This window comes from Crotalus tigris, unplaced genomic scaffold (assembly GCF_016545835.1).
Source record: "Crotalus tigris isolate CLP2741 ecotype Arizona unplaced genomic scaffold, ASM1654583v1 scf7180000019100.1392032, whole genome shotgun sequence".
In the NCBI taxonomy this organism is placed as follows: domain Eukaryota; kingdom Metazoa; phylum Chordata; class Lepidosauria; order Squamata; family Viperidae; genus Crotalus; species Crotalus tigris.
In genome coordinates, this window is record NW_024097375.1 from 1,047,371 (window position 1) to 1,191,549 (window position 144,179).

Genomic DNA, 144,179 nt, shown 5'->3' on the forward strand with positions numbered 1-144,179 from the left:
TCTGGTATTCTATGGAAGTCTCCCAACCAAGTACTAAGAAGGTCAACCAAGCTTAGTGCTGAGGCCAGGGAAAGTTAGAGCTGAGTTCAAGTATATTTAAGAGGTCTTCCATTACTTAGGACCTGGAACCTTAAACGTCCATCATATGCACTTTGGAACGAGAATCACTTCAAACAGACACAGCCAATCTCTGTTTGTGCTGCTAGGCCATTTGATTGATCACAATAATTAGTGTGATCATAAAAACTGATTTTGTTGTCATACCGAGGAATTCCTGCTACAGTGGGTAACTTGAAATATTTTGAATGGTACAAGTTAACAACTGAATGGTTGTGGAAAAAATGCATACATTTATTCAATGGAAAGAGGATCAGAATATAAGGCACTCTCTGAAAAAGGAAGTCGGAAGTTTTTCTGGGAAGACAGGAAAAAAGTCATGTGCCTTGATTACCCTTAACATATTCTTTAGCAAATCCGAGATGATCTTTGCAAGTGACAGTTAAATTATCTGGAGAAAACTTGTTCTTCATTACGAATAAATGTGTGTAAAATGTGTGTGTGTTGCTTTGACAGGATGGGGTTACTTTGTTTTCCTTATATTTAAGCTAAGTTTCTTCTAAAAGAAAGCACACACACAGGTAGGAATCTTTATAATTACTTTTCTTGAAAAGTGGAGACTGGTGGAGACTTACCATCTGCAGAGTATCGTAGGAGGGCAGCTGTCTTACTGCATGGTAGCAAAAAATCAGGAGTCTACTAGCTCTTTTTCTGACTATGGGTAGTCCTCATTTAGTGACTGCCTCATTCAGCAACTGTTCGTAGATGTGACAGAGATGAAAAAGTAACTTTACAACCAATCCTCCTTTGCAGATCTGTAAAGCACCAGAAGGCAAGACAAGAAACAATGGATTTCACTTATTGGCCATTTGGCTTAACGACTAAGTTACTGGTCCCAGATGTGAATTACTTGTAACACGGTTTTATTTATTAAAAGACAGTTTTCTTTCTGATCATCTGCAGGATGGAAATCTACCACTTGAGGGCGCTCGTTTCCAACCCGCTGCTGCTAAGAGCCTTGCTTCTTTGCAGTGCAATAAAACCGGGACCAAGACTCCCTTAAGATCTTTTGAACTGGGCTTTTATCTCTCATTCACAAGATTTTCCCTTAGGTCTAGATAACGCCTTCCATTTGTAACTTTCCCACGTCTTGGATATCTTGCCTACCCTAGGGGGAAAAAAATCTACTGAAGAACAATGAAATAATGGTTCTTTTGGAAGCAGAAAGGTTCTTTTGGAAGCAGAAAGGTTCTTTTGGAACTAGAAGGAATGCAAAGAAGAGAAACAAGGTAATGGGTCTGGAGGCTAAACTGTATGATGAACGATTGAGGGAACTAGATATGTCTAGTCGAGAAAGGGTTAGGGGAGATTTGACAGCAGTCTTCCAGTATTTGAGGGCCTGTCACAGTAGGAATTGACAAAGGACAAGAAGTAATTGGTGGAAGATTATTAAAGAGAGACCCAACCTAGAACTCAGGAGAAATTTCCTGACAGTTAGAACAATTAATCAGTGGAATGGTTTGCCTTCTGAAGTTGTGGATGCTCCATCACAGGAGGTTTTCAAGAAGAGACTGGATAGCCATTGGCCTGAAATGATAATAGGGTTCATGGTCCATCAGGAGATTGGATTAGAAGGCTTCCAATATCCAACCCTATTATTCTATGTTTTATTTGGAGAGACAGTCTACAGCCACGGCAATAGAAGGCTGGGAAAATATTAGTGAAGGCTAAGTTCTTAATAACAAGCAGATTTTGAAACATAAATTCCCTAAGAAAATCTTTTTCAATCTCTGACCTTTCATTTATTAGTAATTTTTTTATAATAGAACACAGAAATGTTATGGGGCTTGGGGCAATAAAAGAAGCATTGTGGTCGAAGAGATTAAGGACTTAAATGACATGAAACTTGAAGAGAGCATTTGATTTGCTATGCGGTATTTAAAGTTCTGTATATGTCAGCAAAGAAGTTGACGTAGACACATTCCAGAAGATAAAATCAAATCTATAGTATATCACCTAGATTAGCAATGGGAACATTTTCTTAAAACTTTGAAATTATGACGCTGAAGATAAAGTAGGGTGGGATTCACAAACATGTACAAAATATACGTCCTGAGCATGCTGAGACAGCTTTCACTGATAAAGCAGACAAAACATGGATAAATGCCAAAATAAGAATTTAAGTTGAAGTTTCTCATTTCAGGTCCTGTCTGTATTTGTAAGGTGACCAACCGTCCTCCTTTAGGGAGGACAGTCCTCCTTTTGTAATTTCTGTCCTCCCTTGAAAAGTGTCTTCCTATATGTCCTCCTTTTCGATATTTGAAGACTAATCTGCATGGCTTTTTTTTTTCTCATAGAATGCTCAGAATGGCGTTCCGGCACCTTTTTATTTATTTATTTATTTTTTAACTTTTGCATGAGCTGTGCTACTCCCCCTATTGGCTTTTGAAAGCCAGTAGGAATTGCTGCTGAGCGCACCAAAACACCTGGCTGGCAAACTTTGCTCATGCAAGTTGTCTGTATTATTGTTGCAATGAATAAAATGTTTCTTTTATTTACGATATTTTTTCTTCAATCTATTTGTGTCCTCCTTTTCATTGTAAAAAAGTTGGTCACCTTAGTATTTGGGAAATAAATAAATAAATTCCTTCACCCAATTCTATACCTTAGTATTTCCAGTCCCCCTTTTCAATTTTTAACTATGAAGCCAAGGAAAATAATCTATGAAATCTGATTATGTGACAAAACTGGTTTTGCATTAGGGAGAGGCTCGCTTTGGGTGAATGTGTTTATGCAAAGAGACCGACCTGGAAATACTGTAGAAGAGAGCTTTCCATAAATAGATATATTACTTATCACAGCCAATTGGAGATAACCAAAAGTGGGATGATATCATGATATTGGTAACTGATCGGCTTAAATTACATGTTGTCATTTGGACAGATTAGGAACCTCTGTTCAATTATGCAATTTTTCCGCCTTTCTCCAACAGTGGGGAGGAAAGCAAAAGGATCTATTTGTTTGAATGTCCTCGGAGTCACAGCTCTCCAAAAGAGTAAGAGGAAAAGGCTATTTCGTGGAAGATTCCATCTTATTTTAGTTTTATCTCTGAATGTTCCTCTGTGCAGAAAACAGAAACAAAGACTTTTTTTTTTTTTGCAAGAAGAACATGCTTTACAATCCTTAAATGTGGAGGTGTTTTGAAATTTCTGGGAGGAGAGGAAGTGTATTTCAACTCAGCTGTGAGAGAAATAAGCATATATAGAAATTGGCTGTGCCATGAAACGTGAAAAACATTTCAACACTGTTCAGCAAAGAGCCTCCTTTATATCCTGGTTCACAGACATCTCTTCCCCTCCAGGTCCATCCAAATGAGAATTTGTGACCTTCTTCTGATGAAAAAAAGAGGATGGAGAATTTGGATTTTTTGTCATACAGGTAGTCAACCCAATTCTCTGAATTTTCAAGACAATCTGAATCCAAATCAAATATACAGGCAAAGTCAATGGGAAAAACCAGATTCACTTAACCACTGTACTACTAACTTAACAACTGCAGTGATTCAGTTAACAACTGTGGCACGAAAAGTCATGAAATGGAGCAAAATTCCCTTAACAAGTGTCTCGCTTAGCAACAGAAATGTTGGGCTCAATTGTGGTCATAACTTAAGGACTACCTGTAGTCTCATTAAATAATTACAGCTAGAATGTAAGAGAGAGAATGAGAATGATGGGGATGGATTTGGATAAATTTCAAACCCCTTTCTTGCATTTATGAGCCCTTGAGCTGCAGTGGTTAGAATGTAGTATTGCAGGCTAACTCTGCCCACAGCCTGATCTTGATGGGGCTCAAGGTTGATTCAGCCTTCCGTCTTTCTGCGGTTGGTAAAATGAGGATCTGGATTGTTGGAGGCAATGTGTCATACAGAGAGTGCTGTAAGGCACTATGAAGCGCTACATACGTTTAAGAGCTATTGCTATTTTTTTTATCCCTTACGGATAATATCAAATGCAGAGATCGCTTGCTAAACGTGAGCTTGCTTTTGTAGCCATTCAATATATAGGGTCTCGGATAACTAACATATCTACAGTACTTATCCTCTGGAATAACCAATACATCTTAGACATTGATTATTGATTAATTATGTGCCATCAAATTGATGTTGACTTTTAGTGACCACATAGATAAGTTTTCTCCATGATGATCTGTCCCTAATTTGGTCCTTCAAGCCTTGCAATGGTGCAACCACCATCCATTGTAAATGAGTCCATCCACCTTGCTGCTGGTCATCTTCTTCTCTTTATTTCCCAGCATTACAGCCTTCTCCAAAGAGTTAGGCCTTCACCTAATGTGTCCAAAGTCAGTTAATTTGAATCATTTGTACCTCAAATGAGAACTTTGGGTTGATTTGTTCAATGATCCATTTGTTTGCTTTCTTGGCTGTCCACGGTATTCTCAGAAGTCTTCTCCAACACTAAAGTTCAAAAACATCAATACTCCTAAGTAGCTCCTGGAAACTCTAACTTCCACTTCCATGGGAGAGAATACCATGACTTGCATCATTCTGACTATAAATTTTACATTGATTATACATTTTTAAAATGTACTTTAGTTACTTCTAGTACAGCTTCCCTGTTTATGAATTTTGCCCATTCCTCATTTTTGATCTTGTAAGTCCCTTTACTGCAATATTTATGTCTTTCAGCTTCCTATAAATAGTACGGTAGTATTACAGAATATGAAATTGATTTTAAACAAAATTTTCTCTTCCCCAACAATGAAATAACTGCCTAAGAACATTATAGGAGGAAAAATACATATGACCAAACAAATGATTTGGGTACTGATACTATATAAAAAGTATGACTCTTGCGGGAATGCTAAGTGGATAATTTTCACTTTGATCCAAGGACATCTCCAAGCTATGGGGATGTCAAAAAAAGTCAAGATAGAGGTCCTGGTGGTGTGATTGAAGCTCCACCTCACTTTTATGCATGCCACAAATTTGCAAGACTTCAGTCATCCTATAAGAATGTATATTATAATGCTAGAATCTTGGGGATATATCAAAAGTTTGGGGGCAACCTCACATTAGCTTTTGTAATATCTCAGGGTCAATCTCAGGAGATGTTTTAACAAAGGCATCCAAGCCGTTGTATAAATATTTGTGATATTTGCAGTAGAGAACTCAGCAAAAGGAGAGCCAATTTCTTCTAACCCTGCCAACATATAACAATATGATGAATGATTGCAGGAGCTAAGATATGTCTAGTCAAACAAAGAGAAGGACTAGGGGTAATATGAAAGCAGTCTTCCAGTACTTGAGGCACTATCACAGAGAAGAAAGCCTCAGCCTATTCTCCAAAGCGCCTGAGGGCAGGACAAAAAGCAACGGATAGAAGATCATTAAAGAGAGATCCAAACTAGAGTTAAGGAGAAATTTCCTGACAGTGAGAACAATTAATCAGTGGAATGGCTTACGTCTGGAAGTTATGGGTGCTCCATCACTGGAGGTTTCCAAGACAAGATTGGACAGCGATTTATCCAGAATTATATCCTGCTTGAACAGGGATTTGGACTAGAAGACCTCCAAGATTTCTTTCAGTCCTATTAATTCTATGTGTGTATCCTTTGCAGAATCACCAGTTCTCTTGGAAAAGCCTACCTTTTAGAATTATGGTCCTCCTCTCTATCTCCCTCTCGGCCTACTTCCATATAATCTTCTTCTAGAGCAGTGGTTCTCAACCTTTCTAATGCTGCGACCCCATAATATGGTTCCCCATGTTGTGGTGACCCCCAACCACTTATACATCACTGGGTGCCAGGGGCATGGCCAAAGAAAAGGGGAAAAAGTGGCGGACAGCCTTGTTTGGCGACCCCCGTGAAATGGTCGTTTGACCCCAAATGGGGTCCCGACCCACAGGTTGAGAACCACTGTTCTAGAGTTATAATCTGCACCGGTCTTCCTGGGCTTGATAATTCATTTAAAAAAAATAATACCTACTTAATAAATGACCATGAAAGCTTTGCCCTAAAGCAGAACTCTACCCTGCACCTCTAAAGTGGAATGGGACAACTCGCCACAGCCAACTCACCATGAGACAACACACTGCAGTTTACTTACCACGGGACAATTCTATAATTCAATGTAATTATTTAAAATAATTTAAAACTTTTTTGTCATTTTGTCATTTCATTTTGTCCCTCCTTTTGCATCCTTTAATGATTCTGTTCCACCATTTCTTCAATATTAGTGTAACTCTTGTCCCATGGCAAGTTGTCCCACGGTGAGTTGGCCGTGACAACGTGTCCTAGACTCTCTCTATAAGAAGTACTTTGGAATTATCGTCATAGCACAGGGGTAGGCAACCTTGGCTCTTTTATGACTTGTGGACTTCAACTCCCAGAATTCTTGAGGGCTGGCTCAGGAATTCTGGGAGTTGAAGTCCACAAGTCATAAAAGAGCCAAGGTTGCCTACCCCTGTCATAGCAGTTCTTCTGAAGATGGAATTTAGCTTCCAGAATAAATTGCATTGGCTTTCCAAGATTACTGGAAGTTCCAAAATATTTTGAGTTCATTTGTTGGATGGCGCATCTTTACCCTAAGCTGTATTCTCTCTTCTGCCAGCTGTATGTAGTGATGGCCATGAGTTTTCTGAATGCCCTTTGAGAAAATACTTCTGCCCAGGTATGCCAGCTGGATGTTGAATAGTAGCAACATTGTCTGAAAAGCAAGGAGGTTTTGTGTTGTATTGCCATATGTTTCTCCAACTACACATTCAAGGTCTGGAATAAAACTTGAAGACAAAAACCATGAGCATTTGAGAGAAAACCAAAAGCAACGATAGATCATTTGCTTGTTATTTACATTGATCAGATATCTATAAAAGCAGAATTTCAGGGTGCCAAACTAAATGATGATGATAATGATGATGATGATGATGATGATGATGGAGGTACCTGGTTGATACCTAGGATGCTGGCAGCAACCCGTGTCAACCAACAGCGCCAGTAAATTTGAATGTTCAGTTGACTGAAGTTCACGTCTTAATAATAATAATAATAATAATAATAATAATAATAATAATAAAGTTGGAAGGGATCTTGGAGGTTATCTAGTCAATGTACATGATGGAATTAGTATTTCAAATGTGTGTATATTTGTGCTCTTTCAACTTGATTTTAATATTTTGTTTTATTGTATATTTTGCCAAAATGCGTGTAATCTTGTGCAAAAACCTATGTTGCAGGGTTTGTGAATTTGTTTTTCTAAAACTCACAATGAAATGATAAAAATGGACTGGTATTTTTCCCAGGAATCTGCATTGGATCTTTGATTTATGCTAGTTTGTGTTTGTTCAACAAGTTTGGTTGATCCTTTTGCCTATATTCTCATCCAAGTTGGGAAACAGTACATAATTCCCACAGTTTTATGTTTTTGCTTGAATATACTGTAGTTTTATAATCTTTAAGTCCTCATTTTCTTTGATCAGATCCTGAGTCCAGTAAACAAGCAATCTGAAGCTGATTCACACAGTCTTCTGGTCTGATATAAACGTTATATGATACTTTAGACATTCTCTTTTTTAAAATTCATTTGGAAGAAGTTGTTTTTATCAAAGCAGTTTTACTTTCCCTCTTTCAACAAGGAATGGTCACATATCTATATCTGATCTTTTTTGCAGAAATTTTGATTTTATTTATGTTTTATGAGATTTGCTCTTTATATCGAACGGGTGGAAGAGATGAATCCTCCAGGCATGGACCATTATGCTCTGTAACAGAATAACCAGGTTGTGCAGTAAAAATTACTTCATTCTTTTCCAATTGCCTCAGAATTTTTTGATTTACTTTCATATCTTTTCTCATTAAATTTATGGTATAGGAAAGTTCTATAGGTAGTCCTCAACTTACAACCATAACTGAACCCAAAATTTATGTTGCCAAGTGAGACATTTGTAAAGTGAGTTTTGCCCCATTTTATGACCTTTCTTGCCACAGCCGTTATGCGAATCACTGCAGTTGTGGAAGTAACACAGTTGTTAAATGAATCTGGCTTCCCTCTTGACTTTACTTGTCAGATTGTCACAGAAGTGGTCACATGACCCCAAGATCCTGCGACCGTCATAAATATGAGTCAGTTGCCAAGCAGCTGAATTTTAATCACGTGACCATGGGGATGCCGCAACAGTTGTTTGAAAAACAGTTATAACAGTGCTATTTTAAGTTTGAACAGTCATTAAACAAACTGTCGAGGACCACCTGTGCTATCAGGCTATAGAGCTGATTGTCAACAACTTGATTTATAGAAACAAAAAAGGAATGTATAAAGTCACACTTCAGCATTGTCTTTCAAACCATGGCTTAATGATGGCAATGTATGATTTACATCATTGTAAAAGCAGGAAGGATATCTGAGCATTAAACTTGTTTCAGTAATCTCATGGTCTCCTGAGTGAAGGAAAGGTAGAACGTGCTGAAATTAAGCTGATTTATAGATTCTACATCGAAATGTTACCCATCCAATATGGTAGACAATTAGCTTAATTCTCTCTCCAAAATTCAGAAAATTTACTTTGAAGTTCAGTGTACTTTAATATAGGTTTTTAAGTTGTTTGTATGATTAATCATTCCTTTTTTTATAATAAATGCTTAACAAGGGTAAAAAGCCAAAGCAAAATCCATTTTCTCTGATCTTTTTTTTGTTTTTTGTTTTCAGGAGGCACATAAATCAGAAACCTGATTTATACTTTGCACTACATTATACTATATATATGTGTGTGTGATCTATCTATTTCAGGGCTTAGACAACATAGCAAATGACAAACAAGAGGTTACCCAATATCCCTAAGCTACACTTACTAGGATTGGTATTACCTGTGATTCTCTAGGTTGCCCGGCCATTCTGGGAAAAAACCTAGTTATGCTGAAGGTGAGACTTTAAAAGAAGCAAATTCACACATTGAAACTGAATGAGTAACCAAATGATAAGTAATGAACAGCCAAGAAAATGAAAGATAGATGTGCATGTTTCTCCTGAGGGGTGTGTGGAAGTATTGGATGTTTTAAGACCAGAGATTTGCAGCACTAGTTTTTCATGGAAAATATTAGTAGTCATTGCCCTCCTGTTTCAAGCACATTTTTCTCAATCTTCAAAAGCAGAAACCTGTTCTGTCTAGCTATCTACCCCTCTCCAGATGAAAGCTCAAGCAGTCAAAATATTTTGTGTTGGTGCCAAGTTCTGCACTCCCACAGAATTAAAGCATACCTCTAGCTATCCGTAGGAATAGTTCTACTTTTCAAATTAAGAAGAGTTTTATTCTACTGTAGGGATGCAGAATATTCAAATAATGCACTCATGTTCTGATTTTTTCATTGCTTAAATCTATTTTATACGTAGTATTATAGATAATAGAGTTTGCAATGAATAATTTCAAAGATCTGGTATCACTTTAGTTCAGCTTTTGATTTCTTGAAGTTGCATGAAATCAACCTGATACTTTAATATTCTCAAGCTGTACATACTAAAATCTTTTAGGATTTTTGAATACGCAAATGAAAATGTTTCCAATGTAATCAGAAATAAATAGTGACATGGTTCACACATAGCTATAAGTCGTAACATAATTTGGTTTGCGGCTTAAAAATTTATTTTGCATTGTAGCCTTAAGGTGCTTGTCTCCTTTGTTGAAATGAAGAGTTTAGAAAATTTCTGCCTGGATTTTAAGCTTTGGCAATAATTTTGGCCATGTGTTCTCTCTAAATAGAAGTTGCCACAGTCCCTGACTGGTTGATTTCCCTGGTTCTCTACTTCTTTAATAAAAGCCAGTTGCTTTCTTTTCCATGGGTGGTCTTCAGGAAATGGGGCTTTTATTGATAGAACTTTTTTTAATGAACCCACCTCCACTCACTATCCCTCACACCTGACATCTTCCCATCCAATGCATTTACCAGCAGAATGGTAGAAAAACAACACTACCCAGGTAGTCCTTGATGTACAACCATCTGTTTAGCAACTGTTTGAAATTACAGTGGCAATAAAAAAAGTGACTTACCAGTGTTCCTCATTGATAAGACCAAACCTTCTGGTTACAACTGTCATAGCATCCCCATAGTGACATGATCAAAATTGGCAACTTGCATCTATTGACAACAATTGGCAGCATCGTGGAGGGTCATTTGATTGCCATCTGCAACCTTCCCAGCAGGCTTCTGATGGAGGAAGCTGGACTGATTCGCTTAACAACTGTAGTGATTCACTGAACAGTGGCAAAAAAGATCATGAAATCAGGCACGACTCACGTTAACAACTGCCTTGCTTAGCAACCGACATTCTGATCTCAGTTGTGGAAAACTGGCAGAATACTTGTCAGTTTCATCTAGTTTAAAACCAAAACAAGGAAGGTCCACTTGTTGGTAATCCATCCATGTTTCTTAAATAGAGAAAGAAAGAAAGGTCCTCTTCAGCTATTACTTAAGAACTGGTACACTGGCTGCATGAGCAGATAGAATGAGATCTGGAGTACCACTTACTGAAGAAGTAACTTGAGATTAAAATATATATATATATATATTCTAGTGTATTTTTCTCATCAGATTCAGATATCCTGAAAATGGCTTGTGAAGGGCAGCAGGAGGAGAATGAGCAGGAGAGGGCATGCAAGCAGCTCTGTGTAATGACCAACAGAAACACAGACATTGTGTAGAATCAGATCACTATTCTTCAACCTCAGTGACTTTCAGATCTATGTACTTCAACTCCCAGAATTCCCCAGCCAGTCCTAACTAGCGAATTCTGGGAGTTAAAAGCCCACATACGTGAAGGTTACTGAGGTTGAGAAACACTGCTCTAGATGGTGGCAGAGAAACTTATGTGGATGGAAACATCACTTTTGAAGTGATGCAGAAAGTATTATTGCAACCGACTCCTTGTTGGGATAGAGGTGAGCTTAGGATGATTCCCTTGACTCGAGGTGTAAAATGTGATGGCTGAAATGTTGCCCACTGGCAATTGTGTAGAATGACCCTCAGATATGTATGAACCTCTCCTTACTCCTTTTAATATTAACTGAACTAGGACATGACTAGTTAAAAAAAATGCTGATGATCAGTATTTTAAAACGTTGCGAGGTCAATGTTCCTGTATCTGTGAAGGATAGGCTTATTTTTATCCAGAATAACTTAAAATAAATCAATAACCACACTCGATTTAGCACATGCAGTTTAAACATTGTATTGCTTCAAACAGAATTTATCAGAGAATGGGCAAAATGCAACCTCCCCCCCCAATTGTTTTCCATTCACATATTGTTCCAAAACAGTTGCATCTTTTTTTAAAAAAAAAAATCTGACACTTTAAAACATATGTGTCCAGCAGAAGATTCTCTGAGCATGTTTAGGCTGTTTGTTTCTAAAAATACCCTGGAGGGGACCTTGTATCTCTGAATGCCTCCTCAGAGGTGATCATTGCCCCGGGTTTCAAAGGGAAAAACAAGAAGCTATAAGTTAAGTTGAGACCAGGTTGATGTAGTGCAGGGGTGTCCCACCTTGGCAACTTTAAGACTTGTGGATTTCTAACCTAGCAGCTTGAAAGCATGCAAATGCAAGGAGATACATAGTACATCCCATACTTTGGTGGGAAGGTAACAGTGTTCCATGCACCTTGGCGCATAGTCAGGCTGGCCACATGACCATGGAAGTATCTTCAGACAGTGCTGGCTCCCTTGGTTAACAGGGGAAATATCTATCTTTATAAGTTAGGTTGAGATGCTGGCTAAGGAATTCTGGGAGTTGAAGTCCACAAAAAGTTCCCACGGTTGGACACCCCGATGAAGGGGTTAAAGTATCAGGCTAAAAAAAACCTGGAAACCATGAGTACTAGTCCTGCTTTAGGCACAAAAGCAGCTGGGTGACCTTGGGCCAGTCTCTCTTTTTCAAGGCAAGGACAAACCACTTCTAAAAAACCTTGCCAAGAAAATTCCAGGTACTTGCCCAGACAAGTTGCCAGAAGTCAACCCTGACTGGAAGCACAAAAAAAAAAAGAAAAAGAAAAAAGTTAAGTCGTCCTTTACAGGTAGTCCTCAACTTACAACAATTCATTTAGTGACCATTCAAAGTTACAATAACAGCAGCACTTAGAATTATATACAGCTTCACAGTGCATTACAGCTCTCTCTAAGCGGTTTACAGAGTCAACACATTGCCCCTAACAATCTGTGTCCTCTTTTTACCGACCTCAGAAGGATGGAAGGCTGAGTCAAGGTTGGCAGTGAAAAATTGACTTATGACCATTTTTCACACTTATGACTCTTGCAGCCTCCCTATAGTCACATGATCAAAATTCAGATGCTGGGCAACTAGTTTCATATTTATGACGGTTGCAATGTCCCAGGGTCATGCAATCAGCTTTTGCGACCTTCTGACAAGCTAAGTCAATGGGAAAGCCAGATTCATTTAACTACCCTGTTACTTACCTAACAATTGCAACGATTCACTTAACAACAGTGGCAAAAAAAGTTGTACAATGGGGCAAAATTCACTTAATCCATGTTTCACTTAGCAACGTAAATTGTGGGCTTAATTGTGGCCATAAATCGAGGACTACCGGTATTAGGACCATCATACCAGCCCTGAAAAAATCCAGACGACTACGGTAGTACAGTGGACGTCGGGCCAAGAGTTATGCGTGGTTCTTCCGTGTGGACTTTTTTCAGCCCAGGTGCCCTCGCCACCCTCGCTGTATGCCCAAGTGGGCGAGAGAGGCAGGTGGGTCCCGCCACTTGTGTCTGACGTCCTTCCGTCTGATTAACCTCAGAGGTCGGTGAGGCATCCAGACTGGAGGGCTGATTTCCCCCGAGACGCGCAAGAGGCTAGCACCGAGGGAGCCACGCCGCCATTCAGACTCGAGGCGTCCTCCTCACACCTCTCCTCAGACTCCGGCTCAACTCGTGGCCGGCCCGACAGGAGGCGGCCTGGAGGCGAAGGCGGGCAGCGGCCGTCCGCGCCTCCAAGCACCGCCCTCTGCGTCCCTCCCTCTCCTCCTCGGTTTCCTCCTCCTTCTCTTCGCCCACGGCCCGCCGTCTTTCTGGCTTGCCTGGCAGCGCGGCGGAAGTCTCGCTAGAGCCGCCGCTGCTGTTGCTGTTGCCGCTGGCGGCGCGTCCCTGGAGGCGGCCCGGAGCAGGAGCGAGCAAGCGCCCCGCGTCCGCTTGGGAAAAGAGGGAAAGTCGCCTTCGCCAAAAACGGAAGACTGCGCTGGTTCGGGAACGCCGGCAGCAACTGTCGCCGCGCCGCCTCAGCATGGCAGAAGGAGCCCGTTCCTTGCTGGGAGGCAGCCGCGGCTTGAGCCCGGCGTCCAGCCCACTGATGGGCAGAGGCGGCAAGAGCCGCTCGCTGCCCACGCCATCGTCGTCGTCGTCCTCTTCGACTTCTCTGCAGCAAACCCACCACCACCAGCCCCAGACGCCGCCTGCCTCCCCGAAGCAGCCGCCCCCGCCGCCCCAGCTGACGGCTCGAGGCAGCCCGCCCGGGCACTGCTTCAGGAGGGTCACCCTCACCAAGCCCACCTTCTGCCACTATTGCACCGACTTCATCTGGGGGTTGGCCGGCTATCTCTGCGAAGGTAACGCTGCGATGCCGAAGAAAGTGTTCGTGGCGGGCGCGTGACGCGGGGGACGGCCGGGCTCGCCACTTCCGCGGGTGGGGGAGCGCCCAAGGGGGAGAATGCCTGTCGTTTTTTTTTCGCTCCCCCCCCACCTCCCCAAACCCTCTCCCCTAACCCCCTCCCCTCGACTTTGGGCGAGTGGAAGCTTGTTCTCCCCGTAGGGATGCCGCCGCTCCATCTCATATTTGCCCAGCTGCGCAACATCTTTAGGACCTTTATAAACTGTGGTTAGTAAAACCCAGAATGAATGAGTTCTCCAATATGGGACTCTTTAAAGAAACGTGGGTAATTGATGCAAAATCAATCAATCAATCGGCCCATTTCTTCTCGTGGGGCAACATGGCAATGCAAGCCATCTTGCTGGTTGGAGAGTTCTGGAGGACTTGAAAATCTAGCAGTGTATTGTTGTATGGGATTTGGGTTTGTCTTGCCAATAGCAAGTTGTCTACTTGCTTGTCTAGTTGTGGATGTTATAGCAGCTCTCCCCTTCCCTCCGCACCCCATTTTTGAGGTCTTATGCTGAGAAATAGCCAGCAGCTAATGTTTTCTTCATCTTCTTTCTACCAAGTAAAACACTCTGTCTAAGAAGTGTAAAGTGTTTCTTTTTTAAAGTTGCCCAATTTTTTATGTTTGCAGTTTTGTTTTTTTAAGGAGGGAGGAGTATCCCTTCACTCTAATGGATGCCTGGCACACATTAATTGGAAAAAAACTTTTTCTATCACTTCATTTTTGTGTACGCAAAAGCTTTCCCTACTGGAACAGCAAATGCAAATGACTTCTTCTTGTTTATTTGCCAAACTAGGTTTTTCCTTTCTTAAATGGCTCTGTGGCATGGGCAGGTTATTAGCAGATAAAAATAACTTCTCTTACGAAAAAGAAAAGCTTCATGAATTGTAAATGATGCAGAGGCTGAGTAAAACTGTCAGTGTTCTACTGATAAAGTTTCTGTGTCTTAATAGTGGCTTGTCTGAAAGGCTGCAATTTTCTTATCTCTTTATTTTTATCCTGGGAAAAATACTTCCCTGCCCTGTTTTGCACCACAGATAAAATGGACTTTCTTTCACGGTATTGCCAATATTTGTCTTCTGAGGAACTGTTATGTATGTAATAATGCAGGAGATAAAACTGATCTCCTTATTTTTTTTCTCTGTGGGCAGGCATAAATAATGCCTGTTGATTTTTAACCATTGCTCAGCACCAAGGATTTCTTGAAAGAAAAGCAAGGTTATACTATGAGGACTTGCCTCTGAATTTGAAGAGCCTATTGGGATATTGCATCCACTGCAGAACACAACCTGAGATACAGAGGTTTATCTCCTTTCCTTTCCATAAATTTGAGGATCAATCAAATGGGGAAGAAAGGGCAGTTTTAAAGCTAGTTTTGTACTTGATCAATCGTTTCAGAGGAAATAGCAGTTATTTATAGAGACTTGATACCTTAAAATCTGCTGTCCTGTGTAGTTGACATGATCAGGCCTGTAAGTGGGCAATTGTTATGGTGAACATCTGGATGAATCTCTTTTTAGTTACCACTGGGATGTTATTAATGAAAGCAGTTAAAGTAAATATATACCATTATAGGGATTGTGAGTGTGATGAATACATACAAAAAAATTGTGCACAGTATATAAATATATTCTTTAAGGACTGGGAGCTTATGCACCGGAGACATTAGTCATACTTGGCTAATAAAGACTAAAAGAATTCTAGCTGTCAGTCTTATTCTTGCACACTTGCACAGCAGTGTGCTGCAGCTGCCAAAAAAGCCAACACAGTGCTAGGATGCATTAACAGAGGGATAGAATCAAGAGTACATGAAGTGTTAATATCACTTTATAATGCCTTGGTAAGGCCACACTTGGAATACTGCATCCAGTTTTGGTCACCACGATGTAAAAAAGATGTTGAGACTCTAGAAAGAGTACAGAGAAGAGCAACAAAAATGATTAGGGGTCTGGAGGCTAAAACATATAAAGAACAGTTGCTGGAATTGGGTATGTCTAATTTAATGAAGAGAAGGGTGATAGCAGTCTTCCAATATCTCAGGGGCTGCCACAAAGAAGAGGGAGGACAAGAAGCAATGGATGGAAATTAACCAAAGAGAGAAGCAACCTAGAACTAAGGAGAAATTTCCTGACAGTTAGAACAATTAATCAGTGGAACAACCTGCCTTCAGAAGTTGTGAATGCTCTAACACTGGAAGTTTTAAAGAAGAGACTAGACAACCATTTGTCTAAAATGGTATAGGGTTTCCAGCCTGAGCAGGGGGTTGGACCAGAAGACCTCCAAGGTCCCTTCCAACTCTATTACTATTATTATTATTATTATTATTATTATTATTATTATTATTATTATTATTTCAATAGCTCTGTGGTAAGGTTTAAGTCATGGCATCTCTAATTATCATTGCCCTTTTCTAGAGAAAGCCTGATATCTCTGTGTAATCCCATTTAGTAACCTCAATTTTACTGAGGGTTGCAATTCCTCTGTTTGGTACTTTTAATACTTGGAGATGGATAGGTCATTAATTCAGAGAAGATGATTAAGGGGAAGAGAAAGAAAAATGTTCATGTCAAAACCATTTATGACATGCCCAACCATATTTCTTGCTTTATTGGTACATATGCTGGCAACATGAGCTTTCAATCCATGTGGATTGAGGCCTTAATGTCCATCTGAGGCAGTGGCTCCCAACCTTTTCTATACCCCGCACCCCTAGAACGATTCTGATATATTCTCACACCCTTTACAAAAGTTTGAAATAACGGCAATGAATTATGCATATACACTATAATTTTGAAAACCCAAGTTCTCGCAACCCCAGTTGGGAACCCCTGATCTAAGGTATGTTTGTGGGATTCCCATTAGAACAACTTAATTCAGCCAATGCCAGAATTGAAGATTAATTCTTATACATGAACACTTGGAAGGCTTAGTCAGAAATGATAGGGAAAATTACTGGAGGTGACTGTAAATGGGCTAGCAGTAAGATTTGTGTCCATGTCCCTCCCAGACGCTATCTAAATCCAATCACGTGTTCTCTAAAAATTCCAGGATTTGTAGGATATATAAGGTGGGAATATGTGCTTTTATTTTCCTCTGTTGATTATGTTGTTATTCCACAATAATAAACTGCATTGTTTGTAATGTATCAGTTGTTTACTGTAATCTCCCACAAGCCTATATTTATTTTGGGGACAAATTATAAAGATGTATTCTGAAGATGTATTTAAGTTTTGTATTCTAAAGACATATTTATTTTGTTTTATTGTGATGGGTTTTTCCTACAGAGGCATACAGATACTCCTCAACTTATAATCACAATTGAGCTCAAAATTTCTGTTGTTAAGTGAGACATTTGTTAAGTGACTTTGGTCCCATTTTCACAATCTTTCTTGCCAGAGTTGTTAAGTGAATCGCTGCAGTTGTTAAATTAGTAACATGGTTGTTAAGTGAATCTGGTTTCCCCCTTTGACTTTGCTTGTGAGAAGGTCGCAAAAGGTAATCACATGATCTTAGGTCATAGCAACAGTCATAAATATTAACCAGTTGCCTGCATCTGAATTTTGATCACGTGATCATGGGAAGGCTACAGAGGTTGTAAGTGTGAAAAATAGTCATAAGTCACATTTTTCAGTGCTGTTGTAACTTTGAGCAGTCACTAAATGCACTGTTATAAGTCGAGGACGACCTGTAGTTTTAGTCCTGTTTGAAGCATTCTCTACACTTTTGGTGTCTTTATTTCAGGTTACTTTGCTTGTTTCTCTTAACTATTGATGCACCCTTGGGGGGGGGGTCTGCTCAGATGAGGCTTCAGTGGAAGGGGTTCCTTCAAATTTGTTTGATTCATTCTTCCTGAAGTAAGAGAAGCATGAGAACACCACGGGATAGCATGTTGATCTTGACTTTGCTTCCCTTGTGTTCTTTCATGTAATTCTGAAGGGAAGTTATCTTGCAGGCACACGGAACATATCTGAAGTTTTGAGGCTATATATTTCTCTGCTGTGCTGCTTCCTTCCTTCCCCTATTTTTATGGCTCTGGAAGGAAGCAGCTGTTTGTTCTTTGTACATACATATTAGGATTGAACTTTCTTGATGTACTATATTGATCTGTTGTAATTAGTTATGACATAGACATAGTTATGACACAGACGTAAGATGGACTTGAACAGGAAGGTCATATCAAGGATAATTCACGGTATCTGAAGCCCCGGGACCATGATTAAGCATTGCTCATAGCCCTATTGCATAAACATCCAATGGGGTGTGTAAGCCAGGTAAGGAAATAGGGAAAGTGAGTAATGTGCTGTATTGCTGGATATAGTTGAGCAATATCATGGAATATGCATGAATGGAAGAGTAATTCTCTTGCATCAGCTTCTGAAGAAGCTTAAAGCTAGTATCCAAGTGACTATTGTTTCTTTACCTTTTGTTGTATGACAAGAACGAAATAAGAACTTATTCAAATACATAAGAAGAAGAAGAAGTTAGCACATATTTTTATAAATAATTGAGCAATGTATTATTGGCAGAGGAGGAAGTTCAGCTAAATGAGAGCAATAGCCCAAGAGGACTCTAATACTATGTCACAAAAATAATTGAATTAGTACTTTGTTTTCTTATTCTCTGTTCCTTAGCTGGTAACTACTGAAATGCTGTGCCACGAATTAGCCAAGAAATATCAGTATTAATATGTTCTCTAGCAATGTAGTTCTTTGTGCTATATGATTGAGGGATCGAAAATGCATTTTTAAATTCCTTTTATTTAGCTTGGTACTTGGAGTACATTGAAAAAGGAGAGCATGTTGTTTCTTTCAGAACATTCTAAAAGAAATATTCTGAATGATTTCCCCTCAACTAGGGATGTTCTATTTAAGTCACCATAACCTTTTTTCTATTTACATAACTTTAGTGATTATTAATTATCTGAAAACTTTCTAACCTATGTTAGAACTATCACCATCACTGTCATTTAAAAATATGATTAAATATAGAATATTCTACAAGAAGTAGGGAGACAATAATTCAGCCTTCTTGGTGATAAATCTTTTTATTCATTACCACATCAGTGTCATCTGAATTAAATGTGACCTCTAATGTTTCCATCTCTTAACCAGGTCTTATGTTGACATCTCTCTTTTTATGTGTAAATTCACCACCTCCTTAAAGTCTGCTTTAATTAGGATTTAATATTAGTGTTTGAGTTGATAGGAACCATCTTCTTTCATTGTTACAATATACATACAATACACATTACAGAACTCTGATTAAAAGGGGAACCACAATTATTTTATTTATTTAAAATATTTATAAGCCACCCTTCTTATAGCCAACTCTGGGTGGCTCCCAATCAAACGTTAAAACAGCATACAATACCATATTAAAACTATAAAGCTAACCACTTTTAAAGAAGAAAGTTGTACTGAAGAAAGAGGAAGCTCTGATATTTTTTTTAAAATGTAATTTGAGATCCAGGAGAAAAAAAATAACGTGTTATATTAGAACCCAGTAGCACAATTCACCCGTCATTAATTTATACTAGAAACTCTTGTGCTTATATACAATGAAACAAAGACCGTGTAAACCTAAAGTGTGCTACTGCCAGTTTCTGATTCACCGTACAATGGTTTGGAGCAGCTTTCCTCAGCAGCCTTGGCTATGAATTCTAGAAGTTGTAATTTCTGTATATCTGGAGAGTGTGAAGTTGAAAAAGACTTGGAGGAGAGTCTTCATTTCTGACATTTTCTTGATTAGTATCAGATTTCTATTCTTGGAAAGTTTTGTATCTTTGTCTGCAGTTTCCTTTTCTTCCTTTGCAATCACTTTTGCCATGCTTGTTATGTTGCTCTGTAGGATTTGAACTCTTGCTGTTAAGCAGAACTTCTCTGATACTCATTTAACATTGCCTCACTTTTTGCTATCCTGCAACGGCAAGCCATTTCTGTACTGCTGCCAAAGGAAATAACATGAATAGTAACCACCTGGTTACTAGGAGTCAGGCTTTTTTAACCACCAAGGTGCATTCAACTAAATTTCCATTTAAAGCTTCGTCCTGTACAAAGTTAAATACAAAAACAATAAATGAAACAATTATTCCAGAACAAATCTTAGAGCTGTATATTTATATTATCAGATTCTGAAGAATGTCTCTATTAATCAGATACAGGTAATCCTTGACTTACAACCAGTTGCTTAACAACCATTCAAAGTTACAAAGAATCCCTCCCCCTCCCCAAAACCATTTTTAAAATTACTGTGGTCTCACACACACCTCTGTGGTCACGTGATTGCATTTTGGGCACTTGGGAACTGGGTTCAGCTTTACAGTCATTTGCAGCATCCTGTGGTCACATGACTGGGATTTTTTTTGCCAGTTTGTCGTGTTTGCCTCTGGTTTTCGGCAAAAAAAACCCCATCCACAGGGAAAATTGATTTGCTTAATCTCCTTTGCTTAACGACCACAACAAAAAATATCAAAGAAGTTGGTCTGGTCATGTGATGCCTCAACTTAACAACCACAATGACTTACTCCTTGACTTAAGTCAAGGACTACCTGCATATAGAATCAAGTGCAGGACTGCCATCTACTTGGTTCAGTTCAGATCATGCAGATCCATGGTTTAAAAAGTTGAATAAAATTTAACACCCAAGATGGAGGAGATGCAGTGGGAAAGACAGGCCTAAGAATGCACTGACTCCCAGAAGAGAAAACATTTCTAGTTCTCAGTTAATTACAACATCTTGATATGCACTTGATGCTGAGGTCTCTTAAAATATACAGTGAGAAAGTATCAGCCCTGAGGGGTACTCCAGACAAGAATCACTAATTATGAGTACAATTGTACCTTTATTGTAAGGCTACAGTAAAGAGTTTCGCAAGTCTGAAAATACATCTCTTCCTCCTCGCTTTTACATCTCAAGAAATTAGGGAGGGTCACTTCTGAGACATTTGTCACACCCTACTGCTTCTCTAGGCCAGGGGTAGGCAACCTTGGCTGTTTTATGACAAGTGGATTTCAACTCCCAGAATTCCTGAGCCAAGAGTTGAAGTCCACGAGTCATAAAAGAGCCAAGGTTGCCTATCCCTGCTCTAGGCTAAGTTGCCTCTTATTTCATTGTTGCCTAGAATATCAGTGTTTCTCAACCTTGACCATTTTAAGGCATGTGGACTTCAACTCCCAGAATTCCTGAGCCAAGAGTTGAAGTCCACGAGTCATAAAAGAGCCAAGGTTGCCTATCCCTGCTCTAGGCTAAGTTGCCTCTTATTTCATTGTTGCCTAGAATATCAGTGTTTCTCAACCTTGACCATTTTAAGGCATGTGGACTTCAACTCCCAGAATTCCTGTTTCTCAACCTTGACCATGTTGGGCATGTGGACTTCAACTGAATTCCACAGCCAGCAATGCTGGCTGTGGAATTCTGGGAGTTGAAGTCCATATGCCTTAAAATGGTCAAGGTTGAGAAACACTGGCCTAGATTGTTGCCCCATCTTCTCCTCTTCCTCTCACAAGGATATTCTCACAGATCATTACATCAAGTAGCTTTCTTTCCTACTTGGGAACAGGGCTCTGGCCAGCGTTTGGGAATGAAAAGTGTATTTTGGCCACTGCTTGCTGGTCCTGGTTCTATACTCTTTGGAAAGTATTCTTTTTTATCTTCTATTACGCCACTTAGATGGACCGGTCATCAGAATTAGATAGATAGATAGATAGATAGATAGATAGATAGATAGATAGATAGATAGATAGATAGATAAATAGATAGATAGACAAACCGACTGACCGACCGACCGACAGACAGACAGACAGACAGACAACCTTTATTGTTATTTTTTACTGTGGGCACAATGGCACACATTAAAAATGAAATTTAGGTGCTTGCTCTGAAAGTGTACACATACATAACACACATTTAAACATACTATATACAACATATGTATAAACCTACACACTTACATATAAGTAACGTAAAAATATTAATCACTGTCCAACTTGAATACATAATGGAAGGAGGAAGCTTTAAAGTTCACAAGGTTAATGCTGTATGGAACAAAACTGTGACTGAATCTGGATGTTCTGCTTCGGATACTACGGAGCCTCTCCCAGGCAGGATTCAAGAAGAGTAGGTATGGGCTGCCCTTGAGGTGGGAAGAAGATAGGCCTTCAGCCTTTAGTCCTACTCCTGCAAATAAATCCCATGGCATCTCTTGGGTTTCTTTTTTGTGGGAAATCTGTGCAGCTTGGAATTATTGTTACAAGCAGTTCATGCTTACTTAAATAAGATCCCTAGTTAAGTATATTCTATTATTTAATATTATATAATCTGTATTATTTTTTTCTGCAATATCTTGCAGAAAGATATCTCATTCTGGTCCTTAGCCTCATCAAGACATTTTGTTGAATTCTTGCCAAAATGTAGTTGGTCTCTTTTAGTAAACAAGTACTTTACTTCGTACCATTGATATAATAAAAATTACGATGAAAGTCAAAATTTATCTATATTTGTCTATAAATCAAAGGCTTATATTTGTCTATAAGCTGCATGACAAAATATTTCTTAAGGTGAACATACAGTATCTAAAAAAATGAGAGAGCTAAATTTAGAGTCATTGTGGCAAGCTAGCATATGGAACTAATATAGACATCGTTCCTGTAGCATTAATAATATTTGATGTGCTTGCTGTAATGCTTCAGTATGGATACTTCCTCTGGGGCACAGATCTGCCAACAAGTATTCTCATCTTTTCTTTTTTCTTAATATTTAGCTAAAGTTGAAGTTAATTCTTTTGGATCTATTTTACATTGAAAAGCGTCCTTCGTTACCCCATACGTATTGTTATCATCTGTTTGTGTAAAGGAAAATTTGGTAGCCTTTGTAAATTCCACTAGTCAAAGTAACTAACCGAATATGGACATACAGTACCTGTGCAGGCAGAAAATGAAAGGGGTAACACATCACAAAATCATATTTGGCAGAAGTGTTTTTCTGATTTTCCTAGTACACAGCACTGTTGGAGAACCTTATAGATCAGTGGTTCTCAACCTTTTTAATGCCGCGACCCCCAACCGGTCGTAAGTCGAGGACTACCCAACCAGTTGTAACTCGAGGACTACCCAACCTGTCGTAAGTCGAGGACTTTCCCTGCCCGGGAGCGCCACGCATGCGTGGTGCCACCCCCTGCGCCGGCCGAGGCGTAGCTGGCAAGCGGCAGAGACGGAGCAGGCCGACCACCGGCTGGGCCACCAGCTGGCCCAGCCCAAGGGAGGTAAGGCACCTGCCGGGCCCCACGCGCGCCAGCAACCCTCCCTGCGCCCGCCGGCCTCCCCCCTCCCACCCCTGGCCCTCTTTTACTTACATTTTTAGTAGTTGCTCAGCAGGGAGGAGTGGAAACTTCCAGACAGCTCTCCTTCACTGCAGACAACTTGCAGCACCGTTTGCAGAATGGGACTTTTGGCGGGCTCAGCAGGGCAGAGACAGCCTGGACAATTCCTATTGGCTTTTGAAAGCCAATAGAATTAGACTCTATTCAAGAGAGTCTATTCTATTGGCTTTCAAAAGCCAATAGAATAAAAGGGAGTAGCACAGTTAAGGAAAAGGGGGGGGGAAATGGTGGACTGCGTTGTTTGGCGACCCCCGTAAAATGGTCGTTCGACCCCAAATGGGGTCGCGACCCACAGGTTGAGAACCGCTGTTATAGATATTTAGTATTTTGTAAGTCAGTCTGTATAAGTCTGGGGCTCTGGTGTTAGTTGCAATGTGGAAGGATCTTTACCTGCTGCAGAATTTTACTTGCGGCTAATTCATTGTGCTTTCAGTTTTATAGGGTCTCTGTAGAACTAACTGGGTTTTTATAACACACTATAAAGGCCCCCTTTATTCTAGGATTCTAAAGCAGATCCTGTTGGCGTTTCATAATTGCTTCACAACATACTAGAGAACAGCAATATATCACAGTGAACTGACAGAAGGAATGACATTCTTTGCTTTGAGGCCAACTCCACCTGAGTGGGAATATTGTCTAATACTGGTACTTAAGAGATGAAACCTGGATAGCAGCCCGTTCTCACTGCAAATAAATTTTCTAGCAATTGTAATTTTCTGAACAGCCTTCAACTAAGCCCCAGTGTGACTGAACAAATAGTACTATAGAAATAGCTGTGTTTATAGTACTTCCAGTTTTCTAAGAAACAAAGCTATAAAAGGATTTTGCCATATAGTTAAATTGCAGTGTGGAAGTCTTTGTAAAGCTTTGTTTGTCATGTTTAGACATTTTTTTTACTGAAATGTGGTTGTTTTTTGAGACTGTTTGGTTGTCAAGTCTTCTCCATTTACATCAAAACTTTTTCAAACTGCATTTGGTTTTTGTGAGACATCCCGGGAATTGTGCTCCAAAACCTGGATTGGGCCAGAATAAAGAAGTATGCAGAACTATGTCAAAAGCTAAGTTTTGATTTTAATTTTACTTTGTTATAGTTTAAAATGATTTTTTTAAAATAAATATAGCTAATATGATTCCCCTATAGAGAATATTTTTTTCCCCTCTCCTGTCACTTGAAAACTGTCTGACAGCAACTTTTTCAGAGATTCTGGCATATTACATGCAGTGTATAAAACTGTCAGGTTTCCTTTTCCAATTAAATCATGTCAATGTGGAGGTGAAATAGCAACTTGTGGTCTAATTTTGGAAATACTTATTTGGGATTTCCTGAGTGCTTTGTAGTAGTGGTCTCCAACCTTTGTGGCTTGGTGGTGGCCTGGCTGGGGGGAGGGAGGGGAACCGGGCTGGGTGAACGGTGGGCCGGTGTGTGCGTGCATGTTGGCCTGCCTCTCACTGGCTTGGTTCTGAGTAGGCCACAGCCTCGGGAAGTTGGCGATCCCTGCTTTACAGCTTTTTCCTTTCCTTTTCATTCTCTCTTCCAATACTCTTGTTGTTCTTCATCTTTCTTTCCATATGTTGACATGAATAATGAGCACAGTTTTCTCCATTCATTAGCAGCTGTCCATCCTTTGGGGGCCAGAAGCTCCTATGTGTTCCACCTGGGAAAGTGCAAGCCACTACTTGCTTGGTTGCCTGGAGGTGGTTGCTTCTTAAAATAGGAGACTACATTGCTGGGAAATTACAAGAATACTGTACATTTCTTTAACTCTTTTTTGTCCTTTTCAGTAAGATCTGAAAATTTTCCCCAGCCAGGAGCGTATATAAGAAAAATAGATTCAGCATTAATAAAAAACTGTGATATTGTTTTTCTTGTTGAACTTGTGAGTGTGGTGGAACTCAGCGCAATTAGTGAGTGGAAATAAAAATGGAATAATAGCTCTTTTGAATTGCCTGTTCCTTTGCTAGAGAAAGTTTGAATTACACCCGGCATACTTTTCTCACACCCACTCAGTGAGAAAAACTAGAACAAAATATTTAATTCTGGATATTTGGCTCTTAGAAACAATTACAGCCTTCTTTCAAAAGGCAGAAAAGATTGTTAAAAGGGAGGAGAATGCATTCATTATTTTACACCAGATGGAAAAGATAAATATATTGAAAGTAGGGCTTATGTAGTTTTTAATGATGTATAGTAGAATAAATTAATCCAAACCTGTGTAGAATGCCATAGCATATTTGGGGTAAAATTGGGCTTTGTTCATACTTGTGGCATACTGGCTAAAATGTATCAGATTTCCAGTATTTGAGGGACTGCCACAAAGACGAGCGGGTCAACCTATTTTCCAAAGCATCATAACGCCAGAGAAGAAACAATGGATGGAAACTAGTTGAGGAAAGAAGCAACCTGGAATTAAGGAGAAACTTTCTAACAGTGAGAACAGTTAACCACTGGAACAGCTTGTCTTCAGAAGTTGTAGGTGCTTCATCACTGGAGGCTTTTAAGAAGAAACAGGACAACCATTTGTCTGAAATGGTATAGGGTTTCCTGCCTGAGTAGGAGGTTGGACTACAATACCTGCAAGGTCCCTTCCAGCTCTATTTTGATTATTATCAGAATTGCCCAGTATTGTTCTTATTGTTAACTGGAGATACGGTGCGGGACACAGCTGTAACTAAGGCCGGTAATCTATCTGCAGCTTTTTTACCTTACCAAAAAGTGTTACATGAAAACTTTGATCAAAAACAAAATGTGTGATGGAGATCATAGTATGCTATTCGGGTTGGCATATGGAAGACTGACTTGTAATGTAAGAGATGTTGCATGGTAAAAGAGCAAGATTTGAAGTGAAATCAAAGAATGAAATGAAAGATAGAAAAACTGATAATTTTCTCTGACTGTGAAGGATACAATAGACCTGAATAAAGTCAGTCTGATTTTTGTGGAGTGGGATTGGTAAATGCATGCAGGAAAGTGAAGATGTAGGATTAATTATGAAAAAAAAGTCTACAATTCATGATAGAAAGTATGGATTGGTGTTAAGTAGATCAAGAGCTTTCAAATTCTTTCAGGCTGCAGAACCTGTTTGTTATTTTTTTTCTTGGAACCCCTGATTAAGAGAAGTGGGGTACTAAGTGTCAGCTGACATGCTCTATCCCTTCTCTTGCATCTTTAGAGAAATGTATATGGATGCCTGCAGCATTGAGGCAGGCGTGGATGGCTGAATGTTTTCAGTGCTGCTTCTTTTTTCCTCTCCATTGGCCCCTTAGTCCTGTGAAACTCATTCAAGTCCTCAGACAACTCTGAATTATACAGAACCCAGTTCAAACAACTCACATGGTTATGAATGCATATGAAAATAGGAAGACATTGGTTAGTGAGAGGTACATGTTGTGTTCCAGTGACATGAAGATTTGTTTTGGGGAAAAATAGTGTAACATTCTGAATTAATTCAGAGAAGAAGAACAAAACCTTTAGATTAGTGGTTCTCAACCTGTGGGTCGCGACCCCATTTGGGGTCGAACGACCATTTTACGGGGGTCGCCAAACAACGCAGTCCGACATTTTTTTCCCCTTTTCCTTAGCTGTGCTACTCCCTTTTATTCTATTGGCTTTGGAAAGCCAATAGAATAAAGTCTCTTGAATAGAGTCTAATTCTATTGGCTTTCAAAAGCCAATAGGAATTGTCCAGGCTGTCTCTGCCCTGCTGAGCCCGCCAAAAGTCCCATTCTGCAAACGGTGCTGCACCAGTTGAGTAGTCCTCGACTTACGATCGATTGAGTAGTCCTCGACTTACGACCGGTTGGGAGTCGCGGCATTAAAAAGGTTGAGAACCACTCTGTTAGATGATGAAATGAGTGGCAGGAATGAGATGAAATGTACATAAAATAATGAAACATCCATAGTCCCAAGCATAAGTGCAAGTAACTTTTTTAAAATATCTGCTTAGAAGAACGCATGTTTCAAGTATACAGTCGAATCAAAATTCTATTCATGTTTACACATGGGAAAGGAATTAACAAAAACCATGCTGATTTCATTGTTTACTATAAAGACTGAGAAAATTAATAAAGGATATAAGAAGTTCTGAATCCTGGACAAGGCATATTATCTTATAATATCAAGATTGGATCTATGGAAAAATGACAAGGAGAAAAAAGAAGTGAAAGAAACTAGAGTAGAATAACTGCAGGAAGAAAGCAGAAGAATATAGAATAATTTCCCAGAAGAATGAATGGAAAGTGAATGTAAGGAAAAAAAATGGGGCAGCTGCTTCAAAGACAGTAAAAAAAAAATTACATTAGAGAATGCCTCAGAAGTGTGCCTAATGAAAAGTGAAAAAGGATGCTTCATGGAATGATGAAGTGAAACAGGCTGAGAATGAAAAAAAAGAAATGTGAAAGAATGATGGTTGCAGTGAATGGGGTTAAGGTGGAGATCTTGTGTGATTTGTATAGGAAAAAATGATAGTAGCAAAGGATGTAGTCAAAGAGAGCAAAGAGCTATTAAGATTAAAAGAAGGAGAGAAAACGCACTGTGATTTTGATGGAGATGACATTTTTTTAAAAGAGCTATACAGTCGAATAGAGGGCACCTAAGAAATGGGAGTGGATAGGATCAGGAATGCATAGGTGGTGGACTTAACATCAGAGCATTTAAGTGACTTAGTCATGCAGAAAGAATGAATGAATGAAGCCTGAATCACAAATCAAATATATGAAGGAAAAAAGAATGAGCAAGAAGAGGGGAAAAACCAAGGAAGTCATGGTTGGATGGAGATAATGAGATTCTCAGAAAGAGAGTGGTGAGAAGTTTAAAGAATAAAGGCAGTGTATGAAGTGGTGCACAGACAGGGTAGAAGCAAGGCTGAAAGGTATGGAGAGGAATAATGAATGGTAAAACCAGATTTAACTACATTTCCTGTGTTGTGTCTTATGCTGTAATTTGGCTTATTATTTTCTATTTTCTGTGCAAATGCGGTTAAAAAAAAATGCCATGACATGTCAAACACAAGGTCCGGGGGCCGGATGCGACCCGCAAAGTGGTTTCATGTGGCCCACAAAGCCACCCTGGAAACAGTGAGGGAACGGCCCCCGCTGCCTTGGCCCTGGCCCAGGCCAGCCGGGAGCCAATGTACAATTTTGTGGTGGCCATCTATGCTGAAACACGTTCAGTCTTAACTCCACAAGGCCGTCTAGAAACAGCGAGGAACCAGCTCCTGCTGCATCGGCCCCGCCCCTGGGTGCATGCTGGGGAGGTGTCACCCTTTGTGAGGGATGAAGAAATGGACCATGCCTTGGCACTTGCCCCGGTCCCACCCCCTTCTGCCAGAGACCCTCAGATCTGTCCCACTCCTGCCCAGGCCCCCACAGGCACCCTTGACGCAAACGATGTAGAGCTGACCATGCCCACCCAATAGGCCACACCCACTCCATCCACACCCACCCAGTAGGCCACCCCCCACCCCCCAAAGGCAACCGCAATGCTGATGCGTCCCTCAGTGGAATTGAGTTTGACACCCCTACGTTAAGCAATCTACTCATTACCTGGCATGTGACTCTTAAAGCAGCTGGATTTTATTTATTTTTTTTACAATCATGCAGAAGTCGAAAAAACATTGAGGTGTTTTAATAGAGATAGTATAAACAGTGCAGTTGAGTTTATTTTACACATTGTCCTTTATTTTAATAGGGAATATTTAACAGCAATCTTTAAACAGTTAACTATAGGTTATAGCTTTTGTGATATTTCACATGACTTTTCAGTGGCTTTTATAATATTACATATTACAGTTTCTGTGATGTTTGAGTTTAATTGCAAAAAAGCCAAATTGCAGATAAGCTGGAGACAAAGATTTTCCCTCCAAGACCTGTATAATTCGGTGCTCCCACCCTATAAGATGGAGTTAGATATTTAAATACTATTATTTATTTTTTTGTTCCTATTTCTTTATGCATACCCAAGGTGTTCAAGTTTCTTGAGAGGGCTGAATGGGCATGAGTCATCCTCTCCAATTTTCTTTCAGAACTATATGCCAGTGAAAGAAATAACAGTAAGTATATCTGTTGCTGGCAATTAAGCAGGTAGAGCATTGGCCAAGAAAAAATAAATTGCAGAATTTTTGTACCTCACATTATCTCAAGTAAGGGATATCAAGAGAATGATATCAAGAGAGGAGAGTGCCTCTTCTCTGCAGCTTCTAGATTGGTTCTAAAAGTAGCTGAAACATTGGGGTAAAAAAAACCAGTGCCAAATCTTAAGCAAATTCATAGGGAAAATTCATCTTTAAAATTCTGCTCTTAACCTGGGCAACTTTAAGATGTGTGAACTTCAACTCTCCCAGTATTTCCTAGAGCAGTGTTTCCCAAACTTGACAATTTTAAGGCATGTGGACTTCAACTCCCAGAATTCCACAGCCAGCGTTGCTGGCTGTGGAATTCTGGGAGTTGATGTCCTCATGCCTTAAAATTGTCAAGTTTGGGAAACACTGTCCTAGAGGGACATATCAGCTGGGGAATTCTGGGAATTGAAGTCCACACATCTTAAAAGTTGCTCAGATTGAGAAACACTGGTGTAATGGATTTATGTGTTGACATTTTTGTGTGTATTTCCTGCTCTCGTTTTGTCAATGGATTTACGTATATCTGTGTGTGAGCACTGGGAAGCACAGGCCAGGCTGCACATGCTCTGAGTCACATGACAGGAAGGAGGAGGGGTGGGGGCTTAGAATGGAGGGTTGGTCAATAGCATTCCAAATTTTTCCCCAAAGGCTTCTCTTACAGTAGACATGTCAAACATAAGGCCCAGGGGCCAGATGCGGCCTGCGACGTGGTTTCATGTGGCCCGCTAAGCCATCCTGGAAAGAGCTAGGGAATGGCCCCCGCTGCCTTGGCCCTGGCCCAGGCCGGCCGGGAGCCAATGTACAATTTTGTGGTGGCCATCTATGCTGAAACACATTCAGTCTTAGCTCCACAAGGCCGTCTGGAAACAACGAGGAACCAGCCCCTGCCGCATCAGCCCCGTCCCCTGGGTGCATGCTGGGGAGGTGTCACCCTTTGTGAGGAATGAAGAAATGCTCCATCACCTGGAAGTGGCCAGCAAATGGCCCTTGCCTACTTCACATATCCAGCTTGATGGGCTCCGGGGGAGGGGTTTCGGCAGGCTCTTCCAGTGGACCATGCCTTGGCGCTTGCCCTGATCCCACCCCCTTCTGCCAGACTCTCAGATCTGTCCCACTCCTGCCCAGGCCCCCACAGGCACCCTTCTCACGAACGATGTAGAGCTGGCCATGCCCACCCAGTAGGCCATACCCACTCCAGCCATGCTCACCCAGTAGGCTGCGCCACCCTGGCCACACCTACTTGCCCCCCCCCCCCGAGGACAACCACAATGCTGATGCGGCCCTCAATGAAATTGAGTTTGATACCCCTGTCTTAAAAGGGAATGAATTGGGGGGATTTTTCTGGAATATTTTTCTGCATAGCCTTAAGTCAGATATGGCCAGTTTTTGAACTTGCTTTTTCTTTTGCCAGCGTCTCCCACCATTGCATGTAGTCCTTGAATTATAACAAAAAATTACAACTGACCTCCCCAAGGCTACTTATGACACAGATTGGAAGGTCTGATGGTTGCCCTCTCCATGTGGTCACAGGATCGCATTTGCGCACTTGGTAGCCAGCTCACATTTATTCACCTGACCATGATTTACTAAGTTTTTTTTGCTGGAAACCAGTGTTTACTTCTGATTTCTAGTAAAAAAACATCCACTGCAAACCCCATAGCATTCGCTTAACAACAGCAATGGTTCGCTTAATGACCACTGCCAGAAAGATCGTAAAATGGGGTGTGGTCACATGGTAACCTGCTTAACAACTGGCATGACTTACGGCTGTAATTCTGGGCTCAGTTATGGTTGTAAGTTGAAGATATCTGTATTATCTGTTCAGATTTTGGAGAGTTATTCTGTTGATAGACACACGGATAGAAGGACAGAATTCTTGAGCCCTTTTATGTAATTTCTTTCCAGCCTTCAGTTGGGTTGGGAAAGATATGTCATACTTTTTTGGCTCCCTATATTCTCCATAGAAAAGCTGTTCTTTAAAAATTGGGTAAACTCTTGAGCTGTGTGCCATGTTGCAAGGGAGGGGAAGAAGTTGGAAGACCTTGCCAATTTCAGTCAGTCGGTATAGAGCTGGAAGGGACCTTGGAGGTCTTCTAGTCCATCCCCCTGCTCAAGCAGGAGACCGTACACTATTTCAGACAAGTGACTGTCCAGTCTCTTCTTAAAAACCTCCAGAGATGAAGCCCCCACAACTTCTGGAAGCAAGCTGTTCCACTGGTTAATTGACCTCAGTGTTAGGAAGTTTCTCCTTAATTCCAGGTTGCTTCTCTCTTTGATTAGTTTTCATTCATTCTTTCTTGTCTTGTCATTTATGTACTTCAATGGAAAAAGTTTCATGCCATTCACTGCTTTAAGACAACCATTTGTGAAACAGGAAGTAGTGTAAAATTTATTTTTAAAAAAAGAACTTTTGTGGAATTTAGCCAGAATTAGTGTTATTGCTGTTGCTTTTCTAGTTTGGAACTTTTGTCAGCATATAATAATAATAATTTATTAAATGTATATGCCCCCAAGTCCTAGCACCTCCAAGCAGTTTTAAACTAATTTTAAAGTAATTAAACTGTAAAGTAATTAAAATTATTGGGAGTAATTTTAAATATTTTTAAAAAAACCCGACTGGGCAGTTTTAAAGTGATCCTAAAGTAATTAAAATTATGGAAGTAATTTTTAAAATTGAATTCTAGCCCAAGTTAATATTTATACAACTATTTGTTGCATGTCTCATGCTGAAATTAAGTTCTGCATAACTGGATATAATTGCCTACTATTTTATCCTAGATTAAGAGCACAGAAAATGTAGCTGACTGTGACATTGCCCTGATTTATATAACAAACGAACAGCTTGGGGAACTTATCAGTGAAATATCCTACCGTTTAATTAGGAAACAGAGGAATATGGTGTTTTAAGAACAAAGCCCTGCCCCCTTGTTTGGGATTACACTCTGATTGCCAGAGAGAGGCATGTACATGCAAATAAAAGAGAAATCATAGGACGTGGGGGGGGGGTTCATTGGTTTGGAAAATACTACAGAGAAAATAGAGATTTTTTTAAATTCACATTGGATGATTTGGAATCCAGAGCAAGATTTTGTAACATAATATAACCTTGTAGCTGATTGTTTGTGGGTGTTTTATTTTTATATTGATGATTATCTAGAACGTCATTGCAATAGGTAGTTCAACTCTTAAGAGAAGTAGTTGGAGGAATGCATGTGCAGATGTTTTAATGCAGTATTTCTCAACCTTGCCAACTTTAAGATGTGTAGATTTCAACTCCCAGGATTTCCCAACCAGCCATGGAGAGCCATTTTTCTTTCTCAGCCTTTTCATCCAGCCATTATGGGTGAAACTTATACAGTGTCTGGATATATATGCAAAATATGTGCATTTTGTAGCTTTCATTTAACATATATATATTTTTTTAAAAAGTGTGGGTAGTTATGGCAATGTTCTCTTCTGTTTCACTTTTAAAAAAAAATGATAGTAATGTGTCATTTTTCTGAGGTCATCCACTACATTATAGAAAAGTCTATTATTCATAATAACTGTTAGAAGAAACTCTGAGAAAAGGTTCCTGATTCTGAATTTCAGTCAAAATCATGCAGACAAATAAATAATAAGTAAATATATTTTTAAAATGGCTCATTTATATAGTATTGCAAACTTGCTTTCCCAAACATTTCAGCAGAAGTTGTGTTTATATCAGCATGATTTCCTAAGCCAGACAAAAATATTTGTCTTTGTTTGACATTTATAAAATATTCTTTTGGATATAGCAAGTTTTGAAATTTGTCCTTTTTGATTGCCAAATTATTTTATTCCTGTTGCATAGCAACTCTTTTTATAAAATCAACTTTGGAATAAAGGAGGATTTTTCAAATCTTAGTTTCTAATGGAGAAAATCAGAAGCCTCACTCCTCTTGAATAGGGATTCCAGATTTTTTTTAAAAATGAACAGGTTCTGCATTCTGCAATAATTTAAATCCCCTTGGTTTAAGTGTTACAGCAAAGAATAAAATCTATGCATTTAAGACTTTAATCCTTTTCTCTATTTTGCTTTCTGCTCTCTTGAATTACATTGCAGTGTTCTCAAGTGATTATCTGAACCAAACACTTTACAAAACTTTATGTTATCCTCTTTTTGCCTGTTACTTTAGCTGGCAGAGAATTTAATCAGCATGACGTAAAACAAATTGGAAAGGAAAAATTAACTGTTAATGGTACTTCACCTTAACATCTAGAGACAAAAAAAAAAAAAAATGCTTCTCTATCTAGTTAGTAGCTGATAATTTCAAGGCCATATGCGTTATACCAGTGGTTCTCAACCTGTGGGTCGGGACCCCATTTGGGGTCGAATGACCATTTCACAGGGGTCGCCAAACCATGCAGTCCGCCATTTTTTTCCCTTTTCCCTAGCTATCCTACTCCCTCTTATTGGTGTCCACACCCACTTGGGGGTCACCACAACATGGGGAACTGTATTATGGGGTCACGGCATTAAAAAGGTTGAGAACCACTGCGTTATACTGAAGAGATCATGTAATGAGAGAAATTATTCTGTAAGCAAAAATACAAATTTATATAAAGATATCAAGACACATACTTTTCTGACAGTTAGAACAATTAATCAGTGGAACAACCTGCCTCCAGAAGCTGTGAATGCTCCAACACTGGAAGTTGACAGTGCTAGACAGCCATTTGTCTGAAATGGTATAAGTTTCCTGCCTGAGCAGGGGATTGGACTACATGACCTCCAAGATCCCTTCCAACTTTATTGTTGTTGTTGTTGTTGTTACTATATAGTTTATTAAAAATGTCCACTTTATTTTTATAACAGAAAAATATCTTTAAGGTTAGTTTTGTGTAATGATAGAAGTTACATTTATATTACTCTTTATTTCCTATTTATTGTCCATACTCACAGTTGGAAAAGAGCCTGCTGGAAATTTGGAGAGATTAGGTTTTCATCTGCATAATTTGAGTTTATGTTGCCACGTATATTATACCTTTTACTTGTAGTTTGAGGAGTGTAGAATGCTGTGAAAGAGACAAATTCAAAGTCAGCTTAGAAAAGAAACTGAAAATAAAATATTCAAGACTATAATGCTAATTTTAAAACAATGATATACTGGAAAATTATGTATACCTCTGGTTCATGGATATCAGAAAACATTCTACAGAAAATAAACTTAAAGAATCAGGGAGTGGAAGCAGTTTTTCCATGAGGAAATGCCATATTCTTCAAGGAGTTATATTTTTTATATTTTTGTTACATGTTTTTATTCATTGAATGAAGATAATAAGATGCTTTTCTCCATATTTCATATTATCTGTACAAAGCATCATCCAATAAAGCTAATTGGCAGGAGAATCAAGACACTAAAAGAATTCATACAACACACTATACTGAATCTTAATGAATGGGCTAAGGGGGACTTTTACCTTTGTCTGTTTCTTAATACAAATTGACATGTATATTTGTTTTCCACAGTTTGCAATTTTATGTCTCATGAGAAGTGCCTGAAGTATGTGAAGATACCTTGCTCGTCTATTGCTCCAAGTCTTGTAAGGGTAAGTTGCTCGTGCTTTGGGGAAAAGCTAAATATCCAGTGGAGTGTAACTGGATGCCTAACACATGGGAGATTCAGGTTCTAGTCCAGGGGTCTTCAAACTTGACCCTTTTATGACTCATGGACTTCAACTCCCAGAATTCCTCAGCCAGCGTGCCTAGCTGAGGAATTCTAGGAGTTGAAGTCCATGAGTCATAAAAGGGCCGAGTTTGAAGACCCCCGTTCTAGTCTATCATCAGCCACAGAATCTGACTGGGTGACTTAGATCAGTTACTTTCTCCAGCGCAACCTATTTCATAGGATTGCTGCTGTGGAAAAGTAGGTATAAGTGCTATGTACTTCTTGAGCTCCTGTGAAAAAGGCAGGTTATTGATTTAACAAGTGAATACAAATTAAAAGGAATCCAATAGGACTGTGCATAGATGCCGTGATTCAGAGCTTGTGAAAACAGTAATATGTCTGGAGCTCTTTAAAACTGCTTTATCTTTTCCTGGGCTAACACAGATCTGCCCTCACAGTTGATAAACATATCTGAGAAAAGGCACATTCTCCAGTACAGGAGATGGATAATCCATGGATGGGTTTTCTCTGTCTGCCTGCTCTTGAGACCAAGTAGCCAAAGCTTGACACGCCCCCACTTCCTGTGGAGTCCATTCTTAACTTGGTCTCTGCTCGGAGAAGACTCGTTTTGGCGTGGCTCTCAGCTTATCAGGTTAGACAAGAAATCCATTGATTGATTATCCCTTGATAATTGGCTTCCCCTTCCCAAAAAAATTTCCACCTATAGGAATTTAACCACAAAATTTTCTGGGGATCAGTCCTGATCTCAAACCTAAAATTAAAAAGGGGATTGGTGGGGAGGGAAATTTCCCCACAGATATCAGCCAGCCCCAGGGCTCTGGGGGGTGAAAAGGGGGGGAAGAAGGCATCAGCAGAGACTACTTGCTGAACCTTTTCCCCAACCACTAAGTTTTCCTTGGGATCATCCCTGATCCTATATTAAAATTGAAAAAGGGGGTGTGGGGGGGGAAAACTCCCCACGGATCCCAGTCAGCCCCAGGGCTCTGGAGGTGAAAAAGGGGGGGGGAAAAAGGCATCAGCAGAGACCACTTGCTGAGCTTTTCTCCCCAACCTTCCAAGGGATTTTTTCCTCAAATTGGGGGAAAAAATAACAATCTCCAGGTCCGGATTCAAACTTGAATTCGGATCATCGGAGATTCCCTAGCAGCCCAGGGCAACCGCGGGCGCCATTTTAGTTGCCGTTTTCAGACAACAAAGGCAATCCCTGGCTGGGATTCCCTTAAAACGTCACAGCGCGCCAAATTTAAATCCCCGGGCACAAGCAGCTTCTGGGAGGCTGCGGAGCTTATCTTCAGAGGGAAACGAAGCACAGGAAGGGAGTAAGCCCAACCAAGAAACGGAGGCTAGAGAACCCTCCTGGGATCTGCAAAGCCCTTTTTCAGGGAGAAACGAGCTGTGGCTGCCATCTCTCGCCAGAGAAAGGCAAACCGAGCTTAAGGAAGCTCTACATCATATCTGGAATCACTGATAGAGGCGGAATAGGAGCACACAACCAGCGCTCCACCCCCGATACACACATATAATAATAGGACAAAATATAATAATAATAAAAATAGATACATAAATTTTAAAAATAATAATAATAATAATTAAAAAAAATTTTTTTTTTTAAAGCTAAAAATTAAGCGACTGCAGGGCCAACAGGCCTAAAGACAGAACACACAATATTATCATCATCACCATTATTGTTGTTGTTGTTATTATTATTATTATTTTACTATTATTGTTGTTCCTATTATTAGTATAATAGTAATAGTATTAATAAGAATAAATTCCGCTCTAGGTGACCGCCATTTGATACCTGCTGTGTATTAAGTCAGGCCTACAGACCCTTTTGAGGTCGCCACTGATATTTTTTGCCTCCCTTTTCCTTTTTCTACTGGTGCACGTTGCCTGGTCACCTAAGGCCTCCGGGCGGAACCCAAAGAGTGGTTCCAAACGTGCCTTCGGTACCTCCCTCAGCTACCGTGACCTTAGCCCAGAGAGAATATTTTTGTTGTGGTCGGGTGATCAGGGGAACAGTCCTGGTACTTGTTCCAATTTCGCTCCCGCCAATACTTGCCTGCCTGAGCGTCTTCTCAGTTTTTCTGGGACTGCTCAAGCGGAATGGAGGGACCCTCGTTGCCTCAATCCATGAGCACGACCCCTCCACCTCCCAATTACGGCTGCAACACACCTTCTGACCAGAAGGCGGCAGGCAAGTGCAAAGCGAAGACAAAACACTCGCTCAAGAGGCCCTCCAAGTTGGCGGAAAAGCAAGCCAGCCGTAGGCACCAGGCCCTGGAGAAGGAGTTCTCCAGAGCGCAGAGGCAGGCCCAATTGGAATTGGTTCAAATAGCGGCCACCGAGATGGAATTACCATTGGGTCCATCCACATCAACCCAGAGCGCGTGGTCCATTCCAGGAACACCGCAACCACTGGATCCGCCATCTACATCAGCCCAACAAACAACCACGGCGGCAGGCACAACCACTGAGTCCAACTCTCCACCTGCGGTCACCACACCCAAAGGTAATGACATAGGGGACATCTGGGCAGATGGACGGCTAGAGGCCCTATTAACCAAAGTGGTGGACCGAGCCCTAGCACAGCGCTCCGCCCACCACGACCAGGGGCCCTCCATCTCAGCCATGCCACACTCGGAACTCCCCTCAGAGTCCTCAGGCATTCAGGAACCCGTCTCCCCGGCCCAGTCCTCCATGAGTGGTTATTCTTCACCACAAGAGGAGGATCAACCTGGGATCTCTATGTCAGAGGATGAGGAACTTCCCCCTGAGCCCCCCTCAGGGGGATTATTTAATCCCAACCGCTTCCTCACGATACTACGCAAGGCCACAGCCATTGCGGACATGGGGACGGATCAGTTTTCTCAGCCGCAAGCGACACCGGCCACCACATCCAGACCCGTATTCGTAGAAAAGGTGACAACGCAACACCATATACCTTGCCCCGCCATTTTCCTGAAAGGGATCAAGAAGCCATGGGACTCTCCCGCTTCCTTCCCATCAGTGAGTGGTACGGACAAAAAATTATACAGCACTGCCACAGACCTCAATGAGGCCTTAGAAATTCCTAAAGTAGATGAAGCCTGGACCCCCTTGGTCTCCCAGACAGCCATGGCTGGGGACCTAGTGGAGGCCCTTAAGGCAGATGACAAAAAGTGGGAACAAGCCTTTCGCAAAACCCACCAGACAGCGGCATGGGCCATCAAAGCAGCCACCTCGGCCTCCTTTTTTGTCCGGGCCACCCTCATCTGGTTGCAACAACTACAAACCATAGTTCCTATGGAGGACATACGAACACACCAGGACCTGGCTAAGATGGTAGCAGCCACGGAATACGCTGCAGACGCAACGTTCCAATCGGCCATTTTTTCATCCAGATCCATAGCATCCAACATAATTGCCAGGAGAATGCTATGGCTAAAACACTGGCAAGCTGACACCAAGGCTAAGTGGCGGCTAGCGACCACTCCTTACTCAAGCAACGGTCTGTTTGGGGAGGCCTTGGACCCCTATCTTGCAGAGAACAAAGACAAGCGGAAGGTCATGGCACACTTGAACAAAAGGTCAGACAAACGTACCACACCTTACTTTCGTAGGCAGTCCTTTCGTCAACCGACAACCACGCCTATCAGTCAGGCACCCAAGCCATTCACTCCCAGGCAGAACAAACCGTACGGCCGCCCCTATGACAGACCGGGGTTCCAGCCCAGACAACAAAACCAGTCGAGACGACCCTTTCGTGGAACGGGTTGTCCGTACCGGAAGACAAAATGACTCCTACATAGACCTACCCATTGGAGGAAGACTAGCTCACTTCTTCCACCAGTGGGAGCAGACCTCCACGGACAACTGGGTACTACAAACCATCCAGTCCGGGCTGTCCCTGGAGTTCCTGGTCACACCCCCAGACCGACTCATCAACTGCTCGGTCTCCAGGAACCCCACCAAACGCAAACTCATGCAGGAGGCCATCCAACACCTGTTGGACATTCAAGCAATAGAACCGGTCCCAGCGGAATACAGAGGCAGAGGATTTTACTCCATCCTCTTTGTGGTTCCAAAGACTTCAGGAGGATGGAGGGCAATCCTGGACCTAAAAAACCTCAACCGCTACATCACATACAAAAAATTCAAGATGCAATCCCTTCAGTCCATCCTGGGAAGCATCAGAGAAGGAGACTTCCTGGCATCGATAGACCTCACGGAAGCCTACCTTCACATCCCCATCCACCCAAACCACCGCCGGTTCCTACGTTTCTGTTACGGGGGAAAACACTTCCAATACAGAGCTCTCCCCTTCGGTCTATCTTCGGCACCCAGGGTATTTACCAAGATACTAGCAGCGGTAGCCGCCAAACTGAGAAAAATCCCAATACGCGTCCAATGTTACCTAGACGACATACTAATCCAAGCAACATCCCTACAGACAGCTCAGGCGGACGTAAGGACCGTCATTCGCGTCCTCCAATTACACGGATTCTCAGTAAACTTTCAGAAGAGCCAGACAGTTCCCTCGTCCAGGCTGCTGCATCTGGGGGCCATGATAGACACAACCAACTGTATGGTCTATCTCTCCCAAGACCGGGTGGCCGGCATCAGGGAACTGGCTCGCTGGGTTCACAGGCAACGTTCAGTTCCGATACTAACACTTTCCCAATTATTGGGCAAGATGGTGTTGGCCATAGCCATTGTACCCTGGGCCAGGCTCCACCTACGGGAACTACAGTGGTTTCTGCTCCCGTACCAACGGCAGAACACCAGCGCATCCAACCACCTAGTCAGGGTCACGACACAAATCCGCAGGGCGCTACGCTGGTGGTGCTCTCGGGCCGTGACCAAGGGGTCACCCTTCAAGGAACCAGTCAGAGTTACCATCACTACAGACGCCAGTCTGTATGGTTGGGGAGCCCATCTGGACTCCCGGTTTGTACAGGGACGTTGGTCCGCCACGGATCTGAGAAACAACATCAACTGGCTAGAACTCAGGGCTATCCACCTAGCCTTGCAACAATTCAAAGACAGAATCAGAGGCCACCACGTTCTAGTCCTAACAGACAACGTAGCAGCCAAGGCGCACATCAATCGGCAGGGGGGGACCAGATCAAAAACCCTGATGACAGAGTCACGACTCCTATTCAGCTGGGTAGAGCCCAATCTGAAGTCACTAAAAGCGGAACACATATCGGGGGTCAACAACCAGCAAGCGGACTTCCTAAGCCGCACCACAGTGGACCCTTCGGAGTGGGGGCTACACCCGAACTTGTTCCTAGACATCTCCCGCAAGTTCGGGTACCCGATCCTCGATCTGTTCGCATCATCAGACAATGCCCAGCTCCCCAGATTTTACTCTCGTTACTTCAACCCGCGAGCAGAGGGGACGGACGCTCTGAGAACTCAGTGGCCTCAGGGTCTGCTTTATGCCTTTCCCCCACTACCACTCATACCGGCGGTCATCCGAAAGCTGATTCAGGAGCGGGCAGAAGTGATCCTAGTAGCACCATATTGGCCACAGAGACCGTGGTTCGCCGACCTGATGAACCTGTCTCAGTCGCCCCCATGGAACATTCCCCCTCATCAAGTGTCCCTACACCAGGGAACCATCAGTCACCCGGAACCCCAATGGTTACAACTGACCGCCTGGCACTTGAGCGCCAGATAATGGCACAGGAACTATTCTCTCCCGGGGCCATTACCATAATTCAAGCTTCACGCCGTCCGGCAACAAACCGCATTTATGACTCCACTTGGAAAAATTTTTGCCTTTGGTGCAGGGAACGGCAGTTTGACTTACACAAACTCTACATCCCTCAGATAGTAGATTACCTCTTGGAGGGACTAGACAGAGGCCTCGCCCCCGCGACCATCCGCAGGCAAGTGGCGGCCTTGTCCACCCTCCTCACCTGCACGGATTCGGTTCCCTTAGCTCACCACCCCAGGATCCGCGCCTTTATCAAGGGCGCCTATAACACCAGACCTCCAGTAATTCACAGGTACCCGTCCTGGGAACTACCGCGAGTCCTTCACGCACTCACTCGGTCACCATTTGAACCATTGGCGACCGTTTCCTTGCGACACCTGTCGCTAAAGGTGGCGTTCCTGATTGCCATCACATCGGCCAGACGAATTTCGGAACTGGCCGCACTGTCAGTCAGAAACGACCTATGCATTTTCCACAAGGACAGGGTGGTCCTTAGGTTAGATCCTGCCTTCATACCGAAGGTGAATTCACTCTTTCACAGGACACAGGAAGTAATTCTCCCAAACTTCTGTCCAAATCCAACACATGACCGGGAGCGGCAGTGGCATACATTGGACGTCCGCAGAGCCTTGCGGCGTTATATAAAGCGTACAGAACCCTTCCGCAAATCGGAGGCCCTATTTGTGTCCTTCCAAGCGGGCACCTTGGGGCGGAAAGTTTCCGCGGGCACCATTGGAAGGTGGATCCGAAGCTGTATCGCAGAAGCTTACAATGTATCATCCCTGCCGCCCCCAAGTCATCTCACAGCCCATTCCACCCGAAGCGCTGCAACTTCGGCGGCATGGGCTACCCAGGCGTCAATCGAGGAAGTTTGCAGGGCCGCGACATGGTCCTCGCCTTCCCCGTTTATACGACACTACAAGATAGACCGCTTTGCATCGGCGGATGCCTCCTTTGGTAGGAGGGTCCTCCAGCAAGTTGTCTCAGAGATCAATCTACCGGCCTTATCTGTTTCCCACCCCTTGGGACAGTGAGGCTTTGGTACGTCCCATCCATGGATTATCCATCTCCTGTACTGGAGAAGGGGCGTTGGTCTTACCTGAACGCCTTTTCTCAGTACGGAGATGGATAATCCACACCCACCCCAAGGCCAGCAGGCCGCTAGTAGGGAGCTGAGAGCCAATACCTCGTCAATCATCAGCCAATTCGCCCTCGTTAAGAATGGACTCCACAGGAAGTGGGGGCGTGTCAAGCTTTGGCTACTTGGTCTCAAGAGCAGGCAGACAGAGAAAACCCATCCATGGATTATCCATCTCCGTACTGAGAAAAGGCGTTCAGGTAAGACCAACGCCCCTTTTATTTAAGATCTTTCTGATAGCGCTATATAAGGACCCACATGCTCCATATCACTTTTGCCCTTTGACTCTTGATATCTTGCCCAGCCATACTATGCAATTCCTCTCATCTCATTCTCATGAAAAACCTTTCCTCCTCACTTGTCTTTGGGTGTTATGTTAATGAAAATGGAAAAATAATAAATGTTCATTTGCTTGTCATGACATGTTTATGTAAAGGACAATCACTACATTATATTTTCTCCTCAGTTAGATCTGTTGGATAGTTTTATGTTCTATGAGACCCAACAAACCATGGTTGAAAATCCTGGCTTAGCATTACACACAAAAATTGGCAATATACTATGTTAATGTGTACAATCAGTGTTATATAAGGGTAAACAAACAATTTGTAACCTGCAAAAGTACTGCGTATGCATTTAAGGTTATTATTTTTCAGTATTTTCTATGCCTGAAAATATTCCTTCTATTTTTAATGTAAATATATTGCTAGCTTTATTTACTAGAACTCTAATTAACATTAATAGAAAGTTTACTTGTTGATATATAAATGTAATCAAAGTATCCAAATTTATCCAGAATTATATTTATATTTTTGATAATTCTGGGATTTTAGAAGTACATTCATTGTACTGCATTACAGTGACATTGTATGGTCACTGCAAGTCATTGTAGAATATGATGATTAAAATGAAAGCAGAGAGAAAATTTTTGGTGTATATGTATAGAGTTTGGTCAAGTACTAGTCTAGTACCAAAAGCTAAGCCAATTTTTTTTTTCTTTTTGCGTTGCATAATATATGAAACCATATTATATGTATTAGTGTTGTGTGGGAACTAAATTACCAGAGCAAACTGTTAAATATACTGCATAAAAAAATACTGATTTAGTTTTGGGGGGAATTCACCCTGATATAAGTTAATATCAAATTGACATACTCCTATATACAAGAATACAAGCCAATCATTCAGTGTATGTAATTGCTATTTATTATTTATTAGGAATCTTGTTGAGTTGTTATTGGTGATGGCCATTCCATTGTTGCTATAACCAAATCACGAATGGGTTGGAGATCCCAACTTACTTTCCTGTCTGGTGGTAGAGGTTGAAGAACATCTTTAGATGATGAAATGGTATCACCAGAAGGAGTACAGGGTGTGCTTTTTATTTTGATTGTTGTGCTATTTATAAGCTATATTTTTATTTAAGGATGCAGTATCCTTCCTACCCACCCCCCATCTCCCAGTAACTTATATAAGAGAAAAATAGACTAAACATTGAGATGGTAGTATACGTGATGTGGATATAGGCCACAGGTTTAATCTGTGACGTTTTTGAATGTTTTAGAGTCTTCAGCCCTAGAAGGTTTCATAAAATGTCTCAGCTACTTCTATTTATTAAAACGAGTCTCCTCCAAATCAACTTTAATTCCTAATGACTTCATAAATACGTTGGCCACAGTAAGGAAGTGGCTTGTTATTACCTTCTTCGGAGATGTTTCTCAACTGCTCTATTTTCGTACCCATTCAAGTACTATGCAGACTTAATGCTGTTTGCTTTCCAAGCCAAGATGTGATCCCTATTAATTACATTTTCCTAACGAAGTATCTTCTTTGGTAGAGAACAGCTGTGGATTAGCTGCATGAAGTAAATATTCAACTTTTAATACTTAAAAAAAATAACAGAAAGCTTAATAGCAATTTATTTTGTGTGTGAAAAATGTTTATTTATATACTCTAATCCCATTCCAGATTATATAAAGTAGCTATTTTTGGAAGCTGTGGCACATAAAGGGTGTTAAAGACATTTTTTCTGATGTATTCTTAGACCATATTAATATTGCAAATCATAAACTGCGTTTTTAAATTATAATTTCAAGATTGATGAAAATCTGGCAATGGATCAATTTCAACTAAAATTTTAGCTCCATGTTAATTGAAATTGGACCATCTCTCTATCTTACTGAACATGTCACTCTGAAGCAGGGTATGGAATTCAAGGTCAAATGAAGTCTTGTGAACTCAGATGGTTGGCATGAATAAGATAAGTTTTGTGTCAACAACTTTCAGAGAATTATGGAGTTAGCATACTATGACTAATCTTTGTTGCTTGGGCTTAGTTACAAGCTGGCTCTAACTCATGATATTTAAGAAGCTTTTTTGTGTATTGGTAAGTTCCAATGCATATTTTTGTGTATAAGTATGCATATGATTCTTCTTGGGAATTTCTTCTCAAATAATGTTGAATTCAACAATCTGTTCATGACTTTGTGATATTGTTTTGACTGAAACTGTTATGCCACTGCTGCTTTAAAATAACTTGTATTCTAGGTACATTGTCTTTTTACAATATTTTCAGTGTTACTCAAAATTTTTCTTCCTCCTTGATAATTATTTAATTGCTCTAACACAATTGGATGAATGCTACTTCTCCACGTGTCTAATATCTATTGTGAAGGAAGTAATGGAATGGAACAATATCATTTTTTGTTTATATTTATAAATATTCTTAAATGGATGTAAATGGATTGCTTTCAGAGTGCTGCAAAACATTCTAATAAACTACAGCATTTAAACAGAACTTTTGAACCTAAAAAGATATATGTTGATTGAAGTGAACACAGCAGTTGAATAAGTGCTGATTGGAACATCATATGACACTCTGGGCATTTTGATAGCAGAATATCTTGACGTGAGAAAGCTCACTTTTGTGTGGATCAGTTGTTTATCTACAGTGGGCAGACTGTTGGCTGTACACATATCCCCAATTGCCCCTTTGAAACTTTGATCACTGGAGTGGGGGAGACCTACTTTTTCAGGCCATTTTTAAAGTTTTAAGGGAAGGAGTTAAGGTTTGCCCTTTCAATTCCCGGTTTGTTTTTCAGATTAAAATGAATTAATGGGAAAAAAATCTTTGCAACTTCATTTAGAAGTTACTACTGCTATTAGCATCTGAAGCAGCACTTCATTGGTCTACATATTAAATGTTCAGATGGTTCTTACCACTTCTTAAGCAAACATATTTGTTTCATATTTCTAAGATCAGCCTTAGCCCTGAGCTTGAATGTAACTGGCTAATTCCTGATTTCTCATGTTCTAGTCAGTGTCTTGCAAGTCCTGATTTTGAGTATTCAGAATAATGTCAAAAAACCAAGCTTGAGACAGGGCTTGTCCCATTCACTTTTTTAACGCCTGTAGTTGAATTCTGCCATTGTATCTTTATGTTTTCAAGATCATTCTTAGTACCATCCAAACAAAACTCCTTCCAAATAAAATCAGAAATGACACAGCTGTTCTTCTGCACTTTGTTGAAGACTAAGGAAATAGACTTTGAGAAAGTTGGGACATATTCAACTTTTTTGTTACCCTAACGTTGAAAAACTTTCACTATGGCTGTTTTATCTATTTTTCAGAAACTAGATTATCGTTGTTTTTGATAGACTTTTCAAGACAGTCCATTAATTGGATTCTGTGGGAGAGTTAATTTGGTTTCAAATCCTGTATTCCTTTGTTTTCCTCCTCTTTGCCCTCTTAGAGGGATAGGGAATGAGGCCTTGATTGTTAATATCTATGCCATCCACAGAGTTATATATAACTCTTTTAATAAAATATTACGGTCTGGTTTAAATTTTAAAACCATGCATATATGTAGGTGTGTGTGTGCAGTATATATCTTTGCATTATATATGCAACAGCTATGGAACTGTTTAATGGGTTACATTCCTGGAATAATATTGTGTTCAGTTATTTATGCAATTTGTGAATGGCTAATACTTGAGCCAGAGTTTCTCTGCCTTAGCAACTTTGATCCGTATCTAGTAGTGCTACCTGGGGAATTCTGGCAATTGAATTCCATACATCTTAAAGTTGCTAAGGTTGAAAAATATTCCCTTGAGGTGTCTGCTCCAGTTTTTTGAAGGTCCACAATGTATGTTTATGCTTATTTCTACACTGTTTCCATGTTCTATTATTCATAGAATGCTCATATAACTGAAGGATATTTGTTGAATAGATGGCTAGTTTAATTTTTTTTTTTTTACATCAAAGCTTTTTTGCTAAAGCCTAAGGCCTTGGATGACACTAATGTTCATAAAGTTTGTTAAGAGTTTTTTCCCCCCTAATATGAGAGGGAAGTGTAATCATATGTTAGTGTTATTTAGAGTAAAAAGAGCTGTTTTAATGCTTGAATAGACAATTCAAGCCAACCTATGTTGGTATTTAGTATGTAGCTGTGCGTGAGCCTGTATGTTAGGTTTCTATTTTTATTTTCCAACATTTTTGGAACATGATAGGAACATTCCCTATTTGCTCTACATGGGAAGACAAAACAAAATTGAGGGTTATTGATTGGTTATTGAATGCTCTGAGTTTTGCCATTGGATAGGCATGTTTAGTAAAATATTTAATATTACTGATACTATTACTACTACAGTGTTTGGTTTAGTTACACTTCATTTACTTTTGAAAACCAAATGAGAGCAGTTAGCTGAGAGGCTTTGGGCATGTCTCTCAACTGCACTTTCCCATCAGAAACTCCAGTTGTAAGGTCCATTTCCAATCCTTATTTTTCCTTGGTCACCTGCTTTCTGTAGCTAGTGTGAGTTCCCTTAACAAAACTCTTAATTCTTATTGGAAGATGGATGAAATTTTTGTAGCAGCTTAGTGATATGGCTGGGAACAGATGGGCAGGGAGTTGTGTTCTGTTTTTTTTTAAAAAAAACCTTATTTCTTCCTTTGCTGCAGATAAGGTTGTTACGTACACTTCGTTCCAAGAGTGACTAATTTAATTCTGCAGATTTCTGAGGAGATTCATTGATTTACTCTATCCAAGATACGAATTACGTGCATCTTTGACTAATCCAGGGGTCTGCAACCTTGACAACTTTTAAGACTTGTGGACTTCAGCTCCCAGAATTCCTCAGCCTGCATAGAATTCTGGGAGCTGAAGTCCACAAGTCTTAGAGTTGTCAAGGTTGCAGACCCCTGGACTAGGCTGAACCATTTCAGTGGGATGACTTGGGATTGGCTCTTTGATATTGAACAGCATCGCCAAGGTTATAATGTATTAAGAAATCCTGTCCATGACAAGTGTGCTAAACATTGGTCTTATCCTCATCCAGTGTGTGTGTTTGGGTGTGATTTCTGCAGAAGGGTGACTAAAATGTTTGTTTATTTTTTGTCTCTAAGGGCCAACATTTCTACATCGGTTTATGAAGCTGAAGGTCACTTGGTTTCTTAAGAGATCTCATACCCAGTATAAAGAAAACATCTATTAGCAATCATTGAATTCATGCTTACAAATTAATATTCCAAAGAAAATGTTAGTGTGTGATGTAACCTCCATCTAAAAATTGCACAAGGTTTCCCATTTATTTATTTTTTTTTGTCCAGCAGATTTTTCTGAATCTGCAGGCAAACTCAGCAAGCAATCTGAGAAACCTATTTCTAGCATCTTCCTTTAAAAGTACATCCTATCTTTTGCATTTGTATCTGGGGATGGGGGAACTTGTTTTGGAAAGAGAATTCCAAGTTGTAAAACTAAGGCAATAAGTACTGTAGACAGACAAACAGACAGACATGAATGACATAATGGTAAGAATTCTCCCTATCTCTGCTTTTATCTGTTGCTTGGCTATATCTTCCTGTTGAAATGTTGTGGACTTTTGGTTCAAAGTATGTCTTACAAAAGACAAAAGTATATCCTTTTCTTTTCAAACTTTATAGGAGCTTTCAGTCATGTTTATATTTCTATTTTGAATAGGATGGCACATGGATTTGCTTAACTATTTCAAATTTATATTATCCCTATGTATAAAATGTCTTTTAATCAAGTGAAAGGCAGCTGGTTTTTAATTGCCAGAGAGATAAAATGTGCTATAATGGCATTTAGTTTTCTTCCTCTCTCTAAGAAATAATTAATTAAGAGGTACGTATTTTACATTACATAGTTCTTATTCTTCATCCAAAAACAATATTTATGTTAACCCTATTTATGGATTAATATTTTATTTCACTAGTTTGGAGTTACTTTTACTCATCTCCAGTTTAGATGTTGATTGTTTACAGTGTAAATATAGAATATGAAACAAGCCTCTTTTGAAGCCAGAATTACATTTTGAAAGATTCTGACCTCAAATAGATTTATGTGTGTTTATTGATATTAGAAAAGACTCTCCCTGTTTTGAGAGTCTTTTGAGATAATGCTAGTATCCATTCTTTCCTGTTAGTATAGCAGTTATTAAAATGTTAAATTGTAGGAGGCTTGTTGAAATTATGCTCCAAATCTTGCATAGTTCTTTGTGCACTTAATATGTAGATTTTTATGCAGATAAGTCCTAGATCAAATTAAGCCATACCCTATTCTGTGTAACAGTTTAGTATGAACTGACTTCCTGCAGACTTTAGTTAGGAGCCCATACATGCATATATGTGTGTCTTTGTGTTTGCGTGTGCATTTCAGTCATGCGTATCACTGTTTAAGCCTGTCAGCATAATGAGAGTTTGAAAACCAAGGGAACCCCCTACAAAAATAGAAACAGGAAGTTTAACTGCTGAAGATAGCTGAAAATAGAACAGGCATCTTTGTCCCCCAAACAGCTGTTAATGCTTCCATTTTCTAGAGTTAACCCACATTGTTGTTTTTGCTTTGTGGACTTTTTAAAAATATATTTTCTATGAAAGCTAATAACTCTTTTTAACAGTGTGTGTAAGGCATACATATTTTCATTTTTCTCTGTGTTATTTCTGATTTAACATAAAGCCAAAATTCTGTTTTACATACTATACCTTTTGGCTTAAGGACATAATGGAGAGATCTAAAGTGTGAAAGTTGTAGAGCGTACGTTATGTAAACATAGTATTTGTGAACCACTGTTTGCAGGATGGTAAATAAACACTTGGGGCAAGGTAGTGTATATTCTGGGAGTGTACAAAACAGCATTTCAGTTTTATATTTTAACAAAATAACAGAATTGGAAGGGACTATGGAGATCTTCTAGTAGTCCAACCCCCTGCTCAAGCAGGAGACCCTATACTATTCTGGACAAATAGTTGTCCAATCTCTTCTTAAAAACCTCCAGTGATGGAGCACGTACAGCTTCTAAAGGCAAGCGGTTCCACTGGTTAATTGTTGTCACAGTTAGGACGTTTCTCCTTAATTCCAGATTGCTTCTTTCCTTGATTAGTTTCCATCTACTGCTTCTTGTCCTGCCTTCAGGTGCTTTGGAGAATACGTTGACCCCCCCTTTTCTTTGTGGCAACTCTTCAAACATTGGAACACTGCTGTCATGTTACTCCCTAGTCCTTCTATTCACTAGACTAGACATACCCAATTTCTGCAACAGTTCTTCATATACTTTAGCCTCCATTCCCTTAATCATCTTTGTTGCTCTTCTCTGCATCTTTCTAGAATCTCAACATCTTTTTTATATTGTGGCAACCAAAACTGGATGCAATATTCCAAGTGTGGTCTTTGTTGTTAGTTGCGAAGTTATGTCCGACCTATCGCGATCCCATGGACAACATTCCTCCAGGCCTTCCTGTCCTCTACCATCTTCTGAAGTCCATTTAAGTTCACGCTTACTGCTTCATTGACTCCATCCAGCCACCTCATTCTCTGTCAGTTTCCTTCTATTGTTCTCAATCTTTCCCAGCATTAGGCTCTTCTCCAGTGAGTCCTTCCTTCTCATTAGGTGACCAAAGTACTTGAGTTTCAAGGCATTATAAAGTGGTATTAACACTTCACATGATCTTGTTTAGTATTAAGATCATAAGTGTACTTGATGAACATGGTGTAAAGTGAGAATATTTCATAGATTATGCAACAGCAAGCCCATGGTAGCTGAATATCCTTGTTGCATCCACATTTGACATTTTCTTGTGCTAAAATCCTACTTAGATTTGGCTTGCATATTATGCTCACCTGGTCTATAGCATGATGCTAAACTCATTCTCCTTCCACAGCTTTAGTTACATGGATATTGGAATTTTTTTTGCTTCAACTGTTGATGAACTGCAAACCTTTCTATCATTTGACAGTGGCTAATTTTAATGCTAATTTTTGGAAACAAGCCATCTTTGCAAAATATGGATTGAAATTGGCTTCTAACCAAATGAAAGAAGAAAGGCATTTTGATGGTTTGTGTGATCAAAGAAACTACTTAATTAAAAAAAATGGAGGTGAAAGCTTTCAAGTCCTTCTAGCTTATGTCTCTGATTATTTAAGGACTTTGGGATAACACAGCAAAATTCCATTAAATACATGCATGAGGATGTGATTCAGTGTATTAGGTACAATTACATGGCTTTAAAGCAAAGGCAAAGATGAGATTACATTATCTTTGCAAAATGATCTTAATGGATGGTAAAGACTGTTCCAGAAAGGGGTTTCAATAATAAACGAAAACCAAAAAATTGATATTGCTTGTATAATTAAAACAGCTACTTGTCTATAGTGATGATTAAGTACAAGAATAATTGAGGCTTTATGGAGTGAAGGAAGTAAGATTAATTTCAGGGACGAATTTGGCAGAGGGGGTGAAGAAGGGATTAAATCAAGCTGTTAGAACTAGATCTTTCTACTCATTTTCTGAGAATGTGTGGTAATATGCATAACTTGATGCAGAGCTATTTTTGTCCTCTCACAAGAGCGTCAACGGAAGGCTCTGACTATTGCCATCTCGTAGAGAAGGGAAACTACTCAATAGTAATTGCATCATCTGATTGCGTAAAGTAGGGAGAACATTCCTCTTGCAATGCTTTCTGCAACAGAGAGACTTTTCATGCCTGGGTTATTAGGTTAGACCCGGCTGGCACTATCCCACCCTTATCTTCAGTGGTGGAAATATGCTGCTTAGAAGTGGCACACTGCCTTTCTTTCTCAGATATATACATACATACATACATACATACATACATACATACATACATACATACATACATACATATATTTGCTGCCCTTTTGCCTTTCTGCAGTGCAAAACTACATCCTTCAACAGCAACTTCATTTATGTATCTCCTTAAAGGGAGATTTCTTTCTTGGCTGGGTCATGTAAGGAGGCTTTTAATTTCCTCCCCCCCCCCGATTTTCTTTAATGCATTAATAGAACATTGCTGTTGTGCCTCAACGCAAGTACGATGTTTAAAAACTTTTTGTATACCAGCAAGCACAGCCTTCTTTTTCTGGTTTCACCCGAGGGGAATTAGACATGGCCCATCAAATAATCTGAGGCTGCAAAATTCATAAGCCTTGGCCATAGTCTAGTGAATGAGGATGGTGGATCTTAAGGCTTTCAGTTCCTTGAAATGGGATAGTTCTTACAGAATAATTGCAAGTGGATTGATCTGATATGATTCCTCCCCCTTGGAAGGTTACCAGTTAATAATAATAATAATAAAGTTGGAAGGGACCTTGGAGGTCATCTAGTCCAACCCTCTGCTCAGGCAGGAAACCCTATACCATTTCAGACAAATGGCTGTCCAATCTCTTCTTAAAAAACTTCCAGTGTTGGAGCATTCACCGCTTCTGGAGGCAGGTTGTTCCACTGCTTAATTGTTCTAACTGTCAGGAAGTTTCTCCTTAGTTCTAGGTTGCTTCTCTCCTTGCTTAGTTCCTACCCGTTGCTTCTTGTCCTGCCTTCAGGCGCTTTGGAGAATAACTTGACTCCCTCTTTTTTGTGGCAGCCCTGAGATATTGGAATACTGCTATCATGTCCCCTCTAGTCCTTCTCTTCATCATGCTAGACATATCCAATTCCAGCAACTGTTCCTTATATGTTTTAGCCTCCAGACCTCTAATCATCTTTGTTGCTCTTCTCTGTACTCTTTCTAGAGTCTCAACGTCTTTTTTTTTTATTAATTTATTCGGATTTTTTTTGTTCATAGTTCCAGATTCCAGCAGTAGAACTATGATGCCACTGTACATTTGTTATTGACACTCTCTTTATATCAATAATACATAGGCCATGTCAGAACACTTTCTGATGGCTCTGCAGTTCTTTCCAATGCAGGGAGATAGGAAATATTAAATTGGTCTGCCCCAAGTGTCTGACGAACCTAACTGGATTCCAGAAGGAACCTTGGTCTGCTGAATGGTCCAACTGAAGTCCTAGTGTCATCCTGCAATGAGAGGGCATTGGGACCTCTGGATTGGATCACACTCAAGCAGCTTCTCCTTACCCAGGGATCCTGGAACTCTCCTTGATTTTCCAGAGGAATTGAGGGAGATAAATATTTGAAGAGATACCTGGAGTGTTACTGAAGACCAATGAGAAGTGAATTAGATCCAATACAGACGTAGGCTTTGCCGGCTTTCTCTTCCTCTGTGGAAGGGCGGGAAAGAAATCTGGGCGTCCCGAGACATCCCACTCTGGGAGGTGATTCAGGTTTCCCTCGGTGTGGGAGGAAGACTTTGGAAACTGCCTTTTCATTTACATTCATGGAAATAGACCACCCTCCAAACCTCAGCCATCCTCTCCACAGTACGCTGCAACTGATCCAAAGCGCTGCCTAAAACAGTGAGGTAGACATGCACACAGATGTGGCGCTATCATCCTCCTGCAACATGCAGCCTCTCCCTGTAAGCAATGTAAATGAATGTAAATGAAAAAGCAGTTTCTAAAGACTTCCTCCTCCACCGAGGGAAACCTGAGTGGCCTGGTGGGGCGGGGTGCCAGCTGGGTGGGCTGGGCCTTGTGGTGAAAAAAATAAGACATCCTCCAAAAATAAGCCCTAATGAGTCTTTTGGACCAAAAATAAATATAATATAAGGGCTTATTTTCAGGGAAGCACAATATTTGCCTATCTGGTAAAATTCTGGAAGGGAAGGCTAGGCTAGAGATTCGATCAACAAAGAAATAGACCCCACAATCAAGTTTCTTGGTGCTGGCCCCCCTCCTTTGGAAAAGCCTGTCTCTGGATATCTCAGCCATCCACTCCCCGTTAACATTTTCAAAATTATGGATTCTTGAAGACACTGTTCTTCAAGAAGGCATTAAGAAATGGTTGAAAAAAATATTTTCCCTTAATGGCGAGGACTGTTCGCAATTTGTAACAGTTATCTTCTTCCCCTATTGTATGTAATACCTTGTAAGCAGTTTGGAGTCCTGGGAAATGGATAGGTGTGTAAACTGAAGCAATAAAGAAATAAATGAACCAGTAATAATAGCTTTTCTCCAATTCTTAATGCATGGAAGAGGCTCAATAAATTGTTTTACCACCTACTTTTATTCAGTAGCCCTCACCCTTGTCCCGTATTTTATCTCCTAGGCTCCACATCGCAACCATAGGCAGAAAATACTTCTCATTTACTCTGTCAAAGCAAGCTGCTGTCAACTAGTCTTGTTGCTGTGTGGCATTCAGTGAATAATTTGAATTGCATATCCCCGCCCTATAGTTCCTGGATTAATATACAATACATTGGCCATCAGAAAGAATATTGCCCTTTGCTTGTAACTGCCCTATTGTTGCTTTGTGATATTTTAGTTAATTTTTGATAGTTCGTTGAAATGTTTAGTAGGTGGGAAGCTGCCCTTAAAGATAAGGTTGGCATTTCCTACAGCAGCTTGAATTTCTTCCTCTCTTCTTATGGTAGATTTAGTAGTTTCATACATTAGACGATTTATATGAGTCACTGATTGACCTTAGGCCTCACCAACCTCCCAAATAACAGTGGATATTAAAACTGTGTGGGCTGCTTTGTACAGCTTGGGGAAAAGTAGACTGTAATTCTAATAAGTAAAGAAATCAATATATAACTCACCCTTCTCAAAATATACCAGTGCCAATGCCAGTAATGTCATTATGAAATATTTATAGAGACTGTATAGCAAATCTACAAATGCCGTCGTCAATATGCAATCTTATTCCAGAATGTTCTACTTTAAAATCCAGCAATAAAAAAATTGTTTATGTATTAAATTTTTATATTACACATCTCACCTCAACTGACTCCCAAATTAGCTGGTCTAAAAGCAGAATTAAGGTGGACATAGGATTATATTCACCCAAATCAAGAATTTAGAAATTAAAACAGATGCCTCAATTATAGATATATCTCATGACATTAATGATGTCATACAAAAGATTTAAGTGAATTTGGTAACATTTTTCAGCCAAGGATAAATTTATATTTTGAGACTAAGTGATGAGTGCATAGACAAAATGGCAGGTGTATCTCCCAATTTACACTATAATTTCCATTGTGGACCTGGGCAGTCAGAAAACACATGCAAAGTCAAATCAGTCCAAAAAGAATCCCCGTTGCATAAAATCTTTGTGGAGAAGGTTGTATAAGATCTACACCCGGTGCACAATCTTTTCTTCCTCCAGATTTGGGCTGACTGAACAAGGGAAAGTATGGGTAGGTGGAAAACTAATTACAGATAAATATAGCTTTGATTCTGCGGTGTCATTATTGATTATGGGGTACTTATTTGCCAAGGCAGCAACCTTAGTTTCTAAAATCCCTGGCTGTGGAATTTGACTGAATTATTTCTGTTTCTTAATGAGAAGAAATTAATATAATATTGGTTGATTATGTGCCATCAAGGTGGTATTAACGCTTAGCAACCACATAGATTTCTTGGCTTCTTTTGCGTGTTGTGTTTATATACTCATGGAAAAATGGAGCCTTGGCTTTGGATTGGGCATTAACCAAATGCATAGCAATTAAAATGTATATGCAACATAAACTACTATGCAATATGTACCTTTTCCCCCTATAGGTTCCAGTTGCACATTGTTTAGGACCCATAGGACATTACAAGAGAAAATTCTGTTCTGTGTGCAGAAAGCAGTTGGAAAGTCCAGCATATCGCTGTGAAGGTAAGCTCCCAAAAGAATGGATTATACTACTAATCAGAATAGCTTAATTTCACTGTTAACTCTTTTTCTCCTGGTTCCGATCTATGTTTTTCTATGCAAAGGAAATGTATGAGTGCTTACTTGATCCTTAAAGAAAAAAAATCCTTGCTGGAAAAAAAATTCAAAAGGAAACCTGTATTCTCCCTTGCAATGGAATTGTGATTGTCAATGAAACATATTCCCTTGTGTTTCATGGCATTTACCACTAAATGGGGAACTTATGTTGTATATAAGAATTAGAATCCTTTATTTGTCCAAGTGTGATTAGACACACAAGGAATTTGTTTCTGGTGCAGAAATTTTCAACACATCACCATCATCATCATCATCCCAATTAAGGGGGGAGAAGTAAAGAAGATAATAAGAAGGATAAGTGTTAATAATATAGCCATACTACATTGGTAAATATATTGTACATAGACGTTAGACAGCACTGTGAAAATTAAGTGTTTAGCAGATCACCTAATTTAAATAACTTTTAAATTTGCATTCAGAATACTTTACTTACTAATTCGATAAGGAAACAACAGTTGTAATAGTTTTTAAAGGTTATCCTAGAAAGACGTAAATATAGAGATGTACATGGATAAACGGATGCAGAGGAAAGTTCATTTTGCTTTCCCCCATTTATTTCAGTGTGTGAGATACATGTTCACACAGACTGTGCCCCCTTTGCTTGCAGTGATTGCCGTCAGTGCCATCAAGACGGTAATCAAAATCATGTGAGTATACTTTTTGCATTTTTACCAAAGTAGCAAAACATTAAATGTTATCTGCAATATGCAGTGTTAGAAGGAAAACTAAAACAGGAACAAAAAGAAAACAGAAAAAAATGAAAAATTGCTTGTGACTCTGTATGCTTTTGTGTGTGTGTATGTGTGTATCAGGAAGTGTTACATACAGGATGTATACATACAGATAAATGTTAAAATATCATTAATATAGTTAATTAATGGTGATGAATTTCAATAAATTTTCCAAACTCTTTGTTATTGGATTACTTTTCAGCTGAATAAATTTCCACCACCTTTAAATAATGCTGATCAAATGAAAAAGGCATCCTAGTTTTTTAGTGTTTTTCAGTAACATATTTGGTAGATAACAACCAAAATTAAATTAATTTATGTCCAGAATCATACAAGTGTAATGGGTTGTATAGAAATTAGGTAGGTAGGTAGGTAGGTAGGTAGGTAGGTAGGTAGGTAGGTAGGTAGATAGATAGATAGATAGATAGATAGATAGATAGATAGATAGATAGATAGATAGATAGATAGATAGGAGGCAGGCAGGCAGGCAAGCAAGCAATGTTGCCCAAAAAACTTTTGACCAAAGGAAATACCTAGTAGAGCATTGCAAGTGGTAACCAATTTGCTTGGATACCTTGTTGACAGTTAAAACCTATTCATTGATAGTTTAGTTTAACAGATCCTCTTTTAGTAGATTTCAGATGCAACAGACAGAATTTCTATTCAATCACCCTTTGATATAGCAGGAATGTCCTGCTGAAACAATCTGAACGTAATAATTAAAACAAAATGCAAAAAAGACATACTATTTTTTTCTACTTTGCATTGTTCAAAGTCCTTTGCATAATAACATCATTAATCAAATAAGGTAAATTACACCATTCTCCTCCATTTATGTTATTATGAAAATAGCATAAATCAATACAAATTACATAATTTGTATTTGATGGATATTTAGGAAGAGTAAACATGCCAGGCGAAATATAGTGCATTAAATCAAGCTTTCACTATGTAGCGTAGTGAAATTTTAGAATTTAATGCCTCTTGGGGATTGCCTTCACATTCAGTTCAATACCACAGAGAGCTCCAGTGAAATCCATCAAGTTCAATTCCCAACCTCACTTCCCAGGGTTTACTAAGTTTTAAAAAATAAATATACTTAATATAATATTGGAGAGATTCACCAGATTTTAAATGAAGGAGGCATGCATTGATTTTCAGATATTATTTAGGGCCATAAGTGATTATCTTGTGTACAAGGGAATGGCTAAACTCAATTCATTTGAAAGAAAATGGGGCTATGAGTAGTCCTTTTCCAAAATCATTTGGTTTGCTTTGAATAACACAGGAAGTAAATTTGCTCAGATACATGAACTATTTTCTAAGTCTTTAACACATAGGTGAATAACTGGCTATTAAATATAGTCATTAAGATTTCTGAAAGTATATTTATGACTTTCTACATAATCTTAGATGTAACTACTTTATCAGACCCTTAATATCTTGTGAGGCTTTAAAAGCCTGTAATAATAATTTATTTATTAAATGATAACAATATTATATGCATATGTTTAACACACACACACACACACAGAGTAAAACTATAAACAGGTAGTCCTTGACTTACAACATTTAATGACCATTTGAAGTTATAATGGCATTGACTTATGACCATTTTCCACACTTATGACCATTGCAGCATCACCATGGTCATATGATCAAAATTCAGACCTTTGGCAGCTGATTCATATTTATGACGGTTGTAGTGTTTCTGCATCATGTGATCACCTCTTGCAACCTTCTGACAAGCGTGGATTTGCTTAAAGACCATATTACTAACTTAACAACTAAAGCAAGAAAGGTCGTAAAATGGGACAAAATTCACTTAACAACTGTCTTGCTTAGCCACAGAAACGTTGGGCTCAATTGTGGTCGTATGTCGAGGACTACCTGTACTCCTTAACTCCCAGTGACCTTGGGTGGTTACTTTGGTTAAAAAAAAGATAAAGCTTCTTTTGATTCAGACTTAACTCTTTGATGACTGCCTGTCTATTGTGTTCTTTTGGCAGCAATACAGAAATAATTTGCTTCTGCGTTCTTCTCAGATACTTTTTAAAAATGTTTCCCAGTATGATCTGTTGGGTAGCTTTTGGATACTTCCTCAGTGGAACTGCATCTACATGGAGGGAAGTGTGTACTGGGGTGCCCCAGTGCTCTGTTCTGGGCCCAGTGCTCTTCAACATCTTCAATGATCTGGATTAGGGGATAGATGGGGAACTCATAAAATTTGCAGGCGACACCAAGCTGGCAGGAATAGCCAACACTCCAAAAGACAGGCTTATGATACAGAAGGATCTTGATAGACTTGAATACTGGGTGCTATTTAACAAAATGAAATTCAGTGGTGAAAAAAGTAAGGTTCTACATTTAGGCAAGAAAAATCAAATGTACAGGTATAGTATAGGTGGTACCTTGCTCAAAAGTAGTAACTAGTGGACAATCACTTAACTATGAGCCAGCAGTGTGCTACAGCTGCCAAAAAAGCCAACACAGTGTTAGGCTGCATTAACAGAGGGATAGAATCAAGATCATGTGAAGTATTAATACCACTTTACAATGCCTTGATAAGGCCACACTTGGAATACTGCATCCAGTTTTGGTCACCATGATGTAAAAAAGATGTTGAGACTTGAGAAAGAGTACAGAGAAGAGCAACAAAGATGATCAGGGGATTGGAGGCCAAAACATATAAGGAATGGTTGCCGGAATTAGGTATGTCTAGTTCAATGAAGAGAAGGATAGGGGGGGGGGACATGATAGCGGTGTTCCAATATCTCAGGGGCTGCCACAAAGAAGAGGGAGTCAGGCTATTCTCCAAAGCACCTGAAGTCAGGACAGGAAGCAACGGGTGGAAACTGACCAAAGAGAAAAGCAACCTAGAACTAAGGAGAAACTTCCTGACAGAACAATTAATCAGTGGGACCACCTGCCTCCAGAAGCTGTGAATGCTCCAACACTGGAAGTTTTTAAGAAGAGATTGAAACAGCTATTTGTTTGAAATGGTATAGAGTTGGACTAGATGACCTCCAAGGTCTCTTCCAACTTTATTATTATTATTATTATTACATTCCCATCCAAGTTCCCAAGTTTGATCCTGTTAGGGCAAAACATTATGATGCCCCCTCTTAACATAATTCTTGTGATTCTGCTTCTCTTTGTAGGATATGTGCCATCATCACTGGAGGGAGGGAAACCTTCCATCAGGCTCACGTTGCAAAGTTTGTAAAAAAACGTGTGGCTCTTCCGACGTGCTCTCGGGTATGAGGTGTGAATGGTGTGGCATCCTGGTAAGCATATTAAGGGGTAGGCAAGTCTCCAAGGAAACACAGAATAGATATATTCAAAAGAAAAGAAAGCTGTTTTCCAAAAGACCTTTACAATAACTGTATGGAACAAAACACAATATCGAAGCGTACATTAAACCGCAAAGCAGCTATTCTGGGAAACCATCATGGCCTTTGTGGGTGTTCCCTTCTTTAATAATAAAAATGGTTATTTAAATTCATAGAAGGTATTGGTACAACATAAAGCTAGAGGTTAAATGTTTAGCTTTCAGAGCAAAACATTTGTTCCTTTGAATAGCAGCATTAAATAGAAAATGCTACTTAATAATAGAAATAACCTAGAATTATTTCCACTGTTAAAAACCTAGTGAGCAGAGATGAGGATGGTCAAAGAAATCAAGATAGTGACCACAAGGATGTGACTGAACCTGATTCAGTCTGCCTATTTTTTACGGCCACCATCTTGACTCTTTTGACCACACTCTGGGGATGTCCCTGTAGCTAAGAGAAAAGTGTATTAGGAAGTTTTGGCAAGGTTTCAGCATACAAGTGGTCCTCAGTTAATAACCACTCGTTCATCAACTGTTCAAACTTACAAAAGCATTGAATGAGTGGTACTTACGACCAGTCCTTAAAGTTCTGGCTGTTGCAGTACCCCACGGTCATGGGTCACTCAACAACCAGCCTGGATTTCCACGATCATACAATTGTGATTTGCTGGCTCCCTACAAGCAAAATCAGCAGGGAATTGGAAGTCATGGTCATGTGAGGTCCTCACTTAATGACCTGAAGTAATTCACCTAACAGTGGTAACCGGGGCTTGCCAGAACTGTTGTTGCTTAGCATTCCAGACATAGGATTTTGCACTTTAGAACCGCATTGCTTAGCAACAGAAATTCCATCCTCAATTATGGTCATTAAGCAAGGACATAGGTGTGCCTTTGCTTTTACTATTAAAAACAGGCCGTTAAAGTTTCACCTGAATTAAACTTGAAAGTATTTTTTCTATTCTACTGTCAGAACTTGAAACCATCCAGACGCACAAAATATCTTTTGCGCTGTGGAGATTAAGGAAGCGAAGACGTGTGGTTAATTTTTTATCTTAATTAGCAAACAAGATAGAAAACATTCTAACGATTAGTAATCCAAAATTCCTGGATGTTTTGCTGACTACTTATTAAATCAAATAAGCTTCAGAATTATTAGCATAGTGTTTTTTTTGTGTGTGTGTGTCTCTGTGTGTGTTTGGTTAATAAATCTCTACAGATGGTAACATTTCTACTACCATGTTTTCCCAAAAATGAGACCCGGTCTTATGTTAATTTTTGCTCCAAAAGATGCATTAGGGGTTATTTTCTGGTTAGGTCTTATTTGGGGGGGGGAATTACGGTACTAAATGCATCCGTCTGGCTGACAATCTTAATTGGGGCTTATTTTTGGGGTGGGGCTTATATTATGAGCGTCCTGAAAAATCATGCTAGGTCTTATTTTCCGATTGGGTCTTATTTTGGGGGAAAGACGGTAATTATACATAGGAAGAAGGGTGCCCATTTAGTCTAGTGCAGGGGTAGGCAACCTTGGCTCTTTTATGAGTCGTGGACTTCAACTCCCAGAATTCCTGAGTCAGCCATGCTGGCTCAGGAATCCTGGGAGTTGATGTCCACGAGTCATAAAAGAGCCAAGGTTGCCTAGCCCTGGTCTAGTGGTTAAGGCACTAGGCTAGAAACTGGGAGACTGGAAGTTGAAGTCTGGCCTTAGCCATGAAAGCTGACTGAGTGACCTTGGGCCAGCCTAACTCACCTCACAGATTTTTTGTGAGGAAAATAGGAGGAAAAAGGAGCATTAGATATGTTCACCACCTTGGGTTGTTTATAAACACAATAAAGGAGGGATATTAAATAAATAAAAGTTTAAGAATAAGAAAAAGTAAGAAAGACTAATAGACTTAGTTTGGCGTAATGGTTAAAGCAACAAGTTAGAAACCAGGAAACTGAGTTCTAATCCTGCCTTAGGCAGAAAGCTGGCTGGGTGACTTTGGGTCAGTTGCTCCCTCTCAGCCACAGGAAGAAAGCATTTTAAAAATGCTGCCAAAAGACCTGTAGGGACTTGTCCAGTTGTTGCCAGGAGTCAAGACTGACTTGAAGACACACAGGAGTACACAAAAGAGGTCTGATAGCATGGAGTAGAACTATAGAGCAAGAGTAATCTTAAAAGAACAAGTAAATGTTAGCTGGTATTTCTGATGATATCAGTACATATTTTATAAATGAACAGGAAACATTCTTGTGTTCAAATGATTTCCCCATTCTTTGTAAGAAGAATATGATTTTTCTAAGTGTGAACTTTCTTCCTCCACTAAAACAGTTTGTAGTTGTGAGTATATAGACACTTGCATAATTATCAAAGCTCACATATGGATTTGGATTTGTAAGAAATTAATAGTGTCTGTAGTTACGGCTAAAAGAATGCTGACTAACATAGCACTGAAAATACAGTGATACAGCTCTGAGCTGCATAGCAGGGTTTTTTTTGGGGAAAAAAGCATTAACTTTGACAAAACTCCTACCATTTCTATTGTCTGTTTTATTGCTGCCACTGTAGAGTATCACAAACTACAGAAGACAAAAATGTAGTGCTGCAACCTGTTGGCCATCTGACACACCTTCTTGAGAACTTGATGTTGTGTTTTCTGCAGGCTCATGCTGCTTGCTATGTGATTGTGCCTCCAGAATGTACTTTTGGAAGATTAAGGAACATGATTCTTCCCCCCAGTTGTGTGCGATTATTTTCTCGGAATTTCAGTAAAATGCACTGTTTTCGAATATCAGAAAGTATACAGACAGAGACAGGTAAAGTTCAGAATGGGCCAGGTTAAAATGGTTTCATTACAACTGTTTTCTCTCTTTCTTTCTCTGCCTTTCTCTTGTATTCACATTATTATGAGTTGTTGTTAAATAATACTATGACTTGATTTGGTTTATAACAGGTAGTCTTTGTTTAGTAACCATAATTGGGACTGGAAACTTGATCATTAAGCAAAGCAATCGCTAAGTGTAGCCGTTACTGTTTTTGTGATCTTACTTCAGATTTTCTTTGCTTTACAGGCTTGCTAAGGTAGTAACGTGGGTGCTGGTCGCAAAGTTACCTTTTCATCACCTTTGTAACTGCAAACAATTGCTGACCTCGCAAAATGAGGACTACCTATAATATGTAATCATCAATGTAAATTGCTATTCTGGCAAATGATTTGGTGATTATTTTTCTTCCAAGAAACATTGACAGGTCTATAGGTTTCAAAAAAAGATATGAGTTGAAATGGCATACCCAGTTCAAAATATCAGGAAACTGTGGTTTTGGGGGTTTGGTTTGAACTCACTAAATATAAGAAAATGCGTTAACTCTTTACTGGAAAAAGAGGATGATGACAGCAAACTAAATTAATATTTTGGCAAAGTAGTAAGCCACTATAAAATTTAAATCCCTAGTTTATCAAAAATTGTATAGTACAGCCTTCCTTCCCTATGTCTTACACATAGATTGAAACAATAGTTTCCACAATTCCTAGCCAACTCACCAATTACAAATTTATAGCGGAAAAAAAGAGGTTACTATAGCACAACATGGGATAGATTTGGTGATGGGACAAATATGCAAACTTGTTTTTTACTTGATTTATTTGCTTGGATTATCCTGAAGAAACACTGTTCGGAGTCTATAGCAATATTTTGCTGCCCCCTACAGTACATCTTAGACCAGTATTTTCATTTTCAGGAAAATTTATTTATTTTATTTAGCAAATTTATGTAGCTGTCAATCTCACAAATATGTCTTTGGATGACTTATTTAAAAACATCCCCCCCCCTCCATTCAGTTATGTCAGATTCTCAGAGACTTTCTGGAAAGGTCCCTGCAGTTTTCTTTGCAAAGTTTTTCAGAAGTGATTTGCCATTGCCTCCTTCTAAGGGCTGAGAGAAAGTGACTGGCTCAAGGCCACCCAGCTGGCTTTGTACCCAAGGCCAAGAACTCACAGTCTCCCAGTTTGTAGCCTGATCCCTTAACATCACTACACCAACTGGCATGCCAGTTAAATTTAATTGTTTAATTAAAAGAAACATAAATAAAAAGCCAAGATACTTCCTTTTTAGATTTTTGGTGAGTCTTTCCCAGGGGTGTCATCCACCCATTTGTATTCTTTAAACTACAGAGTAAGCATTTCCCAACATATTACATTTCCCAATCCCTGAGTCCCTTGGGATTGGGCGGCATATAAATAAAATAAAATAAATTAAATAAATAAATAAATTACAGGTTTACCAGCCACCTCTTTTTTTTTTTTTTAACCATCAGCCAATTATCAACAGACATCAACGTTTAAATCCATGTAGGTGGCCAACTGTTGCATCTTAATTCATGTTTTCTCCCAATTCTTCTTCCCCAGAATTTAACACACCCCCTCTGAGTATGTTTCTTTCTCCTCTATGTTTCTTTTTCCTCTATGGGAACACTATTCTATGAGAAGCTAAACCAACTGATAGTCTCAGCTTTGTCCATCAGTTAAGAAAAGGGATGGCAGAACCTGGGGATGGAATCAAAAGAGGAATCAGCCTAGAGTCACTGCGTAGCCAAAAATAGACCAAATCCACTCTCTCTTGAATCCTGTTGACCCTTATTTAGCACATTTATCTTGCACTTAAGCATGAGTAGTAAAAAAAAAAAAATCAGTTAATTGGAACATCATGTATAATCCTGACATCAGCTGCCCAACCAAAACCATGTATTTTTAAATTTCTCCATGGATTCAGGAACCCCCCATAGGAAGCTGAATATAGATTTTTGCAATATCATTTTCTTCTTCGTAAAAATAATAAATAAAACTTCATAAATTTGTGCCAGGTTCTTTGATTCAGGAGCAGAATGTTCCAGGGTTAATGAAGTTTGCACATCTCTGCTGTGAAATAGTTTCATTGTGGCTGTAGGGATTTTTAATCCCCCAAGGGCATAAATGCCATTAGTATCCTGATTCAGCACTTTTCATTATGTAGTAGATGATATCAATGCAAGAAGAGCCATATTGGCAGTCCTTTTTTTCTGAATACTGCAGTGTCTTTAAAACAATACATTAACTCTGTGCATCCGCCATACAAAATGCCTTTCTCAATTTTTCTTTCCACAGATGACGATGATGACGTTGATAATTCAACACAGTCATCACTAAAAGAATCCCAGGTTTCTGCCGATTCCAGTAAGTGGCATTCAATACTAAGTAGAGATTCTCTCTAGAACGCAAAGGTTTATACACAGATAATTTGCAGGTTTTTTTTACTGTGCAAAATGTTCAATCCAAAAGATTGTCAAGAAGCTGGTGTAGAGATTCAGGAATATGACCTTGCAGAAATATGCAGGAACCCTTACCTGACCAAATGCAAACAATGAGATAACATTTGGAAGCTGGTCAGGGAGATGCCTCCTTGATTCATAATATAAAAAGGAGAAGAACCAACACAGTTCTGACTTGTTAGACTTTGTTATTATAGCCAATTTTAATGAACATTTTAGCCTTTCTTGGAGAAGATTTCCTCATATGGCCTACTAGTGCAGCTGACAGCTAGCCAGCTCTTGTTATAATTGACAATATTATTATTAAACAATGATTAACTCAAGCTGTTCGTGTGATTCAGCCCTTCAAAGTGTCTGTGATGCAGATTCTTTGAAATACTAGCTGTTATTGAATATTTTAACATCTGTAAGGTTAAAACTGCTAAATTAACCTAATATCATAACTATAAATGACATATGAAAAGAAATCCATTGCGCTCTCTATTGAATTAAATAATTGTATTTATTGTGATTGATTGATTGATTAATTGTTTGTACACTAGTTTCAGTGTGAGTTAAAGAGCGGAATTTAAATTGTACTTTTAAATATAATTGTTATTAAAAGTGTTTTTCTACAGAGTAAAACAATATAAATGTTGAGTTAAAGAGAAATAGAGAAAAGTAATAGAAAAGTGAAAAAGAAATATAGAAAAAAGTAGAAAAGGAAAAAAGAATTAACAAAGAAGTGTTTTTTGGTCTTCTTAACAGCAGTTATAAGAACTCTTATATTTTGCTCTCTCTCTCTCTCTCTCTCTCTCTCTCTCTCTCTCTCTCTCTCACATCAAAGTTTCCTTCTTTCCATTATGTAACCTTTCTAGTCTTCCGATCAATAAAATAATAATCAGTTCATTTTCTTTTTTCAGCAAAAAGTCCCTAAGGAGTTTTTAGTCTCTAATACAGCAGCTCCCAATCTTTTCTATACTCCGCACCCCTAGAATGCTTCTGATATATTCTCGCATCCCTTACAAAAGTTCAAAATAACGGCAACAAATTATGCATATACGCTATAATTTTGAAGACCCAAGTTTCTGCACCCCCTGGAATATCGTCTCGCACCCTCAGCCTGGGAACCCCTGGTCCAATAAATGTAGCAGCTGATCTTTCCCTAAGCAAACAATTTTTCTATCTCTGCTAAGACTTTTTTACCAATCCTCTGTTGTGGGTATTTCAGAATCTCCACACAGCAATGATCATTTATAAAAACAATGTGTAATGGCTTTTTTCTAGTTGTCTGTGCATTAATCCCAACTAAAAAGTTCTTGGTTCAATTGAATCTTTGTCTCCATGATTCTGTGTATCACCAAATGTATTTGAATTCAAAATGTTCTGGCTGTTTTACAAGTCCATCAGCCGTGATAAAAATGACCCTTCATGTTGTCTGCATTACATTTGTAGTACCTTTACTTAGGCTAGATAATTTTTCTGAAGTCATATATCAATGGTACATCATTTTATAAAAATTCTCCTTTAGATTTTAATGTGAATTCCAATCCTTTCGGCTACTTTTTCCCACTGTTCCAACAATGTTATGTCCCAAATTTTCAGCCAGTTTTATCCTATACTCTTTCATGTATTCATTTTCCATTTCAAATTTCAGCAAAGAGTGCATACATTTTGGCAATTACATGTTCATCATTTGTACATAATTCAAATTCTGTCTCCTGTTAATTCCGAATGTCCTGTTAATTACCTTAAATCTTTCTCTTAACTGTGCATTTGTTTGTTGTACTTTTCAGCCACGAGGTCTCCAAAAATGATTTAAAACGCTTGCATTTGATTTAAGGATGGGGATCACTTTTTTCTTTCACCTATGGCCTTCCTGTTGATTTCAGAATCTTTTCATGCACTAGATGCAGAGGTAGCCCCCTGAGCTTTTCATGCTGAAGATAAAATATTTGAAGGATCATCCCTTCCCACATTAGAATAGAATAGAATAATTAGGTGTTTTTCATTCTAAACAACTATTCCTCCTCCACATGAAATATTGTCTGCTAGGGCACAGATGCCATGTGCTTTCACAGATTCTGCAGTACTGCTTGAAGTTAAATTAAATATTAAATATTTTAAATATAAAATATTCCAAGTAGAATGCATGGTCCTATTTTCTATCCTGTGTTCTTTAACATGAACTCAATAGGTGAATAAGGAAATATGAAATCTGAGATAATCGTAGATTCTGATAATTTTCTTTCTAATTTCATAATCCTCTGAGTTTTGGATTGTGCTATTCTTTCTTCTCCCAAAATTAACTGTAGATTTTTGGGCTGAAATATAAATCTAAAACTGTCTTAACTATGAGAGAAGTCTGATTTTATGAAATCAGATTGTGTTTTACAACAACTTATATTTAAAAAGCAACTACTTAACCAGCATGTTTTTAAGACCTTTCTAATATTTTTATGGTTATATTGAATACTTAGCTGGATTTAGCATACAGTTTTTTTTATATTATTAACATTTTCAGAAATAAGGCATAAAGTAACAGAATCTCATGGACTGAGCCCTAAAACATTGTGAAGCCTCTATTAAGAAAGATTCAACATTTTTATTCCTGATTCACAGTCTGTTTTTATTAATTTTGTTTTATTTTTATATGAACAGTGTTTTGTGCACATGCTAATTGGTTTTAGTTTTTAAATTCTATGTGTTTCTGTTCTCAGAGAATTTCAAACTATTTAAATATTTCAAATTACAGTTCTGGAGGCTTATTTTACTCGTGTCAATATTTCTTTCATCCTTGGTACCTCCTAAACTTTGTTCCCTGAGCTATAAAATAGAGTTCATAGCATGAAGTGCTGAAGATCATATTGGTTTTGTCAATTTTATATGCTTTTTAAAATTGTGCTGTGACTCATTTTTTGCTGTATAAAATTAAAATTATTACTGTCTTAGGATGATGAAAATTTAGCACATATTGTCTATAAATGGAATTTGGGTATGACTGTGGATGTGAAGCTGCTTTTCTTAAGCAAGTCTAGATTGTGTGGACCATTTGAATGGAAGCTTATATAGAAATGGAGTTTAGCATTATGGCATTGATGGTTTATACTTATGAACCCCGGTGGCGCAGTGGTTAGAATGAAGTATTGCAAACTAACTCTGCCCACTACCAAGAGTTTGATCCTAATGAGGCTCAAGGTTGACTCAGCCTTCCATCCTTCACAGGATGGTAAAATAAGAACCCAGATTGTTGGGGGACAATATACTGACTCTATAAACTGCTCAGAGAATACTGTAAAGCACTATGGGGTGATATATAAGTGTAAATGATGTTGCTGTTGTTGTTGCTGCTGCTGTTGCTATGAAAACTGGCAGACTTGTATAGCCATAAATCATGATTTTGGGTAATTAACATTGGTTCTCAAGATCTGTTTGGATTCAAATTTAGATAGATCATCCAGGATTGTAAATGAAAAGGTGCCAATGCAATTTCTAAGGATTTAGAATAATGGAATCCACATGTCTTTTAAATCCACATGTTTTAAAGTTTCCACAGTTGAGAGACACTGCACTTAGAGGACTTCTGACTAATGACTATCTAGCTTCTGATTAAAAAATGTGTAGGTCTTAAACATAATTTTGTTTAATTCTCTGATCAGTGCATGATCCACTAGAGCAGTGTTTCTCAATGGGAACCTCAAGACATATGGATTACAACTGTCAGAATTCTGGGAATTGAAGTTCACATGTCTTAACGTTGCCCAGTTTGAGAAACACAGTACTAGAAGACCTCTGACTGATGACTTATCTAGCTTCTGATTAAGGAGCTTGTAACAAAGGAGAAGTCTTCATATGGTAATCTCTACTACTGGATGACAGCTAGTGCAGTCTGATAGCTCACAAGTGGAAGAGAAAATGTTTTTTAAAATACATCTGAGAAATCTTTGCTTATTTCTTATAGACCAGATGTTACTCGATGTAGTCTCTTTGACCAGTGTAAATAATAGAACTTCAATCACAATCCATTAATATTGCAATTAAGAATTACCTTTCAAATGCCTCAGCAATTTGGAAGCGTATGCTACTTAACTGTATGTCTTGTGTAATATATTAGAATACTTGTTTTTGTTTTAGGTAAGCAAATATTAAAAATATACGATGGGAATGACGCAGTAAAACGTAATCAGTATCGTCTCATTACAGTTCCGAGGATTGCAAAAAATGAAGAAGTTGTGGTAAGAATGCCAATAAACCAAATTGACTTCTCTGTTTATTGAAAATTCTGTAGAATTTATTTATGCTTGTAAGAGAGACTAAAAATTTGGACCAAGTGTTATTCTTTTATGGCAAAACAGTAATCAGTGAGAAAGTAACTACTAGCTGGTATAGTACCGACATAGATATCTGTTTTTTGGTCTCTGGTCTTTGACTGTAATAAACTTACTTGAGTTAATATCCGTTTTTAAGTTTTAACTTAATTTTCAATATATTTAACAGTGCCATGTGCGTAATGTTGCTACTTGTATTTTGAGTTTTGATTGACATTAAATGGGGAATCAATATTTGGAGGTTATTAAGTTATGCCTACTTAATGGGAGAGGACATCTGGTTACCAATTGTTACTGTACCAACAAAGGAATGGAATGGAATGGAATAGAATAGAATAGAATCTGGAAGGGACCTTGGAGGTCTTTTAGTCCAGCCCCCTGCTCAAGCAGGAGACCCTATATCATTTCAGACAAGTGGCTGTCCAGACTCTTCTTAAAAACTTCGAGTGATGAAGCACCCACAATGTCTTAAGGCAAGCTGTTCCACTGGTTAATTGATCTCAATGTTAGGAAGTTTTTCCTTAATTCCAGGTTGCTTCTCTTCTTGCTTAGTTTCTATCCGTTGTTTCTTGTATTGCCTTCTGGTACTTTGGAAAATAAATTGACCCTCTCCTCCTTGTGGCAGCCTCTCAAATACTGGAATACTACTATCATGTCTGCCCTAGTCCTTCTTTTCTCTAGACTGGCCATTCCCAAATCCTGCAACCATTCTTCATATGTTTTAGTCTCCAGGCCTTTAGTCATCTTAGTTGCTCTTCTTTGCACTTTTTCCAAAGCCTCAACATCTTTTTTGTAATGGGGTGACCAAAACTGGATGCAGTATTCCTGATGTGGCCTTACTAAGGCTTTTTAAAGTAGTACTAATACTTCACATGAGTTTGATTCTGTGCCTCTGTTTATACAAGCAAGGGTTGTATTAGCTTTTTTGGCTGCTGCCACACATTGCTGACTCACGTTTAAGTGATCGTCCACCAGGACTCCAAGGTCCCTCTCACAGTTACTGTTTTGAGCCAGGTTTTGCCTAATCTGTACTTGTACCTTTGGTTTTTCCTGCCCAGGTGTAAAATCTTGCTTTTCTCCACATTATTATTTTGTTGGATGGGGCCCATTGTTCAAGTCTGTCAAGATCTTTTTGGATTCTGAGCTTGTCTTCTGGGGTGTTGGCTATTCCTGCCAGTTTAGTGCCATCTGCAAATTTGATGAGATCCCCTTCTATTCCCTCATCTAAGTCATTTATGAGGATATTGAAGAGTACTGGGCCTAAGTAAAGCTTCTGTGAAGTTCAGTTTGATGACTGGACGTGTCCATATTGATTTCTTAGTAAATTTAAGAAAATAGATTGCTGGTTTCTTTTTTCTTTTTTGTTCTGAAATGTCATTGCAATTTCTCAATCTATTCTGAGACTTTGGAATGGCGGAATAATCTCCCATCCTAGGGTTAACTGGGTTTGTTCCCACTTAGCATTTTCAAGAACAATCTAGGATGGGATACATTGGTAATTGGGATACATGATAATGTATAATGATAGAACTTGCCAATATTGAGGAAAGATTAGAATTTCACACTTTTTTCAATCTTATCACAAACATCTCAGGGAAAATGTAACTGCTGATTGGAATTGTATATTTGACATAAAGTGAGGGCTGTATCACCATTCCATTCAGGCATATTCTTTTGATTTTTTTAAAAAACGAAGGATTTACTGTTGTAGGAGGCTGCGCTGAGGGCGTACTACATCAATGATGATCAACAAGATTACGAACTTCAGACATTCACTCAGCAGGCCTTGTTTTGTGACGACATCATTAATAGGAACGATACAACTGAAGAGGTGCAGCCGGGGTCTGTCTTCCCAGAAGCAATTCCTGAGGCTTGGGTTATCAGAGCTAAACCTAAGGAGAACGAAGTCATAAAGATTTATCCTGGCTGGCTGAAGTGAGTCATCTTTTTCTCAGCAAATTCCAAATAGGAAGACTCTTGTTGCATATTTATTGACCCAAAGAGATGCCCCTCTCCCAAAATATTACAGAAAAAAAAAATCAGCAGACAAATCAGATTAACCTTGGGTTGCTAAATCCATCAGAAACTAGTTTTTGAAGGAGTAGTTGTGCTGGGAAAAGAAGAAAGAGAAGAATACGATTAAATGGGAAGAAAGAACTGGATAAGGAAGGGAAAGAGAGATGGGGACAGAGAGAGACAGAGACAGAGAAAGTTAGAGAGAGAGAGAGAGAGAGAGAGAGAGAGAGAGAGAGAGAGAGAGAGAGAGAGAGAGAGAGAGAGAGAGAGAGAGAGAGAGCCCTGTCCAGACATAACATGGATTAAATTCTTGAAGCAAACAGCTCTTTCAAAGCAGCTGCTAATCTTCAGGCTAATCTTCAGAGGCATCCATGCCTTGCAGCAGCAAATTACTATGGTGATATCTAGCTCCTGTATAGATCTCTGCTTTTAGCAGCTGCTTCTATATTTACCATAAAATGCAAGAGTACCTCCCTCAATTCATTGATCCCTCTTATATGAAGGATACAAGAAGGTTGAAGTTGAAATCTTCCCTGCTTGGAGTTCTATATCTTGAACATATCCATGTGTCTGAACATATCCATGTGGCTTGTTTGATAACATTTCTTGTTGGCTTCCTGTCAAGTATTAATAAAGTCAGACAGGAGTTGCTAGCTACTATGGCATAATATCAAAGTACTGAGGTTATTTATTCTATAATGCCCATCTTATACACAAACAAACAACTTTTAAGAGTTAGTTAAGTACATCCAGGTAGCCACTACACTGCATTATTTTAACACCATTTAGGATATGGAAAGCTCTTGTCTTTTCCTTTTTTGTATGGTTTAACTCTACACTACCAATAATAGCAAAATTGAGATTAATTTGTAGACCCACTTTGTACCAACAGCAGGAAGGAGTCAGGCAAAGGATGGATTTCGCACAGAAATCACTTGCTTTATTTCTCTCCCTTCCCACTTTGCTGAGTGGAGAGATTGAAGAGGAAGGGATTTCAAGAGAGTAGTGTAAGTTATTTGCGTAGAAAAGGAAAAGGCTTCCGGAGCCCGGATCGGGCCGCTGGGGTGTGTGTGCAAAATCACTCTGTGGCCATGGATCCGGGCTCCGGAGGCTTGGAAAAGGCCACCGAAGCCCGGATCGGCTGTGGAGGGAGGGCACAAAATTGCTCTGCAGCCATAGATCCAGGCGGCAGAGGCCTTTTCCAGGCCTCTGGAGCCTGGATCGGGCTGCTGGGAGTCCGCAAAATCGCTCTGCAGCCACACCTGTACTCCTGCTGGCAGCTTAGAAGGAACCGGTTCTTCCATTCAAAAAAAGGTGCCGGAACGCCTTTCTGTGAGTTCTATGATAAAAAAAAAAAGCCATGGTTAGAGTGCTATAAGTTCAGGAGTCTTAGACTTTGATTATTCAGTCTGACAATAAGTATGATGTGGCCTTTTCCACCTGATACTTCTTCTTTAATGATTTACTTAGAAAATCTGTCAGATAACATAGCAACAACCTTTGCACGTTTTTTACCACTTACATAATTCTCCCACCATCCCTTGGCTTTCTGTAAAAGCACATTGTTTTTTAGGAGAACATGAGTCTCCTGCAAAAAAGCAATTGTAGTTCCCAACATTTTTAAATTTAGCCAACATCTGTTTATGCTGGTCTGAAAAAAAAACCACTTAACTTTGCATGTTGCAAAGGAGATTAGTCAGTGAATAATAGGTGAACAAGAAAAGAAACAATACGATATGTATTCACACCTGGACGATAAGGAATCCTAAGCAGCAGCAATTATTAAAATCAAAACAATATATTATATCTTTGCATTACTTTGTAATCTTCAAATTTCTTAATTCCTTAGCCAGTTTTTCAGTGTAAGCAAGAGAAATGCTAGCATTTTGTGTGCACCATTGTTCCAGCAACATCTGCCGAGATACGTAACAGCTTCCTTTGTTCTAAATGAAATACATAGTGTGATATATTGCCACACTAAAATTGTTTATTCACTAGCTTTAATCACTGAAATAGTAACTTTTAGTTTTTAAAAACAGGCAATGATTATATGCATTTGAGGATGGTTTTTAAAAAGGACCTAACTAAACTTTAACCTTGTCCTAAATAGCTATTCTTGTGTCATTGTTATTATTATTCTTTTTCATTGCTTTTTATTTTATGATTTATTTAATTTGTATTTTGCATTCCTAGATTGCCTATCTTCCGCTATGTTTGCCACCCAGAATCATTTTGCTTGATGGGCAATTATATAATCTCCAATACTAATTATAGGTGATGGTAGCTAGTCTGAGTTAAAAATCAGATTTTAATCAGCTGCAAAGAAAATGAAACGGAGCAGAATATTATAGTTTAAGAGCAAAACAAGAAGAATCTTGAAAGTCCTTTATGATTAGTATATTTATCAAAACAGAATCTTCAGTGGGTGCCGCAATAACATTAATAAATAATATGTTCAAATAAATAACAAGTTCATACAGACACTCGCCTATGACATATTCAAGTAAGGTACATGTTATATATATGTTAAGTTTTAGCAGCTTATTTGATAAACTGCAGGATCAATATCTCACAATTTCATAAACAGTTCTGTTGTAGAAAATGAGAAAATATTATATCTGTTTCTTTGATTCTCCTATCTTGTATATAAACTTTTATCCACGTCCTCAGGGTTGGAGTGGCCTGTGTCTCAATACGTATATATAAGGGAAGCACCACCGAAATGGTCATTAAAGAAGTTCTTCCACTACTTGGATACCAGGTAGGCAGTAATATAAAACTAGTTGGTTCTTCCAGGGTCTGATGAGTTAAATTTGTTTTACTTGATTTGTAATCCTACTGTGATCCCAAACAAGAGGCACAAGAAAATAGCTAGGGAATTTCGTTGCTGGTCCGTTAGAGCAGTTGTCCTCAACCTTTCTGGATTGGCGAACCAGTGTGTGGGCGGGGAGACACAATGGTTCTCTGTGAGTGGCAGGTGTGCACACATGCTCCATTTACATGAGGAGCAGGCATGCCGCCCACCGTTTCTGCGGCCCGATTCCAAATGAGCTGCAGCCTAGTACCGGGCCACAAACTGGTGATTGGGGACCCCTGCATTAGAGTTTTGATATACATCTTCTGTTTCTCCACATCCTACAAAATCTGAGGAACTAGATATTTAAATAGCTTTTTTTCTGACTGGCTGCTATGTTGACCTTACTTGATAGAAGAATGATGGGAAAGGGAAGCAGAATAGGGAAGGTCAGGATAATCACTCTCTCAAGTTATATTTTACACATTTCCTAGGACTCCCCAGAAAGCAGATGGAGGGGCTTAGGTCTGTACATTCAATCTGTCAGGATTAAAATTTATATTACGATCTTGTTAAAGGGAGTGAAGGTTACAGAGAGTGGGTCTTCTTCTGCCTAAGATACAAAACAATTTGGATTAAGTTTTTCCTACTTGATATGAGGCATGAGAAATCAGAATAAGATCCATTAGGATCCAGTTTTGGTATTTTTATAAATACTAAGTGTAATTCACATTCCTTTCTTCAGTGAATGGTGCATCTATGAGAGTTTGTCTACTGAAAACAGGCAATTCCCACATTTTTCTTTAATGGACTGGATCATGTTCTGCTTAAAGGACCCAAAATAGTTTAAACTAATGGTTAAGGCTAAGCCTGAAAGAGAACGATCCTTATCCTCTTTTCTTTTTTGTGGCTTTTTGATTTGTTTCTACGGCTTTTTGATTTGTTTCTGCATTGATTCTTGCCAAAATTAATAATCCATTGTTATTTAGCCACAGGCGAAAATGCTATTGAAGTTCTACACCTGTCTTGTTAAAGCCACAGGGACATCTGGGGCAAAACATGCTCCACTTTAGATTATTGGTGACTGAGTCCCACTCATTGTATACAGTAAATTAATATTTAATACTTTGGCACTTAATTATGCGGTGTTCAAGAAAATTTGTCTTTCAATGTCTAATAAAAGTCCACAATTTGGTGTTATTTTTCAAGGTGCAATGCAAAATGTACTATCTTTTCATATAGTAAGAAAATTGTGATGCTAAAGGGAGGACAGCTTTGGTCTTATTTCTATTTATGAATACATTTTAATTTTCTTTTTAAATCATGAAAACAGTTTTAAATCCTATAGTTTACTAGACATTTATTTTAACATATCTCTCTTTTGGCAGTCAGATTACTTCCAAAACTTCAAATTGGTGGAAGTCCTTATGGGCTCCAGACAAGGTGAGATACTGGTCATATTTATGGTTCCACTGTATTATGTAAATGTAATTTAACTTCAGTTTAAAGACCTGGATATCTGATTTTCTTTCTTTTTTTTTTAAATTGCAAGTTCCTTTTCTTCTAAGAAATTTCAATACTGGCAATTTTGACAGTTTTAATTAACAGCATGATAGCTTTCAATTAAAAAACAATCAATGAATATTTTTTAAAAATTCTCCTTAGTTCAGCGAATGGTGCTGGATGATCATGAATCAATTATCAGCAGATTACAAGACATCAGAAAGGTAAACAAGGAAACTATACAAACTCTTATGAATATTTCTAAAAAGTCATGGCACAAAGATATTTAGGCAAAATGACTGGATTCACATATGAGAAAATCCCACATAGTTGCTGACATTTCTACTTAATAATTTATCCACGTGGCTTTTCTAGCGAGGTGCTGTCACTTAACCAATCAAAAAAACTCCAGAAGAAACAAAATTCAGTATTTCACCAGTGCTGGAAGTCTGGGTTTGTTCCTCCTTTTAAAAAGCCAGTGGTTGGCAGAAAAAAAATACCTAGTAGCTCCAAATCCTGGTTTATTTGTGGAAGGAGGCAAAAGTCCTTCTTCAGAAGTAATGCCAAGCTCTTGCTTCTGGTGGTTGTGCTGGTTGCATGTCACTTATAAAATGCATTTCTGGTTTACTGTGGCCACAGCTATTGTGACCATAAGTAAATAGTTTGCTATTTTCTTCATTGTGTATTCTTGGCATAGAATTTTAAATTCCATGGTATTATTCTAAAATTATTTGGGTGCCTGTTCATACTAATGGCACTCTAATTATTTGTAGTTTTCGAACTTGTAGGACAGACTGAAAATGAACAAATAAATCCAAAACAAACTTCTCTGCTGGAGAACGATCCTTATGGTAGACAGGCTTCATGGTCTGGAAATAGCGTTTTGGCAAGATGGTTATAAAAGTCTTGACCTTCTCTCTGTATGAAATGTGTTTTAAGGTGATGAAATTTATTTATTTTTCTTACACAGACATCATTACGGCAGATGAATCAAACAAGATTTTACATTGTAGAAAACAATATATCGACTGTGCGTGTCCATCTGTTTGTTGGTGGTCTACCACTACATCTTACTCCAGAGGAATATACAAAAATCCTCAAAGATGAATTAGCCATCAAAAGTACGTCAGATAACCCCCTTCCCCCATGTCTTTTTTAATCTACATGAAATGAAAAGTGCTTTCATGTTTTGAAATGTGTTCAGATGTCATCTGTCTTTGGAATTACTTTTCATGTTTTATATACATGCTGCAACTTGTAGAAAATGTTTTAACCAAAGACTCTTAATTTAATCAGAGGCAACCACACGTATGCCCCTGACACTTATTTTTAGTATTAATAAATTGTTCTACCCTTTCGTTTTTCCTCGGATTGAATGACAGCCACTGACTTTCCATTTTTGTGTATATGATTTTACATGAAAGTATTATTAGGTGTAAATGTATTACATTTATAAGTCATTTTTAGTTTTGGGGGGAAATTGTAGAAAATAATAAGGAATACGGATTTGGTGTTAAAGTAATATCCCCTTAAGAAGAGTAGGTGCGAAGACTGATTTTTTTTTAAATTAGCTAAATTAGAATTGGCTATTTTGGATAATGAAGGAGAAGTGGAAATTTATGAGTTGAGTTCATTGCTGGGTGAAAATATATTGGATTCTCTCCTTTGTTAGACACCAACCTGACATGTTATGCAATTGTTCTGTCCTCTTTCTCCATCACATTTCTGAAAATGAATGTGGGTTTTATATATCTATCTGTTGGGTCCTCAGAAGCTCAGTTGCACAGATGAAAATTGTGCCCATGGTTTATGGAATGTTGCCCATCCAATCCTTGCTGACAGCAACTTAAATTAATAGTTAGCTTATGTGTGATTTGTGTTTGTTTAACTAACATTCCCATCAGTACTATTTGGAATTAGCTTTGTTTTATCACGAACCAGTTGATCCTATTTACTATCCTGAAGCCTTAGCTTAAAATCCATGGACAGTTTGTGTTTAAATTTCACTCATTCAAATAAACAAAATTGGCCTTTTAAAATATGTCTAAAATGAGACAGCATTAACTTATTAGCTATACACTTTTCTTTCAGTTAGAAAAAAAAGTTTTTAAAAGGGATACTTGGGCAATGATTTTTTTTTATTATTATTATTTCAGCAAATTTAGTTTCTGTGAGTCACATATATTCATCTCAAGGTAAGAATATAATGTTTTAATTCAAATTTGGCAGCTGAATTGTTGGATGTTCTGTGTCGCTTTGGTTCATGCATGGTGTATGAGAGTTACTTTACTAGCTCTTCCCCTTCCCCCTAATGCTCTTTGCATGTAGAAGCACGAGTTCTTCCCTAATTGTACTAAAATGTATTGATATTTCATCTCTTAGAGAACATTATACAAAATATCTAGTCTAGATGGTACCATAGAAAGAGGTGTTGTTTTCCCGAAATAAACCCAGTCCCCAGTGATCCTAATACTCAATGAAGTTTTAGATTTGAATGATTGAGCTTAATAGCATATGAATACTGTATTGGGACAAATATGGTAACTCATTGTATTATACATAAGAAGTATGGGCACGTCATATTAAATATATCCTTCATTTATTATAGGTGCTGTTATACTAGAAATTACTTGTTTTTCCGAAGCTGAAAGATTATATATGTTAGTTAAAGATACTTCCGTCAATGACAAGGCATTAACTGCAGTTATACTCCCAGAAGTTCTGGTAAGATCCATTGGCTGTCTGTAGTAACATAAGACATTAATGTATGACCAAATTATACAATTCATGTTTATTTAGCCTATTTTCCTCTGATGTTTATTTTTATTTTGTTTTGTTTGTAAGACACCTATATTGCTTCAAGCTAGTGGCTTTCAGTGCATTGAGTTTTATATAAATATTATAGAGTTTCTGTATAACATACTTGGCACCAATAGGAATTAATCTCTGAAGGCCTTCAGAGAAACAGTTAGGCCTCTGCAAGCCTTTGGAAAGCCATGAGTAGGCTACTTGTACAGGGAGTCCTCGACTTACGACCCCAATTGAGCCTAAAATTTATGTTGCTAAGTGAGACATTTGTTAAGTGACTTTTGTCTCATTTTATGATCGTTCTTGCCATAGTTGTTAAGTGAATCACTGCAGTTAAATTAGCAACACGGTTGTTAAGTGAATCTGGCTTCCCTATTGACTTTGCTTGTCAAATGGTCGCAAAAGATGATCACATGGCCCCAGGACACCGCAACAGTCATCAATATGAGCCAGGTGTCAAATGCCTGAATTTTGATCACATGACCATGGGGATGCTGTAATGGTTATAAGTGTTAAAAATGGTCATAAGTCACTTTTGTCAGGGCCATTGTAACTTTGAACTGTTGTAAGTCGAGGACTACCTGTATTTCGGGGGAGGGGAAACTGTTTCAAAAATGGGGAGCTGCCATAGACAATGTCCATTTCCATGACCCTATTGATCACACTGCACGCTAGATGAGGACCTTCAGCAGGCATTCCCTGTTTGATCATAATGGTTAGACAGACTCAAGATTTCATGTATACCCAAGTCCCGAGCCACATAGAGCTTTTTAATTAATGATCTGCACCTTAAATGCACTTAGAAACATATGGACAGCTGTAACTGTAGCTCCTATAGTTAAGTAGCAGTAATGAGATTGCCCATAACAACATGGAGCGACACAGCTTGCACTAATTGAAATTTCTGTGTCATTTTCTATGATAGTCACATATAAAAGGAATTGCATTGATCTAGGAGTGAGATGCCTACAGAATGAAAGATGCTCTTCAGCTCCAGGCAAGGGTACAGCTGGACAAAGAACCTCCTGATCAGGACTTCCACTTGTTCTTCCATCAGGAACCATGAGTCCAGAAGGAATCCCAAGATCAGGGGAACATTACCTGTTCAGAGCAAAAATTGTTACTAATCTGGAAACATTTAACTACTTAATGAACTGTCACTCCATTTGTCTATGTTATTTCCTATCCAGATCCTGGAAGACCCAGGTACTGGCTTAAACTTCCACCATGTCCCCCATTTGAAGGAGAATGGAGATAGATATTGATGATATTTTATCCCATACTGGTGGATGACCTCCTCTACTGCAATAATTGTAAAATGAATAAGAGAATAAAAGAATAACAGAATTGGCGGTAACCTCAGAGATCCTACCTAGTCCAACCCTTCCTCAAACAGGAGACTCTATACCGTCAGAGACAAATGGTTGTCCAATCTCTTCTTAACAACCTCTAGTGATGGAGCATTCACAACTTCTGGACGCAGGTTGTTCCACTGATTAATTGTTCTAACTGTCAGGAAATTTCTCCTTAGTTCTAGGTTGGTTCTCTCCTTGATTAGTTTCCATCTTTTGCTTCTTGTCCTGCCTTCAGGTGCTTTGGAGAATAGGTTGACCCCTCAAATATTGGAACATTGCTATCATGTCACCTCTAGTCCTTCTTTTCATTAAACTAGACATACCCAATTCCTGCAACTGTTCTTCATATGTTTTAACCTCCAGTCCTCTAATCATCTTTGTTGCTCTTCTCTGCACTCTTTCTAGAATATCAACATCTTTTTTATATAATGGCAACCAAAACTGGATGCAATATTTCAAGTGTGGTCTTACTAAAGCGGTATAAAGTGGCACTAAAACTTCACATGTTAGTTAAATTAAATACTTAGAATAAGTTAGTTAAATACTTAGAAGAGAAACATATTAATTAGTTGGTATCAAGGAAATAATCCATTGCATGTTATTGATTGAATATTTTACATAATTGAGTTGTTCCTTAAAATCCAACTGGACTGACATTCTTTAAATAATGAATGTTCAAACATTTGCCCAGTATAAATAGTATTAATTAAATATGTGCTCTCTGGCATAGAGGTGATACAAATATATTCTAATAATCAGAGCAAAGTTTTCTTAGTGAAATGAAAGTGTTCTCATTTTTATAGCAATTTAACTTGTTAAATTAAATTCAGCACTATTTTGCTATTCCACTCTGATCGCACAGAGAATGTGAAGAATTAACAAATAGAGGCATGGAAGAATTTACTGTCAATTAGGAAATGTGTTGTTATAAACAAAGAACAGTTGTGTTTGATTTGGGCATTTAAAATAATAAGCTATTTTGGTTCAATCTAAAAGAAAAACAGTTTTGCCATTTAAAAGCTTGAAGGACAGTTCCAGTGTGCTTTAAATAAGAACATTAGCTATTTTTGGAGAGCATAACAGGGAGTTAATTTAGCTTTGCAAATAACTCTGTATATTGTTGAATGTTGTCAGTATTGAATTGGCAATTGATCAGACAGGCTGAAATCTCTTGAAAATGTAAAAATGAATGGTGGTTACATTTTCTTTTATATGATAGCAGCATGGGGTCTTATTTCCTGGGATGTGCATCTTATGACGTTTAGGAATGCTTTAAAGTTTCTTTTATAAGTTAGACCAATCACATGGGTTCTTATCTGACTGAATTTCCCCCCAGCCATTCCTTGATTTGTACTTGGGGTACATACTGACGTTCACAAGCATTTATGAGATTACATCTGGGGACAATAACTCCTAACCTGCTGTAGTTACTGCTATAGCTTGTTTACTGGGTCTAAGTGAATCCTTTGTTTCTTATGATTTGCAAGAGATCTGAATTCAAGATAGGAATTTTAAGAATTGCATGTTAAACAACAGGTGCAGATGCAAAGATCAATCTTATAGTAAACACTTTGAAAAATCTCCACCTTAATTGAAATGGTTCAATAGGATTATTCAAACAATTAAAGTCTTGTTTTACAAGGTTTCCTGTACATATCAATCAGATTTCAAAAAGTTTGCTTTTATTTCCAAATTAAAAGAGGTAGGCCGAGGTTTATTTCTGCTCAAGAGAACACATGGTGCATAATGCTTTTCCTAGGAGAGCATCCTGATTTTTGCAGGCAGAAAAGAGTTGGAAAAAATTGCAGTCATACATTGCACAAAAGTTTATTTATTGCTTATTTTCTACATGCTGCTCTTAATGATTAATTCTCCTTAAGAAATTAAGTCAAAGGAAGAGAGAGATGCAGAATTGAATAGAGAGGGGAATTTCTTTCACTGATCTTGGTGTGTGTGTGTGTTTGTGTGTAGAAAAAGCAAGGTGAACATGAACTGGTTCAGACCCAACCTGATTAATAATTTAAACAATGCCCTTTGTTCTCAGATCAGTTGCAAGAAATTCAGAAATGTTTAGTTCTACTTTAGATTAATGAAAGCTTGGAAATGGGAAAAAAAAATCCCTGGGATTGATCTGAATGATGGTAGTTGAACAAGACAGCTCTTTGGATTGTGAAGCTGTTTTCTGTAAAGTAGCCATAATTACATTTAATCACAAACTATGTGTAAACCTGTGGTTAATCTAAACTAGAAGCACAAACTTTCAATTTTCTTCCAACTTTGAGAAAGCAACAATGCAGGTTTATTGTGCTTAGGAAACCAGATTTACACACAATTGTTTGAAATCAATCATAGTTTTCTAGTATAAAACATGGAATAAAGTAGATGAAAGGGTAGTCTCGCCAAGTACCCCACAATAAAAATAAGAGAGTTAATCGAGTCCATTTTCATTTATGAAAAAAAATGAAAAGTGAATATTTCTGATTGATATAGTTTGTTGTAAGTCTTCCAGTCCTTTGGGCATTTGTATGTACTACAAAAATAAAATAAGGATAAAATCAGGGTTTGTTGCCAGGGGTTTGCTTACAAAGACTTGTAGGGATTTTGAAAATTAAATTCTAACATGGCTGCCATTAATCTGTATAAAGGTGTGCAGGTGAGGAGTTTTGTGTAATGGAGAAGGTGGCTGGACCCATCTTCCAAATCTCCCCTACTCTGTTACACAGTAAATAGATCTTGATTTTCCTCTGTAGAAACATCTACAGCAGTGGTGGCGAATCTATGGCCTGAGGCAGCACTCAGAGCCCTCTCTGTGGGCACATGCGCCGTTGCCCCAGTCCAAGGCCTTTTATAAAACCTTTATGCTTTAGGCCTCTGCTGCCGTGTGCAAAAGAAAAAAAGGTTCAATCAATGTCAATTTCAACTTCTTGCGGGGAAAAAAAAGATCTTGCAAAGTTGGAATTGATTGACTGAACTTTTTAGTCCCACCCATCTGCCGTTACCATCGTAGCCATGCCCCCAATGGGCCACACCCCCCCAATGGGCCACATCCAGCCAATGGGCCACACCCACCCGGCACCCGATGATGCATAAGTGGGTTTTAGGTTGCAGTTTGGGCATTCGGCCTCTAAAAGGTTTACCATTGTGCCTGGCTGAGGAATTCTGGGAGTTGAAGCCCACAAGTCATAAAAGGGCCAAGTTTGAAGACCCCTGGTATAGTGCAACCATAATCTCTCTACCCAGTGCCTCCCCAGTGGTGGGGAAGCAAGACACTAAACTACCCAGCAGAACAGAAGGAAAACAACAGCTTGGCAAGGAACAGATTTAAGACTCACAGAAACAGTTTTCATTTGCTAGGAGCAATTTAAGCATCTGGCTTCACATACTGTGACTTTGTGAATCCAGTTATTTACAACCCTTGCTTGTTTAACTGTGTTGATTTGGCATCATAAATCTTCAGCTTGGCTTTGGATTCAGCTTCACCTGGAATTCACCTTTGTCCATCTAGGTGCTTATCTGTGGTTATTTGCTCTTTCTTTCTTTCTTTCTTTTTCTTTTTCTTTTTTTTGCCTTTTACTCCGCCAACTCCTGCTGCCTTGCTGTCAGAATTTTCAGGCTACTCGTCCCTTTTAATAGGGAAGTCCAGGGATTGTGTCTTGTCCTGAAAGATTGCTAAGAAAGCCAGGATGTGAAGGCCCCTCATACATGTTGAGATCACTGAGAACATAGTCATTTATTGATTGCTTTGTCTTTGGGTAATACATTACCCCAATATACCTCAATTCCATGTCTTCATATCATATCCCTTCATTACACTCTTCTTGCATGATCTTGAGCCCTGCATTACCCATCACTCAAAGATCTCCTTCTCTGTTGTTAAAGATGAGGCCAATGTCCTCACATTTTCTCTTGCCCCTCCCCAAATCTCCCAGCAGTCATGATCCAGGGTTTCACAACATTCATCTGTTTGGAATGTTCACCTGGATCTGTTAAAGGATGACAATTATGCCTCCAAAGCCTCTCGTGCTCTTGTATTTCTCCATCTATTTCATCACAGGATACTTAGGTCTGTTACAGATTGCAAGATTGGCTGATGTAAGACACCATCCTTTCTCTACTCGTCATTCCCATGTTTCCAATCTTGGAGTCAACTACGTTTACCACACCATTGGCCCTCTTTGAATCCACCGGCGACCCCACAGTTCAACTCTGAGCTACAAATATTTTTTTCTATTGGTACAATGAAGAAAGGGTTACTTGTCTGAAACTGAAGCTCTTAGGAGTTGTAATCTATGTCTTCATATATCTTTCCCTGCTTGGTGCTGGCGACTTCAGGATTTCACACAGGATTTGCTATGTTGGTATCAGGTAGAATTAAGGGGATTTAGCATGAAACGCAGCTAGCTACTCATTGTATGTATGTATGGAGGACAAGACTCCAAGCAAAGCATGCCATACACCAGTGGTGGCGAACCTATGGCACGGGTGCCACAGGTGGCACTCAGAGCCCTCTCTGTGGGCACACGCACCGTCGCCACAGTCCTAGGCCTTCAGCTGGGTTTTATAAAACCTTTTCGCTTTAGGCCTCTGCCACCATGTGCAAAAAAAAAAAAAGGTTCAATCAATCAGTCAATTTCAACTTCTTGCGGGGAAAAAAAGATCTTGCAAAGTTGGAATTGATTGATTGAACTTTTTAGTCCAACCCAGTCTGCTGTTACCACCGCAGCCACGCCCACTGAATGGGCCACCCACCCAATGGGCCACACCCACCCGGCACCCAACGATGCATAAGTGAGTTTTGGGTTGCAGTTTGGGCATTCAGTCTCTAAAAGATTCGCCATCACTGCCATACACTATAGCAGATTCTGAATGGGCTTTGTACAAGTGGAAAGCCCTTTGGTGAATTCACCAAAGACTACTCAACTTCATTGTAGGTAAGTAATTGGTTTGTGTGGTTGGCTGTTAAAGTAGAATAAAATGTAATGAGCACTGATGGTCTGTTTCTGAAAGTACCTCCACCTAAAGGCTGGGGTATTGAATTGATAGGAAGTTAAGAAATAGAAGCCACTCTACATCATAGTTTATCTTTTCATTTGGAAGCTCAGGCCAGTGATTAGTATAAATCATGGTGTCAGAAAGAAACCTCTACTAGAGCCAGATGTAATTAGAGTCCAGGAGGAAAAGAATGATTTGGGTTGACAATATTAATCCGTTCATTCTCTCTAAAATAAACTGCTTGTCACTGCTGTTTTCCATTTTGCCTAACCCAATGAAAGATAGTCTTTAGGGATAAAGGCAAACTGTTCCTGTATTTAAGCAGCTGCCTAGGACAATCAATGCCTTACCTTTGATTCAAATTGCAAAATAAGCTTTGCTCACTTTGGAGTAAATGTGGCAGAGATGGTTCAAGATATATTTGTTTGTTGTTGCTTAGTTTGATTTATATGGATGTCCAGCTTACAAAAGCAACTCTGAGCAGCCTATATTTGGAGAGAAACCTGAAAAACAAAGGAACTAAAAACAAAGCACAACCAATGCCTGGATCTGAAAAGAGAATAACAAAATAAAAGCTAGCAGAATAATTGAGACCAGCCATAGCTTTCATTCTGGATGGGTTCATCTCACAGTCTGGCCCAGTTTCCAGGGGAAGAGCCATATTTTCAAGGCTTTATGGTGAGCTAGTAGAATCAGACCGTTTGAACTGCAGGAAAAAATATTCCAAAAGCAGGTGCTAGGACAGAGAAAACATCACCAGGTCCCACCCAGATGTCTTTGTTTCTACCAAATCTCATAGAGTAAACAGAGACAATTGGAGATGAGCAATCCTACAAATAATCTGGCCTTAGGTCATGGGCTTTTATGCATGGTAACCAGCAACTTGAATTACATCCATGAGCCTACACAGTTCACACACTTTTGTTTTTGTTCAGTTACTAAGTCATGTCCAATTCTTCGCGACCCTGTGCATCATAGCACACCAGGCCATCATGTCCTCCACCGTCTCCTGGACGGTGCCCAAATTCATGTTCATTGTGTAAATGACACTATGTAACCATCTCCTCCTTTTGCCTTCAAGGTCTATTGCAATAAGTCCTCTCATTAGGTGGCCAAAGTATTTGAGCTTCGGCTTCAGTTTCTGTCCTTTCAAAAAACAGTCAGGGTTGATTTCCTTTAGAATTGACTGATTTGATATCCTTACAGTCCAAGGGATTCTCAAGAGTCTTCTTTAACACCACAATCTGAAAGCATCAGTTCTTAGGTGCTCAGCCTTCCTTAAAACCATATACTACTACTAGGAAAACCATGGCTCTCAAAAGAGTGGTGTTACATGAGTGCACTGAGTTGTGTCCAACAACTACTTGTGTTGCTGCATTCTAGGCCAATGACAGCTTTTGGGTATCTTTCAAAGGTAGCCCAGTGTATAGCACATTGCAGTAGGAGGTAACCAGAGCACAAATTATTGTGAACAGAGCCTACCAATCTAAGAAAGGACACAGCTGGTACACATGTGCGCAGAGGCGTTCATAGACATGGCTGCCATCTGCTTCTCCAGATGTTTTATTTTTGATTACTCAGCCCCAGCATATCAAGGTTACCAAAGGACTTAGCAATAGCTATCCCTTGTAGAAGTCAGTTGATACCCCATTTTTATAACTAGATAAACTAAGATAGATAGATAAATAGATAGATAGATAGAGAGAGAGAGAGAGAGAGAGAGAGAGAGAGAGAGAGAGAGAGATGGATGGATGGATGGATGGAGGGGGAGAGGATAGACAGATAGATTGATGATGATGGCTTGGCATACCAGGCAATTTTAAGTTTTATATGTGTCTATTATTGGTCTGGAATAATTGTGCTTTTCCTTACTGGAAATTAGGTGCAAACAGTAAAAACAAAACTTTCTTTGGAAATCAATAACATATATCTTTGTGCCTTTTAAATTCATGACCAACACCTCCCCAAAATCATGTGAAAAAAGTTCTTAATAAGTACTCTTAGATTGTTAGGAATATTGGGTTTCCTTTTTTTTTATTGTCTTAAGCATCATCGTGTAATTTGGAACTTTACCTTGTTGGTTCTAAATGTTATATTTTTAATCACTTCTCCTTTCATTTTTTTTTTGTTTGTTTAGCAAAATAAGCTTCCTCAGAACTGCTGTCCTTTACTTGTATTTGTGAATGCCAAAAGTGGAAGTCTTAAAGGTCGGGATTTGTTGTACAGTTTTCGAAAACTGTTGAACCCTCATCAGATCTTTGAACTAACAAATGGAGGTCCGCTGCCTGGGTAACATATTGTTTCTGTTCATTACATCTTGGCTATTTCATGTGTTACTTGTCTCGAGCGATATTTTTTTCCCCTTGCTCTTGGTTTTCTTTGCTCTTGGTTTTGCAAAGCTGCTGAAGCCCTGAGCAATGGCCAAATGGAAATTGCTCAGTGAGTGACATTTTTAGTCTGCCCGCACCCCCTTGGAGAAGGAATTGGAAGATAACATTTCCTCATCTTAACTCCTTTTGTATCTTAACCTTTTGTGTTAACATTTGGCACTGCATAATGGCTCAGGAGTTTGAAAATCTGTAACCTTGGTTAATTAGGTGATCTTGTATCATTTCAATATGGATGAGAAGATGATATTGCCAAGGAACGTCTAAGATTTTGTAGCTGCTGGGATTTCCTAATTCTCTCTTTGACCAGAAGATTCTGGTGCTTTATCATCTGTTTATTTTGGAAGGTTACTTGAATTAGAGTGCAAAGCTGCTGTTTGGAAAATGCAGATCCGAAGCTTTGGGCTAACGATCCACAAAGACTTTGGAAGCCAGCCACCTCTTTCAAAAGCTTTTAGTGCTGTAATTAGGAAGCATCACAGTGTGAATAGCAATGTGGCTGAGCTCGGACAATATTCATGCCAAAAGGTTCAATAAAAGAAGGAAGAGATGTTTAACCCTCCTGTCAAATAATACATTTTTGCACTCTTTTCAATAGGCTTTAAAGTCACTTATTAAAACTGTAGGAGTGGGTTGAATAAATGCCGTTTCTATTTTTGCATTTCGGATTTGGCAGCGGTTATTCCAAAGAAAAGAAGCTAATTTGTCAAAGAGACGATGATGCAAAGAATGAAAAAGAGAGAAAGCTGAAAACTCTAGGCACTTACCCTTTATTGGAAAACACTGAACATTCATTACATGACTTTTTTTCCTACTTACATACTTAAAGCATTAACTCTTGAAAATGAAGCATTGCATTTTTTTTCTACTTGAGCTGTATGAAATACACGTACAAGTTCTACAAGCTTTTTTTTAAATAAGTAGAAACACAGAATTAATTTTAGATTGGTTTGAGTACTTTTTTCCCCCAATTTTGTATTATCTACTGGCGGTGAGGGTTTTTTTTTCCTACTAGCCAGCAAACTATTTTGCTTTGTTCCTTGTTATCACATGCAAATCTGTCATCGTTTCATTTTGAATGCATATTACATAGCTGGAAAGTGATAGTATAAAAAGTTAGTGGGCACAGTTCTGTTTTGCTCAAGGTTTAACAGGTTTTTAGAAGAAAGCTAAATAGAATTTCGGATGACAAAGCATTATATGAAAATTAAAAGGTTATATTCCATTTATCTTCAGCAAGAGAATAACATTAATTTTCTGTCTTTACCATGATCAAATGCTTTCATTGTACAAGCAATGCACTTGAGTTTCAAAGGCCAGATAAGCTTATCTGTGTTACCCAGGAGTGAGTTTCTGAGTAGTCTAGCCCCATTGTTTTAGGCTGGCAAGATATTTAAATCAAATAACCATTCTTGAACTCTGAAGAACTCTTTAGCATCTTTTAATGCTCCCCTAATAGCTGTTTTTGAGGGCAAATGTAATCTGAAAAATCTAAGATTGAGAAGGACTTTTTGGCCTTATAGCTCATGCCTTACATTGGGTTGATAAAGTTACAAAGGCCCATTCTATTATTTCATATTTATTTATTTTTTAATTAAATTTAAATATGACCCATCTCGCCTAGGTGGCTTGCAACTAAGTGAAACAACGAAATAAAGCACTAAATATTAAAATAATAAATATTAATGTTAAAATGTACTTAACAAAGACGATAGGAAGGGAGCAGGATGCATGTGGGATGAAAGTGAAGTCTTATTTGAAAAAGAAGGTTATGTCAGTCCATTTTTTTGTTTATTTTTTCTGATTTTGGTTCTCTTATGTTAGAATATGAAAAATCATGTTTAACACAACCAGATCTTCTAGAATGAAGAGGTAGTATGAGTTATCTTCATACTGTGGTCAGTATCTCAAAAGCACTCAGACCAGATCCAGAAGTTTACTTTTGTGCATTTCCCAGGAGTCTGACCCCAATGAGATGTCTCAATTCTTTCTGTTGTCCTTCAAATTGCTTTTGGAGCTGGAAGGGTTGTTGCTGGATTAAATGAAGTCCAACCTCTCCTTGCCGACATAAAATTCATCTGGTTCTTGGGATACCTACTTCGGTCTATTTAAAAAAAAGATGATAACGTGAGCCTATTTCTGTTTTTAGTTGGCTGGGTAGGTTTAAAGAAAACTGTATACATGCTTCAATTTGCAGTTGTGCTTATCAATAATATTGTCCTTATTGTTTTTTTATACATTGAAGATTTCATGCCTTCTCTCAAATTCCGTATTTCCGAATATTGGTGTGCGGCGGTGACGGCACAGTTGGATGGGTCCTTGGTGCCCTGGAAGAGATCAGGCACAAGCTCTCCTGCCCTGAACCGTCTGTGGCTATTTTGCCTTTAGGAACAGGTGAGGCTTAAACTGCGGATTTTAGGAAGAAGAAGGGCAGTGATGAGGCTTCCCATAAGTTCATAGATTCTATCGTTCCATAAATTAAATTAGCATTGGTTAACTGTTACGGCAAACTGATGTCGTCAGGCTATTTCCAATGGCAAATTCAGCAGACATCTCATTTTAACTTTGTAAGTGATAATTAAAAATGTATTTGAATCAAAGGCCTTGTAGATGTGGCAGAACCACAACTCCTGGTAGGCCAAACTATTGGTCAGAAGTAGTAGGCCAGGGGTGTCAAACTGCCGGCCTGTGGACCGGTTGCATCATACGGAGGCCGCGCCCACCTCAGCTCCAGCAATGTGAAAAAAGTTATGATACATTGCGACACATCACGTGAAGTGGTGAGTTTGACACCTGTGTAGTAGGCCTACTGAAATTCAGGTTAATGTAAAGTAAAGGCTTTTTATTTTATTTTTTCTTTAGTAGATTTTTTTTTAACGAAAACATGCCCTTTTTGATCAGGTAATGACTTGGGGAGGGTCCTGCGCTGGGGTGCTGGCTATAGTGGCGAAGATCCGTACTCCATTCTGATATCTGTAGATGAAGCAGATGATGTACTTATGGACCGTTGGACCATCCTTTTGGATGCTCAAGAGTCATTGGAAAGCTCAGAAAATGGTATATTGGAGCCAGAACCTCCTAAGGTATTTCTCAATTTTTCCTTCCTGAAAGTACAGCAATAACAACATAAGTAGAAACAAAAAAAAGTGCTGAACATCCAAAATTTGTTTCTATATAGAATGATCTAATAATTCAAAACGAATTCTTGTATTGTAGTGTCCTTCTCAGATGCCTGCTATTTATTAAGTAGATTTGGGGACTATAATTTATAGTCTTCTCTCCATTTCCCCTTCAGTTTCTCTTCTACTTATCTCTTCTTTTCACCATAATTAGTCACTTTCTCACTCCCTATTCCTCTTTCTGATGAATAAGCAGCTCATGATGAAACTTCCTAACGCAATGTTGACAGACATTATGCACAGAGGATAAGTCCATATTAAATGTATATATAATTAATATTCTGATTACTTGTGAGCAATGTGATTTTATTTTGAAAGGCATATAAATTGCTATGGTGCTTTGTTACCTATTTTTCCTAATTAGAGTACTGCAAAGCTATAAAATATAGTGATTAGAATACATGCTTGATAAAGTAATTACCAAATTGCTTGGGTTTCCTTAAAATCCTTGTAAAATGGATCAGAGTTTACTTCTCGTTCCTTTTTATAAACCAATAAAGCAACAGCTTTATTGGTTTATAAAAAACTTTATTGGTTTATTATTAGGTGGCCAACAACTTTGGCCACCTAATGAGAAGGAAGGACTCACTGGAGAAGGGCCTAATGCTGGGAAAGATTGAGGGCAATAGAAGAAGGGGACGACAGAGAATGAGATGGCTGGATGGAGTCACTGAAGCAGTAGGTGTGAACTTAAATGGACTTCAGAAGACCTGGAAGGAACGTTGTCCATGGGGTCGTGATGGGTCGGACACGACTTCGCAATTAACAACAACAAAGCAACAGCTGAGCATACTGTTCTGTTCTAGAATAAGTACAGTAAACTTTACATAATGTAAAATTAAATCACCAGCTTTCTTATGTAGCCTCTTGAAATTCATTGTGTGAAGACTGTGAGAGATTTAATGGGCAATATGTCATAGCTCTTCAAATAATTTTCTAAGGAAGATTATTTGTTTATATATCAAATTTGGAGACCGTCCATCTCACAGCAGACTCTGAGCGGTGTACAATTAAACTATGAAAATATAAAATATATAAATAATATATTCCGGTAGGCAGTTAAAACAAGAATAAAATTAGCAGAGTTAAAAAGGCAGAGGGAGGGCTTTCATGTGAGTCTCAAGTGAGTCAGCAGAGCCAAGTCTGAAAGGCCAGGAGAGTGGAGGGCCCGCCTCATCTCTGGGGGAGAATGTTCCAAAGGCCGGTGACAGAGAAAGTCCTCTTATGTTAACCTGGTTTTCCCAGAAATCACTCAGAGGAGGCTCCCTTCCTGGACTCCAGGAAGATTATGTTAATCTGGTTTCCCCAGAAATCACTCAGAGAAGGTTCTTTTCCTGGATTCCAGAAAGATTATGTTAATCTGATTTTTCCAAAATCACTCAGAAGAATTTTGGTTATAAGCAGAGGTCCAATTCTTCCTTCATCAAATCCAGTGATTTGACTATCTTTTTATTTTGTAGCAAAACCTGCAGGGATATGACAGACTAAAAACAAAACATATGTTTGGCAGTGTAGAAAAAGAAGAAGACAACAGATAAACTGGAGGCTGAGAATTGAGAATATTACCGGATTATCCTTGGAATACTATGACTTCTTATGAAAAACAGATAGATATTTGTCCTGTCAGAGAGACCAGAAATTGAACCTAACTAGATAGGATCTGCTTCATACTGTTGTTCTTTTAAGTTGAAGAGTTTGTAATAGAGATGTTCCTGTGTATTTGTTAGAAATAGTTTGGTTCAAAACGTGAAACTTCATTTCTACTTTTTTTTCCCAGATTGTACAGATGAATAATTATTGTGGCCTTGGAATTGATGCAGAGCTGAGTCTGGGTTTCCATCATGCTAGGGAAGAAGAGCCAGACAAATTCAATAGCAGGTATTTGGAATATTTTGAGAAAAGGAACAACCTCTCCCACTAACTGATAATTATTGAGAACAAGCATTCATATATTTCATCTCACTAATTCAGGTGGTGTTTGATTTACAACTATAATTGAGTCTGGAATTATGGTCATAAGTTGTGCTGGTCATTAAGTGGGTCACCACATGACCACCTGATTTTTACAGCCTTTTTTTTTTGCAATGGTCATTAAGCAAACGTGACACTCATAAAGCAGATGCTGTGGTCATTAAGGGAATTCACTGTCCAAATGAAGCAAACACCAGTTTCTGGCAAAACACATCATAAATTGCAATCATGATTATGGGACTCTGCAAATGGCTGTAAATGCAGTCTGGCTACCAAGTGCCCAGAATGTGATCATGTGAGGCCCATCCACTGGAACAACAAATCTGGGTAATAAATAGCTGGGGAGCTAAGGTGGACATCACTTGAGCTTCTTTTTGGGGTGGGGGAGAAGGAGGCAATGAGGTTGTCACCACAGGAAAAGACCTTCTTATAAAAGCTCACAGATTTTGGGGGGGCGATGGGGCTGAGTAGGTACATATGGGAGAAGACAACTTCTTCAGATGACCTTGTCTTAAACCATGTTGGTCTTTAAAGGTCTTAAGCAGCACTTTGAATTGGACCTGGACCGGGAAGCAGCCTAGATGACAAAGAACTGGAATCATTTGTTCATATTGGCCAATTCCAACACGCAGTCTAGCTGTCTAGACCATTTTTAAAGGCAGCCTCATCTACAACGCAACAGAATATCTGTTACAAGACTATCTCTGCTTAGGGTAATATAGAAATATACATGGTACTTATCATACCATAACTTAAGGATATTATTAAAAATGGATATCATGGCAACTCTAACACTAGTCAGTGGTTAACACCGTATTTCATACGTCCAATGAGAAGATTATGTTTCTGCTTATTTGGTGCCTCAGTTACCCAGCTACATGTCTATCTAGTCCAGGGGTTCTCAACCTTGGCAACTTTAAGACTTGTGGACTTCAACTCCCAGAATTCCTCAGCCAGCTGGCTGAGGAATTCTGGGAGTTGAAGTCCACAAGTCTTAAAGTTGCCAAGGTTGAGAACCCCTGATCTAGTCTATCTTGGCTGATCTTAGACAGCTAAGCAAGGCCAGACCTAGTTATTATTTGGATGGGAGAACATCTGGAAGTTCAGTTCTCTGAGTTAGACTGGAACATTTATATAAAAAAAAAATCTCAGAAGATGGTAATGCAGATTGCTTCCTTATTTTCCATGAAATTTATGAGGTTGTGCTGAGCTCATCTGAGCTTGAAAAAGATTACCATTTTCCCCACTTTTCCCACTTACAGATCCATGAGTAGATATGTGTTTGATCCTATGGCTGCTAGTTTTGCTCAGATGCCCTTAATGAAGGCTGAAAATCTGAAAATCCAAACATATACTATCAGGTCATCTCTATCTGTAGTCTCAGAAAAATGAGACAAGGCTTGCCTCTTCAGAATGTCAGTGGCTCTTCCTCCAGGTTCGCCCCCCCCCCGCTCTCTTTGACAATTTTCTTTTGAATAGTATTTCATGCCAATTTAGATACATGGAGCTAACTGGCTTCCTGTTTGTAGGAATGACAGAAAAATGATGCAAGATACTATCAGTTGTGTTTTTGGAAATAAACCCAGCTATCATATATAAACATATCCATTGCGTTTATTCACATGAAACCTGCCCTCCAGAACTTATGGCCATGTAAGAAAGAGGGAATCTTAACACAGTTCACTGGGTAGCAACTATTACTGTCACGATAGCTCCACCTCTTCTTCCCTCAACCTGATACCTGCCAGAGATTACAATTCCCATCATCCGAAATAATCACGGTGGCTGGGTAATACTCCAAAAGCTATGACGTAGAAGACTTCAGTTATTCTTGATTCTTTTAGTTAAAACTCAAAAACTAAAAAAAAACAAAAACACTTGAGCCTTGTTTTTTCAACAATCCCTGCATATCTACATTCATCACAGTTCCTAAGTAAACATGTAAAGATTAAGCCATTCTTTTTTCACATTGAATTCCATTTCCAATGTATTGCTCGCGTATCACTGTTTTGGTTCTTCAGTTTAGAAATGTATTATGTCTCTCTGAATTGTGATTTATCCATCTAGCAAGGCCTGATTTGATTCCACATTCCAGTGTATGAAATTGGACTTCATATAAGAGCAACGGTATTTGACTATTCTGCTGTGCAATCTAATTGAGACTGAGACTTTGTCATTTTTTTTTTATAATGTGCAGCCTGGTTCCATTTCACGATTGATCTGCTAGAAATTTACTTATCTAAGTGAGGAAAGCAAGACTCCCATAAAATCAGAGAAGGAAACTGTTGTGTCAATCAGCAAAGCACAGATGTACATATCACAGAGCTTATACCATTTTTATAAAAGAAACACAACTTTTATTTCTAGGCTACACAACAAAGGCGTCTATGTAAAAGTTGGACTGCAGAAAATGAGCCATACCAGGAGTCTTCATAAAGAAATCAAACTTCAGGTGGACCAGCATGAAGTTGAACTTCCAAGTATAGAGGGTCTTATTTTCATAAATATTCCCAGGTAAATAACTAGACATCTGGGTTTGGATTTGCTTTTTACCAAACAGTGCTTACGTTAGTGTTTAGAACTGCCTTGTAATAGCTAAAATTGCTTTATTAATAAACAGCTCTTAGGTGCTTTTGTATTAAGACTTTGCTTCACACTCTGAGTTACGTTATTCTACTGTGGATTTAATAAATAATTGTGAGTTGTTAATGGACAGGAACTTCAAGTTCATATGCTTCTTGTTCTTCTGAGGGATGCTTTGGTCCTCTCTGAGTTTGGTTAGACTAGCACTGATGATGTTACCTGGTTTGGGTAATGAAATGTCTGCAAGAAAACCACCAAGCTCGGAGAGCTCCAAGCACCCCTCATTTCAACCCCGAGCTACACATATTCTCCTTTGTTCTTCTTCTGTTGGGACTGCAGGGATGAGGCTAACATTGTGACTGTATATTATCTTGTTTCCCAGTTTAAATATAGTATACTGGAGCTATGGAATTTGGTCTGATGGTTAAGGGACCAGGCTACAAACCAGGAGACTGTGAATTCTGGTCTTCCCTTAGGCGTGAAAGTCGGTTGAGTGACTTTGAGCCAGTCTCTTTCTCTCCCCTCACAGATTGGGAAAAATAGGTGGAGGAAATAGTATTAGGTGGAGTTACTGCCTTGTGTATAAAAATAATAAAGGCAGGATGAAAAAAAAAATCTAACAAGCCAACTTTCTGGTTTATTTGATTTTAGACACGATGCTTAGCTGCTAATTTAAAATAGGAGAAAATATTTTGATCCACATTTGGCATTGCCAAGGAATGACAAGAAGATCTGCAGACTTAAGTGATTGGCTAAGCCAGGGGTAGGCAACCTTGGCTCTTTTATGACTCGTGGATGTCAACTCCCAGAATTCCTGAGCCAGCCATGCTGGCTCAGGAATTCTGGGAGTTGAAGTCCACGAGTCATAAAAGAGCCAAGGTTGCCTACCCCTGCGCTAAGCAGTATTCCTGAAATGGCAAACTATGATATATTGCACTTTTAAGTTAGATGCATATAGTTTGGCCTGCCTGTATATATCGTTGCTATAGCCTACACCCATTTAAAGAGAGCGAGGCAACTATTTCCCAGAGATCCAAAACAGTTTTTAAAATTTTTGAAGCGTGGTGACATGAAACAAATGGACTCTGTTCTAGCTGTTCTACTTATTGTTCCTCCTGCCTTTGTCCATTCAGTTTCACTTCTCACCACATGAAACTGCCTTGTACAGAATCACGCCATTGATCTCATGAGCTTAGTAGTGTTTGTGCCAGCTGCCCAGAGCTTTTCATTGTCTTGTTTGGACATTTTCCTCCTTTGCTGGTTACCCAAAACCCTTTTGTCAGACGATATCAGCAGCAAGATTCTCAGATTTCTAAAGTACAAAAACACTGAGCTAAGAATTCTGACAAAAAAATTTTTTGTAAAAAAACTCAGTCAGATCTATCTTCCTTATAGAGGGAAGAAGGTTTTATAAGAATGATTCCTTTTGTTACCATTAATAGGTCCATTGTTTATAGATACAAAGAAATATTAGAGATATGAATATAAAGTTCACTAAACCAGCATTTGTTCAGCTTAGCTGGATTCAAAGCCAAAATCAGACTTATTATATTATGATGTAGTTACAAACTGTGAACCCAGTCCACACACGGATTATTTGTAAAGGCTTTAAAATGATCCCTGAATATATTAAAGGACAGACAAATAAATAAGAAGAAACTAATTTTTAAAATAACAAGGCAACTGGTTATTTTAGTCTGTTTCTACTTTTTCTCATTTTTAAAGTTTTTTTTAAATATTTCTATATGAAAAATGTATTACCAATCTGTTAATCTGACACGATCCGATAACAGATCTAGTTTATTAATTATACTCACCTCTGAATAAACTCTTGTTTGTTTCTTTTTAAATGTTGGCACATCTTCACGGGTTGACTTGGTACCTCAGGACAGAGGTTTAGTTTTTGGGGCCCAATCTTTAAATATCTGTGGGTTAATGTAGGATTTATGATTGCTTTCGTTTTACCTAAAGCAGTGTTTCTCAACCTTGACAATTTTAAGGCATGTGGACTTCAACTCCCAGAATTCCACAGCCAGCAATGCTGGCTGTGGAATTCTGGAAGTTGAAGTCCACATGCCTTAAAATTGTCAAGGTTGAGAAACACTGACTAAAGGTTTGTCTGCTGCTCTCAAGCGCCCTCTGCAGTTTTTAAAGACAAGAGCAGATACCATATCTAAATGTTAATCCAATAGTCTTCGATTATTAAACGCTTATTATTCTCTCTCAAGTTGCTACAATGCCCCTGTATGATGCCAGTAATTACAGTATCAGTGGGGAAAACTACATGTACTATATGTACTTTTTGTACATTTGTTTTTCTGTTTTAATTTCCTGCAAAATAAATGCTCCAAAGTAAATGTCTTACAGAAATAAAAAGGTATTAGAGGTTTAAATACGATTTGTCACGCAGTCAGTCAGATGTTTAGACTGGATTTGTCATTTTTATTTACTTGATCAAGTCCTTCCCAAGGACCTGGGATAGGCAGATGTTGTTTGATGTTGTTAACGGTTGCCCTCACAGGATGTAAGTTGTTTCAAGTAAAGCTGCCTTTTGCAGTTGACTGATTGTGATTTTGCCAATGCCCGTGGTGTTCAAAGTCATGTTCCAGTTGTTTTATTATTATTATTATTAGTTCATTATTTTTCATCATTCAGAGATATATATGCAAGATGGTCAGCTATAGAACTTTCTAAATAAGTAAATATAGTAAGGTTATATCATTGCTTTGTTTCTAGTTGGGGATCAGGGGCTGACCTTTGGGGGTCTGATAATGACAGTCGGTTTGAGAAACCAAAAATTGATGATGGCTTGTTAGAAGTAGTTGGTGTCACCGGAGTTGTTCACATGGTAAGTCAAATAGTTTTTTTTTTCCATTTGAATCTTTTTATGGGGTGTAATGGATTTATTCTGTTTGACTTGACCTGAAACAATCGCACTTGTAAATTAATTGAGTTTTATATTGAAACACAAGGCTATAGGAATATAATATGGTGCTGACTGCGAGGGTGTTCAATGTGATAGTTTAAATGGAAGCATATTCGGAAATTATAGAACGTAGAATCATAGGGCTGGAAGGGATCTTTCAGGCCTTTTAGTTCAACCCTTTGTTCAAGGAAGGAAACTTTATATCATCCCTATCAAATGGTTTTCCAGTCTATTTTGGAAACCTCCAGCAATGGAGCACCCACATCCTCAGGGGGCAGGCTTTCCATTGATTAATTGTTCTCCAATTTCTCCTTACTTTCAGATTATAATTGGGAGAAATCCCATGTGTGATACATATATAAAAAATGTAAAAGAATCAGTATTTATGAGTTTTACCCAGTGACTGATCTCAAAGGAGACTTGATTTGTTTTTGAAAAGTAGTGTTCCGATTAGTATTTTTCCCCCCAATAGGGTCAAGTTCAAGGTGGCCTTCGTTCTGGCATCCGGATAGCCCAAGGTTCTTACTTCCGTGTAACACTTCGGAAGCCAATTCCTGTCCAAGTAGATGGTGAGCCCTGGATTCAACCACCAGGTCAGATAATTATTTCTGCAGCAGGACCAAAGGTAACTTATATGTTTGGTAGACATTTTATCATTACTGTAGAAAAGCAGAAAAAAATGTAACCGTGTTCAGATCCTGTACATAACAGACTATAGCCAGATGGATCTGGTTGAAATAGAATGTATTTTAGTTGTTAAAAATCCCAACAGCTGTAGCCTTTTTCCTTCAGCCTTCTTGATCTGCTATGATTGGAGGCTTTCTGGGTTAGCTAAGCAGAATTACATCTCAGGAATGTATGTTACCAAGAATAGAATAAACCTGCATGTCAGATGAATGTCTTATCATGTATTGGGGATTTTAGGGAGTAACAGAATGGAAAATAGATTAATCAACTCAGAAAATCATGGTAAGTTGAAGATTACATAGTGGAGACCTACTATATATGATAGTTGATTTATTGCTCAAGGTCATATTCTCACTGTACCATTTCAGGTTGCAGGCTGGAATATACATAGCTAAATCTTCCTCATGTAATATATACGTACATGGAAAACTAAAATGTGAAGTTCCAGCCTAACCTTTTCTCTTTCTTTCCAAATATAGAGTTTTCTTTGAGTACAACATTTTTCAACTTACTATAAGCTCCTTCTAACAACTTTAAGTTAACTATAATAGTTCCAAAAGATATTTGTTACCATAGCCAGAGCTAGTTCTTTCTTCTAGGATTCAGTATAGAGCAGTGATTCTCAATCTGTGGGTCGGGACCCCATTTGGGGTCGAACAACCATTTCACGGGGGTCGCCAAACAATGCAGTCCGCCATTTTTTTCCCCCTTTTCCTTAGCTGTGCTACTCCCTTTTATTCTATTGGCTTTTGAAAGCCAATAGAATAGACTCTCTTGAATAGAGTCTAATTCTATTGGCTTTCAAAAGCCAATAGGAATTGTCCAGGCTGTCTCTGCCCTGCTGAGCCCGCCAAAAGTCCCATTCTGCAAACGGTGCTGCACCAGTTGAGTAGTCCTCGACTTACGACCAGTTGAGTAGTCCTCAACTTACGACCGGTTGGGGGGTCACGGCATTAAAAGGGTTGAGAACCACTGGTATAGAGGATCAAATGAACATCTAAATGTACACCATGTTATTTCTGTATGCATAGTTTGTTGTCAAAAGTTTTCCCTCTACCTACCACTCTCTGTATTGCATCAAATGTATTATATTTAGAACATGTCCAATCGGACAGGATGATTGCTTCCCGTGGACATATCTAGCACATCTACTACAATTCTTGGCTTATTGGGAATGCCAAGTAGGGGAGGCTGGTGTATGTTAGCAACATAAACTAGTTCTTCCCTCTTTCTAAGATTTTTTAACTGTATAATTGTCTGATTTTTAATTGTCAGATATCTTTTGTATGTGTGATCTTTGATTGCAGGTTCATATGTTAAAGAAATCAAAACAGAAACAGAAGAAAACTGGAAACATTAAAGATTCAAGAATTGAGAGCACATTGGCTGACGAAGCAGGGCGCTGACGGGAGATACTCATAGTCCAAATGCTGCACATCTACTGTAGATGATATTTGTCTGGCAAAATACTGTTGCATAGTTCAGGTCATTTATGAGCCTGTCTTCTTGTTCCATGTTCATTGTTCAGTAACCATGTAACTGACATGAAATATGATTATACACATGAGTTGATCAGAGGAGTTTGTATTAGGGAGCCTATTGAAGGATTTAAGCTAGTCCAGAGAAAAATAAATAACTTGGGTGAGAATAGAAAAGAACCAATAATATAATTTGTGAACTAGTTCTTTTTTTCCTGATCTACACAACAAGGAATCCCATTGCCTTCTCCTCTTCACCTGTGCAACCCACAGGTTACTCATACGGTTTTTAATCAATAATTGTTAAACACACAACAGAGCTCTCATTGAATTGGCAAAGAAAAAGTTCAATAGAATGCAGAAGAAGGAGAACTCTCCCCATAATGGTTAGCTGTGCTCTGTTTTGAGTTTTCATCTGTGCACCGCAAACACTTTCACTACACTACCACAAGAAATTTTTTCAGAGAAAAGAAAGCTCCTATAATTTTGTCTCTTTTTTATAGTTTACAGATTTTTTTTTTATAAAACCTACAAGTTTTGGTTTTCTAATGTACCGCATGTGTTTCTTTTCTCTAATTCTGATCTGTAAGTCAATGTTCCTGATTTCATTCTCTAACCTTCTCTTTCTGTCAGCATTCAGACTGTTGCTGAAATATCAAACTCAGAATGGGTACAAAGCACAATGTAGAAAATCAATCTATTTCAACCTTTATTTGATAAATATTAAATGACAATGCAGAAAATGAAATATACATTGGTTTATTTTCAGTTAAAATACTTTTTAACTTTTTAGACACAAATAATGGATTTTGTTCTCTGAATGTGATAATTGTACTGATGGTGCCAAATATCCTACATAGAGAATTCCTTGTGATTAAGAAACTGATCATCTGCCAGTACACAGACATTTTTTACTTGTTTTCATGATTATCATTTTGTGGTGTCTTTTCCCTCTATAACAATCATTCATAGTTTTGGCCATCAACTCCATAGAGGTATCCAGTGGTGGGATTCAGCTGATCCACACTGATTCGGCAGAACCAGTAGCTAAATTTTGCTAAGTTCGGAGAATTGGCTTAATGCACAGTGCTTCCGGAAGTCCAGTCTAGGCCTCGGAGGTCTGGAGGAGGCCTTCCAGGCCTGAACAGCCCACCGGAAGTGCATGGATGCCACTTCCAGAAGTCCGTTCTAGGCCTGCATCCAATAAGAGAACCACTTGTTCAGGTATTTGAATCCCACCACTGGAGGTAGCCCTTGACTTATGACCCTGATTGAGCCCAAAATGCCTGTTGCTAAGTGAGATAGATGTTAAGTGAGTTTTGCCCCATTTTACGACTTTTTTCCCACAGTTAAGTGAATCACTGCAGTTAATAAATTAGTAACACAATTGTTAAATGAATCTGGCGTCCCCGTTGACTTTGCATGTCGGAAGGTCACAAAAAGTGATCACATGACCCTGGAACACTGCAACTGTCATAAATATAAGTCAGTTGCCAAGTGTCTGAATTTTGATCATGTGACCATGGAGAGGCTGCAATGGTCGTAAGTGAAAAATGGTCGTAAGTCACTTTTTTCAGTACCGTTGTAACTTCAAACAGTCACTAAATGAACTGTTGTAACTCGAGAGCTACCTGTATACCCTACTCCTCCCAAATGAGTAGACTGTGCTCAGAGGCTAACAGAAGATAATTTGGAGCTTTGGTTCCTCTGCCCCATTTTGACCTGGATATGTCTGAAATACGTTCCATTTTTAATGAACTGCAACTTTCCATTCCTTCAAAATTTAGATAAGTTGTGGTTGACTGCAAGGAAGGTTTGACTTCAGTTCTAAATTACAGGTACTCCTAAGTTTCAATTAATCAAAACAAAACAAAAGAGTGGTATGTAGACCTCTTTGTGACCACACCAAAGGGGAAAATGCTGTATGTAAGTCCAAGACCCAGATGATTAAATGATGGAGAATGTGTGGCTCTCTAACCGTTGCTGAACTCAGACTCCTAGTGTCCTTCATCATGGATGTATTGCCTAGAGTAGTTTAGGCAGCATCTAGAGGATGGGCAGTTGGGTTAAATTTGATACTGTTTCATATGGAGTAGCAAAAGGAAAATAAAAGATGGAGGGGAATCCTAGTTCTAGGTGTCCAACCTGTTGGAGTTGTACCACATTATAGTAATTAACCCTGAATGTCAACACAGTAGCAATAGCCATGAATCTCATCAGAATCATTATATGTGACCAGGTCATAGGCAGAGATTGTCTTTCTGTATCTGGTGAGGGTCTTTATATCCATGTGATTGTAGAAGTTGTGCTTGTTGTAGTATCCTTTCCACATGTGTAAGAATGGATAAAGCCTTTCTAAGTGGTGATAAGTCTCTTTGAAAATGGAAGACTTACGCATAGCAATAGAAAAAAAATCAGAAAATGTTCAGTGAAGCCCAGAGAGTCTGCAGGATTTGCTTTCGTGTAGAAAAGATGCATTTTCAAAAGCATTATCATTTTGCTGCTGCAAATATTGATGCTGTATTTTCCTAGGAGAGAATAGGGGTGTCTGGAAAACATCTGAAGTGGATTCAGATAGTGTGTCCTTTTTAATGTAGATAATACTGGTCCATCCTTATCTTTGTCAGCTGTGGATCTGTTTCAGCACTCTGTGTATCTTGCATCTCTCGTATATCTGTATTTGCAAATAATTGCAAAGAAAAATTGTGTGGTGCTCACTAGTGCTCTTTGACTAGACTTTTTCATGCACCAGTCTTCCAAACAGTGAGAGCGTGTTGCAGTTTGCAGTATTTTCATCTCCATGTTGTACCATCCAGTGTTACACTGGAGAATGGTGAATATTTTGTAAAAGGCGTTCTTATGATACTATCAGTTGCTTCCCCCCCCCCAGTATGTGACTTTCTGGTTTCCTGACCATAAAATGTTGCGCAGAAAAGAGAATATTTATTTAAAATGTTTATGAAGTAATTCTTTGCAACTAAATGTGCTTTATTTTGGGAGTTAGGAGTTTTTTCATAACATTAAAATCATATGTGAGCTTTTCTTTTATCAAATCTTAGAACTTGCCCATAATCCAAAGAATGGTAAAAGTTATTCGGGATGTCTATCTGTCTGTCTGTCTGTCTGTCTCATTCTTTCTCTCTCTTTCTCTTTCTCTTTCTCTTTGTCTTTCTCTCTCTCTCTCTCTCTCTCTCTCTCTCTCTCTCTCTCTGTGTGTGTGTGTGTGTGTGTGTTTATGTGTGTTAAGAGCAAGGAGAGACACTGTGGCCATGTTCTGATGATATGCTCATCATGGTTTGTCCAGAACATGCTTTGCTGTGTGTGATTCTTACCCATGGCCATCCCCACTTCATCCTTGGTTGCTTTTGACCTACTAAGAAATGTTTTAAGAGTTCTAATGTCATCTGCCAGTAGTAACGTCTCTCTGCTACTAAGCAACAAAACAAACTGAAAACAATTCTTCAGTTATTTTTCATACAGATAAATAAAAGGTGCTGGAAGATGATGCTAGGATCCTTAAACTTTAAATCAGCCAAGTCTGTGAGGTGGAAACCAACATGCCGAATTGGACTTTACTGAACATGATCTGACAAACTCAGAATGGAAATCAAATTTAGCTATTTAAGCACAAGATAATCTTAGATCTTTTTTCTTCATCTTTACCTCTTTTAGTGTTTCTCTCTCTCTCTCTCTCTCTCTCTCTCTCTCTCTCTCTCTCTGCCTTCAAGTCAGCTTTGATTCCAGGCAGCTGGCATCCCTGCAATTTTCTTGGCAGCATTTAACAACAAAAACAAATCCTTCTCACCCCTATGGGTAATATGTGTCTTCCTCAATCTCGGTCTTCTGCCAGAGGCCTGGGCGTTTGAAAGATCTGTGCAATATCTTAGCTGTTTCTAGCACTGCACTCTTCTGGACATCTGATATTGTTCCTGGGATCTGTTGGACCACTTTGGCCTTTACTTTCCACATCTGCTCTAGTTCTTCCTTCAGGTGCTGGTACTTTTCCAGTGTCTCATGCTCCTTCTTTCTGACGTTGCTGTCACTTGGCAACTACTACATCTATCACCACTGTTGTCTTTTGGTCCTTGTCTATGATGTCTAGTTGATTGACCAATTCCTGCTTGTCTGGATGTGGAAGTCCTACAGGATCTTAACCCTGTTATTCTATTATCCATGACTTTTTATGAAATTTCCCATCTGGTCTAGCCCATACATTGTGCAGATATCCCTACGCACAATGCCAGCTACTTGGTTATGTCATTCAAATATATACTCTTCCAGTGTGCTTCTTACATGTTGCCACTGTGTGTTGGACTATCTCCGAGGCCTCTCTGCATAGTCTCTGCACATGGGGGGCTTTCTAGTGTGGTAGACACTTGCTTCTATGATTCTGTACCCTTAGAAGAGAACAGTCTTTCCCACTAATCAGTAAAATAACACAATTGGATTCAGTTCAAAGAATATTGATGTAATTAGTTTAGTGCATCCCAGGTCATGTGGCTGTGTTTCTTTAATAGAAAACCTACATAGCCAACTATTTGAAAAGTCTACCTTAACTGAAAATAATTATAATTAGATGTGTTCATTGCACTAAGCCAAAACTGTTGCTTGCTTTATTTTAATCTAATGTGCCATGTGAATCTGGCCATTGTTGGTTGTAAATCATGGTTTGTGATTTAGCACATTTATGGAATAAACCATGGTTAAATAAATCGCAGCTGAATCTGTGAATCAGTCTAATTAGATCCCAAGGTTGTGCAGCATTTGATTCCAAAAAGAGTATGTTTGTGTATGTGTGTGTGTGTGCGGGGGTGAAATTGTAACACCTTCTGCAATTCCTTAATATTTCTGTATTCTTTTCCCCAGAATCTCATAGCTACCCTCCACATATTTCATCTAAACATAAGCCATTTCATGCTATATTAGTTTTCATGGTAATTTAAAGATGTTCTCCACACTTTAGCTGATCTAAAATAGGAGTTAGCTTTATTTCTTTTGTCTGCATGAAACATGCACGTAGTTTTGCTTGCACTACTTTTTCTGAGTAAATTTACAAAAATAATGACAAAGAGCACATTTTCCTTTGGCCTTGACATGTTTTCTGAAATACACTGTCCTTTAAATATTATTCATGCAGCAACTTATGTTTAGCTTTTGAGTTTCTACACATGAGACATCTGCACTATTTTAGCATTTTCAGCAAAGAAACACACTCAGATTATATGCAAAAGTATTATTTGGATATATATTGCTTAATATTTTTATACATTTTCACTACATTGCTGATCGTAGCAGGAATGCTAAAAATTGTCTTATGTGCCTCTTTACGCTTGTGCTAAACTGCCCTTTTTACAACTCTGGAGTTCTCCTAGATTGCATGCCAAGTTTCAGAAGCACAATTTTTCAGCAAATGTAATGGAATTGTGGCACAAAATAAGTTTCCTCAATCTTCCAGAAGTCCTACTGCCTTTCGCTTCCTTAAAACTCTCCATTTCCAAATGCTGAAGGAGAAACATGCATGTGTACTGGCCCTGCTCCTCCAGTGACAATACCTTGCTGCCACTCCATGCTTCCCACCGACCTTACCATATAAAGCTGCTGTCTTGGTTTTACCTCGTCATGACTGTGTCCTTAAACGTTATGCTATGTTTTGTTTGTTTGATTTTTTTGAAATGCTGCATTGATATACTTGGGCATTAAAAAGAGTAAATTTCTTTGCACTATGAAAAGCTTCCCTCTGTGTGGTGTGCCTTGATATTTTCTTTAAGAGATGGAGGGACATTTCCTGCCAGTTCCTCTTGAAACCCACGAAACATCCAAGTAGGATGGTGTGATTGGTGGTGAGGATTAGCTTTTTTTCTAATTAGATATAAGCTATCATCATAACCACGTTCATGTGACTTGGCCTAATACAAATGTCACTGACTCTTTGCAAACATTGAATTAGAGATTTAAGAACATACTCTCTCTTGCCTTTTTTTCTCCACTGAGCACTAACTGATGGTTTGTGTCCTTGGAACACCAGAGCAGAAGATGAGTTAATGCAAATGATAATTGTAGTTTGCTATCTGATTTCAGATTTACAAAGTAACTATTGGTGTATGTGTAATGTTCAACCATAGGCAAATACAGGTAAAACATGGAAGTACAAGTAGTCCTCTACTTACGACCACAGTTGGGACCAGAATTTCTGTTGCTAAGCAAGACAGTTGTTAAATGAATCGCACCTGATTGTGTGAACTTTTTTTGGGGGGGGTTGCCACAATTTTTAAGCGAATCTTTACAGTTAAGTGAATCATATGGTTGTTAAGTGAATCTTTCTTCCCCTGTTGACTATGGTCATGGTAGGCCATTTGCAAATGTTGCAGACAACATTCACACGGCTCTGTGACTGTGGAGATGCTGCAGTGCTTGTAAGGTGTGAGACCCTGGTCGTAAGTCACTTTTTCTTTTTTTAAAGTGCTGTTGTAACTTCAAATGGTCACTAAAGGAATGGCTGTAAGTCAAGGATTACCTGTAAAAGTTCTGAAAACGGAAGCACGTGCTCCTGATTTTCAGGTCCTGCTCTGCAAGTGGATAGTACAGCATCTGGGCTGAGGATCTAGATTTTTTGCTAAACAAGTGGGCGGCTAGAACTCATATTCTATTTTGAAAGCAGTGCATTGCAGGGTTTGTTTTTAAAGATAGCAGGAATAATTTTTAACAAGGAAGAGTAAATACGTCTTTGTATTTGTTCACTATTACGTTCTTAAGAGGCCATTGTGTCAATAGGCTGCTTAGTTTGCAGATTGGACAACCTTTTCAGAAGTAAAAATATACCAATTGTTGTATAAGCCCAGATCACATTGACAAAAATGTTAATAATTGAAATCAGTTTTGACACAGGCCTCTTCAGAATTAATTTTACATTCCACCTATTAACGTATTAAGAATAATATAGATGTCTCTTGTTTACATGCTTCCTTAATTTTGCACTTGTAAATATCAGAGAAGCTTTGTCATAGCTATTACAAAGTTCTTGCCTGGCATTTGAAATCCTAGATGAAAACAATGTGCATTTTAGGGTTAAGATCTCCAGCATATACTGGTAGCTAAATTGTCTGCTTTGTAATTCTATTGTATTTGTTTAATGCCTAATTATTCCCCACCCCGACCTCTTGCTGTCAAATAGACTTAGACCCAGCAAGTACTTCTGTAAGATATTAATAAATAAATTGAAATTTCCCTGCAAGTTTCTATAAAAATTACTTTTTAAAGTTATGAGCAGTTATAATTTTTAGTGCAGTATCAGACATAAGAATTATAATGGCCATTAACATGCACTCAAAATGCAGGGTGTCTCTGCCTGAAATTGCAGTCTCTGCATTCCAGTTTTATAATTTTGGCAAGTGAATTCTGTTTTGGTCCTATAAACGTGTTGTTCATTTTATGGACATTAGTGTCGATCAGGGGTGTCCAACCTTGCCAACTTTTAAGACATGCTGGCTGGGGAATTCTGGGAGTTGAGGTCCACAGGTCTTAAAGTTACTAAGATTGGACATACCTAGTGTAGATGAAGTCTAAGTATAGGAAAATTGGCTACTACCATTGAATTAAGTAGGACTTACACAAACTCTCTCCAGATTGACACCCATTCAGTGTGCTGGACAGCCGTGCTTTTGGGGAGTTGATGGAAATTGAAATTCAAGACATCAGGTGAAAGATAGATTGGGGAAGGCTATTTATTCCATTTCTGGATTCCATGTGTACATTTAGTGCCTTTCAATTCCATAGGAACAGATTGTCACAATCATTTTGTTCTTTTAATAATTAATCACATTAGACTGGTGATCTTTGAAGAGCCCACCTGACTGTTGTGACTTTTGACACAATTGAAAATCTGAGTGCTGCTAAGTAGGGTTTTTATTTTGCTAGACTGCTTTCTCACTTGAAATAGCTTACTAAGCTACAGTTTGCTTAGAAAAGATACGGGCATCTGCAAATTGTTGCCTACCACAATCACTTTGGGAAGTGATGTTAGAGAGTGGGAAATGAACCACAGAACCTAAAATCAGCTTGATTTTAGTAACTTGGATGGGTTAGATTGTGACCTTTCAGACTGGAATAATTACTATATTTTTTTGGTGAATTTGGTTGTCTGTTAATTTTCATTAGATGGAAACCTCTTCATTGAACATGAAAGCCCAATTTAATGTCATTTTGTGAGTGGTTTTGATATTTACAGGGTTATGACTATTGATTGTAAACTTCCGTGCTAGTGCACTGCTTTTCATCGCTTTCTGCATTTGATAGTAAAATTCTATTTTTTGATTGATCTCTTAAGATGCTCTCCAAAGCTGTAAGTGTAGTTTTTGACTCATCTGAAGATTCAGAGTCTGTAGCATTTGTATTGACTTAGATATTGACTAAATATTTCTAACTAGAATATTTATATTTTCTGAAGATAATTTATAAGGAGAGATTTATATGCAGTTACAGAAATTTTGATGGAGATCTTGAGTTAAATATTTATCAATAATAAAAAAAAGTAAGAGTCTATTTTGGGGGATTCCCTGATTTGATTTGTAAAAGGTATGTCTACCATATTTTTATTTCAGATAGCATTTCAGCTAGCAAGTCTAGTATACATCAAATTTTCTACACAAATATTGCTTCCATGCAGGAAATCTGTAGCACTCATAGATATGCAGTTGCATAGAGTAGACATATATGCTTAAGTCCTCTATATGTGAAGATGGTTGGAAACCCTGTTCGGTGAACACTGATAGTGTAAACGTATTGTATATCCATTGAGCATTTACACCTGACCAGTACATACTGTAAGTCTTTCACGATTAAGTAGAGAAATGGGATTTGGTATGTATAAAACTGATCTTTTTTCAAGAAGAAAATATTTTGTGGAATGGATGTTTTAGGTGCATGTTGTTTTCTGCATATTTCTACAAATATGAATTGCTGCTAGCTTTGATTTTCTGTCCATCTATACATGCAATTACAATCTGTCCACTTAATAATTCTGGATAAATGAGGTCTGTTGAGCCTCTAGATTTCTCTGCATGAGAAATGAGGGGTAAAGAGTAAGAAGTAAACGGCTAAAGCATTTTTAAAGTCCAGAACTCCAGATAATGTGTCAGAAGACAGACACCTCCCTAATTGATTCAACTTTAAGGAGGGGGAGGCACAACACCATCAGACGTGCAATGTTATTATTATATTTAATCTCCATTTTAAAACATAGTTTTAACCTTTCTGTGGAGTTCTAGACCAGGGGTAGGCAACCTTGGCTCTTTTATGACTTGTGGACTTCAACTCCCAGAATTCCTGAGCCAGCCATGCTGAGGGGAAAGGGAAAGGTTTCTAAGCTGAGCCATGCTGGCTTAGGAATTCTGGGAGTTGAAGTCCACAAGTCATAAAAGAGCCAAGGTTGTCTACCTCTGGTCTAGACCACCTAGGGGGGCTAAAAAGAGAATAATACAAGGAGATATCTTGCACAGTGATAAGTTGTGTTAGAGAAGAATTTTTTTAGAGACCTTTGTCATCTTTTATTAACTGATTGGCTGATTGAGGCTCTTTGCTCTCTGTCTGATTTTTTTTCCTGTAGATTTTTATTTTAAAATTCAAAACCATTGGGGGTGCAAAACAGAACAGTTTGTCTCCAGCATTTGGCTGATTTAAGGTGCCAGTAGGTTATGTGATTCTGGAGGTGTATTATCAAAAACAGGAAGTGGTTTATCTGATTGGTCTTTTAGGGAGGCAGGTATTCTATGGATGAACTGTTCTGTTTTACATGTAACTAGAAGTTAGCACGCTGCAAAGCATCATGCCTTGGTGGTGCAGTGATTAGAATGCAGTATTGCAGGCTAACTCTGCCAGCTGCCAGCAGGTCGATTCTTACCGGCTCAAGGTTGACTCAGCCTTCCATCTTTTTGAGGTCGGTAAAATGAGGACCCAGATTGTTGGGAGCAATATGCTGACTCTATAAACCGCTTAGAGGGGGTTGTAAAGCACTGTGAAGCAATATATAAGTCTAAGTGCTATTGCTATCCTCAAATATCATGTTGGCCCCACATAAAATTCAAATATGTTTTTAGAAAATAAAATTAGGCACTGCAGCCTGTTCTGCTTGGAAAAGTGCTCACTTTCCTTAATTGATCTTCCTGGGATATATCCATTCACTTCAAAAACTGGCCTGCCTTTATGTGTAGAAGTAAGGAACAAGCATGATGCAAGATTATCAGATGGGTAAATTTGTATATAGCAATTTGGCAAGCTTAAATAAATATTTGTTCAAGAAATGAGTGAGAACCCTAACTTGCTCTGTAGCAAAACAAAAATGTAAAGAAGTCACATAAATAATGCTGTTCACTGTTTTGTAACTAACATAAAAGGTCTCTAAAAATGTATTGACTTCTGTTATATAAAGGTGAAAGAAAAATTACTTGCTAAAGCTCTAGGTAAGGAAAAAAAAGGATGAAAGGTAAGAAAAAAAGTCACTTTTGTTTCTTTTGTCACAATACAGTACACTTATACAGAATAAGCAATTAAAAATTTAGTTAATTTTACTGTAGATAGCTTATATTATTATTGCAACAGGACAGCTATAATCCTATTTTCAAAATTCTGTTTTGCTGGTCAGTGACCAAAATAAATAAACTACACGCCTGTTAGGGTTAGTGTTTTATATACTCCTAGAAGTCTCTGCCAAGTTTTTCAGAATAAAGGACCCTCCTACACTGATACTTTAGGGGGAAAAAACCTTTTAAGCATTTATATTTCTGAATCTTTGATCCAAGATATGGTTTCCAAGAAATTTAGGAAAATTATATGAGATAATTAGAGCAGGCTCAGATGGTTTAACTTGATTAATTTAAGACTGGTAGACTTCAACTCCCAGACAGAAATCACTCAGAAAGATTGTTTTCCCGATCAAACAGGCAATGAGGCACAGATGGTCTCCATTGCTTTGCTTTTGCGTAATTCAGTTTTTTTCTAAACCGAATTATGTATTTACGTATGCAAAAAGCTTTTTAAAAAATCATGTTGATTGCTGTATTGCTAACCAAGTAAGCCTCCACTTCCCATGTTGCCTGAAGATTCAGTTACATATTTTGTACCGCAGTTTATTTATTTTGACTCAAAAATTCTTTGGAATAACAAGCTGGTAGTTTCCTCCTGGAGATCCCCACAGTCCTCCTTGGTCAACTAGGGCTCTCTGACTTGGAAAAGAAATTACTGGTAAGCCAGTTCAGAAAAGAAGATGAGTGATGAAGCAGTTCAGGGGATATGATTGCCATTTGAAAAGAATTAAATCACGGTGTTTGTGTGTGTGTGTGCACGCATTTGAATGTACCTAATACACAGCCGCTCACTGCTGTGCTATTCTTGACTTCAATTGAAACAAAAAATATTTTTTCTCTGGGTATGTCCCCGTGGGTTGACACCAGTGGTGGGATTCAGCCAGTTCGCACCAGTTCGGCAGAACCGGTAGCTAATTTTTTGTTGCCCAGGCCCAGAACGGACTTCCGGAAGCGGCATCCATACAGAGAATGGGTTGTTCCCATATTTGAGTGTTTCCCAAACTTGACAATTTTAAGGCATGTGGACTTCAATTCCCAGAATTCCACAGACAGCAACGCTGGCTGTGGAATTCTGGGAGTTGAAGTCCACATGCCTTAAAATTGTCAAGTTTGGGAAACACTGCCATATTTGAATCCCATCACTGGTGTCAACCGATTCTCATGTGGTTGGGGTGCGCTTTCCTCATTCAAAATGAGAGGCAAGAAAATTCTAGAGAAAGGTTAAGTTTTGCAGCAGTCAGTCAAATGCACTTTCTCCTTATGGCGCAAGTTGGACTTGGCAGCCATTAAAGTTGCTGTGAGATTTGTATCTTCCTGATTCTTTCCTCCATCCTGCTGCCTTGAGCTGCCTTGTTTTAGAAGAGAGGTTGTGATAGGCCTTTGTCGACATCAGCATTGGATTAGTGACTCTGTCCCGGGATCCCACAGGATGGCAGGGTGACGCATGTATTCATTGTCTAAAAGATGGCACAGAAGGGAACCTGCCTGCCTTTGAAAACTATGGAGGTAATGCATTGAACGTATTCTATTAAATAAGCTGAGCAAGATTTTGTGGCAAAGGCCTACTTCTAACATACAAATCATGTGTGGCCAACGGAGTAGTTTGCCTTTTGTGCCGTGCTTGTTTTTTGCAGTATATGTGCTTAACAACTTGCTCCAGAACAATAGTGAAATTCTAATAATTAGGAGAGCGTCCCCACTGTGTGCTTAAACAGAAGCTAGCAATGCACATCAACTTGTTTACTTGTTTCTTCTATATTAGTTTTGTTGTGTGCCTAGTTTTCTACTTAATCTGTCTTGCAAACTCCTTTTCTTGTCTTTGAAGTAGCAGTCCTGAAATGCAATGACTGTAAACATTATTTATAAGTTTGCGCTTTTTTTGTTTCAATATTTAAATACGTTTGTCTTCTGGTTATAACCTTAAAGAGATCTGTATATATTTTTGCTATGTATTTATGTTTGGTTGCATTTGATTGTATATTTTGCATTGATTTAAAATATTCTGTATCAAGTACATTGTGACTACTGGATAGGCCTAGAATTTTTTTGTTACAAATATAACAGTTAAATTTCTGTTGTACCTATCTCTTGTCTATTGTGTTTTTATGCTGCAGAAACACTCATATATCACACTAAACCATAAACATTAGCGCACAGTGGAGTCTAACAAACCATACACTGTTCTCCACACAGCTTTCTAGGAAGCGAAAGGAGAGATTACCGAGAATTCTGCTGCAATTTAGCATCCTTGCCTAAGATTAACTTCTGTTTAATGGAAAATCCTTGTTTCTAACTCTGAAAAAGTGTCTTCAATAATGGCAAAATGGGAATGAAATTGCCTATTAAAATGGCGCATGGTTCAGTCTTCCCCTTCTCTATATCTATGAATATCTCTTTTCTTTTTCTCTCCCTGCTCCCAATATTGTCTGTCTGTCCACCATTAGTCAAGACAATGCAATAGCTTAGCATTTATGTCCTGTCCCTCCCTCCCTCCCTTCCTTCTCTGAAAGCTTGATGTTTCCTTGACATTACCAATATCTTCCTTTTGGAAGAAGATGGGGCGATTTTAAATGCTTCCACGCCACTTACACATTCAACTGTCAGAAGAATAAAAAGAACCAGTGTTTTTCAGTCACTTATCACAAAGTTATAATTTATTGAGTTTATGGCACTTGAGGTGTCTTGAGGTGTTGGCTGATTTTTAGGCATATGGCTTAGTCCAGAGTTCCTTTAGAAATATTTCATGCTGTTACTGCAACATCGTCATCTTCTGTTTTGTTGGTGGAAGAGCTTTGAGATGTTTCTGCAGAGATCCTCTTGTAATTAGTGTGAAATGTAACGATAAACAAACAGCATGACAAAGTGCTAATTCCAGCCATCACTAGTGTTGCATCTGTAAGGAAAAAAAATGAATATTCTTCAGTCCCTTATTTTGAAAAACATAGAAACAAAATCCAATAACTCTTGAATTATGTTTAAATAAGTTTCATTTAGCTACCTAGTGAGAAGAAGAATGCATAGAACTATGGCATATTGAATACTTAAAACTACCAGTTATAGAGATTTTACCCAAATCAGTTGCAGTTTCAATTATTATTGCGGAATTGGTATTAGTATTTTGTAAAACAACAAAGGTCACAAGAAGCTTACTAAAATTGTATGAGAAAGTCATTTAACCAAAGGTACAATGATACACAATAATGTCTTGAATTACTGTTTGATGCACAAACCAAAATAAGTTCATCCAATAAAACACCCAAAGTATATACATCTGCAACACTGACACTAAACCTTGACTAGACAACATTTTGGCAGCAAGGACACATTTCCTAATTTTGGATAAACCAAAAGCTGCTGATGGAGAGAGCGGTGAGGCCATAATAAATGTTAGCATGGCCACAATTCCCCAATCAAGCAATTACTAAGTCAGACAAACAGTAAACAACAACCTAATCAACTACGAAGAACAACACTCCAGCCAACACTGATAGGGCAAGCCACAACCAAGCTCAGAGAGCACCACAGGGACACAATTCTTTCCACTTTTTTTAAATAAGGGTCTTGGAGTTGTTGTTTTTTTAACAAAAGTTTAATAGAATACCCTACAACTGTTTTGTACCATCAAACTTTAGCTTGATCAAAGAAGCTGCTGGAATCATCATAAGGAATTGGGGGCACACCTGAACTGGTTGCCCACAAATGATCTAAAGAATAAGACGAAAGGAGTTTGTTTTCTGTCCTGTACCAGCCATGATACTTTATTTATTTTATATCTCACCTTTATTATTTTTATAAACAACTCAAGACAGTGAATATATTTAATACTCCTTCCTCTTTCTATTTTCCCTATAGCAACAACCTGTGAGGTGAATTGGGCTGAGACAGTGACTGGCCCAAAGTCATCTATCGAGCTTTCATAGCTAAGATAGGACTAGAACTCACAATCACCTGGTTTCTAGCCTGGTGGCTTAATCACTAGACCAAATTATATATGGTATTTGAGTTGAACTGCTGCCATTTTATAACAATCACATTAGCACACTACAAATTCAGAATACTAAAATTTTCTTCTTAAATAAATATCAACCACCTTTGATTTAACCGAGTATTGCCTATTTCAGCAGTCATTGGCTAATTTTTTCCTCATCAACATCTGGGTCCTTTCACTTGAGAAATGCCAATGGTTGAATCTGGAGCTTTCTGCCTTCAGATCAAATACTCGGCTACACTTGAGCTACAATTAATCCATCAAGGTTAAGAAATAAATGACAATATCAGAGAATTAAATTGAGCGGACTGCTTTCAAATGGCAAGTAAATGATTGTATGCTTGATTCTTCCCTATTATGATAGTATAAAGAAAACATGCTGCATTTATGGTGATGGAAAACCCTGAAAACATGGTGGCGTAGACTCCAAGGGGGTGTGGATCTATTCCCTGTTCGATGAATCAGAAATATTATGCTTGACTAATCAATCGGAAATATTCAACTTGACACATGCATACAATTTGTGACTAGCATCATTCTAGTTTGCTGATGTCTCCCCCTTTGACCTCATGTGGTACAGCTCTACAAGAGCCACAGAATACAATGCTGCTAATTATGTAGCTGTACTTAAACCCTAGTGAGAAATGAGAAAGACCGAATAACACAAGGGCAACGTTTTTGCTTTTGGATCATTGGTGAACACTTGCTTCATTTATTTAAGACTCCATGTGTTGACATTCTGTGGCTTTAAGTAATTTACAAACATCTATATACAGTATATTTTTTTGCTAAAAAGGGGTGGTAAGTTAAAGTACCAGACCGGCATTCTTCACTACAGAAATATACTGGGAGATTTCAAGTCACTCCAATATATGCCATAGATTTGTTGCTATAGGGAGAGCTGGGGTAAGGGAGTATACATCACCATGTGCGCCTGAATGAAAGGATACACATCTAATGATTAAAATTCTAAGAAACTCCAAAGCTTTGAAAAACACCATTGCATTTCCTCTAGGACTGAACCCTTAAAACGCTAGTAATCCAAGGCAAATAGCAGTCACAGTTGATTTTGTGTAGACAACCAACCTAGGCATCTTCTAGAATCGATAAGATCCTTGGTTACTTCATCCACCTCCAAATAAAAGTCAATAGACTAAGCCATGGTTTTTTTTTTTTAAAAAAAGGAGGGGGTAATGGCCTATAAGCAACTCTTAGGATTTTATGCAACTTTATGCACCCCCAATGCTGGTGAAGAATCTGCTGGTACCTTCATGTGCCAACAAATCATTCCAAGAAACATACTTACTTGTCCAATCCATTGGTGGACCTAGAGATGGAGCACAGGTAGAGAAGGGGGCATTCTTTTTTTCCACCGCCAAGTTCTGGAACAGAAGTATGAACAGAACTCCTAGGATCTGGCTGTTGAAACAAAATTGATTGTTACCCATCTGGTGACGACATCTAAAATATGTCTATTTTGAAGCGAGATTTTTTTCAGCTTTAACAACTAAGATTTGCTTTGGGGCTTAAAGCAGACCTTCAGGGTGACCCAGCTATTGATTTGCTGTAGAATCTAACCTAGTTTTTTTTTCTTAGCTGGCATCAATAAGCTGCATGTTCCAAAATTTCTAGCTACCCCAGCCAAAGAAGAATGCACTGAAGATTTCTTTCCATTTTGGAATGAAGTAGTAGGAAATCTTCCTGTTTCTTTATCAGGAATCTGAAAGTAACTGTCTTTTTTTTCATATTTATGGAGCAGGGGAAGAGTGAGAATATAGCTTTTATTAAGTCACTAGAATACTCTTCGGTTTGTGAGTATATTACTATTGGAACTGGTGACACTGTAATAAAACAAAATCCAAAACATATACACAAAGCAACTACAGTGATCAATGAATCAGCACGCTTTCCTAATAAGAATTACTGCACTGTCCCTCTGCGATGTTTTTTCTACTTGAATGAACAGTCTTCTCGTTTCTTCAATCTTGTGTGACTTGAATAAGTACCTGTTTTGTAACACAGCTTATGCATTCTGATTTATATGTAGCAGAGGGTGAAGAAACAAGAGCTTAAACCAAGGCCAAGATGAAAGAGCTATTCCCTCCTGGGAAACATTTAATTGCTTCTGTTCTGCAATGTCCGGCATTATTTTCCACTCTGCATACAAATCCTTTCTTTAGAAATGATTTTGTTTAGCTTCTTCACTTACAAAGTGTGGGAGGAAAAACAAGCTATTTAAATTTATTAGTGATTTCCCAGGATTTGGGCAAGTCTGACTCCTACTGGCTTCAAAGGCAAAAATAATCCACCAGTCGTTGCTCCTGGAAGTGATACATTAGTTCAGTGTTTCTCAATCTTGGCAACTTTAAGAGTTGGACTTCAACTCCCAGAATTCCTCAATTAGCATTTGTTGTTGAATAACCCAAAGCCCAAAGGTCTTGGTTCACACAAGTAATGCTGGGCCAGAAACTATAGTTTGCTAACCACAATGGCTGGAATCAGCATCACACTAAACCCAACCTGAATCAATTATCCTAAAACCCAGTGAATGAATCCAATTTCATTTTCTTGAATGAATCTCTACATCAGAACTAAGGAGAAACTTCCTGACAGAACAGTTAACCATTGGAACAACCTGCCTCCAGAAGCGGTGAATGCTCCAACACTGGAAGTTTTTAAGAAGACACTGGACAGCTATTTGTCTGAAATGGTATAGGGTTACCTGCTTGAGCAGGGGGTTGAACTTGATGACCTCCAAGGTCCCTTCCAACTTTACTATTATTGTTATCTACCTGGTCACAAAAATGATCCCTGATGACGTTCCTTCTCCTATAGGATACGAGCATTCAACGTTTAGTTCCATGGCAATGGGATAGATAGAAAATCCAAAAAGCCCAAAAAGACTGCTGAATATTGCCACAGCATAGGTTTGGTCTCTCATCTGGGATACCTGCAGGAAGAGAAGAGAAAATAACCATAGCAAATGGGGAAGTCTCTATATTATGTCCAGCAGATATTCCTGCCATCCAGAGCATGCTACACATTTATATCTGAGCATGACAAATTAGGCAGTGTTGCTTTCCAGTTTCTCCCTGACACCAATGCATCCATTTAGATTTAGTTCTTTAGATAATATTTCACTAGAGCGATGGGCAACTCCTGGGGTCAACAAGTCCATGAAATGTTCGATGCAAAATTTTTGAAAAGTGGTTTGCCATTGCTTACTTCTTCCTAGCACTTGGTCCAGGGGTACCCAGCTGGTTTGGTGCTTACGTCAGGACTAGAACTGGTTTCTAGACTAGTGCCTTAACCACTACACCAAAACTGGCTCTCTCTTTAGAGAAACTAAACATGAAAAGCAATATGGAACTTTCAATAGGGAATTATGGGAACTGAAGCCCCAATTTTTTTTGAAATTGGGGAAAGTTGGGGAAGTCTGATCTTTAAAAAAAAATAGTTTTTAAAGCAATAATAACAAGTGTACTGTTTAAGAACCCCAAAATATCCCTTGGCATTATTTTAACCACCAATACATTCATAAGAACTTTTATACTAGTTAAAAGTTGGTAAATAATATGGAATGATTAGATGATCCTATGAAATGCTGACAAGGGTTCAGTTTTTATTTCTCTATTCCAGAGTTCTATTCATTCTATTTTATCCTCCTAAGACTTCAGTGAGATAGCTTGGGATCAAAAAAGTATAATGATTCTACTTATTCTATCTTCAAATATTCCTCTGATCTCCTTCGGTATCAGCATGAAAGTGAAAACATTACAATCTTCATTATATCACTTGGCACTGCAGGGATTAAGTGTTAATCAGTTCTTAAACATCTATGGTTACATGGAAAACACACTTCCGTTAATAATCACATTATAAGATTTAGATGATTAACTATTTCTTAGAGGGAAGGATTTATTCAGCTGAAAAGTTCATTATCTCTATAGAAGGGCAAACAGAAGCCTTATTTCAGTTTCAAAATATATTTACCACTGCAAATCCAATGCAAGTCAAAGCAGACAGAAAAAAACTGATTTTGGTAGTTTCTGTAAACTTCTTTGTCCTGTCTACATATAATCCAAGGAAGAAGGCACCAATGAGCCCAAATATAATGAACAAGGCTCCAGTCAAACCTGCAAAAAACTGTACAAGATATTGGATTAGGGCACATAATTGAACAACTTCAGGAATAAGGGATAGTAGTCTTTCCTTCTTAATTATTGGATTTATGACCAAAAATAATAAATCACCAAGCTGTGACAATTTTAGAAACATCTGTACATTGAAGGAACTCGATACCTCGAATCTCCAGCTCTAAAGTATTGAGATAGATCAGTGGTTCTCAACCTGTGGGTCGGGACCCCATTTGGGCTCGAACGACCATTTCACGGGGGTCGCCAAACAACGCAGTCCGCCATTTTTCCCCCCCTTTTCCTTAGCTGTGCTACTCCCTTTTATTCTATTGGCTTTTGAAAGCCAATAGAATAGACTCTCTTGAATAGAGTCTAATTCTATTGGCTTTCAAAAGCCAATAGGAATTGTCCAGGCTGTCTCTGCCCTGCTGAGCCTGCCAAAAGTCCCATTCTGCAAACGGTGCTGCACCAGTTGAGTAGTCCTTGACTTACGACCGGTTGAGTAGTCCTCGACTTATGACCGGTTGGGGGTCACGGCATTAAAAAGGTTGAGAACCACTGAGATAGATGATCGATAGATTGATAGATATAGAGATACATTATTTCTACTTATATATATAAAATACATACGCACGCACACACATATTAAGACAGTTCTAAAGTATTGAGATATATACATATTGAGATACTTCAGTTCTAAAGTATTGACATAAAGTATTGAGTAGTATAAAGTATAGAACCATGGTGGGGCAGTGGTTAGACTGCAGTATTGCAGGCTAATTCTGCTGACTGCCAGGAGTGCAATTATGACTGGCTCAGGGTTGACTCAGCCTTCCATCCTTCCAAGGTCAGTAAAATGAGGACCCGGATTGTTGGGGGGCAATAGCCTGACTCTGTAAACTGCTTAGAGAGAGCTGTAAAGCACTGTGAAGCGGTATATAAGTCTAATTGGCTTTCAGATCTGCTGGTTAAGTGCCGCATTGGAGGTTTCTATTCCATCACTGGAATCTCTCTGGGTGAAAAATTATGGTCATATAAAATCTTATTCCTGGGTAAAACAAGATCATCAATTAAAATCAGAGGGGCCAAAATTCATGGGATGGGGAGAGGAAGTCGCTTTAATCAATATGAGAGGATGCATTTTATTTCAGCCAGTGAGCGTGACCAGCTTAAAACAAAATACAACGAAATTCGGCCATGTAAATGTCACGTTCTTAAGTATGTAAAACAATGCGTAAGTGCCCCGTTGAAATGAAAATTAGGAACTAAAGATTAATCTAAAGACTTTCCCCAAAATTAATTATAAGTGAATTCTAAAACTCTCAGGGTGTCGTAAATTAATAAATTAACAATATAAACATAAATTGCACTATAAAACCCGATGATCTAAAAACTCATTGATAAGTTACAGTTCATAGTTCATTCATGCGTGACCAAATATTGGAGTAAATATGAAGATGTTTCTCATCTAGACCAGAAGTCATCAAAGCCTTGCTATAGTATGTGTAATGTGTAATACTGTAGGGCTTTTCTTACACGATAAGAAGAAGTTAACAAGCAACAACAAAGGAAAAATAAACATTTCAGGATCTTTATAGAATGAAAGTTGTAACCATGCCTGAAGGTGGATTCAACTGAGTCCATCAACTGATCTGGACCTGTTCTCCATTAGAAAAGGTTTGACTAGCTTTGACAACTTTCTTAAATCTCATAGATAAAGACAAGCAATTTTATCTGAATCTGAAGGAAAACCTTTGCTGAAATGGAGAGATTAGCAAGTGGATATAATTAGCTGTGAAGTTGAAACTCAAATACTTTGGCCACCTAATGAGAAGGAAGGACTCACTGGAGAAGGGCCTAATGCTGGGAAAGATTGAGGGCAATAGAAGAAGGGGAAGAGAATGAGGTGGCTGGATGGAGTCACTGAAGCAGTAGGTGTGAACTTAAATGGACTCCAGAAGATGGTAGAGGACAGGAAGACCTGGAGGAACATTGTCCATGGGGTCGCGATGGGTCGGACACGACTTCGCAATTAACAACAACAACATAATTAGCTGGTTTCCACTTAGGCTAATCAAAGTATACTTGGATATGCTTCGGAATAAGGTCTCTCATTATAAGATTCAGTACCAAGAAGCCTTTCTCTGATAACTCTCTTAGCTTGTGCACATTTGACAGAGTGTAGGAAATCAAGAGAGAGGCTTCATGATGAAAGTTCCCTAACAATTGTCTGAGCCCAAGAGGATTGGAATTTATTCAATAAAAGAAATGAGATCAACTCTACTGGGAAATCATGTCATTTAAGCCAGTAATTTGAAAATTAATAACCGGGCTGTTTCCTCTATCCTCATCTGGCCAGCTTGTACTTCAGAATTACCTTGGATATGCATTTTGGAGCTTGAAACACAGTTCTGATTGCCTTATAGTGTGTCCTATTTCCATCAGCCTATACTTTAGGAAGGTCTATAGGGGATCCATAAAGCAAACAAGCCAACTATTGGACTGCTAGTATATTTTAGTTGTGGGGATGCATTTCCTATCTTTTATGTGAAAAAAAAAAAAGAAACTGAGGAGACCTAGATGATTTTTGGAATAAAATAAAACAGAAAATATTTTCCAGTAGAAGACTTGATCAGTTGTGTTGGACAATCGTTGGACAATTTGGCACTATGAAATACTACCAACGTACAAGTTATCGAATTCTTTTCATATGGCTGCCCTCTGCTGCTGACGTATCATCTTAAAGAAATCATTTATTTGTTTATCAAATTTATGTGCTGCTCATCTCGCAGTTTGAGGTGGACCGGTTATGCATTTGGTTCGCACCACTATACAGGTGTTGTGTGTCCCCTTTTGCTCTCCAAAACTGTGTTCTTCTGCCACAAAAGGAACTGAGCAGAAGAATAAGAACAGAAGAACAGAACCAAACTTAAGAAGTGCCCTTCAATGGTCAAGTTAAGTTAAATATTCGTATCTCCCATTCTCCTTCTCCCACCAGACTCTTCCAATTAAATGCCCAGAAGGATCATGGCCCGTTTGGAGAGGACCTTTGGCATGCCTTGTGCAACCATTAATCACAAGTTCCAAAGATTCCCATGAGAAAAAGGCATGTCCTGGTGTCAACGCTGCTAACATTGGATGTTCTTGCTGTGACAACATATGAAGATGCAGCCTTTTTCTTTCTTATGCTTTACTCTTAGAATTAGATGAGGCTGTGGGAGAAGGCAGAATGTGGTGGGAATTAGTTAGACATAACAATATTGTACTAGTGTGTGAATTCAGAGCTTGAAATAAGAGATGATAAGAATTGGCGGGTTAGAGAACAGGAGGGAAAGCCTGCAATTCAAACTAATTGGAGAATGTGATTTATGACAGTTAATTGGAGGAGGGAATTGTTCTTTCATACTATGTGCTCAGGGGAGGGGAATTCAGATTTCAGCTTCGACCATGTACATGCCGATGCCATGCAACTTGAATAAAGATTCTTTAAGGTAAACAATGCCTCGAAGTTCTTTGGAGAGTTTCATCTGTCGGAACCATGACATCCTGGTTTTCCATCAGCACTGTGTCTCCCGCTGCCACATGTTGAAAAGAAACCTTCCAAGTTGGTGGGAGGGCTGAAGCAGGGAATTAGTCTGGATCTATTAGGTAAATACAAGAGGGCACAATCTGACTCCCACTGAATACCTTTAAACCTTATCTGGTCTTTCCCAGGTGAAAGCTGTCAAATCTGGGCAGATTCCTGTGCAACAGGCACACAACAATAAAGCAGTTGGTTTGAATACTACCCATGTGGGTCCACTTAACCGCACCTGACAGCCCGTGATAGCTTATTCTCCTTATCCTACAACCCAATCTCACATAGTTCCTGGTTGTCTTAGCGTCTCCTGCCATTAAGCCCCATGTTGGCAAAGACACATAAAAAGAAGAAGGGACTTACATTGGAATATCCATTGACGCACAGGATCTGTTCCAACAGAGAACTGAGACAGGTGAAGAGTGCTATCCCCGTGGCAAAGCAGAGGGTCAGGATAATGTAAGGCTTATTTCGGACCAGCTAAAGCAAGCACAATAAGAAAGAGTTGTTAAAAACACAGCACACTGTGCAAGATGCCAGTAGATGTTTTATTTAGTTTCATATTTAATTTATATGCCGTTCGCCTCACTTTACAAGGTAACTCTGGGTGGCTTATTATTACAATTATAAATATAAAAAATATTGAAAGATCTTCACGCTGAGAATAAGTTGCTGAATTTGCCTTTTGCCTTTTGGGACTTCTGGCTTACAAGACTAATGTTCGGAAAGTAAGGTTCATATTCCAAAGAAATGCCACTTTTAACGTGTGCAAGGGATGTCACGGCACAAGACATACCAGTCCTGCTTCCATTGTTCTGATTATCCTACTTCTACTGCAGACACCACTAGGCATTTTATCAACTCCTGTCTGCAAACCAGAAATAGGCCTTCATCAGCCTTTGGTCTCATCCAGAACAGTTCTGGGAGAAGAACTGATTGATTCCTTAAAAACTGACATAGGTAGTCAACCAGACTACCTAGCACAGGGGTAGGCAACCTTGGCTCTTTTACGATTCGTGGACTTCAACTCCCAGAATTCTTGAGCCAGCATGGCTCAGATTGGAAACCTTTCCCTTTCTCCTCAGCATGGCTGGTTCAGGAATTCTGGGAGTTGAAGTCCATGAGTCATAAAAGAGCCAAGGTTGCCTACCCCTGACCTAGCAGGAAGATATTCTTTTTTGTTTCCATATAACCTAGATTTGGTTTTACACACACACACACACACACACACACACACACACACACACACACAAGCACACATAAATTTATATACTATCCATCTTGCTGTTTGGGTTAACTATATATACAGATAGTCCTCGACCTATTGACTGTAATAGAGCCCAGAATTACAGTAGTAAGTTGTGCCAGTCATTAAGGGGGCCATCATGTGACCCCCCACCTGATTTTGTAACCTTTTTTTGCAGAGATCATTAAGTGAATGTAGCAGTCATCAAGCCAACACCATGGTTGTTAAGTAAACCCATTGTTTGCAATGGGTAGGTTTTTTTTCTGAAAACCGGAAGAAAATGGCAAAGTAGGAAACAGTTTCTTAGTTGGCAGCAAAAGAAAATGTATCACAAGTTGCAAATCACATGACCACGAGACTGCAAGTGGCTGTATATGGGGGCTGCTTGCCGAGCATCAAATGCAATCACGTGATGGAGGGGGTGGCAACTGAAATGGATCAAAAGTACCATTTGGGGGAGATCCGTCGTAAATTTGAAGGTTTGTTGATCGAGAACTACCTGTTATTATAGTGGCAATCCCCACGAGTACTCCTTCACTTCGCTTGCAGCTTACCATTTTCAAACCTTCACAGAAAGTTGGCGAATTTAAATGATCAGCGCTTGCTGACGGTGGAGTTGGGGGAACACCACTGCGAACACCAAAGGTGGACAGAAGGCAGCCTAGGATCGCAGGCGCTGCAGACACTCCGATCTGTAAAACAGGCACCCAGCCAAATTTTAAAAAACATCAGCAGTTGTGTAGTTTGCCTCCCAAAAGAACAGGTACGTCGTGCTGAATTCTAAGTGAAATTTCATGTTCATTTACTGTACCAGTAAAGGGATATCTTTCGCTTCTGGAGCAAGTGTCGGTGACAATAGGTTAACTACGAGCATGCCCAACGGATTGGCTAAATGGAAATGCAAAAAGAAAGGTAGAGATGATTGCAAACGATTTCACCAAAGTAAACTGGAACACATTCAACATGCAGATGAACTGGCAGGAGAACAAGTAGAATCCCCTTCTGTCCCATACTTGAAGCCACAAATCTATTCAGACGCTTTTCGTTGGACTTCTTGCTTCACTAGAAAGAAGCTAATTAGGAAACGGGAGTCTTGGGTTTGCCTCATTTTTTGAAAACCCCTCTAAATGGGCTTTAAGATTCTCGTAAGGGGCACAATCGTGCCGCATGTGGAAAAAGGGGTTTATCTGTCTATTTCTAAACTATTTTAGCACATTATTAAACTTCAATTTCCATCTCTTAGCATGGCCAGTGGCAAGAAATACAGGAAGTCCTACCTCAGCAACATCTGGATGGCCACAGATTCTCCACTCTATTTATATATAGTGTTTTAGAAAAGTTCAAAAATCTAGTATGTACATCTTCACAAAAATAGCCCTCTCCAGTAAGCTAGTAATAAACTCTTGCATCGATGATGGCAGCCTCAACAGGGAAAGTGTTGTGTTCCCGAGAGAAGTGACATCTGAACCCAGGGCTCCCATCTCCCTCGGCTACGGAATAACCAAGATGGACTAATCAGTGCTCGGTTACTTACACATAGAGGCAATCATGTTGGCTGTGGCTCGTTGGTCTTCAGGGAACCAGAGAGCTGCTAGCTTAGTTGGTGCAAAGAGGATGAGTGGCTGAGCCCCAGCACAGAGACACTGTCCTACAAGAAGGTAGATGTAGTTTAGGGAGCCTAAGCTCAGGCTATCAATAACACTGAAAACACGAATGATGCTGCCCACCATATTGAGCCAGGCGCAGAGTAGCACCTGCAAGAGAAAAAGCCACACAGCCAGGGTTAACATAAATCAAGTCTTCTATGACCTCATGCTATTTATGATCCTAAGACTGAGTAACGATGCTAAAATGCCCTCCTGTGTTATATTTCCAAATGTGTAACCACGTACTTAATAGAAGGCTGCCTAACCTTTGTGTCAAAGAGCACACGACAGCTAGCTCATGGCAAAGCAGAGAATCTGGAAGATGGGCAGGGATATCCTGTGGCACAAGTCTCACCCAGCATAAATTCAATAAGTGACGCTAATGAAACAAGTGGCACACTGATAAAGGTATAACAACCAGCTCATCTAGCTCTGCCACTGCCGTGCCACTAGCTGGAAAACAACTGATGGGTATCCTAGGCTTTGCAGCTCAACTCTGCTCTCAGCTGGTTTGCTAAATTCCAGAAAATTTAACAATTGCTTTTTACAAGCCAATATCAGCCAGCTTTGGCACACCACTGTATGTAAAGCATTCAAGGAATGACATTCCCTCTGTGAAATAATGAAAGTGGGCAAGGTGCTGGACGCTGTCCATGGTCCTCAAATGTCAAGAAACTCTCAGCTCATTCTCAATAGAGGCATTTGGGGCATTAGTGAAAAAGAGGCCACGTGCATGCAGGAGTCCTTGCTCAATTGAGGCTGGGTCGAGTCCATTTGCAATTGGGTAAATGAACCCAAAAGTATAGGGTTAGTTGCAAGCAGGCTCTGTCCACCAATACAGAATCTGCAGTGGCTGGGATGCAGCTAAGGACAACTATTAAGGTATTTCCAAGGCAAGTTATATGTTGATGATCAAAGATTAGTTTTCAAACACAGGGAAATCAGATGGGAGGATCCCTACTCCAAAACCGTGGGCAGAAAGGAAATGGCAGCCATCCCAGATCACAATGTTGCTGCTAAACAAACATTCGCAAAAAATTTCCTTGAAGTCATTGAAAGTGATTGTGCAGCACTGTGTTCTGGGCATGTTTTAAATAACATTTTCCAGCTCCAGGGAAAAATCCCCTCATCCCTGGGTGCTGAAGAATACAGGTACAAACAAAGGATCCTATCGCATCTTTTAGGATGTACACTGAAGGCCAAAACTAGGTGATGTCTTCAACTAGTGTCCATATTTGTACTCCCTGAAGTATGGGCTATAAACACGGGGTGGGCTATAAACACTGTACTAACCAAATATACGAATAAATAAATGAACCATTTTAATACTTTCTTGAGTCTATTGCTTTGCACCTATCTTGGGATTCTAGTTCCCAGAAAATCTGTCCACACTATGCTGGCTGTGATTCTGTGAACAGAATTCCCAACATATATAAAAGCCACCAGACTGGGAAAGGACAAACTAGAACCTTGATACTTTAATGCTCCAATATTAAAGTAGCCGTTTTTGAGTATTTAGTTGGGTGCTTTTGATGTGATTCAGATGTGAAGTGCAGGAGTGGACAACTCTTTCTCTACTTCCCCAGTTGCAATGAAAATCCATAACACATTCCTCTCACGAGCTAAATCAGGGGTCTCCAAACTTGGCAACTTTAAGACCTGTGGACTTCAACTCCCAGGATTCTGGCTGGGGAATTCTGGGAACTGAAACCCACAAGTCTTAAAGTTGCCAGGTTTGGAGACCCCTGAGCTAAACTGCAGTGTGTTTGCAGGGGTGCACACAAACACACACACACAGAGACATGTTTTTATTAAAAAATTGAATGGAGGGAAAAAAATCCAAACCAGGTCCCAAATTTATTTTTTTTTGTTTTTGTTTCTTAATGCAAAGAAAAAGCAAGTATGAAATCCATCTCTCCCCTTCAATCCAACATCTCATTGTTTTGCACTGCTGTCTCCATGCCTTACAACCTACCACACGTCTCAATGCCCCTCAGTCACAGCTTCCAGTTGTATAGAGTCAGCAGTGGAACGTGAGTTATCTGATTTTGGGGGAAGCTCATTGGCCAGTTCTGATTTTCTAGAGAAGCAGACCCCACCAATTTTTGGAAAAATCCTGAGAACCCATTCCAAAGATCATGATAGGGTTAAACCAACTCATGCTCATCTCTGTTCTGCTTACAGCACATCTAAGTCCGATGGTGTCCAGAATCCATATGGCTAGAAGCCCCACAGGAACTGATACCACAAAGTACATAATGGCGAGCCAATTGACCATATCCAGTGAGGTGTGGAATCGTTCAGCTGTTATGTCAGCCACTGGAGCAAACGTCAACCATAGCTAAAGAAAAGAAACGAGAAAAACAAAGCATTGTCAAACATTCAGGCACCCTTTTTTATGAGTACTAAAATCAAGGCACCTTCTAAACTACGCGCACTATGGTTACTTACATCTTGTATATAATACAACATTTTCAAGCACCCTATATCATTTATCATCATCATCATAACCACCATCACCCTCTTTTGGGTGAATATCCAACAGTTCTGAAGAATGTGCTTATGACAGCTGACAACAAAAAGAATCCTACTTGTCTCATCAACAACATTTACAATAGAGAAGCATGAAGATGGCCTTAAAGAATGAATTCAATAGCTGTTATGCAAACACAGCTCAGCTCTGAAAGGAAGGAGTAAATAAGAAACTCAAAGCTGCCTTGCTTTGATTCTCTTTGGTATAATATAAGGATGAGAGAATCTCACTCAGAGTTCCAAAATTCTGTTATTGTACCATGAAGCAATAAAGTTGAGTTATGCTGGTTCTTGTGGCACTGGTTTCCTGACCAGGTCTATTTTGAAGGGTTGACAGAGTATTATTAAAATTGAAATGATTTGCTAATGATCTGGAATCAACTCCATTTGATATAGGTATAGATTCAAAACAACATGATCACTGAAATCAGAACATTTATATGTCTTTATATTATATCAGCCTAATAGAATCTGAAATAGTAAAGTTGGTGGGGGTTTTTTAACCACCAATGAAAAGGTCCATTTCAAAATAGGACATCTTCATGATCAGATGTTAAAACCTGGAGCACTAAAGTTTACTTATCTGTAAAGTTACATTCCATCACAGAAGACACAATAATTGTTTGCAGAATATTGTGCAATAGGTTTTCCTCTAACCTCAGAAATACAGCCCTTGAAACAAAAAAATCCAGATCTACTGTAAGATATAACCGAGTTCTGCATGCTGATTCTGAAGTTGTGGCTTTGCGTTCAAAAGCTGGAGCATGACAATGACGGCTTGATTGTACTCAAGAGCTGCTGATTCGTTTTAGTTTTATCTAAAAGCTCAGATCCTTTTCAGCTCAAAAATCATCATTAATTTGTTTAAAACAATGAGGAGGGTCTTTAGCCTTTAGTTTAGGCCAAGTGAAAGCCAGCTCAACTAATTTCCTGGACTTTTAGCCAAAATTCTGTCCCTGACCACTAACTCTAGAAAGTCATATTGGAAAAAGATATGTAGTGAGCAAAGCCAGGTCTCAAATCATAGTTCTTCAGGGTATTTCCAACTGTGAATATTTTCAGTCTCTGGCTGAAAATATTCCTGGCTGTTCATGTAGTTTCTTCTTGGGATCTGGAGGACATCCGTGAGAGGGCGTACAACTCTGGGCTTCCCTGGTGATGTCATCTGACTCCAAGGAACAGGCTAGGCCTCTGGTTAACCTTTTGGATCAAACCTGGTTCCTTGATATTTCCCTGCAGCCTAGATCCATAGGATGACATCGGAAAAATAACAGAGGAAATACAATGGAAGGTCAGCAAAGGTAGTCATAATAAAATGCAGCCTATATTTTTTTTTCGGAGATGGAATAGAGTGCAATAGATATAATTTGAGATAATCAGGGATGAAGCATTACTTCAGTGTGTAGGATATACCAAAAAAGAAGTTGGTAGTAAAATGATATACTGAGTTTAAATGCTCAAATTAAAAGATAATATAAGGCAAAAACAAATACCATAAGGTATTCCTCAATTAGAAAAGCCTTTTTTTGAATAGCTAATTGGCATGCAAAGATACTTGGAGCAGAGCTTCTCAAGTTGGCTTCAGGATTTCAAGGGATGTAGATACATTACCTAAGAAATTACATTGCCTTGCTATGGTACCACTGAACTGGTTTCCTTCCATGTAATTGGTTATTCCTTTCATGAAATTAGTAATTATTTGCTGTGAGTCAAGTTGCATATAAATTTAATAAACAGTAATTACAGTAATTATTCTCACATTATATCTGATTGAAAAGCTTAGGGATTTATAAATTGGTATATCTGATCTAAGAGATGCAACAAATCCAAGGTCAATATCAGCATTAATCTGATTTAGTTGTCAAAACCCAGCAATGACATGTCCATCAGCACTGTGTCTTCTGCCCTTCCATGGATGAGCTACAAGCTCATCTTAGATAAAAATCCGACATCCACAACATTCTCCATCATCAAGCCGCACGTAGCTCTGAACTGAAACTGCTAAATGAAATGAAGTTTATGAAGCTTTAAATGAGTCAGGCAAAGTGACAGGACCAGCCAAGCTAACTGTAACTCAAGTACCATAATCCCAAAATAAAACATGCAGCATTTGAAATTGGGAAAGCAGTCTGCAGAGAGGAAATATTTAATGGGTAGATTTTTTTTTCTTTCCAGCTTTCCCCCCCCAAGTGCATGGTCTGCTTTTTTTTTTTAATCAACCGATTAAAAATGCGCTCCACAATGGGGCTGCTAGCACCGGCATGAGGCTCACAGCTCAGCGAGCACTGGCGCAAGGCTTGGGGCTCAGCTAGTGCCAGCTTGGGGCTTGGCTAGCACTGGTGCGAGAGGGGGTAAGCATGTGCACTGGCCAGCCACTCATGTCTCTGCAAAGACACCAAAGGCCTGAAGGAACAAAGCAAGCAAAGAAACTGAAGACTCACTAGATCTTCGCAAGGTGGGTCTCCACAGTCCCCGGGTGGGGTGGGGAGGATAACAGACAGGGTGAATATTGTGGTGCCTATGTGGCCATTTAAAAGGGTGAACGACTGCTGTGGCGATGCAACATTCATAACTTCGGGACTGTGTCGTAAGTACTTGGGGAGGGAGTTATGTCATAACTTCAAATGGTCACTAAGTGAGCTGTTGTAATTTGGGGATTACCTGTACTGAAACAATTAAAAAATGTTGCGGAACTGCGTTCCCTATGTTCTTCTATAACAAAGGGTTCGTTTCTGCAGGTTTGAACCCAGTCAGAAAGGGGGGGGTCTATCTTTTCTCTTCCCCCCAAAAAAACTTGAGAATATAGGAAAAAGTAGAATCACTGGATGAGTTCACAGGTGATAGCAGTCTCAGAAAACAATTTTAGAAGAGCTCCTGCTACTTTCATCGCTGGTCTTTTGTCAGGCACAAACAACCAGAACCACACATGTAGAATTTAAACTAATTACTTTGCTGCCTATAGTACAGGAATCTGCCCAAACTGCTTGCTGTCCTTGATCTATCTTGTTCCATGGTGCTCGGCAGGCTCTCTCTCTGTGTGTGTGTGTGTGTGTGTGTGTGTGTGTGTTAGTCCTGGATCTCTTGTGGCCATGCAATGATTCAAGGCTAATTCCCCACTTTAGTCCTCCTCCCTACCTGGCCGGGCGTTTCCCGACAACTGCACTTCTTTTGATATGCTATTTGTAGGAAAACGGAGAGAGGCAACTCCTCGGGGTGCATTAATTATGGGATTTAATTAGTTTCATTGAAGAGTGGCGATCTAAGTGATGTCAAGTGAGTAGAACAAATGTCAAAACAGAAGGATTTGTCACCACACTCTGCTTACAAATATCCCTAGAGCATTCAGCTGCTTGCTGTTAGAAAGAAAATGACAAAACTTGTGGAGCTGAGCCATTAAGGCAAGCCTAATGTTACATATGCTGGTCTATGATCGTAATAAAAATTTGACCTAAATGTTATGTATGGCAATTTTAAAATACACATCTACCTGTAATGGGAAGTTGAAACAAGAGGAAGAGCCACAACTAAGTCAGATAAAAGAAATCCGAGTTTCAGGCAGAAACATAAGTTGATGATGAAGCGTCTCAGACATGAACAACCCCAGTTCTTTTGAAGATAAAGAAATAGGGTGCAATCAGGCTTACACGATTCTGTTATTGTATAATAAAGTAGTATTATCATTCATAAATCTGGCATCCTAGTCTGGTCTAGGTTGAAGGGCTGCCCTTTGGGAATGACCCTTCAGTAAGGGATGGAAATCTCCAATTCTTCTCATCCCAGCCAGGATGTTAAATTATTCCTCTTTCCATTACAATGAATTCAGAGAAAGCTGAAAAGCTGTGTAGCATGTCCTATGAGAGAGAAACCTTCCCAACCCCTTAATCATAAACAACGTTAATATATTTTATTTTGTTTCTATATAGCAATGGAGATCTGTTACTTTCCAGGAATTCTTGAACAGTAACTCCCAGCATCCTTCACCATTGCCTGTGCTGGTTCACACTGCTAAGAACAATAGTCAAGCAACATCTGAAAAGCTCCAAGTTCTACTGAACATGCCATTAATAGGTAAGTGTCAATGCTGCTAACATTGGATTTTCTTGCTTTGACAACATATGGAGATGCAGCCTTATTCTTCCTTATGCTTTACTCTTAGAATTAGATGATACTGGGGGAGGAGGAAGAATGTGATGGGAGTTAGTTAGACATAACAATATTGAAATAGTGTGTGAATTCAGTGCTTTTAAAATAGGAGATGATAAGAAATGGTGGGTTGAAGAACTGGAGGGAAAGCCGGCATTTCAAACTAATTGGAGAATGTGATTTATGACTGTTAATTGGAGGAGGGAATTGTGCTTTGATACTATGTGCTCAGGGGAGGGGAATTCACATTTTGGCTTCAACTATGTTAGTGCGGAAGCTATGCTACTCCAATAAAGATTCTTTAAGGTAAACAATGCCTTGAAGTTCTTTGAAGAGTTTCATCTGTTGGAACCATGACAGTAAGTCACATGCTCATACTTGTACATGATAACAAATTTTACAAAGCAGGTTGTGGGTGCTCAGCAGCTATTGATCCTGATAGCTCAGCAGCTATTGATCCTGACAGCTGATTGATAACTTCAGCAGAAAGGAAAAGAGAAGTAGTACAGATAGTCGTCGACTTACAACCACAACTGAGCCCAAAGTTTATGTTGCTAAGCGAGACCGTTGCTGAAGGGTCATTCCCAAAGAGCAGCCCTTCAACCTAGATCAGACTTCTGTGACCTTCTGACAAGCAAAGTCAATGGGGGAGCCAGATTCATTTAACAACCATGTTACTAACTTAACTACTACAGCGATTCTGTAGTAGACATTTGTGAAGTGCGTTTTGCCCCATTTTATGACCTTTCTTATCACAGTTGTTACGTGAGCCACTGCAGTTAGTATCCTAGGACATTGCAACCATCATAAGTATGAACTAGTGTATGAATTTTGACCATGAGGATGCTGCAACGGTCGTTAAGTGGGGAAAACGGCCATAAGTCACTTTTGTCAGTGCCTTTGTAACTTTGAGCAGTCACTAAATGAACTGTTGTAAGTCGAGGACTACATGTATAGCAGTAATAGTATGAAACAATGTAGCAGCTTCCATGCTCCTTCCTACCAGAAATAGCACGCAGAGATGAAAAAGCATCTGAGAAGGCAGAAAAGGATTCCTCCATGGATGTCTCTCATTGTTGCCATGATCAACAGCTAGTGGTGGGAACCCAGAAATTTCAGAAGACATGGAAACCAAAACCATAGAGAGGGCTGTAAAGCACCGTGAAGCGGTACATAAGTCTAAGTGCTGTTGCTATTATTAAACCTAGGTCAGAGGTAGGCAACCTTGGCTCTTTTATGACTCGTGGACTTCAACTCCCAGAATTCCTGAGCCAGCATGGCTCAGCTTGGAAACCTCTCCCTTTGCCCTCAGCATGGCTGGCTCAGGAATTCTGGGAGTTGAAGTCCATGAGTCATAAAAGAGCCAAGGTTGCCTACCCTTGACCTAGGGGCAGAAGCTGAGCGACAGAATCCACAACCAATTATATGGTGTGCCTTGTTTCATACATTAAATTGATTCTCAGCAAATGTATATGACACGAAAAGTAGCCATCAATCAACCTTTAATCCCAGGGTTTCTGGCATACTTCCTCAATGTGAACAAATTGAGTTTACTTAAACTCATGTTTAAGTACTTAAACCATATGCTAAACAGGCCGTGGTACTGTGTATCCTTGTAAGCCCATCCTACAGACCTGTTACGCAGATTATTTTGAGAATTGGATTAAACAGACAATGAAGATTAAGAATGCTCCTTTACCGTGATTCCATAATCACCAAAGTCTTGGTAATCTAGGAAGATCTACGTAATTTTAAAAGATTGTATAGGATCTCTCCAAACTCTCCCCAAAAAATCACAGTATAGAAAATAAGTGTTTTTTCCCTCCTCCAGTCTTAGAACTTGGGGGTCGTCCAGTACATCCTGCATCCATGTGGGAAGACAATAAAAGGGCACTGTTCTTTGCACAATGGGGCATTGACAATGGAATTTGCTACTACCATCTGATGATGGTCATCAGTTTAAAATAAATTTCAGATTCATGGAGAATTGACCTTTGGGTGGCTGTATCCTGCCTCCAAAATCACCGGCCTTTAATGGCAGCTGCAGGGGAGTGACAGCGTTGGAGAGTTAACAATGTGTTTAGTCCTAAATTCATCTGCTTCGACCCCACAGCTTAACAGAGGGCTGGGCTAGATGGGCTATTGGCTTGAGCCAGCAAAATGTGACTTCCATTCCTGTGCATTTAGGAAGTTTTGCAAGCATGGAACAAACAGGAGGCAAAATGCACTTTTTCACTATCACTCTGTGGCTGGCAAGGGACATGTCATATAAACTGCCCAAGATGATACAGTATTAAAGCACTTAAATATGGTAAGTCTTTGAAGTGGCTGGCTGAACACAAATCGGTCTCCCAGTTAAAAAAGCATTTAACAACTTACATGCCTCGGATATCTCAGAAGAGCTTTTTTCTAGGGATCATTTCCAACAACTGGACTCCATGGGACAAGATAGATCAATGACAGCACTCTGAACTTCCACGGAGTTCTGTTTGAGGAAAGGCTGTGCATTTGTGGCACAGGTGCCACTGAACATAAGGGATATATTCTTTTTGCCTGCAAACTACATGCTGCAGAAAGAGCTGCTTATTTAGATGATTTAAAAACTAAAAAAGGAGTCTTATTTTTTGCAGGGAATGAACCCACATATTACTAGTAAAATATGTGGTAAGATGGGCAGCAAACAAATTTAATAAATAAATAATTTTAATAATAAAATAATCAAAGCCCATTTCATACAGAACAAAAAGTTTAGATCAAATCGGAGTTAACTGTAGGGCTGATGACTTACTATGTACATGTCCTATTGTTTTCTTAATATATTTGTATCGGTTTTATACACTGATATAGTCAAATGACTAAATCAATAAAGTTTCTAAATAAATAAGATGAGCTGTCTGTGATTCCAGAAATGGAATACAAAATGAGGACATCTTATCCCAATGATTTATTTTCTCCCCATCTTCTGCACATCCCAGAAAATTAAGTATCTTTAGACTATTAAGCCTCTGTTGGTATACAAAAAAATAGCTATAACAAAACGATCAAGTCTTTTATTCAGTCTCTGTTGGCTTTTGATGCAAATTAGATAATACAGGTGAAGCTCTGGCCCTTGGGTTGAAAGTACTAAGAGAGGAAGTACATTCTGCATATACTCAGAGGATAGCTAATATTTATCAGGGTTTTTTTTTTTTTACGTTCAAGCCTGGAGTAAACGTGTAATAAAGCAAGGCTCTTATTGAATACAGAAGAATTTCCAAAGAGGTCCACTTGGATTCTTTTTCCAAGCCTGCTGCCTTCTGGATGTCTTCATCTCCACTTTTCAAAATCCTTAACCTATGATTATGAAGTTAGGCCAGGGGTCCCCAACCCCAGCTCCGTGGCATGCAAGAAACCAGGTCCCGTAAATAAGCGAAGTCCGTGGGATGCAGGCAGCATGCGAAACCACGACCTCTCCGGTCCGTGGAAAAACCTCTCTCTCCACGGAACTGGTCCCTGGTGCCCAAAAGGTTGGGGTGTGGGAGGGCGCTGAATTTGGGGATTGTCGGATTGGGGGAAAATGTATTCAACTATTAGGCTGCCTCTGCCATGAACCTCACTGGGCTAATTTTTCAGCCTACTTCAGAGGGCTGTTGTAAAGATCAATACTACAAGTCCTTAGTGGACAGCCAAGAAAGCAATGAAATAAATGAATTAAAGAGACACCCAATTCGTTCAGCCCGACCTCGCTATGGAAGAAGACACGCATGAATCGCGTGTTCTCACGTTTCTTTTAATCTGTCTCAGATCAGTCTGCGTGCACTCCCGCTTAAGGAAATGCAAGGGCCTTTCCCCCAAGCAGGGAAAGGGATAGAGAACTTCACATATCTCCTACAAACCCAATTCCCCCCTACATACCCGTCTGGCTGCGAAGCGCAACTGGACAACTTTCCTCGCTTCCCTTTGGGGTCGCCGCAGAAAACTCTCAATTCTTCCCCCCTCCCCCCCCTAAGGTACCAGTCCAAGTCAAGGCAGGCGGAGGCGATGTGATATCGAGGCGCTGTGATTTACGATAGGTAGTACACTGCCGTGGGGTTTAAAAAAAACAAAACCGCCTAGGATCATCTTGTGTACTATGTACAAGATAGGCGTTTGCAAAGAAATTAATAAAAATGAGCCAGGACGGTCGCTCTGGGAAAGCGAGAAAGTAGGAAAAAAGTCCCGACCGGCTCCCAGACAGAAGCGGCTGCTGGGGAAGACGGAGAAGCGGAGGAGGAAGGAAAGCGAAACTCCTCCTGGCAATTACCTACCATCGCATTGGAGCAGTTCACCACGCAGACGGCCGCCAGGATGAACCAGCGCCGCTTGTAAACCTTGAAGGCTTGCTCCGAGGAAGGCTGGAGCTCTTGGTTGATGCAGCGGCTGTGATCCATCGGAGCGCCCTTCTTTGCGCAGTCCTCTCCCCTCCGCCGTCCAAGGCTGCTTAGTGGAAAGTCTCCGCCGCGCGGCTAAACACCTTCTGAGCCATCGTCTTCCAGATGCGGGTTTGCCTGGAACGTCGGAGTCGGCAAAAAAAGGAATTGCCACATATCGCGTTAGGAGGGCCTGAAAAGCCGGTTTCCTCCCTGTGCGAAGGTCTCGCCTCCGCTGCTTTGGGCGGCGGCGGCCGCGGAAGATTAGCTGACTTCTCGCCTTGGGAAACAGGGCCTTCTGCAGCCCAGAGCCTCCAACGGATCCGCGGGATCCTAGCGCCTGCCCGGTTCGGTCCCCGCCAGTCTGTTTGCCGCCTGCCTTGTTTTCAAGCTATGGCCGGTTGTCTCAAAGGTGTTTTTTTGTTCATGAGGCAACTTATTTAGAATTACTTAGAATAACAAGAGTTGGAAAGGGACCTTGTATGTCATCTAATCCAACCTCCTGCTCAAGCAGGAGACCCTATAACAATTCAGACAAATGGCTGGCCAGTCTCTTCACCCAGTGATGAAGCACCCACAACTTGGTTGATTGTTTTCACTGTCAGGAAATTTCTTCTTATTTCTAGATTAAATCTCTCCTTGATCAGTTTCCATCCTTTGGAAAGTAGGTTGTCCCCTTCTTCTCTATGGCAGCCCGTCAAATATTGGAGCACTGCTATCATGTCACCCCTGGTCTTTTTCTTCACTAGACTAGCCATGCCCAGTTCTTGTAATCTTTTTTCATATATTTTAGCCTCCCGTCCCCTAATCATCTTTGTTGCTCTTTGCACTCTCTCTAGAGTCTCAACATCTTTTTTATAGTGTGGTGAGCAAAACTGGATGCAAGATTCTACCTGTGGCCTTACTAAGGCTTTATAGAGCAGTACTAGTACCTCGTATGATTTTGATTCAGCCCCTCTGTGAACGCAACTTAGATTGCACTGGCTTTTTTCTGCTGCTGCTGCACACTGCTGGCTTATATTTGATTGATTTCCGCTAGGACTCCAAGATCCCTCTCACAGTTACTGCTATTAAGCCAGGTTTCACCTAATCTGTCAGTGTACTTTTGGTTTTTCTTGCCTAAGTGTAAGATTTTACTTTTTTCTATGTTGAATTTCATTTTATTAGATAGCGCCCAACGTTCAAGTCTGTTGAGATCCATCTGGATTTTGAGCCTATTATCTAGGCCGGTGTTGGCTATTCCTGCCACCTTAGTGTCATCTGCACATCTGATGAGTTTCCCTTCTATTCTCCCATCTAAGTCATTTATGAAGATATTGAAGAGTACTGGGCCTAAGAAAGAACCTTGTTGGGCCTCACTGCTTACTTCCCTCCATGTAGATGTAGTACCATTAAGGGCAACTCGTTGAGTTTGGTCTGTCAGCTAGTTACAAATCCATCTGGTAGTGATGCTATCTATCCCATCTTTTTCCTAGCTTACCAGGAATTAGGTTGTGGTTTACTTTCCTCACTTCATCTTTGCAGATTCTGGCTATCTGCTGATATTCTGCCTTAGTTATGTGTCCTTCTTTCTGTTTTTTGTACTTCTCCTTTTTGTTTTTCAGTTTATCAGAGAAATCTTTGTGCAACCAAGCTGGTTTCTTCTGGGTTTCTTGTTTTTCTTTTTCAGTGATATTGAGCTGGATTAGACTTTTATGATCATATTTTTCAGAGTTTCCCAAGGTTCTTGGGTTGTTTTCCCCTTTAGGATTTTCCTCCAAGGAACCTTTCCCAAGCTCTGAGTTTGTTAAAATCAGCTCTTTTAAACTCTAAGCGTCTGGCATGATTACATTCTATTGCTTGCGTTTGCATTATGTTGAATTTCAATATGACACAGTCACTCTCACCCAAGGTTCCTGTAATTTCAACTTCTATCGCTTCTTCTCTGTTAGTAAAAAAAAATTAAGTGCAATATGGCCTTCCCTCTAGTTCCCTCCTCTACTCTTTGGACAATAAAATGGTCAGCTAGGTTGGTCAGGAACCTGTTTGATTTCTCACTTGATGCAGAATTAGTCTTCCAGTTGATGTCAGGGTAATTAATGTCCCCCATTACTACTATAATGGGTTTCCTATATTTGTTAATTGGTTAGCAAAAAGCACATCTGGTTTTTCTGCTTGGTTGGGTGGCCAGTAGTATAACACCTATGGCAATGTCATTATATATATATATATATATATATATATATATATATATATATATATAGAATGACATTGCCATATGCATTCTAGGAGGTTTTCATCTTTGGTTTCATGCATTTTTGTGGCAATATAGTGGTCTTTTATATATATTGCAACTCCATCTTCTCTTTTATGGGGTCTGTTTCTTTTGAACATTTTGTATCCTTCTATCAGTATGTTCCAGTCATAGGTTACATCCCACCAAGTTTGGTAATTTCAACTATATCATATCTGCATCTAAATCTCCATAGACAGCCAGGTCATGGTTGTCCCAAAGGTGCTTTTCAAAAGGCAACTTGGACTTTCTTGGTTTTTTTTCTTTGAAAATGTTTCGCATCTCATCCAAGAAGTTTCTTCAGAACCGATTTGTTGGATGAGAAGCGAAACTTTTTCAAGGAAAAAAACAAGAAAGTCCAAGTTGCCTTTTGAAAAGCACCTTTGGGACAGCACCTGGCTGTCTATGGAGATTCTCAGTCAATCCAGGTCATGGTTGTCCCAAAAGTGCTTTTTCTAAAAGGCAACTGTAGTTTGTTTTTTCCTTGAAGATGTTTTGCTGAAGTGAAATAAAGGAAGTCCAGTTGCCTTTTGAAAAGCACCTTTCGGAATCATCTGGATCAGTGGTTCTCAACCTTTTTAATGCCGCGACCCCCAACCGGTCATAAGTCGAGGACTACTCAACCAGTCGTAAGTCGAAGACTACTCAACTGGTGCAGCACCGTTTGCAGAATGGGGCTTTTGGCGGGCTCAGCAGGGCAGAGACAGCCTGGACAATTCCTATTGGCTTTTGAAAGCCAATAGAATTGGACTCTATTCAAGAGAGTCTGTTCTATTGGCTTTCAAAAGCCAATAGAATAAAAGGGAGTAGCACAGCTAAGGAAAAGGGGGAAAAAATGGCGGACTGCATTGTTTGGCGACCCCCGTGAAATGGTCGTTCGACCCCAAATGGGGTCCCGACCCACAGGTTGAGAACCACTGATCTGGATGATTGAGAATCTCCCTAGGCATTCTCACCCTGCTGCTCAAATGAGGTGGAAGTGGTGGGATTCATATATGTGAACAACCAGTTCTCTGTGTGGATGCCATTTCCGGTAGTCCATTCTGGGCCTGGGCAACAAAAAATTAGCTACCGGTTCTGCCGAACTGGTGCAAACTGGCTGAATCCCACCACTGGGTGGAGGAGTCTTCTAGGAGAAACCTTAGTACAACCCAGTTGAGCCTATCTAGCCTAGGCTTAGTTATGATAGCTAGGAACTATCTGAACCAAAGAACAAAGCATCTGAAAGGTCCCAGATGGGTGCAAAGACACTTATATCATCCAGGAAGGTAGAAGACTGGAAAGTCCTAAAATAGGATGTTTTTCCAGAAAAAAAGGATTCCTTAGGCAAAGAATCAAGCCCTTGCTCCCCTTAAATCAAAGATGCAGAAAAGTTCCCAAACCAGCTGGGGCTGGTTTCTGAAGTCAGAAAAGGAATGGGTGTTATTATTTAGCAGCCTACTTCATTTGGCACAAGCAGGAGGACAACTGAGGCATCAGAGTTTGAAGCCATACAAGAAGAAGAGGGGATTGTTTTTTCTTTTCTTATTTTTTTAAAATATAAACAACTTCTAATCGATTTCATCACTATTGCTGTATGATTGCCAAGGATTGGGGTTATTTATTTATTTATTTACTTACTCATCTCCGTGCCAAGGTCTTGGCTGAGTTGTCACTTGCAAGAAGAAACCACTTGAGCTGTGCTTTGAGTAGAAAGATACCTTTTGCTGTTCCAAAGCATCACTAAGCTTTGGAGATTAACAAGCTGTGGGTGCTCATGTATTTGAGGAAGCATATGGGGAGGTGTGATGTAGTAAACATGGTCATTTATCTGCTGAGTACTTCCTTGCCTCTTTTGTAAATTCTCCCTGCTGAAGCTTTTTACGAATATAGTTGACTTTAGAAGAGAGTATTTGTAGCTCAGGATTGAATTGTGGGGTCCTTGCTGCTCGCTGAGCATCACCACCAAATTCAGGAAGCACCAAGGACTCCACAGTTGACTTTGCTTTCTTTCCAGGCTGGTGGATGAGCTGGACTATATGTAGTCCTTGGGTTAGAACCACTTAGTCAGCAACCATTCAAAGTTATGATGTTGATTTCTGATGTTCTCTGCCAACTTCCCACAAGCCAAGTCAATGGGGGATGCAGCAGGAAGTTGGAAGTTGTGATCATATGAGGTCCTTGCCTTGTTTGTGCAATCCTTGTGAGCAACAGCCACAGGACTTCCAGAATTGCCATTAATAAGCAATGTGGTCATGTTACATCACATTTTACAACTGTGTCACTTAGCAGTGGAATTCCTGGTTCCAATTGCCATCTAATTCGAGGACTATCTATAGTAGACACCGTTTTTTTACATTCTAAGAAGAAAAGATCTGTGTAGCTATATATCCTTAATTATTTCAGGCAACTGTAGCTTTCAGCACTTACTGAATCTTAGTGTGCTGTCCATTAAGCAATGGAAGGTGGGCGGAAGCATCGTTGGACTGTGCTTCAGTTGGCATTTATATGACTCTGCAGACAGTAACCACCAGATGGCAACTCCCTGGCCTAAATTATTTGCTGCATTGCTTTTCCACTTCTTCTCCCATTCAAATCCCGCACTTTGTGTATGGAAAAAAGTAGGCTAAAAATAACATCGTGGCAAAAATACCTAATACTCCTTTGTCCTCTTATTATCCCCACAACGATCATCTTGTGGATTTTTCAAATGGGCCTTCGCTTCCGTAAAGTAAGTATTATGTGAAAGAAGGGAAGTTTGGGAAACTTTTTTTTTAAAATTCAAATAGCCATAATTAGACAAGAAGGAGAAGTGAAAACTATTTGACTTTAGTCTTAGGATTGAAACTCAGGTTTGGCAATTCAAAAGATCACTCCAATGGTTTCCTCAGAAAGAAGAGTCATGGGCTGGAGGACAAGTGGAGCCCAAGATTGTATTGCAGAAGGAGGAGAGACTTGAAGAAGCAACACCATGTTTCAGCACCTTATCTCACCTAAAGGATTTTTGGAAGTCCACTGCATCCCTGTACGTCATTGTGGGAGGAGAGTTGGACCTTCATTCTGCATCGTTTTCATCTCCTCAGCCATCTCATAGCGTAACATTTGTGAAGTGGCTCCAGGTTCTTGTACTCTGGAGGAAGGACCATCTTCATAGGATAGAACGAGGGACAGATGTTGGGGACGGAGGAAGGGAGCAACAGTAACATTTTAAAGACCAGATCTTTGCATGATCTGGCTGCATCACAGCTCTGATATAGTAGAAAACACTATCCTAGGACCAGCTTCCTCTGCCTGTGGGTTCAGTTTGGAAATGGAAGACCAGTCTTTTATCTCTAGCAATATAATTTCTTGGTTTTGTCCAACTGAGGTCTGACAAAGAGAGATGGAAAAGCAGAAATTGCTCATACAGCCAGTGACTCAGTTCCCACAAACACACCCACTGCTGAACAAACAACTTGGTGATTCTAGAAATGCAGAGCAGATGTGCTACGGGTGCATATTGTGGACGGTGTAGTAATGCAGCAGCTGGTGATCTTTCCTTCCACTTGATTGCTCTGTTGATCTTCTGGCCTGTGGCCACATCTCACTCTGGTGAATTCATGTCTGCTCTATCATTATACAGTTTGATCCTCATGGAACTTGTTAAAAGAATGATGCAGGTGTTTTTCACATTTAAGTATGGTGGGAAGACAAGGATAAGCCTTCAGACTTTGTCTTCTCCATTCCAAGTCCATTGCAGCATCTAGACTAGAGTAACATCTACAAATATAGTTAAAATATAACCTCAGGTCTTCAACAACAGGGAAAGGTGGGCGTGGATAAGGCAGTGTAAGCATCTCCAAGGAAGCGACTAATTAAAAAAAAAAAGCATCCCTTGAAGTTAAAGCTGCCCTAGTCTGTTGCCCTCCGGGTGTGTATGAATTATAGTTACCAGCATTACCAGCCAGCATGGCTAATGACTTCCCAAAATATCTGGAGTACATCAGTTTTGGAAATGCTGCTCTGCTTCACTGTTGTTCCTAATTAGCCCTTGAAGTTGATCAAAGAGCTTAATCTATAGCTACTTTATAAGGTTTGTGTTAATTTTTATTGTACATTTTGTAAAATTTAATAAGATTATAGCAATCTTTTGGAATTAAGATTGCCGGGAGAAATCTTACAAGGCAGAGGTCTCCAACATTTCTCAGTTGGAGGGAAAGGGAGAGGGAGGGAAAGGGAGGGGGAAACATTTTACATGCGCACACAAACGGGGCCGCGAGCACACACGTCGCAAACGGGGCAGTGCTAGTGCCTGTGTGACACTTGCTAGTACCGCCCCATTTTTGCTGTGCAATGCCCCATTTTCACCATGTGGTGACCCATTTTCACTGCATGGTGCCATTTTTGCCACGTGCCCTGTTTTCACCGTGTGGCACCCTGGTTTCAGCACGCAGCATCCCATTTTTGTCATGTGGCACCCCGCTTGTGTAGCGGCTGCGCTAGCACGAGTAGAGGAGAGTGCACACACATGTGTGCACATACTGGCCAGCCTGTCCCACAGCCCAATGACCAGGCCACGGCCTGCTAGTGGGCTACAGCCCACAGATTGGGGACCCCTGTTATAAGGTAGGCCACTATCAATATCACCTCAAATATCTGAAGCATTGGGCAAGTTAGGGTTTACCAAATACACCCTAATGGAATGGATTCATCCATAATGCAATACTATACCCCATAATTTGATTGAGTTTACTCATCATACTAAGCCAGGGGTCTTCAAACTTGGCCCTTTTATGACTTGTGGAATCCAACTCCCAGAATTCCTCAGCCAGGAGTTGAAGTCCACAAGTCATAAAAGGGCCAAGTTTGAAGACACCTGTACTAAGCCAAAGCCAAACCATGATGACTTTGCCCAATCCATGAGCCCAGCTATATGTCACCTGAGAGTTTGTGGATGTCCTTGAGGACAGTTTGCACTCTTAGTCTTTACTCTAGATTAGTTTTTATTTGCTTTTCTATATCTGAAAATATGTGATTTTTTTTCCCTTCCTCCAAATTTGTCTATAATCATACTACAGATATCCTCAGATCTTGGGTGTATAGCTTCACCAGCTAGAGAGCTGCATCAGGCTTTCTATAGTAGTAACAGTTTTATTTACTATATGCTTATAATGAAGCACAATCCATGGAATAGAATAATAATGCTTAGGGAGTTAGATCTCAGATTGTAGCATGAGATACATGCACAAAGAAATAAGGGTCTATGGAAATGCTCAGTCATCCAGGTCATAGTTGTCCCAAAGGTGCTTTTTCATGAGGCAACTGGACTTTCTTGTTTCTCTTTGAAGACATTTCGCTTCTCATCCAAGAAGCTTCTTCAGCTCTGACTGGATGGTGGGGAATGGAAGGATTTATCTTCCATCTTTGGGATAAGGGTCACTTAAGTTTTGAAAATATAAGAAGACACCCACTTCAGATATTAAGAATTCCTAGAAGCTAGTGCTATATTGAGGGCCATATTCCAAAAGTGGACTAATACTGCATCTTTTGGTGTAGGGCAGTGTTTCTCAACCTTGACAATTTTAAGGCATGTGGACTTCAACTCCCAGAATTCCACAGCCAGCAATGCTGGCTGTGGAATTCTGGGAGTTGAAGTCCACATGCCTTAAAATTGTCAAGGTTGAGAAACACTGGTGTAGGGCATCATTTAATGTTAAGAAGTAAAATATGTGTTTAACAAGGTCATCCAGCAAACATTTTGCTTGTTAATCTGTCAGTCCCCCCCCCGGGAAAAAAAGCTAACATGTTTGGCCCCACCATCTTGAGGCTACAAAGGGGAAACCAGCAGGATATCAGCAATTCCCAGACATCAGTTTTGGACCCTTGACCTAGGCATAAAATTGCCTTGTATTCACTGTTGGCCCATCTAATTAAGTATGTCTTAGCTAACCAGCAGTAGCTTTCAGGATTTGAGTTAAATGTCTTCCACAGCCGACTATTTTGAATCCTTTTGTCATAAAGCCACTATCATCCCTTGTTTTCTTTTGCCTTATTTGTATAGTGTGTGGTTTTATTGCCATACAAAAAAATGTTGCTGTACTGTCACAACGAATCCAGAACCAGAGTCTGAAGGTTCGCACCTATTTACTATAGTTTATCTTCATAATGACATGCCAGATTTGAATTCTGCACACATATTTACTGGTGAACTTTGGCACACATACTTATCCAAACTGGAACTTTGATGTCATATTGTGATGGAACCTACCCAGCAGTGGGATTCAACTGGTTTGCACCACTTCGGCAGAACTGGTAGCTAATTTTTTGTTGCCCAGGCCCAGAGTGGACTTCCAGAAGCGGCATCTCCACAGAGAACTGGTTCTTCACATATTTGAATCCCATCAGTGAACCTACCACATGATGCATACTGACTTCTTCAGATTTAATGTGTGAAGAGTAAAGGGAAAGAATTTCCTCCCCATGAAAAAAAGTAAAGTTAAAGATTTCCCTTCAGTTGT

The 144,179-nt window shown here is 39.3% G+C and overlaps 2 protein-coding genes across 4 annotated transcripts; one reads left to right on the forward strand and one right to left on the reverse strand.

The window, feature by feature from the left end:
• The first annotated feature begins 12,974 nt into the window (after positions 1-12,974).
• DGKQ (diacylglycerol kinase theta) lies at positions 12,975-100,408 on the forward strand. Of its 3 annotated transcripts, none has more exons than XM_039359687.1 (23): positions 12,975-13,675; positions 34,707-34,786; positions 54,647-54,746; positions 55,422-55,507; positions 58,753-58,878; positions 61,571-61,724; positions 64,049-64,117; positions 68,326-68,426; positions 70,231-70,454; positions 73,206-73,296; positions 74,718-74,772; positions 74,995-75,056; positions 75,803-75,953; positions 76,989-77,027; positions 77,441-77,556; positions 86,125-86,276; positions 88,620-88,768; positions 89,354-89,457; positions 91,331-91,431; positions 93,892-94,038; positions 96,844-96,955; positions 97,506-97,658; positions 99,028-100,408. In XM_039359687.1, the coding sequence occupies exons 1-23, from the start codon at positions 13,354-13,356 to the stop codon at positions 99,124-99,126; spliced, it is 2,793 nt and encodes a 930-aa protein (XP_039215621.1). In that variant the 5' UTR covers positions 12,975-13,353; the 3' UTR covers positions 99,127-100,408. The 3 variants fall into 3 exon arrangements, with proteins under 3 accessions (XP_039215621.1, XP_039215620.1, XP_039215622.1); XM_039359686.1 differs by having other exon boundaries at positions 12,982-13,675; positions 89,276-89,457; XM_039359688.1 differs by lacking the exons at positions 12,975-13,675; positions 34,707-34,786 and adding an exon at positions 43,925-44,094 and having other exon boundaries at positions 89,276-89,457.
• An 11,991-nt stretch (positions 100,409-112,399) lies between these two features.
• SLC49A3 (solute carrier family 49 member 3) lies at positions 112,400-135,743 on the reverse strand. Its single transcript, XM_039359689.1, has 10 exons — positions 135,330-135,743; positions 126,551-126,709; positions 124,257-124,476; positions 123,534-123,610; positions 123,277-123,414; positions 121,840-121,956; positions 117,757-117,909; positions 116,556-116,713; positions 115,070-115,182; positions 112,400-112,668 (listed from the first exon to the last, which is right to left on the reverse strand). The coding sequence occupies exons 1-10, from the start codon at positions 135,450-135,452 to the stop codon at positions 112,517-112,519; spliced, it is 1,410 nt and encodes a 469-aa protein (XP_039215623.1). The 5' UTR covers positions 135,453-135,743; the 3' UTR covers positions 112,400-112,516.
• Between the last annotated feature and the right edge of the window lie 8,436 nt (positions 135,744-144,179).

Bases quoted from the DNA above. Each gene is read 5' to 3' on its own strand.
- DGKQ (XM_039359686.1), top strand. From the start codon at position 13,354: ATGGCAGAAGGAGCCCGTTCCTTGCTGGGAGGCAGCCGCGGCTTGAGC. The intron at 61,725-64,048 runs GTAAAGTTCAGA...TTCTTTCCACAG, and splicing joins AAGTATACAGACAGAGACAG to ATGACGATGATGACGTTGAT. The intron at 68,427-70,230 runs GTAAGAATGCCA...TTACTGTTGTAG, and splicing joins CAAAAAATGAAGAAGTTGTG to GAGGCTGCGCTGAGGGCGTA.
- SLC49A3 (XM_039359689.1), bottom strand. From the start codon at position 135,452: ATGGATCACAGCCGCTGCATCAACCAAGAGCTCCAGCCTTCCTCGGAG. The intron at 126,710-135,329 runs GTAGGTAATTGC...TCTTTTCTTTAG, and splicing joins TGAACTGCTCCAATGCGATG to CTATGGTTGACGTTTGCTCC. The intron at 112,669-115,069 runs GTAAGTATGTTT...TTTTCCTTACAG, and splicing joins TCCACCAATGGATTGGACAA to ATGCAACACTAGTGATGGCT.